This window comes from Mesoplodon bidens (assembly GCF_964165515.1).
Source record: "Mesoplodon bidens genome assembly, chromosome: 8".
NCBI lineage: Eukaryota > Metazoa > Chordata > Mammalia > Artiodactyla > Ziphiidae > Mesoplodon > Mesoplodon bidens.
Genome location: NC_138165.1, coordinates 105,916,961 through 106,060,124, shown reverse-complemented (window position 1 = coordinate 106,060,124; position 143,164 = coordinate 105,916,961). Strand labels below are relative to the sequence as shown.

The 143,164-nt window shown below is 46.2% G+C and overlaps 3 protein-coding genes across 7 annotated transcripts; 1 reads left to right on the top strand and 2 right to left on the bottom strand.

Moving 5' to 3' along the window:
- Positions 1–42,942: 42,942 nt before the first annotated feature.
- COPS7B (COP9 signalosome subunit 7B) lies at positions 42,943–69,597 on the bottom strand. Of its 5 annotated transcripts, XM_081243339.1 has the most exons (7): positions 64,142–64,263; positions 62,273–62,450; positions 57,656–57,731; positions 55,110–55,198; positions 52,087–52,289; positions 50,096–50,201; positions 42,943–44,182 (listed from the first exon to the last, which is right to left on the bottom strand). In XM_081243339.1, the coding sequence occupies exons 2-7, from the start codon at positions 62,432–62,434 to the stop codon at positions 44,024–44,026; spliced, it is 795 nt and encodes a 264-aa protein (XP_081099465.1). In that variant the 5' UTR covers positions 62,435–62,450; positions 64,142–64,263; the 3' UTR covers positions 42,943–44,023. The 5 variants fall into 5 exon arrangements, with proteins under 5 accessions (XP_081099465.1, XP_081099466.1, XP_081099462.1 ...); XM_081243340.1 differs by lacking the exons at positions 62,273–62,450; positions 64,142–64,263 and adding an exon at positions 69,449–69,597; XM_081243336.1 differs by lacking the exons at positions 62,273–62,450; positions 64,142–64,263 and adding an exon at positions 60,783–61,021.
- A 440-nt stretch (positions 69,598–70,037) lies between these two features.
- Positions 70,038–113,505, top strand: PDE6D (phosphodiesterase 6D). The gene is made up of 5 exons (XM_081242235.1): positions 70,038–70,267; positions 109,440–109,528; positions 110,079–110,204; positions 110,929–111,034; positions 112,911–113,505. The coding sequence occupies exons 1-5, from the start codon at positions 70,218–70,220 to the stop codon at positions 112,990–112,992; spliced, it is 453 nt and encodes a 150-aa protein (XP_081098361.1). The 5' UTR covers positions 70,038–70,217; the 3' UTR covers positions 112,993–113,505.
- Positions 113,506–126,969: 13,464 nt separating this feature from the next.
- PTMA (prothymosin alpha) lies at positions 126,970–132,030 on the bottom strand. The gene is made up of 5 exons (XM_081242119.1): positions 131,839–132,030; positions 128,927–128,998; positions 128,582–128,675; positions 127,996–128,069; positions 126,970–127,714 (listed from the first exon to the last, which is right to left on the bottom strand). Exons 1-5 carry the CDS (start codon positions 131,881–131,883, stop codon positions 127,667–127,669), a joined length of 333 nt encoding a protein of 110 aa, XP_081098245.1. The 5' UTR covers positions 131,884–132,030; the 3' UTR covers positions 126,970–127,666.
- Between the last annotated feature and the right edge of the window lie 11,134 nt (positions 132,031–143,164).

Genomic DNA, 143,164 nt, shown 5'->3' with positions numbered 1-143,164 from the left:
GGGCCCCGCCCATGGACTGCAGGAGAAGGAGAAGGGAGGCGCTGTCTCCAGCTTTCTATAGAAGACGAACTTTTCTTTGGCGATAATCTTTACTGCTGGCCCATATGCTTCTGCACTTCTTTATGTTCCAAAAAAAAGGAGTCCTGTGAAGGGACTTCCCTCGTGGTCCAGTGGTTAAGACTTCCCCTTCCAACGCAGGGGGTGCAGGTTCGATCCCTGGTTGGGGAGCTAAGATCCTACATGCTTCATGGCCAAAACACCAACACATAAAACAGAAGCAATATTGTAACAAATTCAATAAAGACTTTAAAAATGGCCCACATCAAAAAACAATTTTTTTTTTTTGCGGTACGCGGACCTCTCACTATTGTGGCCTCTCCCGTTGCGGAGCACAGGCTCCGGACACACAGGCTCAACGGCCGTGGCTCACGGGCCCAGCCTCTCCGCGGCATGTGGGATCTTCCCGGACCGGGGCACGAACCCGCGTCCCCTGCATCGGCAGGCGGACTCTCCACCACTGCGCCACCAGGAAGCCCAAAAAAACAATTTTTTAAAATACGTGCTGTCAAGTACATTCTACCACTGCCAAAACACTGGGTCGACAGGTAAGCAAGAACTGGAACAACAGTACAATTTGGCCCAAACATGGTGGCATTTAAGGTAAGGTTAGCCAATAATTCGCAACATATCATCAGTCTTTCTTTATTCCAATAAAAAAGCGAAAGAAAAAGAAAAAAGAAAGTGTAGCGGGGTCTCAATGTCTGTTGCAGGTCCTTAGAGAATGGAAAAAAAAAAGCTGACCAAGGCAGGGGAAAACCGCAGCCTGCTGGTGCCCTCTGGTGGTAAAGTAGCAGGACTGCATGGGATTACAAAGGTGTAAACCAATGGTTCCCCAACTAGAGCTCATGAGATCTGTTAAAGCAGAGCTGGCTGGGCTCCACCCAAGTTTCTAACTTGGAAGCGTGAGTGAGGCCTGAGAATCAGCATTTCTAACAAGTTTCCAGGTGACACTGCCACTGCTGCTGCTGTTCCTGAGGCCACACTTTGAGAATCACTGGTTTAGGTTTATCCACCCTAACACCTTACTTGTGTAATACTAAACTGCATGCTAGGAAATTAATTAAAACAGCATTTTTCAACATCTCAATCATAGTTTATGGGTGACTTTTTTGTTGGTTTTCAATCTTCCAAATTTTGTAATGTGGCCATAACTTTTTTTTTTTTTAATTTTAGCAAAACAAAAAGACCCAAAGCACATCACTCTTGTTGGAGAATTGTTATATCGCTCTTCCAAGAGGCAGGCACAGACCATCTTGTGAAGATGGACTGGGCACTTCATAGCTTGGCCCTTCTTGGCCACTCTAATAGCCTTCTGTCTAAGGCTCTGTTCTTGCAAAGGCCCTACTGGGTGGATGAGGGTTGTACCCCAACCCCATGGGGCTGGCTCCACAAATACAGGCCGGGCCCCTGGAGGATGCACCTCTCCCTCTGAGCCGCCTCTCACCCTCTGCCTGGGGCACTCCAGACCCCTCTCTTCTTGCTGCCCCCAGGCCGTTGCTCTAGGCTTCTCCCTGCTGCTCCCCCAGGAGCTCTTGAGCCCCGGGCCCAGTCTGCTGATGGTCAGGTTTGGGTTACAGATGAGGAGACTCTCAATTCTCACTGGCTCTTCAGAAGGAAACCGCTCAGCAGCACCTCAGGGACTGGAAGAAGACAGGCTGTAGGGGCAGGGGCGGGGCTCGGAATCAGCACCGCCAAAGCCACAGGGACTTTCTCTATCAACCCTCTGGCTCTCTCTAAGGGTCAGCGTGTTCTCTCAGACCTGCTAGGACCATGAGCGTGGCAGTTTCCATACCTTTCCCCTCCCAGTTCAACCATCAGAGAAGGTCTGGGGGCTTGGGTGGGGGCACTCTGGAAGGAAAACTCTGAGGGTCAAAGACCCACCTCGGGCCAGTTGATTGTGGATTTCAGAGGTCTTGTGATAGCCCCGCCTGGGGCGGGGCAGACAGAGTATCCCAGCAGCTGGGTGGGAGTGGCACACAATTCCCTTGGCTCCCAGGAGTTGGAGCTTGAATTCAGTCCAACAGCAGCGCCCGAGCCAAGGCCCAGTCTCCCTCCGTGGCTGGCTGTCCCTCCGGCTGTAGCTGACATGAGCTGTCTGGGCTCTGCACACGGCTGCATGGCCCCTTCTCGCAGCAGGTGGGGTGCTCAAGAATGGGTGCCTCCAGATGCTCTATGCCACCGGACCAGAGCTGAGGGACCCCTCCCTCTGTGGGTGCTGGAGGGAGTGGAGGATCCCCGCCGGAGGACAGAGCTCTTGGGGGGGCCTCAAGTGGTCAAAATATGGAACTGTCTCCCGTCCCTACCTCCTCCTCACCAGGAGCTGCCATGGAATTTAAAATTTTTTGCAGCAGTTTTATTGAGGTATCATACCATTTGCCATTTAAAGGCACAATACACCATAGAATTTTAAGGGTTACTTTACAACCACTGGAAGTGGCTTCCACCTTTTAACCTCTGAAATATCCATCATTAACAAACTCCAAGTACATCTCCAGAGGCTTATATAAGATATTTTTGTAACTTATCTGTGTTTATTAAATAAACAGTTGATATCAACCAGCTCATCCTTGCCCAGTCGTGCTTCCTGATTCAGAGGTTCGATGTTAGGTGAAGGGAAGCGAACTTGTCCTCAGCTTAACAGCTGGCAGCAGAGATCCCCTTGGGAGACGCACTGCCTTTGTAGAGAAAAACACATTGATATTTTGAGAGAAAGGTGAGATTTGAGAACATGGAAGGTGACAGGCATCCGGGCGGCAGAGCTGGCTGAACTGTCCTGTCCGCGGTGGGGACCGGGACAGGGGAAACAAGGAGGGACACTGACGCAAAGCGGCATCCAAGGGTCAGTTTGAAGTTGTCCTGCTGACACGTAAGTCCTCCTCCTGCGGCTCGGCTTTTGGGGGGAATGGGGGATTAAGGAAAGCCAGGGTCCGCGCTCAGCAGTGACATGGGGAAAGCAGGCCCCATCGGATGCTGCAGGAATCTAGCGCAGAACCCTCAGAAAGTCCTCAGCATGTGGAATGGGCCCTGAGCTGAGCTCATATCAAGTCCAAGGGGCCAAGGACGCCGCCACCTGTTGCACACGCACACCCCCTGCAAGCTCACTTGTACTTGTATACAGACGGGGAAAGGTCTATAACATTCTAGGTGTGTCACACAGCTGTTTGCCTTCCTTGAGCCAACCATTAGCATCCATGTCAAAAAAGACAATGTTTCGGGCTTCCCTGGTGGTGCAGTGGTTGAGAGTCTGCCTGCCAATGCAGGGGACACAGGTTCGAGCCCTGGTCTGGAAAGATTCCCACATGCCGCGGAGCAACTAGGCCCGTGAGCCACAACTACTGAGCCTGCGCGTCTGGAGCCTGTGCTCCGCAACAAGAGAGGCCGCAATAGTGAGAGGCCCGCGCACTGCAATGAAGAGTGGCCCCCACTTGCCACAACTGGAGAAAGCCCTCTCACAGAAACGAAGACCCAACACAGCCATAAATAAATAAATAAAAATAATTTTTAAAAAAAGACAGTGTTTTAAATCACCAAGTAACCAGTGTCCTCCCAGCTCCTTTCCATGTCTCCCTCCTGTGGACCGATGTCCCCACACCCCTAGCATCTACTCCCTTCCATGTGGTCCCTGAGACCGTCAAGTGCTGGGGTGTGACTGGGGTTGAGCCCCGGGCCCACTGATCTGGGAGCCTGGAGGGCACCGTGTCCTGCAGCAACAGCCAGGGATGCAGAGGCACGGGCTGCTGATGGGACTGGGCATGGAAGGCCAGAGCCGGGTCTGGAGCCCTGGCTGGCACCTTCTCAAGCCAGCAGAACCCCCTCAGGCAGGCCTCTGTCTGGGGCACATGCTCGACCACAGCCCCTGGGCGAGCTGGCCCAGGACGCCCAGTCAGAGTTGTCCTGAAGCCAATTTCCCAGAAGCCCTACAACTAACGTCCTCTGTTTCTCAGGGATTCTCCAAGGCATTGGTTAGATTTTTTTCTTTTAAACCTTTGAAACAATAGGGTCTGATTACCTTCCCCTATGCCTAGGCCATTGTCATGTTCTCTTCTCCAAGGTCAGAGTCCTGGCCCCTCTCCTCCTGCAAACTCAGTCAAGGGACACATGTGTCCTTTCCTGTTCTCCTAAGGTGGGTGGGTGCTGCCCTCAATGAGTCTAAGGAGGTTTTGTGATACCTTCTTAAGAAGAAGAGGAACAAAATATAAACATAACTTCTAGCAGGGAACCCTGACATTCCTATAATTCTAAGTTTAATTTTCAGGCAAAAATGGAGAACATTTTTGTGTATTTTAAACTGCAATTTGTGTTTATTAAATTATCTGCTTTTTATACCATTTGGATTATTTAAAACATTGCAGTCGTCATATATTTTATACTTAAACTAACACAAACATTACTTTGTCATATGTGAAAAATAAATTTAGAACCCCAGATCCACGCAGGCAGGGATTTTTGTCTATCTTGCTCATCTTTGCATCCCCAGTGTCAAGAAAAGAGCCTTGTCGCACTGCAGTGGATTAATTGGTTAATCCACTCCTTCAATACATATTTGTTGAAGGAGTGGAGTAACCAATTAGTTAGTCAATTTCACAAATTTAAAATAGCTTTGACACCATAACTCACAGCTTCCTTGCCGTACTAAAGAGGTAATACAATGCGGTCATTCTCGCATTCTTTTAAAGACATTTTATCTATCAGTGTGTCTTACCTTAAGTGGATGTAATGTTTTATTAAGAATCAAGATTGTAAATTCTTATGGCATTAAATTTATCTTCGCTGAAATGAGAGCATAATATATTAACATTAATAATTCTGAAACTTTTGAACTGATGAAAATTCATTGGAGAAAAATCTAACCATGTTGGCTCTAAGAAAACCATGATGTAATAAACATTCAAAAAACTACAAGTGAACCCCTGATTTTACCACTTACTATTTCTGGGACATCTCACTGAACCTAGGTCTCCTTATTTGTAAAATCAATAACGTAAGACCTCACCTTCCTACTAAATGGAGCTGCTAAAGATCAAGTAGGGTCACACAGGAGAGCATTTTGTAAAACACCACTCAAAACTAAGCCTCCCAAAGAATATGTATGGGTATCTGAATCTGCATACAAAAAATGGATGTCTTAATTTTTTTTAATCAATCAGATAGTTAAAAAATAATTAGATATTAAACCATTGCTATCATTTGTATTTCTTTGAACCTCACTGCTTGTTTATTGGCCCATTGTATTTCTTCCTCAGTGAATGACCTGTCCTTATTCTTTGCTTATTTTCCTCTTGGGTATTTGTCTCCTAACTGATTTCAGTAGCTCTTAAGCTGTTTAGCATATTTACTCCTTATCTGTCATGTATGTTGCAATTATTTTCCCCAGGTGATTTAATTTACCAGATGAATGTTTCAGATTTTTATATAGGTCAAGTTTATCAATCTTACATATATATAGGCTTTTGATCAATGCTTAAAGAAAGGTCTCCAAATTCAAAATTATGAAGTATTTTCCTTATATTTTTGATAGACTTAGTTTTATTTTTAAATATTTAATCCATCCGTCATTTATTTCAGCATAAGATGAACAGTAGGGAATCTAACTTCATTTTCCCTCAGTGATGAGCCAGTCATCCCCAGGTCATTAATTGACTAATCTGTACTTTCCAGACTAATCTGAATTGCCACCTTTTTATCTCCTAAATTCCCACTTGAACTTGGAGTCACATCTGGACTCTGTTCTATTCTGTTGATCAATCTGTTTATTTCTATGCTAGTATGACACTGTTTTGATTTCTATAGGCTCAGTAAATTATTTTAATATCTGATAGAGGGTGAATCTCACAGACATCAATCACGCTGATTGAAAGGAGCTAGGCACAAAAGAGAACTTTCTGTAAGATTCTACTCAGATGAAATTCCAGAGCAGATGAAACTAAACTCATCTATAGTGACAGATCAGCAGTTGCCTGTGTCAGGTCTAGTGTGGGAGGAGGGGGGATTTGGGGGAAGGTTAACTCTAAAGGGACATAAGGGAACCTTCTGGGGACACAGAAATGTTCTATATTTTGTCTGGGTTGGTGGTTGCAAGAGTGTATACATTTGTCAAAACTCATTCAATTGTGCATATCTCAGTTAAAAATACATGAAAAAGGGGCTTCCCTGGTGGCACAGTGGTTGAGAGTCCGCCTGCCGATGCAGGGGACATGGGTTAGTGCCCCGGTCCGGGAAGGTCCCACATGCCGTGGAGCAGCTGGGCCCGTGAGCCATGGCCGCTGAGCCTGCGTGTCCGGAGCCTGTGCTCTGCAACAGGAGAGGCAACAGCAGTGAGAGGCCCGCGTACCACAAAAAAAAAAAAAAAAAAAAAAAAAATGACAGGGCAAATCTCCTCCTTATTTCATTGCTATTTCGAAAATCGCTTTTCTATGCTCTTATAATTATTCTTCCAGGTGAATTTTAGAAAACCTATATAAAATTAAAATTTTTTTCACTGGGCTCTTGATAGGAATTTTGTTAAATGTAGTTATTAATTTGGGGTAAAACGGGCATCCACAAAGACTTTCCATCCACAAAAAGGATACATCTCTTCATTTATTCAAGTCTTCTTTGGTAATTTTTTTGCCATTTTGGTAAAAGTTTTTTTTGCCAGGTTTTGGTATCGGGGCTGCCTCAGGGGTTATGACTCCATATTTATTCCTAATTCTGCAGACTTTTTCTTTGGAAAACTTGTCCACAAGTTTCATCGTGTCAAGGAATGAGATTCTTTTCCCCTTTATTATGTATTGACACCATATGCAACCTGAAGTCTATTTTGAAAAAAATGAATCTATTGGAACGGTCTCTTTTTTAACCATTTCACTCTGTTTTAATTATTGTAGCTCTACGAAGTATTTTAGTATCTCTTACCAAGAGATTCTGGTAAATCCGTTGAGCATTCTAAAACTCCTCTTTTCTCCCTACCTTCCCTGCTTCCTCCGGGCATCTGGTAGAACGTCAGGAGATAATGACATCATTTCGGAAAGGTTTCTCTGTGTGCCACTCAGTTGGTTGGCAGCTGTTTGCTGTGTAGGTATGAGGGCCTCCAGTCTGTCAGGCCTGAAACACATTTACCTTAATAAATGTCTTTACCACATGCTGAGGAATCCTGAAGAGGAGCCTGGGACTCTGGGACCAACTCAGCCAAGAACACTCTGTTCCATCTTCCATCTTAATAATGAAACGCTGACTGCCTGCTAATAGACGCACATTTATTTTAAATATATGAATAGGATGATTGTTTAAAGAGACCTCCAGCTGGTTAAATTTTGGTTCCTGCAATAAAACTCTCCTCCAGCACATTCTCTGGCTTTGGGCCCTGGAGGGCTGCAGGTTCTCTCGAATGCACTGCTGACTGTGGTCTCGAGGGTTCAGGTTTTCCGGTGGTGGTTTTCATGCTCTGTGGCAGGGCGTCAGGAGCTGCACTGGCCTCAAGAGGACTTCCTCCATGATCCGAGTGCTCCACTTTTAGAGCACTCTTGCCAGTTAGGAAAATTTTTATTCGGTAAAATATTTTCAATGAAACATTGGGCTATTTTCCTTTGCCATGATCAGGCAGTTCCTCTCTCCCCCTCTCCTTCGAATGCGTTGACTTCTTGATGCCCACCTGCCAGTGAAAGAAAGGCCTTCAAGAGCTCTAAGCCACCACCAGGTGTCAAGGCAGGGCTTTCCCAGGCCTCCTCCAGCAGGCTCTCAGGTTCAGTTAGCAGGCATGGCCTGGCATCCAGGTTGGTCTTGTCAAAGCCCCCAGACCACTGGGCCTCTTCCCTTTGTCTTGGTCGTCCCTTTGAGGGCTTTTCCCCTTGGCTTCCAACATCCTCTCCTCCATACCAGGAGTCACCTTGGTCCTGTTCACATGAGGATGGACCAGAGAGAGCGCCTAGTGGTGGCATGGGGGTGATGCAGGCCAGCCAGGACTGTGAAACAGAGGCATCTGGGTAAGGAGCAGGTAGGGCTGTGCCAGACACTGCTTCTAACACAGAAGGATGGAGGACCCAGGACGGGGAGACAGGGTGAGGGAGAGGGTGAGAGTGTGGAAGCATCGCTGAGCAATCTGCTCTCTGATGACCCGAGTTCAGAGGAAGGAGGATGAATGGGACTGGGTTAGTTGTCTTCATGAGGTCTGTGACTTAACTAGGTGCAGTAGAGGGGCTCAGGTAGGAATGTGCAGATGGTTCAGATGTGGCTGGAAAGGAAGGCTGGCAGAGAAAAGAAGAGGGAGATGAGGTTGAAGAACTGGTTGCAGCTCAAGTGAGAGGAGCCTTCCCTCCAGAGCCAAGGAGAGTGGACTTCACTACACAGACTCACTCCTGCTGAGTCCTGCTGGGTAACAAACACACTCAGAAATCTCAGTGGCTTAGAACAGCAGCCATCTAGTTCACATTCACGGGTCTGCAAGTTGGTTGCAGCAGCTCTACTTCAAGCTCTGGATTGTGTTTAGTTCTCCTCCATGTCTCTCATTCTGGGACCAGTGGCCACCTGGGGTATGTTCTTTCCATGATAAATAGCAGAAAGTGAAAGAGGGGTGGGTGGCAACACATGTGCTCTTTGGAACTGACTTCTGCCCATATTCCAATGGTCAAAGCAAGTCACATGGCCAAACCCAACAGCCATAGAGTAGAGAATCACACTTTTCCTACTCTAGTTGGGGGCAATTCAACATCTCCCTGCAAAGGGCATGGGTCAGAGACTGGAAACAAAACTCTCATTACTGCCATCACCAACCTACCTTCTTCAACAACTTTAGCTCCTGGTTCATGAGTGGCCATGTGGCATAATAAAAGGAGTGCCTAGGGAGGTCTGAGGTCCTGGATTCTAACTCCAGCTCAGCAAGTCATTTCGTCTTCAGGACCCTCCACTTCCCTTCTCCTCCACATAAGATGGTTGTTTTGGTTGGTTCCCAAGATCTCCTCCAGCTCTAGCCATCATGAGTCTGCAATACTCAGATAGTTCCATCTGCCACAAGCCTGATGGCTTTGGATCAGATAGAGACCAGAGGCAGGAGACCTGTGAGATGAACGTGCAGGAGTGCAGGCATGGAATGGAAAGAAAGGAGTGAGTTTGAAAAGTGTCAGGAAGGAAGAATAAAGCTGGGTGTTAAGGAGATTCTAACTTTTTAAATTTATTTATTTATTTTATTTATTTATTTTTGTCTGCATTTGGTCTTTGCTGCTGTGCACAGGCTTTCTCTAGTTGCAGGCTCTAGTGAGCAGGGGCTACTCTTTGTCGCGGTGCGTGGGCTTCTCACTGCAGTGTCTTCTCTTGTTGCAGAGCACGGGCTTCAGTAGTCGCGGTGCGTGGGCTTCTCACTGCAGTGTCTTCTCTTGTTGCAGAGCACGGGCTTCAGTAGTTGTGGTGCACGGGTTTAGTTGCTCCTCAGCATGTGGGATCTTCCCGGACCGGGGCTCAAACCTGTGTCCCCTGCCTCAGCAGGTGGACTCTTAACCACTGCACCACCAGGGAAGCCCTAAGATTCTTATCTTATTCTTATACTTATCCCCCTCTTACAGATGAGAAAAACAAGGCATGTACCCTAGTTCACTAGGCTGATGAAAATTAGAATGGGGATTCAAACCCAGATAGCCTTGGTCGAAATCATTTAATATTTCCACGGACAGTCCTTCTTCCAAAGAGGCTGCCACGGGAACTCAGGCTAAATACTCAGGGGTCTGAATCAAGGGACACTGGGACTATTTTGCAGGTGCCTGGAACAGGAAGTAACCATGAGACCAAAGGAAGAGAAAGAGATTGGGAGAAAACGGTTTTTAAAATTCAGAAAATAAAACAAAAGGGTGGAAAGCTTTAAAAACCCTTGAGGATTTCTCTGAAGTGTTGAACTATGGAGAGTTGAGAGAGCCGCTAATATCATTTCATTCCCACTTCAGCTCCTACCTGGCGAGGGACTCGGGTTTCCTGTGGGTTCCCGGGATGGTTTGTATTCTGTTCCTGACTCTTCTCTCACACGGACAGGCCCGTGTGTGGAGCCAGGTGTGGAGCCTGAGCACAGCTGGCTCTAATTTAAGGGGCCTTCTGCCATTTTAAGATGACCTCACCCCATTCCCTTGACTTTTCAATATGCAATACGACACTTTTCCAAAATTCGGGTAATGATTTATTGGTGTTTTTTTCTTGCAGTGTGAGGTTTTTTGTTTGTTTGGGGGTTTGGTAACTGTTCTTGATAGGGGCATTGTAAACGTATCTACTAAAGGAGGGAATCAAAAATATCACTTTCTTATTTCTACCTTTCTGGCTGTACTTCAGTCTTGGCCGAAGAATTCCTCTCCACCCTCCTCCGTCTCCCACGTCTACCTTTGAAAGGCCAGTGTAGAATGAGGGGCCAACGGCTTACGTTGTTTTGCGGGAGCATGCCTGGATTTGCCGCTTGCCTCTGACACTTAATAGCTATATGAATAGGAGAGTGTACTACACAGTCAATCCCAGGAGCAGCAGGGAACCCTGTTCTAAGGGGAATACCCACTCCCTCGGTCCTTTCTGAAAGAAGCAGTTCCTAGTAAGGGTGGCCGTGTGCTGTGCTACCCTGGCCACAGCTGATTGGCCAGGGTGGGCATCTGACCCATGAGTGCCGGGCATGAAAAGAGAGTGGAAATTCATTAAGCCAATCAGATTTCCTTTCAGAAATCTTAACTGGGGGACTTCCCTGGTGGCACAGGGCTTAAGAATCTGCCTGCCAATGCAGGGGACACAGGTTCGAGCCCTGGTCTGGGAAGATCCCACATGCTGCGGAGCAACTAAGCCCGTGCGCAACAATTACCGAAGCCTGCATGCCTAGAGCCCGTGCTCCGCAACAAGAGAAGCCACTGCAGTGAGAAGCCCACGTACCACAATGAAGAGTAGCCCCCGCTCGCTACAACTAGAGAAAGGCCGCGTGCAGAAACCAAGACTCAATGCAGCCAAAAATAAAAACCTTGAGGATATTTTAAAAAGAAAAAAAAGAGTGGGATTCTTAAAAAAAAAAAAAAAAGAAAGAAAGAAAAAAGAAATCTTAACTGGTAAAATAAGGAGCAAATCGTGCAGTTAGTTGGTCGAGAGATGGGCCGGGGACCAGGCACTGGTGCACAGCGAGGAAGCCTGGCCAGGAAGCCGCAGCTCCTCTTTCGAACAGACGACAGAATGCCTGGTGCTGAAGCTGCCTTAAATCCACAACAACTCATCTCCAAGTGGGGGTACACGGGGGTCCCGTGCTTGGACACTTCTCTGTCCTGTTGACAAAGAAGCCACTTTCTCCTGGCGTGGGGGAGGGGTGAAGGAGGCAGCCCGCTTGTGGGACGGGAGAAAGAAGAACGGGAAGGGTGATGCCTCTGGCAGTTCCTCGGTGCCTCTGAAATGGGGGCTAGGGGAGCCCTCTGTTTGGCTGAGAATATTATTGGGTCTGGGGTGCCCAGGGAGGCCCAGTACCCAGTGTGGCGGGAGTTAACTTGCGCAGCATAATGAGCAGGCCGAGTTTTAAGGAAGCAAAGGGGGACCCCCAAAATGGAATCAGGATAGGGTGGAGGCACCTGCTCAGGCGCTCGGGAGGATGCAGGCTGTCAAGAGAGGAATACGGCGAAGTTCCTGGTGCTGGAAACCCAGAGGATTTTTTTTTTTTTTTTGCAATACGTAGTTTCCATTTTATTTTTTCTCTTCCTACTTAGCTTTATGGGCTAGGGTGTATGTCTCCTTTGTGTCTATAGCAGGTACCCCAAAGTCATATAGACAGAGTAGCTTAATAAGTATTGCTGAAGACTGACCAGATTTTATTAAAGAAATCTATATTAACTACCCTGACAACATTTTTACATGTGGCTCCAGGTAATTTCAGTTGAAGCCTAGAGGATTTTTAAGACTACAGAAATATTCACAGTGAAACAGTTTGTGCCACCGTGAGTTAAACCCCTTTCACCATCCAACACCTTCAGTAAAGTAGTACAAAATAGCCATTTAACAGATGCCCCAGAAGACAGAGCGCCTGGGAGTTTCTGGATCACTCAACGAACACCCACTGCCCAAAGCAGCTGGAGCAAGCCTCCTGTTCCTGTCACTCAAAGAGTCTGTGGCAGAACCTTGCCCACCGTGGGCTGCAAGGACCAGGGAAACAGTGTCTGCCGAGTGACCAGCACAGTGCCTCCACACGCATCACACGGACGTCAACCAGGACCAGTTCCAGAGTATCCCCTGGGCGGAACACGCAACAATCACACAAAGACGGGACTTCTTACTGGGATGAGCAACGGCCTCGTTGACCCAAGGGCTGAGAGGGCACGTGCATTTGTCAGGAGAAAATTAAATGGCCCTGAAGCATCTTCATCAGGTGCTAAATGCCTCAAAGTGACCACGGTGCCACCTGAAAGACAAACGCGCTCTGGATTTTGCGTGGCCCAAGTTTCCCCAGCCCACGTCTCACGCCGGGAGGTAACCCGTATTCCCACGGGAATAACGCCCATCTATTCCCAAGGACCCTCCCCTTTGCAAAGTTCCCTGCAGGCATTCTCCAGCCAAACCTGGAGGTTACCACACATGAGCACCTAGATAATTCCAGGTGGCTCCTGCAGGGTGTGTGACAGCCACCCCACCTGTACCAGGTAGGCCCTGACGTCTCCCCTCAGCAGGGCCTTTGATGCCCTGGATGCCTCAGAGGGCCAGAGCTGCATGAGTGTCCACTGCGCTGATGACACTCGTGGGGCTGTGAAACATCCCCAGAACAATGGTTTGGACGTGAGCGTTAAAGGACGTGTCCTTCTGCTCCGTGACCCAAAAATGTCAGAACCCCCAATTGAAAGGGTGGTCAAGGCAGAGGATGGGAGAAAAAGCTTCAGCACTGCTAGCGAGTTTGGCCCAAAGAGCAGAATCACAGGGGCTTCCCTGGTGGTGCAGTGGTTGAGAGTCCGCCTGCCGATGCGGGGGACACGGGTTCGTGCCCCGGTCTGGGAAGATCCCACGTGCCGCGGAGCGGCTGGGCCCGTGAGCCACAGCCGCTGAGCCTGCGCATCCGGAGCCTGTGCTCCACAACGGGAGAGGCCACAACAGTGAGAGGCCCGCGTACCACAAAAAAAATTTTTTTAATTTTTTAAAAAAAGAGCACAATCACAGACTCGTTCCCCTACAGGAGAAACGTACGGCTCCTTTACTCTTTCATCCAACACATGTGCTTCCAGGGCTCTGACATTTTTACACTGAACTTGGCATTTCCAATCCAGATTTTGTGACGGGTGCTCTGGGTGTCTTGTGACGGTCATTGTGCTGTCTGGGACACAAACTGTGACCTGTTCACCAAGCGATGTCCCCTTCGTCCCAGGCATCGCTGATGTTCACCGCCCAGCCTCCCTGCAGTCAGGTGCGGCCCTATGACTGAGCCCTGGTCTATGGGATGTGGGCAGAATTGACACGTGCTGCTCCCAGGCCTGGCCCACGGAAAGCTCCCATGTGTGGTCCTCCACGCCCCTCGGCCCTCAGTCAGCTCGATGTGGACAAGCACGGTGACCCCAGAATCGATGTGCTGAAGAGAGCAGAATCCTGGGTCCAAGAACCAGTGCTTGGAAGAGAACCAGCATGCCAAGCACAACACCCACTTTGGACTTTCTAGATGTTTGAGCCCGATGTATTTTGAGGTTTATTTGTTACAGCCACTAGCATTATCTTAATTAAACCCGCTGGAAGATATATTTGATCTTTAGAGAAAATGTCGTTCTGTTCTAAAACTTTGAAACTTAGATGTGTTTGTGGTAAACATCTGTTTCCTTTCCAAAATCTGCCCAAACTAATTTGATTTTGCAAAATACTGAAAATTAGCCTGTGGTGCTAAGTGCATGGAGAGGAACAGAACGATTCGCTTCACCAGCTCAGCATACAAAAGGGAGTCATCTCTCTGAATTTCTAATTACACATCCGCAAGCTTCTATTAGCAGGAAGTTCAGTACTTCAACCTTGAGATCCCCCTAACAGATAACCGCACACCAGACAAGGACAGTCAGCTGCCATCTTTGCCACTGAGGCTGCCACTCAGTGTCACTGCTGAAAACTGGTACCAAAGTCTGCAGGATGCTGTGGGCCACTGAAGTGATGTCCCTGCTGGTCCTGACCCAAGGGTACCCTTCTTTTGGTCTCCAAGGCCTCAGTTTCCTTAGGCCATCTTCACCAGCTTGGGATTCTCCCCAAACCTCCACACCAGCAGGGTGCTGGACTTTCAGCCTCAGCCCACACTGTGCCGGGAACCACACAGTCCTGTCAACCAGGCAAGCTTGGCCAGAGCACACTAGATGACCCTACAGGCCTCCCTAACTTCAAGTCTCAGGGAGAAGGGGCTGGGGTCTCAGGAGGCCCTTGGTTTGCTTGTGCCAGAACTCTGCACACCAGGGAGACCAGCACCTCTTAAGCCTGTTCTTCACCGACCCCCACCTGGAAAATGAAAGCCCACCTTCCTTCCATCATAAAACAAAGGGGCCACCCAGTGACTCTCTGCAGACCCAGGTCTACTCCAAGGTGTCCTTCTGTCTCGGCTTGTTCAAAAAAGCAGCTGGGAGCTTTTTCTTCTCCATTAAAAAAATTGCTGCACATTACACTGAGCTGAGGGAATGGATGATGAACCCCTGGGAAGATATTTATTTCCATTTTGCTACAAAAACATGCAAGCAGACTGCTGAGAATCTGATCCCCTCATTTTGTTTGTAAAACATGTTTTGTATTAGTTCATTCTTCTTTCCAGAGTATATTAATTTGCATTTGGTCCTTTTTAGAATTTGGCTAATGACATTAATTTTTGTAAGGCTGACTGTAAGGGAACTTTCCCTGCAAATAACCATAATGTTAAATCCTCTAAAGAACCAGCCCCAAAAGAACTTGTGAGCCCAGCATAGCCAATCTCCCCTCTCTGTGCCCCCACTATACCCAGCCCAGGGTACCTGATCCCCAAATGCTCTGGCCTGGGAGCAGGCAAAACCTATTCTCCATCAGGGTGAAATTTTTTAAATTGTTATCGAAAACAAGCGAGACAGAGGGAAAGTAAGACACAACAAGCAGTGTGAGGCTAGATGGGTTTATAAAGTACAGGTGTGAGCCCCATGCTAGGGTGCACTCACTGCTCACTGCAAGATTTGCACCTCCCGCTCCCTGGATACAGGGTCTGCTGGGTGCTTTCCTGATCTTGAGCACTCTCTACCCCACCCCAAGTACTTCCGGGGGCTGGTCGGGGCAAGAACTCCAGTCAGGAGTCCATGTCCAGTGGGTGGCCAAGAGGTCCGCAGAACCCCCAGGCATGTGATGAGAGCCGGGCTGCCTGGTGGGACCTGAGCCCCTTCCTCCATCCTGTCCCACTTTGCCCCACTCTGCAGAAGGACCATTTCCTCCCACATGCTATTAAATTTATCAATTCTCTCTCTTCTTCTTCCATTTTGTTTAAATTTATTACTTCCTTTTTCTCCTTTCTCTTGTTTCCTAACTTAAAGGGAACAAAGTTCATCAGGTATCGACTTGATTTATTGTTTCTCTTTTTTTTTCCCTCCCTAATATAAGCACTGGGAACAATAAATCTCCTCTAAGTACTGCATTGGCAGCATCCCAGAAATCGAGAAATGTCACTTGCATGCTTTTGTTCTTTAAATATTCTGTGGTGTCCTAAATGTCTTCCCTAATGAAAGGTTTATTCAAGAAAGGATCTGCTCTGCCAAATGCAATAAGAAACAGCTGAAAAAGAAGTTCAACTAGAGGAAGGAAAAGGAAGGAGATAAAATTGTCATTTGCTGATAATGTGATTTTATTCCTAAGATAATCAAACGAAAAATTCTTAGGATTGACAAGGGTTTAGTTAAAGTGAATGGATACAAAATAAACATTCAATTCCTTTCCTCTATACCAACAGTTAGAAAATAAAAGAGTGGGGGGAAGACACCTCCACGATAACAACTGTGTAAGTAAAATACCCTCAAAGCGAGTTTAACAATAAATATGCAGAAACTATATGAAAGCTGAGAGTCATCAAAGAAGACAAGGAAATGCAGAGACATGTCACGTTCCTGGGAAGACTCAATGTTGTAACGATGTCATTTCTTTTCAAATTGATGTATATATTTAAAGCAATGTTCATCAGAACCTCAGTGGAAGCTTTTGGGAACTGTGCCCAAATGATTCTGAAGCTCATCTGGAAAAATAGAGAGACCAAGAGACATACCTTTCCCTACCTCTCCTGCTGGGCTGGGTAAGGCAGGCCTAGATGGCAGGGGTGGGAGGTGGGCAGGGGTGGGGGGACAAGCTGGGACAGAGGACTGGCCACCACGTGGGGCTTTGCCGTGCCTGAGCTTTCAACGCTCAGAGGAGACTTGGGTGTTTCCCACTGAGGAACACGCGAGTTTATTTTAGTCGTTCCACAAATATTCACTGAGCTTCAGGCACGATTGTAGAAACCAGGGCTGGAGCTCTGAACAAGACAAAGCCCCTGCTCTGAGGAGCTTTAGGATGTTCGTTGGGGAGACGACAACAGACAACGCACTTGCGTTAGCACATCTAGATGCTGTGAGGACTTTTAGCCAGAGGAGGGGAGTAGGCAGGGGAGCCACTTGTGGGAGAGGGGATGGCTGCTGTGGGGTCGTGCAGGGTGAGGGCATCTCCAGAACTGGACCCATGAGAAGAACGGGCAGCAGCCAGGCAGCGGAGGGGCTGGGCTGGACCCCAGATGCCATCCTCTCCTCCTGGCTGCACTCTCTGTTTACAGAAGCCTTGCTGCCCTGCAAGGCGTGGCCACGCCCACTTACGGAGCCGCCTGACCTGCGGCAGCCAGGCAATCTCTCTCCAGGAACTTGAAATCAGACCCACTGACTGAGCACAGTCCTTGAGTAAAGGGGCACTGAGTGGTGGGAGTGGGGGGATGGGGGGCTGGAGTGAGGGTCAGAGGGCCAGTGGGCAGGCTGGACCACCTGCCAGCTGAGGAGTGGGGAGCTGAAGGCAGGAGCTGGGGTTCAGGGGAAAGCAGAAACTTGACTGTCCCTAGGAGAGAGACAGACAAAGCCACAAACAGAGAGGCAGAGAGGGACAGAGACAGACAGATAGAGAGGGACAGAGGCAGAAAGACAGAGAGATGGAGACAGAGACAGGGACGAGAGAGAGACAGAAACAGAGAGACAGAGAGACCACCCATGACTTTCCAGGGGCCCTGACACTCAGCTCTGTGGGTCTCACAATAGATTCCATGAGAACCTATCTTTTTTTTTTTTTTAAATTTATTATTTATTTATTTATTTATTTATTTATTTATGGCTGTGTTGGGTCTTCGTTTCTGTGCAAGGGCTTTCTCTAGTTGCGGCGAGCGGGGGCCACTCTTCATCGCGGTGCGCGGGCCTCTCACTGTCGCGGCCTCTCCTGTTGCGGAGCGCAGGCTCCAGATGCGCAGGCTCAGTAGTTGTGGCGCACGGGCTTAGTTGCTCCGCGGCATGTGGGATCTTCCCAGACCAGGGCTCGAACCCGTGTCCCCTGCATTGGCAGGCAGACTCTTAACCACTGCGCCACCAGGGAAGCCCCGAGAATCTATCTTTTATCAATGGTCCCCAAGTGACCAATTCACCAAACGTAGCTAGTACACTGATTTTCCTAGCACTGTTTTAGGGACTATGCTTTTTAAGTAAATGTTTAATATTCTTCTTTAATATCTTACCAGAATTTTAAGAAATGTTCAAATTGTTGAAAACTAGGCCAAAGTAGTCTTTTTGACTTCACTCTTTATATTAAGATATTTCAAAGTTATAACATTTCATATAAGAATTTTCAGTTTACCCTGATTTCTCTTGAATTCTTTTAAAAGTTATTTTCTGTTTTGCCCATATTTAGCATCTTTAGGATTCTTGTGCCAGTTTCTCTGAATGACAATGTGATGAATTTAGCAACTGCACGGATGTACCAGACCCATTGCTTCTCACTGTTTACAAAGCTGACAAGCAATTTGCATTTCATGGAACAAAATAAGTTGTACTTTATGTATTTCAGAAAGATTTGAAAGCAGTTTTGATTTTGTCTTCAGATGGCATTTTAAGGAACGTTCAGGTTGCCTCTGCCTCGGGGCAACGGAGAGGAGAGACAATAGAAAGGAGATCAGGGAGGCTAGGACGGAAGGAGGGGAGGAGAATCGTGAGCAACGGAGGAAGGGGCGATGGATATCAGGTGCACGTGAAGGCCGCAGGAGCAAGCGGGGGTTACAGCAGGCACACGAGGAAAGCAGAGCCGCCTGCAGGAAGCGCCGGAGGAAGGGCGAGAGGCCTGTCCAGGCCCCTGCCGCCTTGCAACAAACCCCATATGAGTCTTTCTTCCTTGCAGCTGGAAAAACCAAAGTAGAGCACAAGCAAATGAAATATTTACCTAACCCCACGCACATGTATAATTAGGTTGTTTCTGCTTTTTCTTTCTATTATAATAATGTTACATTAGATATAATTGGGCTTTGAGCTTTCACCATGTTTAGAATTATTTTCTTAGGATAGAATGCCTAGAAATTAGTGGGTCAGAAAGTTAAAACACCAACGCTCGTGCCAGAGGACTTCCCCACTTGGGGAAAAGGGATTTTACCAGTTTACACCAGCAATGTCTGGCAGAGCCTGTTGGCCTGCACCCTCAATGCCCAGTGAGTGAGTATTTGCTCCTTAAAATATCCTATGGTTTAGTGATCTACAGCTGCTAACGATGGAAGGGCAGCTGCAATTTCACTCTTGAAACATATACCAAGCCCTATGGCCAGCACCTAGTCTCTCCTGTCACGCACGTCACAGATTCCAAAGGAATGAAGGAGCTATGTCTTCTGGCAGCGTTACTGCGTTTGAGGCGCCTCCTTCAAATCCAATCTGCAGACGCTAAACCTGGAGATGTGCATTCCCAAAACAAAGGCAGTGACTGCCAAAATCGTGTGCCGTTAATATTCTCAAGAAGCAGGCTGACTGGAAGAAGACGTCCTGTCATGGAGGGAAAAGAAGTGGTGGGAGAAGCCCGTAGTATAGCTTCAAAAGTGGAAAGTCTGGCAGGAACAACAGAATCTCATGCAGGTTTATTCTGAGAGTGAACAGAGTGGATGGAAGACCGTCAAGTCACCTGCCCTCAGTGCTCTCTCTCCTGCAGATAAAGGGGCTGGTGATGGCCGAGTCGGGTCAAAAGGGTGGGCAGGGATTCCCTGGTGGCGCAGTGGTTGAGAGTCCACCTGCCAATGCAGGGGACGCGGGTTCGTGCCCCGGTCTGAGAAGATCCCACATGCCGCGGAGCGGCTGGGCCCGTGAGCCATGGCCACTGAGCCTGTGCGTCCGGAGCCTGTGCTCCGCAACGGGAGAGGCCACAACAGTGAGAGACCCGCGTCCTGCAAAAAAAAGAGTGGGCAGCGTGGGGGCCTCCACGTGGACCCTGATGTCTTAGTACAAGTGACTGTCCTCAGCAAATAATGACAAGTGCAGAAACCATGTTATGTCTTAATTTAAAAATCCACGTTGGTTTCTGCTTTGAAATGCTCTCAATTTAGTGATCTGATATGAAGATGCAAATTCTTTCAGAAAACAGTTTTTGTCTGAGAAAAGTATTAAAATGGTAGGTTTTTAATAGTTTCTAGGAGAACTGCTACCTCCATTGCCCCCTCTCAACAGAAGAAAATGCTCAAGGAACAGCTTTTGACTTCATGCTGGTCCAAAGTGAGAAACCACTGTCAACATCTGGGTGGAGATTCCCAAAATCCTCCAGTTCCAAGCTGGTCCCTATTGGAATCCTCAGGCTGGGGGACATGGGCTTTGTTCCTGGGTCTGGCCGGGCTGCCCACACGCTGACAGTCAGCTGTTTGGAAATCCTTAAGCATCCCCCCAGGAGACTCTGTGTGACCAGAAGCCAAGATCCTTGAGGAAGGGGCAACAAGTTCTCTTTGCTGGGCCCGTACCTGAGCCTCCAGATTCCACCAGGCCCCCAGACCACTGGAGAGGCTTCGCCCACCCAACCCAGACTCCCCCTCCCAGAAGTTCTGTCACTCCTGGTCTGACCTGCCTTCTGAGTCCTGGAGGAAAAGCCAGGAACAGTAGGTGGGGAGACAAGAGCTTGGAGGCCAGGGCATCACATTCCCCTAGAGAAGGGCAACACCGGCAGCCAGAGCCAGGACTTTGTTCCTTGAACCTGGACAGCTCGGGGAAGTCTTGCTCTCCAGAAGGAAGGGACGCATCATGCATTCGTTCATTCATCAAGCATCTACTATGTGCCATATATTCCACTAGGTGCTTCTACAATTTGAGGGTAAATACAAATCTAATTTAAAAATTAATTTTAGAATTCCCTTGGTACCAAAGGGAAAAGAGAACTTCCATCCTCTTTAGCATTCCCTTTAGAAAACGTGAAATTGGAATGCTTTCTCTGTCTCTGAGATGTATGTAAATCTTCTTAAAAGCCAAATGAGCCTGTTGCTAGTTTTGCAGTTGCAGGGAGTCTTGAAGCCATCCCTGAAATATGAACATCAAGAAGGGTGGCCCCCTTCTATTTGTCTCTGTGGGAGTTTTAGCCTAGGTGCTTGGCTCCAGATGTAACTCCCTGCTGGTTGAAAAGATCTGAGCTGTTTTATCTTTCCTTCAGATAAAGACAGCTAACATATGTAATAGGTTGTATCTGCTTGGCTACATGAAATGGTGAGACTTATGTCTTTGCAATCTCTTTGCTGGATGCCTGTAACGTGCACGCAGCCTGGTTCAATGTTTATTCAATAGTAAAGCTGTTTTCTTTCTCTTCTACCTTTGTGGAGAGTTTTTCTGGGTTGGCAGGTATCTTAGTCAATTTGGGCTGCAATAGCAAAATAACATAAATTTATTTCTCACAGTTCTGGAGGCTGGAAATCCAAGATCAGGGTACAGCATGGTCAGGTTCTGGTGAGAACCATCTTCCAGGCTGCAGACTGCCAACTTCTCACTGTGTCCTTACATGGTGAAAGGGACAAGCTAGCTCTCTGGGGTCTCTTTCATAAGTACACTTATTCCAATCCTGCAGGCTCCACCTTTATGACATAATTACCTCCCAAAGGCCTCATGTCCTATTACCGTTACCTTGGGGGTTAGGTGTCAACATATGAATTTGCCGGGGGACACAAACATTCAGACCATAGCAGCCTGGTTCAATGTTTATTCAATAGTAAAACTGTTTTCTTTCTCTTCTACAGAAGTAGCAGTGAACAAGGCAAAAATGGTCCATGCTTTTAGAAGGTTCCAATCTATTGGTTTGAGGCAAGATGCAGACAACCTTTAAACACTGAGGAAGTGAACATAGAGTTAAGTATGGGGACAACCCTGAACAATAAGAAGGCCCCTCTTCCCAGGGCCATCCAGGCCCTTTTTCCTGGGGGAGAAGGGCAGGGAGGCCTGTTACCAAGAGAGCTTCTCCTGGGTTATTAGCAGATCAGCACTGGAAGTGTTACCTGGAACACAGGTAGAATGAAGACTAAAAGACCAAAAGAAAACTTGATTGACCGTAAACTCTGCTGGCAGAAGGAATACACTGTGCTAAGATACAAAGGAAGAAATCACAAAAGAAAACATGAACAGATGTGATTATATAGGAATTTACAACTTCTGTAGATTTTTCTTTTACCTTACCATAATTATAAGACTTATCCAAGTATGGAAAATATTTACAGCAAGGTTATATAAAGGGTTCATAAATGCTGATAAAAACACTAAGCCCGGGACTTCACTGGTGGCACAGTGGTTAAGAATCCGCCTGCCAGTGCAGGGCACATGGGTTCGAACCCTGGTCCAGGAAGATCCCACGTGCCGCGGAGCTACTAAACCCGCGCGCCACAACTACTGAGCCTGCGCTCTAGAGCCTGCGAGCCACAACTACCGAAGCCCGCCTAGAGCCCGTGCCCTGCAACAAGAGAAGCCACCGCAGTGAGAAGCACACGCACCGCAACAAAGAGTAGCCCGTGCTCACTGCAACTAGAGAAAGCCTGTGAGCAGCAACGAAGACCCAACACAGCCAAAAATAAATAAATAAATTTATTTAAAAAAACAAACAACACTAAACCCTTAAAAATAAATGGGCAAGGGGTAAAAACAGACCCTTCTCAAAAGAGAAAACACAGTATAGGAAATATATTCCACCCAGAAATAAAAACATCTGCAACTTAATCCAGCAATGAGAGACTATTTCTCACCTCTATCAAATAGAGCCCCTGTGAAGGGCACGTGCTAGAGGTAATACCGAGAGGAATGGAATCTAGTGAGTCTCTACATGCCTATCATCCAGAGGGCGGTGAATAAGGGATCAGTCAAGTGCCATCTAGGAATTTAGGTAAGCGCCTTAAGAGAGGCCCCATGGTGGGGTGCAGAAGGAGAGATGCCCTGGGTGGAGGTTCAGTTTTGGGGAGAAGTTTTCAGGGAGGACTTGGCCTTGAAGGAAGGTGATTCATGGACAGGGAAGACTAGCAGAGGAGGAAGAGCCAGATGACAGGAGTATATTCGCTTGGGCTGAAGTGTTGTGAGAAATAAAGCTGGAGAGAGGGGTTGCCCTACTGCAGGGCATACATTCACACTGGGGGTGGGGCAGAGTGTAAGGCGGGGTCAAGCTCACACCCTGGCCCCAGTTCCCAAAGAAACAACCCTTCCCTGTCCTGCAAAGGAACCTCCAGACCTCAGACAAGCCACAAGCCCACTGCCCAAAAGTAAGTTCTGCCCTGCCTAGGCCTCCACTTGGGGGCCTGAACACCAGACCCCAGGGGACAGGTGAAAAGAAGAATCATTGTTGTGGAAGCATATTATTTGTAAAGGAATTTAGCTACAAAGGGAGCACGTTCTTTTTTTTTTTTTTTTTTTTTTTGCGGTACGCGGGCCTCTCACTGCTGTGGCCTTTCCCACTGCGGAGCACAGGCTCCAGACGCGCAGGCTCAGCGGCCATGGCTCACGGGCCCAGCCGCTCCACGGCATGTGGGATCTTCCAGGACTGGGGCACGAACCCGTGTCCCCTGCATCGCCAGGCGGACTCTCAACCACTGTGCCACCCGGGAAGCCCGAAGGGAGCACACTCTTGGTGAAAGTTAGGCTGGTTTGTTTTGTAGCACTCTGACTCTCCTGTTTGCACTGAGGGCCATACATCTTCAAAGAGCTATAAAAGGAAAGCTTCGGTGCCAGATAACAAACTTTCAGTGTGCCATTTAGTGACAAAGATAATGAAGTTTTTCAATGACAGGGTTCAAGCATAAGTGGGGTATTGTATGCCCATATAAATTATGGCTGAGGCCAGGTTAATTTTTTCTAGGGTTACATATGGATGAGAAAAAGGGTGTTAGCATTTTTATGAGGTCACAGAATGTCAGGGAAGATTAATGTCTCTGGTGAACTATATCATGGATGGAATTTAATCTCCCAGATGCCTCTGAGAGGAAAGCTCTCTGAGAGGACAGCCACCCACTGTTTGCCATTCTTGTGTTAGAGAACTTGCTAAAAACTTACCTTCCCATGTGGACGCCCATGGACTCACTCCTCATGGCAGAAAAGGACTGGTAACCACCCTCCTGTCCCTTTGGGATGATGGACCAAACAATGAGAAGTGCACATGCCTGTGACCATACTCACTGTCTTCATGGGGTTAAAGTCACATTTCAGGTCCCATAACCAGAGGCCCTGCGATAGTGCTAGATTAGTTACAGATTAGTGTTCGACAGCATTCCTCGGGGCTTACAATAAGGCTTTTCCCAAATCCCCAATAATGTGGAAGACAGCAGGGAAAAGATAGTCCTCTAAGTGGTATCAAAAAGAGCCTGGGGCTTCCCTGGTGGCGCAGTGGTTGGGAGTCCGCCTGCCGATGCAGGGGACGCGGGTTCGTGCCCCGGTCTGGGAGGATCCCACATGCCGCGGAGCGGCTGGGCCCGTGAGCCATGGCCGCTGGGCCTGCGCGTCCGGAGCCTGTGCTCCGCAACGGGAGAGGCCACAACAGTGAGAGGCCCGTGTACTGCAAAAAAAAAAAAAAAAGAGCCTGGAAAGAATACCCAATCAGGACTCTGTCTGATCCGTCCCTGACCACCACCATCCTCGACAGAGAGAATGGCTAACATTTGTGTACAGATTTCTGTGCGAACATATGTTTTCTATTTTCTTGGGTATATACCTAAGAGTGGAATTGCTGGGTCAAATGAGAACTCTATGTTGAACTTCTTGAGGACTGCCATATTGTTTTCCAAAGTGGCTGCACCAGCAGTGTATGAGGGTTCCAATATCTCCACATTCTCACCAACACTTGTTATTATCTGTCTTTTTGATTATAGCCATTCTAGTGGGTGTGGAGTGGTATCTAATTGTGGTTTTCATTTGCATTTCCCCAATAAAAGATGTTGGGCATCTTTTCATGTGCTTATTGGCCATTTATATATCTTCTTTGAAGAAATGTCTATTTGGATCCTTTGCCCATTTCTCGTGAGTGGTTTTTTCCTGACACAAAACACATGGTATCTTTTCCAACCTCACTTTTCCAACTTTCCAACACCAACTGGGTGTCCTACAATTTAATCCTATGCTGGCACTAACTACCTCGAGTGAGCATCAGACTCCACAGGTTTAAGAGCTCAGTCCTGTAAGACTGGCCCACTTCAGACACCAGCCACAAGTATCAAGTCCCCAGGTCACCTATAATTCTGTCCAACTTGGCTACAAAGTTGGAGGCTCCCACCTGCCCCAGGTTCAATGGTTTGATAGAATGACCCATAGAACTCAGGAGAATGCCAACGGGTCCTGAGCACAGGGGCCTCTGTCCCTGTGGAGATGGGGGGTGCCACCCTCCTAGCATGTGGATGTGTTCACCTAACTCAGCAGCTCTCCAAATGCCGTCATTTAGGGATACTTAAGGAGAACTGTGCCCATTCGTGATTAACTCAGTCTCCAGCCCTTCTCTCCTCCCTGAGGGTTCCGCATGAAGCTGAAAGTTCCAAGTTTCTAATCAAGGCTTGGTCTTTCTGGGAACCAGCTCCCATCCTGAGCTACGTAGAGGTGTGCCGAAAGTCACCTCATTAGTAACAAAAGATGTTTCTATTACCCTTATCACTCAGGAAATTTCAAGGGTTTTAGGAGCTCTGTGCCAGGAATTGGATTGGATTATTTGCCTTTTTATTATTGAGTTGTAAGAGTTCTTATATAGTCCCTTATCAGGTATAAAATTTGCCCATTCAGTGGGTTGTCTTTTTCTTGTTGGTATCTTTTGAAGCACAAAAGCTTTTAATTTTGATGAAGTCCAATTTACCCATTTTTTTTCCTTGGTTTCTTATGCTTTTGGTGTCACATCTAAGCCATTACCAAATAAAGGTGATGAAAATTTATCCCTATGGGTTTTTTTCCTAGAAATTTTATAGTTTTAGCTCATATTTAGGTCCGTGATTCTTTTGGGGCTAATTCTGTAATTGGTGTGATGTGGGTATACAACTTTAATTTTTTTGCATGTGAATTTCCAGTTGCCCCAGCACCATTTGTTAAAGACACCGATTTGTCTTGGCACCCTTGTGAAAAATCAATTGACTGCAAATGTGAGGTTTATTTATAGACTCTAAATTCTATTCCATTGATCTATATTTCTGTCCTTATGCCACTACCACACTTTCTTTTTTTTTTCGTAAATATTATTATTTTTTATTAGTTTCTGCTTTATAACAAAGTGAATCAGTCATACATATACATCTGTTCCCACATCCCTTCCCTCATGCATCTCCCTCCCTCCCACCCTCCCCATCCCACCCCTCCAGGCACACTTTCTTAATCACTGTTCTTTTTCATACATTTTGAAATTGGGAAGTCCTCCAACTTTCTTCTTTTTCAAGATTGTTTTGGTGTTCTTGAGTTTTCATATGAATTTTTAAGATCAGTTTATCAACTCCTGCAAAGAAGCCAGCTGGGATTCTGACATGGATTACACTGAGGCTGCAGATCAATTTGCGGAGTATTGGCATTTTAATATTAAATCTTTTGATCCATGAACATAGAATGTCTTTCCATTTATTTGGAATTTTAAAATTTCTTTCAATAATATTTGAGAGTATAAGTTTTACACTTCTGTTGTCAAAGTTATTCCTAACTTCCTAATAATTTGGTGTTATTGTAAATGAAATTGTTTTTTGTTTGTTTTAATTTTATTTTATTTATCTTTGGCTGTGTTGGGTCTTGGTTGCTGCGCACGGGCTTTCTCTAGCTGCGGGGAGCGGGGGCCACCGTTCGCTGCAGTGCGCGGGCTTCTCATTGCGGTGGCCTCTCCCGCTGTGGAGCACGGGCCCCAGGCTCGCAGGCTTCAGCAGCTGCGGCACCGCGGGCTCAGCACCCATGGCTCGCGGGCTCCAGAGCGAAGGCTCAGCGGTTGTGGTGCACAGGCCCAGTTGCCCCACGGCACGTGGGATCTTCCCGGACCAGGAGTTGAACCCGTGTCCCCTGCATTGGCAGGCGGACTCCCAACCACTGGGCCACCAAGGAAGCCCCCGAAATTGCTTTCTTAATTTCATTTTCATATTGTTCACTGTAAGTGTATAGAAATACAATTGATTTTTGTGTACTGATCTTGTATCTTGCAACTGTGCTGGATTTATTTATTAGTTCTAATGGTCTGCCATACCTTTTTTTTTTTTTTAACACTGTATGATAACAAAAGGAGAAGTTAGGAAAGCTTCCTCAACCCACCTCATTCCAAAAGCTCCAAAGAACTAATTCCACATAAAAAACGAGGAATACAAAGTATCAATGTCACATATCATCCCAAGTGTCTGTAAGAAAAAAAAAAAAAGGGAGAGAATAAGGAGCAGAATAACATCAATACAATGAGCGAAACTATACCAACTATACCAAGTCAAGAAAAAAGACGTTCTAAACTTTAGTATATCAGGAAACTCTGACGTGAGATGATAGCAGTTAGGACAAATGTAGAGAAAAAAGGGAAATAAACTCAGGTATAAAGGCTCAGCAGAAACACAAGAGCGAATCAAACGACGCCTCATGAGAAACAGGATGCGAAAAGTAGAAAAAAGAAAGGAACACATAAAAGGGATGTCACTGAAGATGATAAATATTGGAAATAGACAGAGGAGTCCTGAAAATGCAATTCCTAACATGGGAACCAAACAAATACGAAAAACTAAAATTCTAGGAAACTTTCCTGAAATTTAAAAAAAGAAAAAGGAAAAAAAAAAAAAAACCCATTTGATACCTACATTGTACTAGTCAGGGTGCATTTAGGAGAGAGAAACCACGAAGTAATTTGAATAGGGAAAGTTTCGCATGAAGAATGACTAACTATAACAGCAGACTGGAATAACGGGGGAATGGCTAGTAAGGAGTAAACGGAACTCTAAAGAATACAAAATAGCAGATAAAGGCAGAAGCCTCTACACCTAGGTCTGAGACAGAGGAGCCAAGAGGAGGTCCCTCGTCCCAGGGCTGAGACTAAGACCTTGGGAGAGGACACAGCTGTGGCTCACTGAATGCTGAAGTTTGCTGAGGCTCTGAAGCCACCCAGCGGGATGCCAAGGGAAGCTCCCCAGGGGGAGGTGCTCTGTGTTGCTGATCACCAGGCACAGCTGGAGCTAAGAGCTGCATGCGCTGCATCAATCTGGTGCATGAGGCACGCTAGAGTGAAGAAGGGAAACCCCTTCCTCCTCCATTGCTCCTAGAGCGCCCTCTACTGACAAAGTTTAACATTGGGCCAGCTCTCAAAAAGAAAAATAGGTACAGGGTCCACCTCCATGATTGCAGAGTAAAGGATGGCTTTGGGAGCTGAGACACAAGAGATTAATAACCTGTACATATTAATGTACATATCATGTATTAAAAGAGTACATGATATACCAGAGAAAACTGACTCAGAATGAGCAACACCAAGACATATTTTAGTAAATTTACTGGATATTAAAGGGGAAAAATCCTTTAAACATCGATGGGGAAAGGAACAAGTGACTTATGAGAGGACGAAAATTAGATCATCATCAGACTTTTCAACAACACTGCTTGGTACCAGAAGAAAATAGTGTGACCCATCTAAGAGGGCAAAAGTGTGAGCCAAAGAAAACTGACTTTATATCCAGGAAAACTATCAAGTATAAAAGGTACAAACTGTTATCAGTGTACAAGAACTCAGGGAATATTGTTCCTATGAACTCTTCCTGAAGAAGTTACTAGAAAACAAGCCTCAGACTGACAAAATTACTTAACACTTCAGCATAAGAAAGCATAAGAACTAGTGGAGAGCATTATATACATAATTACTTGGAGAACAAAAACTATATGAGGCTTAAAAGGAAGAAAATATAAATGTGGAATCTAAAACAACAAAACAAAACAAATAGATAAAACAAAACAAAAACACACTGTTGGACACAGAGAACAAACAGGTGGTTGCCAGAAGGGAGGTGGGTGGGGGGAAAAGAGACAACAGGGATTAAGAGGTACAAACCTCCAGTTAAACAATAAATAAGTCACAGGGATGTCACATATAGCATAAGGAATATGGTCAATAATACTGTAATAACTTTATGGGGACAGATGGTTACTAGACTTACCATGGTGATACATTTCATAATGTATGCAAATGTCAAATCATTATGTAGTACACCTGATCTAACATAATACTGTATATCAACTATATTTCAATAAGAAACATAAAATAAAATGGAAGAGACTATGGTATAAGAGGGCTATAAGCTCGACTGATGTAAATATAGAATAGCTATAAAAATGGGGGTGAGAACTTTAAAACTATTTTCACTTATCATTCTGGTGGTGGCAGCATTAGTATTCCCTGTCGTGTGTGTAATGTTGCCTGAAACAAATGAATAATTATGGGATATTTTAACTATCATCCCGTGTCCTAAAAATCAGGATTCTCACTGTGGAGCAGCTGTAATTTTTTTAAAGATTAAATATAAAATCTATAGTCCTGAAATTTAATTGGAAATAACAGTATGACCTTAAAAGGTATTTTATCTACCATTCTATCTACACCTATTAGCTCTGACCACTGAAACGACCTAGAAACTATGACCAAGCCAGTAGCAGTGAGCATCCCTGGAGTACACATTGTGGTCAGGAAATGCCATTTCCCACTAAAATTCAGGGCTGTGTGGATAAATGACTGACTACTGGTCTGAGGAGAAAGTGTACAAAGGGACCTGGAACGCCTTGACATAAAGGACAGCACACAAGCTATCACAGGTAGGCTATGTGTAGACTAGGGTAGTCTCAAAAAGAACACAGGAGCCCACCCACAGATGCTCCCACTGGCCAGAGACAGGACAATTTGAGCTTTGAACATAGTAATAATTACAACAAACTAATAAAATTCACCAAATTTAGTTAAATCCATGAGTTCACAATGATATTGAAAAAATGAACTGGTCACCTCCAGAGGATAATAAGGAACCAGTCTATTATTTTGCAAACTGGCAAACACATAGGGAAAGAGGAAAGCATTTATCCTGCCTCTCCTATATGAGCTATACCATGGGGTAACCTCATGATAGATGAAAGAAAGCATCTGTTTATAAAGAATTCCAGCAAATAAATGAAAAACAAATGATGGAATTAGAATATCATGATCATTTTGTAGCAGTGGCAGCTGTGGTTCTTTTCATTACCTTACGTAAAACGCAGGAACAGACTCATCAATGTTGCCATCATCTGTTTAACTCAGTAATATTTCCTCAAAGCCTGTTATAAATTGTGTGGAGTGACAAAATTAATAGGCAATAAAATGTGAATCACAGCACAGTGAAAACAATGTATGTCACCATTTTGGACCCCCAGTGAAGTAATGGATCTAAGGGCTGAACCTCCAAGGCTAAGAACACCCAGAAAGAGAGGCAGTTGATGAAGGAACACATCACAGTAGAGTCTCATCAAAAGGATAGAAGCTGGGTCTGGTCGAGCCTCTAGATCCAGCTGACAGTGGGCAGCAAACACAGGGGGCAGCAGAGCATGCTGAGAGGTCCCATGAGTGGGCAGCCAGCAAAATCCAGACTGTGGGAAACACTGCAGTCAAATGGCCTGGATTCTTCAACCAATAAAGTGAAAGGAAAAGAAAGGGATGAAGGAAGAACCTGTGGATTAAAAGAGGTAAAATATGTGGGGTTTTTTTTTAAGGGGGCAAGACTGAACCACAGTCTAGGGATGCACACTTGGATGATGAAACTGTAAAGAAACAAAAGGAAGTAACTGCAGTAAAAGCCAGGTAGTGGTTACTCTGCAGTGGCAGAGAGGGGCTGGGACTGGGACAGGGAATGTGGAGGAGCTGCTGGTGGGGGCGGGGGGGGGGGCTGCAACGTTCCACCTCTTGGGTTACAAGAGCATTTGGGATGTTTGCCTTATTAGACTTCATTAAGCTCTACATTTGTCTCGTAGAGTTTTCTGTATCTACTTCATTTCACAATAAAAAGATTTTTAAAACAAGGAATGTTTAAGAATTGATGCATATCTATTAAAATACATCGCATACCACAATGGTATGAACAGCATGCTTGGAGAAATGCTGACCTTTTCCATAAACCTGAGTATCTCGGGGTGCTAGAAGCCACCCTGCCCCAGGAGAGTCTCTCTCTGAAGACCTCTGTGTCCACTTGGAATGGATGGACTTCACGGTGGTGAGTAGGGAGGAGTACAGCAGGAAACTGCTCTCTGTACTGGAGAGCAGGAGGGTACAAGGGGCAGCCAGTGGGCATGGTGTGGTAGGGTCGGGGGGGGGGTCCTATCGAAATACATCCCCAGCCCTACCAAACATATGCAGCTGAAACCCAGGATCCTGCTTCAACCGTAGCACCTCCTCTGCTGCCCACTGGGCCCCTGCAGACCTACACCAGGCCAGTGGGAGTGACTAGAGATGCCGTGACCAGGTTAACATCCTGAGGCGTGTGGAGATCTGCAGCAGAACAGTGTTTTAGAGACATAAGCTGCTACTGTGGTAGAGACCTCCTGTCCAGCAATCACTCCCCCTGATGCAAGAACTGCACACCCATCCCAGTAGTCATGTCTCTACTATATGGTCCTGTCCTCCTGGTCATAGCTGATTTGACCAGGGAGGGACTCAAGACTCCATGCCAAAGATGGAGGACATCTGTGGTTACTGTCCAACATCTATTTCCCCTCTCTCTGGTAACATCACCTCAAATTTCTTTTCGGACACTTCCCCTGTCCCATGTGGTCAGGGTGGACACTTCCCATCTGAGATTAGATTAAACCAATAAAGTATCCCAATCACCAGGTGTTCATGCAGGGGTTAGGAGTCCAGGCATGAGCCAACCAAAGTATCTCATTCTCTTGGCCCTGAGATTGGTTGAGACATGGGCACTTGACCCAGGCTGATCTAATCAGAATGAATCTTACAACTTCTATAGGGAATGATGAGATCCCCCCACTCCCTCTCTTCTTCTGTGTGACGTGGGGTGAGGATGAAAGGTCTGGAATCACCACTGCCACTGCTGGGATCTTGAGGGAGGGAGCCTGAGACAAAAACCAGAACTCAGAGGTGTGCAGAGCAGTGGCCGGTACAGAGAAAAGGAGTGAGCTCTCTGATGACATCCTGAACCGCTGGCATCGGTTCAGTCATTCCTCTGGATTTTATTACATGAACCAATATTCCTCCCCTTCCTTTTCTTTCTTTTTTTTTTTTTTGTGGTACGCGGGCCTCTCACTGCTGTGGCCCCTCCCGTTGCAGAGCACAGGCTCCGGACGCGCAGGCTCAGCGGCCATGGCTCGCGGGCCTAGCCGCTCCGCGGCATGTGGGATCTTCCCAGACCGGGGCACGAACCTGTGTCCCCTGCATCGGCAGGTGGACTCAACCACTGCGCCACCAGGGAAGCCCTCTTTTTTAATTTAATTGAACCGGTTTGCATGAGGTTTTCGGCACCTTGTAATTGGACGTTAGGGTTAGGAATGCTGAGGCTTCAAGTAACAGAAAACTCTACTAATGATGACTTAAGCAAACATGGGTACATCTTTGGCACAGAACACAAAGTCCAAAAGATGGTGATCCAGAGCCGCTCGTATAGCTCAACAATGTCATGCGTGCACGCACACGCACGAGCACACGGAATCCGAACAAGGCCTGAATTATATCAAAGTCAATTTCCTGGTTAAAGTTATGTGAAATGTTACAGTTGGGGGCAAGTGGGTGAAAGGTACACAGAGCCTCTCTATTTTTGAGACTACTTCTGAATCTACAATTATTTCAAAATTAAATGTTTTTTAAAATAAGATATGTAAGTGCATAGACGATTCTGCGTATGATTTCAGGGGCTTCGCATCTCCCTGAGGCTCACCTAGCTTCCTACAGTGAAAGGCTGGGGCAGCATTCACTGGCTCTCTCCTCTCTAAAACCTCACATTCCTGCATTACCACCCAGGCCCTGCCTATTAAGTTGCTTCAATTTCCCAATGAGACAGAGAACAAGACAGCTCAAAGAGAGAGGTTGGCATATGTGAAATTTATTCAGATACCTTTCTGGCAGGTGGGGTGCACATTTGTATGCACACACACATCCCATACTCTGGCAACAACCTGGGTCTACCATCAGACAGAATTCATTTACCACTCTGGGACCTACAGTTTTATCCTTTCAAAGTCATCTTCTTGTCCCTAGCCCACCTACAGACTTTCAGACAAATAACTCAATTTGGAGAGGAAATTAACCACATTATCTGTTCTAAGTTCCCCTAGTGCATTGATGCCAAGGCCCCAGGGCCCAGGCTGTGTCTTTGTCCAAAATACACTGTTCAGGTTCAGGCTCCAGCACTATCCCCTTGGCACCCTGATGCACTGCTGCCCTCTGCTGGTTGTTTCTAGGTAGTACTTAACAATTCATAAAAAACTAACGACCCCAGTGGAGAAATGAGTAAGGGACAAGAACAAGAAAGTCACAGAAGAATAAATGCAATGGTATAATCAGCATATGAAAAATATCCTCACTGGTAATTAAAAAGATGTAAACTACAACACCAAGGAGATAATATTCCCCTCAGTCAGGTAGGTGGATAATGGAAAAGAATGACAAGGTCCATCTAGTGCTGCCCAGGGCTGGGAACACATGGTTCGTCACAAGGCACACACAGAAGTGATCACCTTAGCAGGGCACCCTGGGCCCAACTGAGGCTCAGGAGTGGGAAGCGTTTATGCTCTTGGCACCTGTAACTCGCTCGGGCTCTGGCACCCTGGCGCCCTATTGTAAAGCTCTGGCTTGCACAGCTTGGGGGAATGTAACTGAGCAAAGCTTTCTGGAGGAGTAGTTTGGTTCCCTGTAGCAATGGCCTTTAAAATCCAAACTACTCTGAATCTCAAACATTCCACTTCAAGGAATTTTTCCTAAAGCAGTTATCAGACAATTGAGTGAAGAAATTATAACCAGAAGAGCCAATCTTCATGCCTCCACGCTCTCAGGCAAGGTGCCCCCATTCTCCCAGAAGCCAACCAGGAAGCCATGTCAAAATTCACAACCAGGCATGTGGTTTCTTTAAGGCTGACCTCCGAGACGCTGTCTTTGTTGCTTGAAACCCTTCCCCCACCTTCCCTCCACACTCACAGGAATGGGGCCAGTTTTTAGTTACTTTTCTCTTATTTATTGTCCGTCTCCCCACAGAACAAAAGCTCTATGAAGTCAGAGATGCAGTCCAGGAGTTCCAAGGGGTGACCAGCAGCGGGACAGTGACCTGAGGCCCCAGGAGCTAAATGAGCGCTGAGGAGCTACAGTGTTAGACTGACCCAGGTGGGTGAAGGACCACGCGCTCGCCTCCCAAACATGCTAGAGGAAGGTGACAACCTGCGAAAACAGAAGAGTGACTTCTGTGTTATGTGTGTGTAAACCTCTGCGTGAACAGGGATTTTTTTCACAGGGTTATGTATAATAAAAGACAATACTGGATGACCCTTTACAAACTGACATCCACAGGTGGAATTCAAGGCGAGGGAGCGGCATGATCCGTATTGACAACTATTCCAGGCAGCCAGTGCTGAGTAACAAGCCGCTCCCAAGCTTGTAGCTTAGACAACAGCAGCATTTATTTTCCTCAAGGGCTGGGCAGGGAGAACTCGTCTCTGCTCCATTGGGCACTTGCCTTGAAGGCTGGGCGCTGGAATCACCTGAAGGCTCACTCACTCCCAGGCGGCACCTGTACTGTGAAAGTGAAGACCCTTTGGGCATCTCTCTCCCTCCTTCTTTCTCTCCTCCGCTCCAGCCCTTGCCCCTCCAGGTGACGCTCCAGCAGGGTAGCTTCAGCAAAGCCCAGGGATCCCAAGGCATGCATCCCATGAAAGACAGAGCTGCATGGAAGCTGCGTCGCCTTTTCTAATCCAGCTTCAGATGTCACTCAGCATCACTTCTGCCACATTCTATTCGATAGAAGTGTGTCACTGAGACAGGCCCACATTCAAGGGTAAGGGAATTGGGCTCTCTCTTTTGTGGGAGGAGTGTCCAAAAATTTGTAGACATATTTTAAAACCACCACAGCATGGAGAGACATTCACAATACATTAAGAGAAAAAAGCAAATTACAGAACAGTGTGAACAGCCTGGCAGAGCTAGTAGCCCCTTTGCTGTCCAACCACACCTAGTCCCAGGACCTAAACCCGGCCACCTCAAGCCTCCCAGCCTCCCAGCCTCTGGAGGTGCGGCCATGCCTGAGCTTCTGGCTTAGTCTCTGAGTGGGATCTGGATATAAACCCAGGTCCACCATGTTGTTACTCAGAGCTGTTTCCTTAGGAGTAAAACCAGAGTTATAACAGAACCGACCTTAGAGTTGCTGTGAGGATCCAGTGAGCTACCCTAAAAGCATTTAACCCAGCACCTGGCACATAACAAGTGCTCAAGTGCTGTGGCTCCACCTGCACAAGCCTCACCTGGTGGAGGCTACACAACTGGAGCCGAGCCCCTGGTGAACAGCTTGTGGCAATGACAGGATGCCACGCCACTGCTGTAAGCCCCCAGACAGCAAAGTGCGACTCCCACTCCCCGGAGCTCTGGGCAACCAAAGATGCCACCCTCCACCCACAGCAGGACCAGACTGTGCGTCCGCTAGTTCCCTCCCATAGGACAGGCACTGTTCTGCGTGCTGAGCACCCCGCCACCCAACGCAGACAGGAGAGGAGAGCACAGCCCCTGCCCTGGAAGAGCTCACACTCTGGCAGCGGGTGCAGATGACTGAACACAGGACTATACTGCAGGCAAGAGGCGGGAGCACAGAAAAAGACGTGGGGCACTAAATGGTGCAGAGGGAGCATCATCCTCGGCAACGAGAGGTTACAATAGGGCTTCATGGATGAGCATGTGCCAGGAGAACGCGGAGGAGGGGAGGAAGGAAACCCAGGCAAACAGCACAGAGGCAAAGAGGTCACACGGGGCAGATGGGCATGGTGCTTTCTGAACAACGGTTCAGGGAGCCTGGAGACTTGGGGTGAGGAGAAGAGGGACACGTGACACACAGCTTGAGGGATTTCTCAAGCTCTGACAAACTTGGACTTCATGGAGGGGAGGATGCTGGAGAGTGTGCAGCGAGGACTAACATTGGAAGAGGACTTGGGAGGCAGTGGGAGGCTGCACTGACTGCAGGAGAGGCTGCCGCCATACAGCAGGGAAGTACGGAGGGGCTGAGAGACGAGGGAGGCACAGGGGGAAGCGGGGGAAGGGAGAGGCAAGGAGGTGAGGGTGCAGGGCTTGGGGAGGAGGGAGGACCAGCCAGCACAGGGACACAACACTGGGACGTGGCAGATTTGGGCTTGCAGAGCTATCAGCCTATTTCCTGGGGTCCATGTTGTTGAAAGATCTCCATTCTAACCCCAAATCATCGAGATAGAGGGTTCTGAAACGAAGTGTGCTAAGATCCTGACCACCAGTGGAACCCAAACATCTACAACAAAAATACGAACATCAGTTAACAACCACTAACACCTGTGCTCATGGCAAGTCTGGCTTTGCCTCCTGTAATCCTCACAATCCCCCTAATAAGGGGTGTTACTATTCTGCTCCCTTTGCAGAAGAGGTAAGAGGCCGGAGCGGCAGGTCACACTGCCTGCTACAGGTCTCTTTCCCCTAACCGCCAGGGCACACTGCCTCTCACTGGCTCTGCTTCACCCAAGACTTCAGCTGTTCAAGAAACTTGTCAGGTGACTGAAGGGCGCTTTCCCTGCGCCATCAGTCACCATTCAGATTCACATCCCATTCTGAAAGGCCAGCAGCACAGCATGACCACTGCTTTGGTGGGAACACCCTGCTGTATTTACTGAAATGATAATGCGGTCCCTGGACTTAATATATATATATATATAACTATATTACTATATATACAGTACTTTATCATGTTAAGGAAGCATCTTTTTCTTAGCTTCCTAAAAGATTTTCTTAGGATTGTATAGCTAATTGTAGAGAATTCTTTTCATCTATATTCATAAACCAGATTAAGAGAAAAAAACCTATCTTTGTTAGATTTCGGTAATAAGGCTCAACTAGAAACTTTTTTTTTTTTTTTTTTTTTGGCCGCATGAGGCAGCTTACGGGATCTTAGTTCCCTGACCAGCGATCAAACAAACCCGGGCCCTCGGCAGAGTCTTAGCCACTGGACCGCCAGGGGATACCCTAGAAACATTTCTTTAAATTGAGTTTTCCATTCCTTCTTTTTTTACAAAAACCTGTTCAGCCTATGATGATGAAAGGACTCACTGAATCCTTTAATAACAAGAGTTCACCCAGTAAACAATATGAACCCAGAGCCTTGTTAGAGATACATCCTCAGTAGCTTTTAAATTTCATTTCTTGATTTTTAGCCAGTTCCGGTATTTTATTTCTTGAGTGAATTACAGTCACTCAATTTTCCAGAAAATTCTTTTTATCATTGAATTTCAGATACATCGATAGTGGGTAACATCTTATAGTTTTAAAATCCTAACTGTTCCCTTTATTCATTTATTGTCTTTTATTAATTAGATTTTCCAGGTATGTATCTTTTTCATTATTTAAAAAACCCTCTTAGGGGGCTTCCCTGGTGGCGCAGTGGTTGAGAGTCCGCCTGCCGACGCAGGGGACACGGGTTCGTGCCCTGGTCCGGGAAGATCCCACATGCCGCGGAGCGGCTGGTCCCGTGAGCCATGGCCGCTGAGCCTGCGCGTCCGGAGCCTGCGCTCCGCAGCGGGAGAGGCCGCAGCAGTGAGAGGCCCGCGTACCGCAAAAAAATAAATAAATAAATAAATAATAAATAAAAAACCCTCTTAGACTAACTTTTGATCTTGCCAGTTAATTTGTTTCTGCGTTTATCTTTATCATTTCCTTCCATATACTTTCCTTAATCTTATATTTTTTAGCTTTCTTTGGCTGCCTTCCTAGTACATAATGGGTATCCAAAGAGTATACTGAATAAATGAATGAATTTTCAAAGACGTGAAGTGGCAGAAAAATGGAAAAAGGATGGGTTCAAAAAATATAAAAATAGAATTGTCAGGATGTGGTTCTTCCTTCACTTGAGTTCCTTGAGTTAATATCTAGCACCACAACTCCTGTGTTGTAGAGTAGGTGAATGTTTAACCTTATGTGGGGTCAAACTTTTTAAAGTGGTAGTATCCTTTTACAGTCTTGCCAGAAACACCAGAACCCAAGTTCCCATTCTTTCCATTCTTACCAACACTTGGTATGTGCAGGGTTTCTAATTTTTGTGACATCATAGGTGTATAGTGGTATCAAGTGATTTTAATTTGCATTTCCCTAATGACATGATGCTGAGTGGTCTTCCATGTGTTAATTTCCAGCCATATACTGTTATTGAAATTTCTATTCATTTGATTTGTTGTTCTAATTACTGAGTTTTGACATTTCTTCATGAATTATTGATTAAGGTCCTCTAATGGAAATACTTAGCAATACATTCTTCCAGAATTAAAAAAAAAAAATTCATTCATTCATTCAGTATACCCTTTGGATACCCATTATGTACTAGGAAGGCAGCCAAAGAAAGCTAAAAAATATAAGATTAAGGAAAGTATATGGAAGGAAATGATAAACACAGAAACAAATTAACTGGCAAGATCAAAAGTTAGTCTAAGAGGGTTTTTTAAATAATGAAAATCAGACACGGGGTAGGGAGGAGTTAAGGATGAACCCCAAGTTCTGGCTCAGGTAACTGTTTTATGGACTGAATTATGTTGTCCCCAAACTCATATATGTTGAAGCTCTAACCCCAATGTGACTGTATTTGGGGCTAGGCCTTTAAAGAAGTAATTAAGGTTAAATGAAGTCATAAAGGTGGGGCCCTAATCCAATATGACTGATGTCCTTATAAGAGGAGGAAGAGACACCAGGGATGCACATGCTCAGAGAAAAGACCATGTGAGGACACAGTGAGAAGGTGGCATCTGCAACCAAGGAAAGAGGCCTCAGGAGACACCAAACCTGCCAACACCTTGATCCTGGACTTCCCAGCCTCCAGAACTGTGAGGGAATAAGCTTCTGTTGTTTAAGCCCCCTGGCCTGTGGTGTTTTGTTATGGAAGCCCTGTAAAATAATACAGTTGGTGAACTGTGGGCACCATTTGCTGACTCTGTAAGCAGACCTGGGAGACAGCAAGTAGAAATGCCCTGTTGTCTGCTGACTATACGTGTTGGCAGAATAAGCCAGAGATAGAGATTTGGGTGTTATAAATGGAAGTGGAACACCATGGGATGTTTACACAGAAGTAAAATAAGAAAGTCACAATGAAACTCCAGCAAACATATCCACAGGACTCTAAAGGAAGAGATGCCCTGAAGAAATTTTAGAATAGGCAGAAAAACACAAGGAATACCTAGAGAGATTATTGGGGCCATGAAAACTAAGAGAGGAACACATAAAGAAGTGGACTCAACATTGCCAATTGTAACATAAAGATCAAGCCAAACAAAGACCAAAAAGGCTAGCAAGTTGGAGATCTATGGTCTCCTTGACAAGAAAACCATCAGCAGATGGCTGGCAGTAGGAGTCATGTGGCAAAGGATTCAGGCGTGGATGAGGGAGGAGGTACAGAGAGAAAGGGTAGACAACTCTCAAGAAGCTTGTTTGATAAGAAGAAAAAAAGTGGTGGTTGCAAAGGGACATCAGGCTCAGGGAGGGTCTCCTTAACGTGTAAAGTTCTCCATCACATACAGCCACTAGAGAAGGAGAGGCCAAAGACATGAGTGAAAACCCTTGGGAGAAGAGGTGAGGCAGATCAATACCACACAGGTGGACAAATGACACTCCCATGGAAGGAGGGTTGCCTTTCCCACTGTGATAAGAACAAAAGTGTAAAGGGTGGATGTAGATGATTCTGTAGGTGGAAGACAAGAAACTGAGGGTTTCCCCACCTAGTGTGATTTTCACTCTGAAGTAGGAATACAGTCATCTGCTGAGGTATGTGAGAGGTATGGAGTAATTGGTTTTAAAAGAACAGGGAGGGCTTCCCTGGTGGCGCAGCGGTTAAGAATCTGCCTGCCAATGCAGGGGACACGGGTTCGAACCCTGGTCCGGGAAGATCCCACATGCCATGGAGCAACTAAGCCCGTGAGCCACAACTACTGAGCCTGTGCTCTAGAGCCCATGAGCCACAACTACTGAGCCCGCGTGCCTAGAGCCCATGCTCCGCAACAAGAGAAGCCACCGCAATGAGAAGCCCACGCACCGCAACTATGAGTAGCCCCTGGTCGCCGCAACTAGAGAAAGCCTGCGCGCAGCAACAAGACCCAACACAGCCAAAAATTAAATAAATTAATTTAAAAAAACAAAAGAACAGTGAAACTTAACAGCTATAGGGAATGAGTGAGAGCTGACAAGGGGCATATGATGGAATGGCCCAACAGCTGTGAGGAGCCAGTTTAGAGATGAGTGTAGTGGCACCACCCTGCGGTTGTGTGATTTCTCCAGCGGTTGTATGAGGTGTTGTATGAGGCCCCAATCTCTTTAGATCTTCCTGTGTTTCCCTGCCTGTTCTGAAGTTTCTTCAGGGGCGTCACTTCCTTTAGAACCCAGCTGAAGGTATTTGCTAGGGGTCCGCTGTGACCTTCTGATTTTACTTCTATACACTCTCCATGGGTTATATGATTCACCCCCATGGTTCCAGCCCATTTCCTATGACTCGAAAGTTTGTAAAGGTAACTAACTGGATGAAATCCATAGTAGGGTTTTGCTAGGAAAAAGCAATGTGAAGACAGGCACAAAGGACCCCAAGAAGATCTGGGCTGCCTCCTATCTTTGCTCTCCCCATCACTTCATTATGGGTTTCATCCTTAACCAAAGGACAACAGTTCTCATTCCTAATAGACCCAACGTTCCTTTTTTATAATGAACACGCATTATAGCCACTTTTACTGCCCTGAGGTCATTATAAATAACCTGCTTAACAGACATAGGTTTAAAAGATCCATTTAATGCCCTCAGGGTAATGTAAAGGAAATGTAAAATGACATCTATAATAAAAAATATGTATTTCAGGGCTTCCCTGGTGGCGCAGTGGTTAAGAATCTGCCTGCCAACGCAGGGGACACGGGTTCGAGTCCTGGTCCAGGAAGATCCCACATAACGTGGAGCAGCTAAGCCCGTGCGCCACAGCTGCTGAGCCTGCGCTCTAGAGCCCACGAGCCACAACTACTGAGCCCACGTGCTACAACTACTGAAGCCCACGCACCTAGAGCCCGTGCTCCGCGATGAGAAGCCACTGCAATGAGAAGCCCACACACTTCAACGGAGTAGCCCCCACTCGCCACAGCTAGAGAACGCCCGTGCGCAGCAATGAAGACCCAATGCAGCCAAAAATAAATAAATTAAATAAATTTAAAATATATATACATATATTTCAATCACAACTACAAGAAAAGAATTAATAAGGCAGTCAGATGTTCATGGCTGTATACAGATCCCCAGGAAGACAGGTACAATCAAGTACTGAGCAGGGTATGCTATACTTGAAACTCAAACACAGGAGCACTGTGACATTCTATCAGGTCCAGTAAAAATCAACCAATTGCTACATTAAAAAAACCAAAAGCTTTGAAGTCTCAAGCTATTAGAATAATGACTTTTAAGTACAAAAACTGGAATGTGGTTTGGTTTCAGGCAACCCAGCACATGAAAGATAGAGAAAACAGCAAATACGTAAAATATCACAAGCTGTTTGTCATATAAGCTTCTTTGATAACGACCCTTTCCTATCACTCTAAAGTTTGGGGATGGAAATTCTTGACCAGTGGTGGTCATCTTGGATTTGGGACACAACAGCCTGTACCTGGGGGCTTTGACCACCTCCCTAATGTTACCCAAGAAGAACCATAATGCCTCTCATCTGGAAAGAAAGTAAAGAAGGTCAAAGAGGACTTCAGGAAGCAGACAGCTTAGAGTTAAAGAAGGTAGCCAGAGCCAGGCGAAAAGCACTGCTACCAAGCGAATTGTTTCATACCGCAGTGTCTCCTTCCTGACCTAAGATGCTTCCCTGTCGCTGAGGACACCTCTTCTGAACACTGTATTTTTATGGAAAACACCTACGCACATTTCAGACCCAAGCCCACCTGTCACAGCATGCTAGATGGGAAACTGCAGAGCTCGGAGGCCAGGCCTCCTACCAGAGTCGACAGAGCAAAGAACATTCCAGCTGTTTCCACAATTGCTGGAGCCCCACTGCCACACTCTCTGCGTCCATATAAAGGGGCTGGGTGGGTTTGGGAAGCAGAGGCTGCGATGTGTTAGGTGTCAGTTAAGAGCAAGATGAGCCCTCAGAGGAATAAGCAGCTAGAAGGGTACCAAGGGTCAGTCTGGGGAGCAAACTCTAAATCAGAATGCAACACAGAGAAGATGGCGGGGCACATAAGTAAGGAGATCCAGGAGTCTTCGTTTTACCACTGAACACCAGGGTACTTCTCACATGTAAAGTGAGGATGACTGTAACAATACTTACCCTTACCAACCTCAGGAGATGGTCTGGTGGAAGGGATTCAGTGACTTATTGTAGATGAAGACATTCTGTAGGGCACTTTATGAATGCTGTTCTTATTACTGTCATTACTCTTTTTTAAGGAACAGCAGACCCACGGAGAAGGTGAACCTAGAGCTTCCTAGGGCCTGGGGCAGTCAAACAACTAGTGGTCACACATTTCATACAAGTGAGTCACGCTTCCTACCTAGTCTGCTCCCCAGTGGGAAAGAGAAGGATGGAAGACCACTTGCAAGAGTGAGAGTGTCGGCTTTGTGTCTAGAAAGAATAGTCGGAAAAACCTATAAGGCTGGGAGGTGTTTTTGAGAAATACGTTTCCAAAAATTTCCCCAAAATGTGTTCTACTAAATATTACCAAAAAAGGATTTGGTGGTGAAATCAGTGTTGGGAACAGGCTTCCTCCCCCAGGCCTTCTTTGAGACCTTAACAATGAATTTCCAGTGAGGATATGGGATGCAGGATGTGCCGAATTTATTTAACAACAGAACCCCTTTTCCACAGAGCATCTATCAAAGGGTTTCATGAAACATACTTTGGGAATTAAACCCTCCAGCTGGGCATAATGTTATATGGGGACATGAATCATAAAAAGGGAAACAAGAGTATTTTGTTAACATTTGATCAATGGTAGGCAGCTGTTGGACATTTTGGAAAAAGGAGAAATCCATTTTTTAACCATGGCACTGAAACAGTATCACATTTTCCCTGAACCACCCTAATTCTAGCCCCTCAAGATCTACCAGCTATGCAACCTCACATTCCACAGTCACATACATTAAATCTACTTTTTTTTTTCTCTCTCTCTAAAATGTGCTTTTTCTCTCTTTAATATCAGTCCAGGACCTCCACCTCCCCTTAAAAAAAAAAAAAAAAAAACCACCACCACACGCACACATACACACACCCCACCCTCCAACCAGGTGAAACTCCCCGGCGATTAGTCTATAACAAATAATGACACGAGGGGAAAAAAAAAGCATGTTGAAATGTATTAGAATCAGAACCTGTACAAAAAAAAAAAAATTAAAATATAACCTGAAACTGTTCAAGTTCAGAAAGGCTAGTCAAGTCCTTTTCTCTTGCCAGGAGAATGCCATCATCAGAGGGCTCTGGGTCACCGGCCAGGGAGGGTGGGAAGAAAGGAACAGAAGCAGCAACAGATCCTTCACCAGATAGAGGGGCCTCAACACCACCATCCCCACCACGGATGCAGCCGGGAAGAATTAAAGATCTCGGGAGAACAAGTGTTGGCAGACAGCCCCAGTGGGCAGCCGGGGGCCTTCCCACCAAAAACCAGTCTGAGTAGTCAGAGGCGGCAGGGAGCGAGGCCGGCGGGGAACACCAAGCCGGAAGAAACTTCCGCCACCCAGCAGACCCGCAGCGACCCCCACGGGTGCTCAGGTTCCAGAGGTTAATCAGCCCGGTGCTCGCAACTAACGAGAGATCGGAGCTGGGCATAAGAGGCTGAAAACCCGCAGGTTTAGTAAACACAGCCCAGCATCACATCCCTCCATGGCCTGATCTGAGCTGCCAACAAGGGATAAGGCAGGAGAGGGAAAACAAAGCATTTGGATACCTGGCTAGGGCGCCTGCACCACTGTGGGTACTGTGGCACATGGGGCTGGAGAAGGAGTGCCTCCCGTCACTCAGAGAGGGGCCTCCTTCGCAGTCATCCCTGTGGGCCAGTTAAAGCTGCTTCCAGCTTATGACCAGCCTGACAAAATGACACGAAGCAAAAGAAAAAATGGGAGGGATACAAGCCCTTAGACAGAGACAAGAACCTCCTGGAGGGAAGCTGGGCAGTGTCTGGCCCTGTTGGGATGGCATCCGTGGAGCCCCTGAGTCTGAAGGAAGCAGCTGGGGAAGAGGGAGTGGGAGAGGGAAGGGAGTTAACGGTTCTTCTGGAACAGTACCAATGTGGGGGGAGGCGCTGGTGAGGGGACGGGCAGGTCTGGAACTCATGGAAGGTAGAGAGGGGAGGAAATAGGCCCTTGGTGTCCCCTCCCCACCTGACCCAGGCCTGGTGAGTGCCAGCTGCCCCAGCCGGCCCTAGTGGCGGCTGGAGACCAGACCTTTCACTTTGGACATCTTCTTAGTGGGCTGCCTCTGCTCAGCGTGGGGGGGACACTCTCGTTCAGCCAACTGTTGCTCCATCTCCTGAGCTGAGGAGGACGCGGTAGCTTTGAGTGTCTTCTTAATGTTGGTAACCTGGAGGGAGACACAGAATTGGTGTGACCAGCTTGTAAGCGCCAGAAACTCACTGCAACTTGTTCTCGCTATAAGGGGGGCCATGCAGGAAAGAAGCCAGACTCCTCTGCAAGAAAATCTGAGATTATCTTCAGAAACTCAGATGAGAAACAAGCAGGGGCTGCTCATGGAAGATACATGCAAATGAGTCAAGCAAAAAAGTAGAACTAATGCTTTCTTGGTTGAAAATGGGGAATAAGCCAAGTGGTAGTGGACCATTTGGCAAAAAGGTACAACACAGGAAGTGAAAGAAAGCACTGGTTAAAATGGCCATAGAAAAAGAAAGGGTGACACAAGATGCTATACTCAGCTCATTACTGTTCACATATGAAACCACAGATATTTTCACCAGAACTTTGGGAATACAATTCCCAAATTCCCACGAGCCCTTCTTGAATAAGCAACTAGAGGATAAACTTCAGCCAACTAAGTGACAAATGACAAAAAATGTAGTAAAAGAAAAATGCGACCACAGTACTGTTTTCAGCATTCCTTTCTTCAATTAACAGAGAGGCTCCAAAATATTTAAGCAACTCCTAAACATATCCTATGCAATATCTGTGTATTGTTCTAGGATGAATGTTCTACCATTTTTTAATTAGTTCCCAGTTTGTTTTTCACTTATGCATGGTGCTCCTGTGAACAGCCCTCCATGTTTACCTTTGCATACTTTTGTGAACACCTGTGGAGGACATATTCCTAGAACTGAGCTTTCCACATCAAAGGGTTTGCACATTTTACTTTAGTAACTATTGCTATACTGCCTTCTGAAAAATGATTGTACCAACTTGTCCTTCTAGCAATTGTGTACTCCTGTGCCCGTATTTATACACATTCCCCAACACCAATTCTAATGGATTATTCATGCCTTTGTCCTTCAGCTAGCTGAGGTGTATTGGTGCAGAGTGAGGTGTATGTTTGTCGGTAAGAAAGTAAGGGGGGGACTTCCCTGGTGGTGCAGTGGTTGAGAGTCTGCCTGCCGATGCAGGGGACACGGGTCTGTGCCCCGGTCCGGGAAGATCCCACATGCCGCGGAGCGGCTGGGCCCATGAGCCATGGCCACTGAGCCTGTGCATCTGGAGCCTGTGCTCCGGAACGGGAGAGGCCACAACAGTGAGAGGCCCGCGTACCACACACACAAAAAAAATAAGTAAGTAAGTAAGTAAGTAAGTACGTAAGTACATAAGTGAGTGAGTGAGTGAGTGAGTGAGTGAGTGAGTAAGTAAGTAAGTAAGTAAGTAAGAAAGAATCTGCCTGCCAATGCAGGGGACACAGGTTTGAGCCCTGGTCCGGGAAGATCCCACATGCCGCGGAGCAACTAAGCCCGTGCGCCACAACTACTGAGCCTCCACTCGAGAGCCCGCAAACCACAACTACTAAAGCCCATGTGCCTAGAGCCTGTGCTCCGCAACAAGAAGCCACCGCAACGAGAAGCCCGCGCACCACAACGAAGAGTAGCCCCCGCTCGACTCAACTAGAGAAAGCCTGCGTGCAGCAACGAAGACTCAACGCAGCCAAAAATAAACAAATAAAATTTTTAAATAAATAAATAAAAGAGATACTTGTTTTTGTTTTACTTCAGTGTATTTTGATGGCCTTGGGGGAGAGATTAAGAAATGTGATTTCTCCGTTATCACCGCTTTATAAAATAACAAGGTTTGTCCAGTTTGATATGTTTTCTAAGCATTCATTCAAATGCCTATTTACCTCCTCAAGTAGCTTTTTCTTATAGAAACTATCTCCCAGTAAGCTATTATTTCAGGTGCTCAGTGACCCTGGTAAGCCAGGAAAATGACACTTACCCCAAGGAAAAACCTGGTTTGTTCTGCACTTCTGACACGCCACTCAAGACCCTGTACCTTCCTTCCCTTCCACAACATGTGCCCTCCACTCGAGCCACGCTAGTCCCCGGCCTCACACCCGGAAGCAGTCATTTCTTCTGCCTTGTTGCCTTTCCTGCACCCTGTTATTCCAGCCTGGGCAAGCCTCCTCCTTCGCTGGCCACCTCTGACCCTACCTCTTCCACAAACCCGTCCTGACCACTAACCTCCCCATAACCTATATTGCCTGGCAGCGCCCTCTCACTCTCGGATGGTGGCCTCCTGTGTGCTGTGTCTCCTCTGTGTTTCAGGGGTTCACATCTAGCTTCCAGTAAGACTATGTACTGACAAAGTTGAGTCCTCCACAGTCAGGTAAACATGCCATAGGGAAAAAGAGGGCTTCTTGGGCAAGTGTCTCTTAGCCTAAGAAATGAGGTCCTTTATCTTAAACTAGGCCTCAGCCTGGATGGGGGGAATGACGTGGCTCACAGTGGGTACTATTATGGATATGTCGTGCTCAATCAGTTTGATTGTTAGCATTTTAAACACAGGGAACTCACAAAGTAGACTGCTGAGCCAATAACGGACTCTCATAGTTGAAGGGGAGTTAAGAGTCAACTAGCTTTTTGTAATAGCTGTGCAGGTCTACCTGCAGGTAGCTCCTTCCGGGACCCAAGAGTGGCCACTCATGTAGGTCCACCAGTTAAGCCCATCTCAGCTTCAAGAAACAATCCTGAGAAGTGTAACTCCTCTTTCACAGAGACGCCCTTTAAACGATGACTAATATCCCGCAGACTTTTCTTTGGCCTAAATGCCCTTGACCCTTCTAATTTTCTTCCTTGAGTAGTCTGGCTTGCAGGCCATCCCCATCCCATTACCCCAGATGACCTAGAGTTTGTCAAGCCCCTCAAATCATGGGCCTCAGGAATTTTCAGGTGGGACTGCGCCTGCTAACAAAATCACAGCCTAGTTCTACTAGAGACTTTAAATATTCAGGCAAAAGGAGAAAGAAGAGAGTCTTAGGGTAGGAAAACCTCTTTGAGCTATGGGGCCGAGCAAAGGGAGACAACGGAAATAGAGTGCACGGTGGGGAGAGGGCCACATAGAAAAGAAGGACGGGGAGATGGAGAGAAGCACTCTCCAGGAAGCACCGAGAAGCACACTCTTGGTGCAGCACACAGCCAACAGGCTCAAGATCTGTCACTAACTTAACTCCTGGGGCATTTTCTACATAAAGAAAAACAGAGCTTACTTTGTCCAATTATGCTCTATTACCTACCTGACTGGAACACAGCCTATTTTGTGAATGCAGCAAGAACTACAGATGGACATTCCAGAGAACATCAGACTTATAAGCACACTGAAATATGAAGAAAAATACACTCCAAAATCAAATGTAAATGAGGAGGTGCTTTGCGGAGGTGATCATTACCTCCCCTCCAGAGTATCTGCTCAGAGGTGATGAAACAGCTCATAATGTTATTGTTCTATCTCCTCCAGGTACGCTGGAATTGTAACTAATTATGTGCTATTTCTGTGAAAAACTAAAAGGAGAGAATATTCTTAGGCAGTTTGTGATAGGGCTGACTTCGTTAAGAGGGAAGACTCTTAAAGCTAATACTCAACAGAAGATAGCTGCTGTTATAAGATGCTGGGAGAAAAACGTCAAGTTTTCCCCTCTGGGAACAAGCAATCTAACTTAAGGACAAATAAAGAAAAGATCAACTCAGTTGAGAAAATGACTAAAAAAGTTAAGTCAAGAGTAACGGAAGCATAAAGACAAGCAGAATAGGACAGAATTACAGCTGTGTTTGTGGTTCATCTGTTTTATTTTCAGGTCAACAAATACTTAGTGAGCACCTTCCACGTGCCTTCAGCTGGGGGACGGTCAGCATCCTACACATAGTAGCCAGATCATGCATTTGTGAATGGAAAAACTGTCAAGGCTCTGGGCTTTGACCATGCTCCCACTCTTCTCATACTTGTCTGTTTTAGATTTCCTAGAAGATTATTAAATTAGTAGACTGTGTTAATTGGTAGTGGAGGTGACCTTGGAGGTTTCCTCAAATGTCTTTCTCTCAAACGTAATCAGATCCTTACTGCCCCCTGGTAGCAGCATCAGGCTCTGCCAGCAGGAGCAGCTGTGTTTTCCAGCAGTGGGCCGCTGAGAGCAATCCAGGTGTGCTGGCTCTCATTTAATAACCGTAATTTAAGGAGCCCACACTGTTGTCTACGTATTGGTCGTGCCTCAACATTAGGCAGTGCCTTCCTTCATCAGATGCCATTTTTTCTGGAAATAAACTTGAGCCATTCAAAATTCTAAAACTAGGATCATTCAGTTTTGCAAACGACCACAGTCAAGCCCACCACCTGCCACACAATTAGCAACAGTCCAAGCACAATGGGGCAGCCAGGAGCGATCAGACTCCTCCTCCTGGGCCACCAACCCGGTTTAAGTGTGTTTCAGGCTATCCCAGGTCAGGTGGGCGTTTCGCCCCCAAATCTACTGTTTCCAGGGTTTGATGTACAGGGAAGAATCAGTGAATATTGTCCTACTTTGCTCAGACATCAATCCCAGGTCAGAGAAGTGACCAAAATATTCAAGAGGGGGATCACAGAGCTTATTAGGGAAGCTGCAGGCTTACTTTCCTAATTGCATCTCTCTTTGACTAATGGTAAATTAAATATAGTTCACACTTCTTTGGCTAGAAGTAGAGTTAAAAATTTACAGTGGGGGCTTCCCTGGTGGCGCAGTGGTTGAGAGTCCGCCTGCCGATGCAGGGGACGCAGGTTCGTGCCCCGGTCCGGGAAGATCCCACATGCTGCGGAGCGGCTGGGCCCGTGAGCCATGGCCGCTGAGCCTGCGCGTCTGGAGCCTGTGCTCCGCAATGGGAGAGGCCATAGCAGTGAGAGGCCCGCGTACAGCAAAAAAAAAAAAAAAAAAAAAATTTACAGTGGATGGAACATTCACAGAGTAGGTATGCATATATATACAGGGATGTGTGTATCTGAAATAAATGCACTCTAGTTCATGAAAGCAGAGTTCAGCAGTCCACTGACACTTAGAGGGTGTGCCTGAAATATAAACACTCATTTGAGCACCTATTATGTGCTCATTAGGCACGGGACAAGGAGCTGCGCTTACAAAGACCAGGTTTTCTTTTCAAGGAGTACATACAACAGAGCAGGGGAAATCTTCAAATTTTACAAATCCCCCTTAGAAAGGCACAACTACTTATTTCTTATGTTCCTTAGCTGTAACTCTGGGTCCCATTCTGCTACACTCGAGGATACCTGACTTCTAAAATTCATTAAATACCATTAATGCTTCAAGCTCCATCACGCTAGAAAAGGACTTTCAGTGCTAAAATTCTGATCTTCAGGGCTCCAAACAAATTGGGAGATGGCTCCACAGGTATCCAGGCTATAGGCAGACAAACGCCCCTTAACTCAAGGGCTGGAGCCTGCGTCTCTCCCAGAGGCTAAACATGTCTTGAACAACCAGGCGTCTACCACCACAATCACACACTTTTATCTTCACTTGCATTTCACCCACCGAAGTTTTTCCTTTTTCAAGATGAAACATATCATGCGTTTTCAAAGGTTACAACATACACATACAGATTAGAGAAGAACACAGTGAACACTGTGCACCCACCACACAACGTACGGGGCAGAGCAGCACCGGGGCCCTGAAGCCCCACGTGCCCCAGCCCAGCCGCACCCCTCCCTCTGCCCCGCCTGGGAACCACCATCCCTCCATCCATCTTTAAGACCCATCCCCACACTCGTTTCTTTTGCTCTACAGCTGCAAAGTGCGTGTAAACTGAGGAATTACAACAGTCCTCTCTCGGAGCCCGCTCACGCTCTGGTGACCAGGAATCAGAAACGAGACGGACAGCACCAAGAGGGGGACCTGGGTCGCACTCACCTCTACCCCAGCACCTCACCCAGTGCCCACTAGCAAGTGAGTGCTGTTTCATCTACGCCAAGATCACAAGACAAGGGACAAACAGGGATAGCCTGGAGTGGGGACAGGCGTTCTCTTCCTCACCTCGGCCTCTACCTGCTGCTGAGTTCGGCTGTGGTTCTCCTTGTACTGGTTGGCTCTCAGAACTTGCTGCTCGATGCCCAGCAGGACTGCCTCGCAGCCATCGCACCTATATAAGAGATAACCAGCCCTGAGCCCCAGAAAAGCCTGGTAGTTGTCCTCCAGCCTCCCAAATCTCCCTCCCCGATTCCTTAGAGACTTCCTGTAACACTCCATCTGCCAGGGCTCTTGCCCCTTCACTCCTTCAAAAGACAGGTGTTTTTGAATACATAACATAGGGCATATGGACACAAACATGGAGGATGTGGGGTGGTTTCTTAGAATACAGCTTTAAGTGCCAACCTTTGTATCCCATGGGAAAGCTTCACAGACTGTGCAATTAAAGGAATTAGGAGAGACTTCACAGGTGGCACTGATTAATCAGTTTTCTCAATAGAAAAAATTATTTTCTAAAAGCATCCTATTTTGAAGATTGCCCTTTTTCTCAGAAGTGTGGTACTTCCCAACTGCCACCCCCTCCCTCCTCATTATATCATTTTCCCCACTTTTTATTTTGAAAATTTTAATACGTTAAAAAAAAAGTTGAAGGTATAGTACAATAAACAGCCACGTACCCTCCACTTTAGAGTCAACAGTTGGGAACATTCTGAGTATTTGTGGTGCCACTCTACATACCAATTTTGTTTCAAATCTAACTCCAATGCATAAAAACAAGTTGTAAGAATTTGTACTAGTAAACATCCTGGAATGGGGGCTAGAATAGGCCCTCTGGGTGCAAACACGTTGAAGCCAGACTATGGAGGTGAAAAACGGCGTCAGTCATCTCAAAAACGGAAAAAGACAGCCAACTTTAGTGGGACTGGAAACCTAGATTTTGTATGCCAGACCATTTTCATGTTAGGGGTGTTTTCTAAGTTTATTTCCCATTTAGTCTGACTTCACTATTTTAAAATCTTTTGAAAGTTCCTGCTTGTGTCAGATGTTGTAAAGGGAAGGTGTCTGGAGTCACACTTGGGACAGAACCTGGGGTAAAGCGTGGGCAAGTACATGCCTGGGGATCCAAGAGTAGCTGAAGTGAGGGAAACTTAGGGGCTGTGGACCCCCAGAGGGTCAAAGCTGGGCTGTACATCCCTGGATACACACCTCTAGAGGCTAAGCCAGAGAGTCAGTCTGTACATCCCTGGATACACACCTCTAGAGGCTAAGCCAGAGAGTCAGTCTGTTTAAAGACAAAATGAACCCCAGCCCTCTGCACAAAGTCTGCCTACTCTGCTTCATGACCTCCAACGTGCCATGTGCTGCCTGGGAACACACTCTCCTCACCTCCAGTTACCCTCTCACCCTGGCCCTCCTTCACAACTCAGTCTTGAATAACACCATAACAAATCCGTGTAGAATGTGCAACAGCTCTTGCGAACATCAAATTCCATTAAAATAGAGTACATGCAAATGTTCCACTTCCTTTTATATACCAGAATATGGTTATCAAATATTCTGTATATGAGTCTGTGTTCCAACTTAGAATAACGCATTCCTTGTCTTCAATATCCGTCACAATATTTTACAAACACTAGCCCAATGTTACTGATGCCGAACTTGGTTCTCTTATCCAAAGAATCTTACCAACACTAATTCCCAAGCTTGGTCAAACACTGAGGATGAGTTTGCAAAGCACAGGATCAGTGTCACACAGCGAGGCTTCAGAGGCTCCACCTGCCAACTCTGGGCATTTTACAGCCTGCTACTAAATGGCCCCCAACTGCATAGAACAAGAACTATTTTACAACCACGGCACTAGGAAACCTCAAGTGATTCCTACTGCCACACAGCTGTAGTCACAAATGCAGCCCCACTCCCTAGCTTGCTGTCCCAAGGCCCCAGCTCCCAGGCAGCCCCAGCTGATACCTAGAGACCACATTTCCCCAAACAGAGGCATAGGGGATGCTAGGTATCCCCTCCCTAAAGAGGGGGGCACCTCCTTCTTTGAGCCTCACCATTCATGCAAGGTCTTGACAATATTATTGATATCTTTCTTTCGGATGTCACGGCCAATGCAGAAATCCACTTCCAGCAGCTGGTTTCGCTGATCCAGCTTGCCCTGGATGATATCAGTGTAGACAGCCTCGATGATGAGGTCTTCCAGTTCCCGGAGATTCCGCATCTCCAGGTCCTTCAGCAGCACGGAGTAGGGGATACACTACAGATGAGGTACATGTGATGTTTACAAAAACCATTGGTAAACATTAAAGAAAATTCAGGTTATTACTCAGATAGCCAACATATGCCTCAGGGCTTTGGGAAATGCAGTCTAGTGGTAATTATTAACATCTATGGCAACAAGAGATGGATAAATGAGCTGTGAGACCTGTGGGATCCAAACAAGACCCACAGCATCTAGGAACGCATTCTCCTCCATCCTCTGCCTCCTGGACTTTGCTCAGCTTCCAGCTTTCATGCTCTGAAGCATACTCTTAGAGATCCCAAAGACTCTTTCTAGAGGAGAAAGGGATATCCTCAGTATCTGGCACTCTGCTGCCTTTTGGAAGCTTGCAGAATTTGTATAAAATGCCAGATCATCAAAAAAAACTCCCAAGAATCTCAGACACTGGAGAACAAACTGGCTGCTTGCCCAGCAGAGCACAATTAAAAAAACTTACAGGCTAACGCATCCACCTACAGGTGGCCAGTGGATACTGCAAGCTCAGAGGTCATCCTGAAGTTTACATGTTTTCTTGGTCTCTTACAACCAATGTCAATTCCCCAACAGTAGTCCTGTAATGGACTGTACCAACATTCTGCATGACTCCAAGACAACTAGATATCTAAATACCAGTTTTCTGTAAATCCTATGATACATCACTATTAGTTTGAAAATTAACACAGCAATCAAATCTGCAGAAACAAGAGGAAGATGTATGAGGAGAAGAGGGCAAACATACCTGGGGAGTTTTCTATGACTAAAGGTCTGAAATCCAGGGTTGATACAGGGGCTTAGAATGACAGGTTGGACAAAGGATTAATCTCCAAAATATACAAGCAGCTCATGCAGCTCAACAGCAAAAAAACAAACAACCCAATCCAAAAATGGGCAGAAGACCTAAATAGACATTTCTCCAAAGAAGATACAGAGATTGCCAACAAACACATGAAAGGAAGCTCAACATCACTAATCATTAGAGAAATGCAAATCAAAAGTACAATGAGTAATCACCTCACACCAGTCAGAATGGCCATGATCAAAGAATCTACAAACAATAAATGCTGGAGAGGGTGTGGAGAAAGGGGAACCCTCTTGCACTGTTGGTGGGCATGTAAATTGATACAGCCACTATGGAGAACAGTATGGAGGTTCCTTAGAAAACTAAAAATAGAACTACCACACAACCCAGCAATTCCACTACCGGGCATATACTGTGAGAAAACCATAATTCAAAAAGAGTCACGTACCACAATGTTCACTGCAGATCTATTTACAATAGCCAGGACATGGAAGCAACCTAAGTGTCCATCGACAGATGAATGGATAAAGAAAATCTGGCACATATATACAATGGAATATTATTCAGCCATAAAAAAGAAACGAAATTGAGTTATTTGTAGTGAGGTGGACGGACCTAGAGACTGTCATACAGAGTGAAGTAAGTAAGAAAGAGAAAAACAAATACCATATGCTGACACATATGTATGGAATCTAAAAAAAAAAAAAAACGGTTCTGAAGAACCTAGGGGCAGGACAGGAATAAAGATGCAGAGATAGAGAATGGACCTGAGGACACGGGGAGGGGTAAGGGTAAGCTGGGACGAAGTGAGAAAATGGCATGGAAATATACACACTACCAAATGTAAAACAGATAGCCAGTGAGAAGCAGCCGCATAGCAAGATCAGCTCGGTGCTTTGTGACCACCTAGAGGCATAGGATACGGAGGGTGGGAGGCAGACGCAAGACGGAGGAGATATGGGGATATAAGTATATGTATAGCTGATTCACTTTGTTGTACAGCAGAAGCTAACACACCATTGTAAAGCAATTATATTCCAATAAAGATGTTAAAAAAAAAAAAGAAGGACAGGTTGCAGAAACGAGGGAAAAAGTCACTCCTACTCTTTGCTACACTTGAGAAGTTCACGATCAGGACAAAAAAAAAATTCAGGTCCTCATTTCCTAACAAAATAGGCCTCCCACCTGAAGTGCCCAGCTGAGAATCAGAAATTTGTGATTAGGCCAGATAAAATAATTTTAGCAAGTGAAACAGCAATCCAAGAACAAATATACATCTCTCCAGCTCAATCACAGAGGGGAAACGCAAAAAGCAAACTTTTTCAAAGGCACAGCCCCACAAAAACTGAGACATTTAGGCTGGGATTGGGCAGAGAGCCGAAAATCAACTATAAATTAATCAAACCTGGATCTTCTTTGTTAATGGCTATGAGCAGTTGGTTGCACGTCTTTTTCTAAAAAGAAGAACTCAGAGGTACAGTGGAGTGGTATCTTATAGAAGGTTAGCGTCAGAAGTTAGCACAGAAGGCAAAAATTCCAATTAGTATAATTAACCTTGAAAATCCCCCGAGGAAGGCAGCATATTAAAAAATCTGTCTCTCAGTAAGTTCAACATAGCAAGTTTTTCCTCCAGCACGGGAACAGTTCACTGTGCACTGAGCAACAGCTGAAGCAGTTAACTTGCCTTGAGATGTCTTGCTGTTTGAAAAATCTGCATCTTGAAACAGCAGTCTCCTTTAAGCATGGCAAAATGCTCACAGCACGTGGGGTACCTCGGCATGCCAGAACTGAGACCTGCTGATTCACAATCACTCCTGGGCATACTTTTCCTAAATGGAATGGTGAGTAATTATCTACACTATTTTAACTGTTATATTTTTCTCTTTTGTCCTTTGCCAGGCAAATTTTATGCATTTATGACGCAACTCTACTGTGTGTAGCTGGGAGTTCCCACACTGATGCCAATGAGACACCTGCCTCGAGGTAAGGAGGAAGACAGGAAAGGATTTGGACCGTACCTTCATCCTTGACGCCAAGCTCACGATGGTAAGGTGTTTCAGCTTGTTCTGCTGAGCTGTGCTCAGTTCTGGCAGGCTCTCCTTGTTGGCTGCTCGGTCCCACCCACCACAAAAATCAAGACACAAAATAAAATTAGGATTTCTTCATGGAATAAGCGCACCAACTCCCCACATCAAACCTACCACTGAATCACTGTCATGACTCTGCACTTACTCACTAGGCAAATGTTCCATAAGCACCTCCCATCTTCTCTGAAATACCATGTCCTTCCAAAGAAGACAAAACTGAATCTCTACACACAAGAAGCTTAGTCTCCTAGACGCTGGGCATGAGTGCACAGAACGATATAACAGTTGGGGTGCTATTTTCAACACGTCTTCACTGAGCGTCTGTCTCGTGCAATGCACTGTCTTAAGTGATTCCAGGGGAACAGACGGGCCTTGTCAGGGCTGCTACACTCCGCAACTCCAGGAGCACCGACTACCCCCCAGAGTTGTGCAACTCAGTGGCCCTGGACTTGCCCTCAGTCTTACCATCCAATGTTTCAACAGCTACAAATGCAAGAGAACTACCAGAAGAGAACAAGAGGGTGAGGAGGAGGGGGAGAGGCAGAAAGGGAAAAAGAGAGAGGGGGAGAGAAAAAAGAGAGAGTGCAAGTGAGTGCAGTCACACTGGGGAACTGGGGAGGTACAGGAGACAAAAAGAAAGAAAGGTGGACTATGAGATGATCCTTGAAGGATAGGCAAAATTTTAGCAATAACAATAATAGCAACAGCAATGGCACCAGCCAAGGCAACATATATGGCAAGCTCTACTTAGTGTAAGTGCACACACAGATCCATTCATATATACACACATCCAGTTAGTCCTCACAACAGCCCCACAAGACAGATTCCGAATGTCTTCAATTCCTTATCCATAATGCTGGATTCCAAAAAGGTGAATCCACACTGCTTTTTCTCCCTTGAGCACGGTGCTGAAATTCATTTGGTGGCCATTCCTGACCTAAATTGAGTTAGGCTTTTTATCCCACTTGTTGTGAATATTCATTTGTTTTGCTGCAAAACTGTGAACGTGTTTGACTACCGGTGCTGCCCACATCTCTCGAGGGTGTTACATAAAAAAGTATATGCATCATATTACCTTTTTTTTTTTTTTTTTTTTTTTTTTCTTTTTGTGGTATGCGGGCCTCTCACTGTTGTGGCCTCTCCCGTTGCGGAGCACAGGCTCCGGACGCGCAGGCCCAGCGGCCACGGCTCACGGGCCCAGCCGCTCCGCGGCATATGGGATCCTCCCAGACCGGGGCACGAACCCGTATCCCCTGCATCGGCAGGCGGACTCTCAACCACTGCGCCACCAGGGAGGCCCCATATTACCTTTTTAAAGTCCCCAAAATTCTAAATTATGAAACGTCTAGCCCAAGAAGTGCAGATAAGGGACTGTGGACCTTTTTATTACTCCCATTTTACAGACAGGGAGACTGAGGTACAGAAGATCATTTAATTTACCAAAGAACACACAACTATTGAGGTGCACACAGAATATAACGCAAGAATCCTGGTTCTAGAGTCTGTAAAATGCTGCTCTTTAGTGAGGATGGAAACAAAGGATACACGCATTGGAACAAAGTGAAGGTCAGAAAAAGCTGGCAAGTGGCAACCTGTCCAGTCTGGCAGCAGCACCGAGTAAGTAGAAGTGACCATGGAGAAAGAAAATGAGAAAAAAGGGGAAGTCGAGGACATAGTAGAGAAGACCCTGAGTCATGCCAGTAAAATAAACTGCCAGGCCTATGTCATATCACTAAAATAAACTAGGGAAGCCAGACAAAAATGGCTTGGGCGGAAGGTAGGTTAGTGTTTGGACATTCATGCACCTCATTCCTGATATTTAAGATTCTAATTTATCAATACAATGACTCAAATGATCTACAAAAGAGAATGGGGTAAGTAGATTATGGAGTATTCGATTATGGAATATTAAAAATGACTACAAAGACTTAAAACATGGATAAATTCTTATGAAATAAGTGAATAAAGATATAAAATGGTATACATAATCTAATTACACCTACATATCAGAAAGCATAAGCACAAGGAAGAAAAGTCCAGCACCATAATGCTAACAGTAGTTTAATGGGAGTACAAGTGACTTTTTTCCCTGTTTTCCAAACTTTCTTCAATATGATGATAGTATTTAGATAAAATTTACAACGCTTAAATACTTTACAAAGTATTCTGACATTTCACAACACTCCAAGTGTTCTACAAACACCAGTCCTCAAGAATCTCATCTGGAAAATAAACAAGGGCTATATTTATGGATGAGCATAAACATAGTCCCCATTTACCCACTGGGAAATAAAAGGTGGGAACGAAAGTCCTCATGGGAGGTCACCTACAGAGCACAGTAAAATGAGAAACAGCCAGGTTAGGAAGATACCACCCCATGTTTTATATCCCAGACCTCAGTGACCCTCATGAAGGCAACATGTCCAGACAGAGCAACATAATTAAGAAAAGTCTTTAGAGGACCTTAACCAACTCACCTATGTAATCTGGGTATGTTCCATAGGCAAACAGGTTCAGCAACTGCAAATAAGCAGCATTACCTCCTTCTGCAAGCTGAGGAGGAAAAAAAAAAAAGCAGTTCACAGACCGGGCTACCAATCACTGCAGTGTTCAAGAAGAGGGCAGGTGATCACGTGCCACAGTTCTGTACCGTTTTATTGCTTGGTCCCTGAGGTCCCTTCCAACTCTTTGAGTCTTTGGGAAAAAATAAATAAGGCCCCAAGTTTAATTTTTCTCTCTCAGGAATACATGCTTTATACTGCACAGAGCATGCCCAGGAGCTACTTTTGTCACACAGACGCACGCACACACACACAAAGCAGTAAGCACTGGGAGCAGTTCAGGTTTGCTCAGGATTCCCTTGCCATCAAAACAGACTGGAGGGGGCTTCCCTGGTGGCGCAGTGGTTGAGAGTCTGCCTGCCTATGCAGGGGACATGGGTTCGTGCCCCGGTCCGGGAGGATCCCACATGCCGCGGAGCGGCTGGGCCCGTGAGCCATGGCCGCTGAGCCTGCGCGTCCGGAGCCTGTGCTCCGCAACGGGAGAGGCCACAGTGGTGAGGGCCCGCGCACCGCAAAAAAAAAAAAAAAAAAAAAAAACAGACTGGAGGGGCTTCCCTGGTGGCGCAGTGGTTAAGAATCCGCCTGCCAATGCAGGGGACACGGGTTCAACTCCTGGTCCGGGAAGATCCCACATGCCGCGGAGCACTAAGCCCGTGGGCCACAACTACTGAGCCCGCGTGCCACAACTACTGAGCCCGCGCGCCGAGAGCCCATGCTCCACAACAAGAGAAGCCACTGCAATGAGAAGCCCACGCTCCACAACGAAGAGTAGCCCCTGCCCTCCACAACTAGGGAAAGCCCGTGCACAGCAACGAAGACCCAACACGGCCAAAAATAAATCAAATAAATAAGTTTAAAAAAAAACAGACTGGAGCAGCCTTGTCAATATACCAGCTTGGTGGGTACAGCACAAGCCACTATCGATCCAAACTGAAAAAAGTATAGGGTTGGCTCCAAGCTTTAGGACTACATGTGGACTGTGAATGCTGGAGATTAGCACAGCATAAGGTGTGACAGAACAGCCCAGCTGGGACAGGAAACCAGGATATCAGCCCCAAATAAAAATTTTCATTAAAATTACTTATTCCTCGCTGATGCTAATGGCAAAGAGCCATCTGCAGAAGAAAAACACGAGAGACACTGTTCTGCCAGGAACTGCTGTACTCTGCTCTGCTGCCAGTTACCGTAACTGGGTGTTTCCCTTACTCACAAATATGTACCTGTTACTCTTCCAATGTACCAAACTCAATAAAGTCTAAACAGGAACCAAGTGGTATTCTGTGGACACCAACAATAATACCACTTGATTTTAACCATCTTTTAAAAAAAGCTTCCAAAAACGACGTCTGTAATTTCTGACCACTGAAAGGCAGCTAGCTTATTCCCAGCTCACATATGGAAAAAAACAAACTATGGGAAGATAAGGGTGATTCGCTACGCACTCCAATGAGAACTCTGGCATCTGAATAGCCCAGCCTCTGTCTCAGGTTACCGAGAATCTCCTGAGGCCCTGAATCAGAAGTGGAAGAGACCATCAAATCCAGCCCCCGCTTTTCAGACAGACGATTACAAAACTAGCCACAAAAGACTATTTTCTCTAAAGCAGACACTCCAAAATTTCTCCCACTGGACTAAGTCAACAAGGTCTTTCTGGCTTTAATTTTCATCCACCTCCTCTTATCCAAACTTCCATATGAAACAACCACCTGGCATATTCATTCAGGCTTTTCACAAACCTGAAGAGACACACTACCCTTTGGTCATCTCTTCTTTTGAAAAATGATGAGCTACCAAGCCATGAAAAGACAGGGAGGAAATTTAAATGCAATATTACTGAGTGAAAGAAGCCAATCTGAAAAGGCTCCATATGTGTGATTCCAACTACACGACATTCTGGAAAAAGTAAAAAGATCAGTGGTTGCCAGGGATTAGAGGGGAGGAAGGGATGAAGAGGCAGAACAGAGGACCTCTAGGGCAGTGAAATACAAGTGTGAACCCTAATGTAAACTACGGTCTTTGGGTGATAATGACGTGCCAGGGTAGTTCCACACTGGTGGCGGATATTGGTAATGGGGCAGGCTATTCATGTATGAGAGCACAGGGTATATTAGAACTCTCTGTACCCTCCTCTCAACTTTGCTGTGAATCCAGAACTGCTCTAAAGAAATAAAGCCTATTAAAAAAAACCCTCAGTTTTCTTAAATTTCCCCCACAGGATTCCTTTTCTATCTCTGGTAATTAAATTTTTACTGAAAGCCTACTGTGTGTCAGGCTACATAATAAGCTCTAAGTAAACAATGGTGAGCACAATAGACCTTACCCTCACAAAGCTTACAGTCTAGCAAGCCAGGCTGACATTAAATAAAACTTTACAATTAAAAAATAAAACTAGGGGCTTCCCTGGTGGCGCAGTGGTTGAGAGTCCGCCTGCCGATGCAGGCAAGATGGGTTCATGCCCCGGTCCGGGAAGATCCCACGTGGCGCAGAGCGGCTGGGCCCGTGAACCATGGCCGCTGAGCCTGCCTGCCCGGAGCCTGTGCTCCGCAACGGGAGAGACCACAACAGTGAGAGGCCCGCGTACCACAAAAAAATAAATAAAACTAGGTCTTCCTGTTTCCAGCTGTTGCAGGGAGAGGAAGTGATGCCACATCCACACATCTGCAATGGATGATCATGGGGAACTGCTCAAGTTTACTAACCAAGAGGAATAAGCAGACGTACAGCAGCGAGTCCAGTAACGTGAAGACCCACACTCCTTCTGCTACAACGGGCTGATTCACAGCAGGGCTACGGGCATGGAACCGGCAGCCAATGGCAAAGGTGTCCTAGTGTCATGAAGAGAAGAACTGGCCAGCAAAAGTCAGCCACCCCACATGTGTGGACCACCATCAACAAGAATGCCTGGGCGACGCTCAGTAGCATCGTGCACATGATCCTCAAGGACAAGTACTGCCCAGATCTGCACATGGTGGCCGTCAGCAGAGCAGGCACCACCCTGGGCAGCCAGGAAGAAGCTGTGATGGTGAAGAGGAAGCCAACCCACCCCACCAAGAGCTCCTGAGCACATCCTCCAAAGTAAAAAAGATGTCACCAGACTTTTCGATCAATCAATATAAACGTATCAATCAATAAATATAAAAATATCCAAAATGGGAAGTAGAGGTTGAAAAAGTATAAGTTGCTTTACATGTCTGTTCCACCTGGTTACTCTTCACCAGATCTTCTCATTTTTAAGGCACAACAACCAAAAGTGATACCCAAGGTTTTAATAACAACATCAAACAAGCAAACAAAGCAAAAAGGACTACTTCCCAGCTTTTCATGTCATATCTTTTTTTTTTTTTTTTGCCAATGTTGGGGGAAGATGTGGAATCTTTTTTTTTTCCTTAATTAATTTATTTTTATTTTTGGCTGTGTTGGGTCTTCGTTTCTGTGCGAGGGCTTTCTCTAGTTGCGGCGAGCAGGGGCCACTCTTCATTGTGGTGCATGCACCTCTCACTATCATGGCCTCTCTTGTTGCGGAGCACAGGCTCCAGACGCGCAGGCTCAGTAGTTGTGGCTCACGGGCCCAGTTGCTCCGCGGCATGTGGGATCTTCCCAGGCCAGGGCTCGAACCCGTGTCCCCTGCATTGGCAGGCAGATTCTCAACCACTGCGCCACCAGGGAAGCCCTGTCATATCTTTTTTACACACCTTCTTCAGCACAATACTGCCCTTTTCACAGGAACAATATATTCTTTTTTTAAAAATAAATTTATTTATTTTATTTTTATTTTTGGCTGTTTTGGGTCTTCGTTGCTGCGTGCAGGCTTTCTCTAGTTGTGGCAAGTGGGGGCTACTCTTCATTGCAGCGCACAGGCTTCTCGTTGCGGTGGCTTCTCTTGTTGCCGAGCACGGGCTCTAGGCATGCCAGCTTCAGTAATTGTGGCACGCGGGCTCAGCAGTTATGGCTCGTGGGCTCTAGAGTGCAGGCTCAGTAGTTGTGGCACACAGGCTTAGTTGCTCTGTGGCATGTGGGATCTTCCTGGACCAGGGCTCGAACCCATGTCCCCTGCACTGGCAGGTGGATTCTTAACCACTGCGCCTCCAGGGAAGCCCAACAATATATTCTTTATTCATGCCCATCTCATGTTCAATAACAAACATTTTCTGCTCTGTATGTACCTGACCAATTTTCAATGTCTATATTTGCACTGGAGGTTTTTTGTTCCTAAGAATGACTGAAACTACCCCTGTTAAACATCAGTCCATGCTTATACTCTACTTTTCTAATTTATCAGGTTCAGTTGGATTTTTCCCCTATCTTTCAAATTACTAGCAACCCAATCTAAATTTGCCCCAAATTCAGATGAAAACCTTGACCAGAAGGAGCCCAGGACATCATCCTTGCCCTCTTCCCCTGCCTCACCAATTCCTCAAAAGGATATCCCATGGGTCCACAATGCTTCAGCACTGAAATTCCTTGGAAACCTGGAGAATCACAGGAAGGTTGAGAACAAAGAAGATGGAAAAATTGTTTAGAAACTGCTCGTACCTCCTGCACATTGGCCAGCTCCAGCAGTTCTCCAAAGACATATACTCCAGGAGCCTCCAAAACTTGGCTTATGAGAGCAGTGAGGGCTGAGCCACTGGTACCTTTGGCTAGTAAGATAAACTGTTCCAGGAGGTTACTTGAGGGTTTCTGTTCACCTGCCATTCTCTGGTCTTGAGATCTGTCCAAAGAAAAGTATTTCAGTCATTCTTCCTTCTCCTTTGCAAAGTCTATGCCTAGTTAATGCTGGATCAGACATCAGAATACTTTAATTTTACAGTATTCAAAAAGAAAAAAACAGCTCCTCAGTCCAGATCTCACTTTGTGAGATGGGTAGCGTTTAACTGGGAGTTAAAGGGATTTTGTCCTTATTCAGAGGTTTGAAACACATTTAGTAAAAGCCACTTCATTCCATCTGGCCCTTTGCCAAAGGCAGCACCTTCCAAGCCCTTAAACCTAACCAGGACCTAAAGAAACACACAGGAGTATCTCAGTAGGTATCTTATATCTACTTCATTTTTAGACTCTGGTTAAGAAGCAGAGAATCTTGCCAAAACACAGAGGCAGCAGATGTAAGCAAAAGTAATCAGTTACAGCTTCGGTGTGTCATTAGAATCCCACCTACAGCCAGATACAGATAAGGAAAGGCAAAAAGCAGACAAGAAAGATGGCCCATTTATCAAATAAGTCATTGATCAGATAGAAAAAGGGGGAAATCATCTTGAAAGATAAGCAGCAACATATTCAAACTAAGAAAATACACACATACAGGCTGTGTAAGTCCATGAGGAAAATCCCTTTATTTGGCCTCCTACGGATATGTGACATTTTACCAAACACGACTTCAGAATTTGTACAAAATCTCAAGAAAACAATAAAAAGACTTGAGAAAACAATCAAGATATAGTATTACCATCCTGAAGACATTAGGACAGGAGGGTCCCTCAACTGTATAATCTACTTACTACAAGCTGGGTGTGTGAACACACACACTGCGTATCTATTCTACAGGAGTTCTCCACGAGAAAAGATTACTCCTCCAAAAATGATATATACTGGGCAGTGTGACAAAATGAAGAAGTATAGTAGAGTGAAAAAGACAATAAATCAAAAAAGGTTAGCTTCGTGCAAGAGAAACTAAGTTTTCCTTTGGAGGCAGGCACCAAGAGTGGCAGCCCTTTCACAGTATTACAAAAGCAAGTATGTCGCTTCATCCAGGGTTACCTAAGAAGCTCTTGTCAGAAACAGCAAAAATGAAGTGCTAGGGAATAAAGATTGCTGAAGGAAGGGGAAACTGGGGGGAGAGGGTAGGAAGGAGATGTCGGGGGAAGGTGATGGTTAGGAGAGGAAAAACAAAACCCTCGCTTCCAAGTGGACACGTGCGAAGACACTGAATGACAGGGCGTGGAGATGGAGAAGAGGTAGAAAAACGGACAGAACTTCGGTCCCTCAAAAAAACCTCGGTCTAAGGAGCAAAGCCCGCGGGGGCAAAGAGATGAGGAGGCGCCGATAATCGCTTTCTTCTGCAGTGGGAGAGCCCGAGGAGGCGGCTAGGAACTCAGGGGAGATGAATTCCCATCCTAGGGGGAGGCGCTATTTTGATGGACGGCAGAGGGGCAAAGGAGCAGCCTTTACGGGTGGGGAAGCGAGAGCAACCGCGGTACGGATGCTGAGAGTCGCGGACTGGGGTGGACTTCAGGGCGGGTGGCGTGTTCCAAGCAGAGCCGCGGGTGCAGGGTGATGAGCCGCGGGTCGCGCTCCCTGGAGCGGGGGCGGGGCGGTGTGGCCGAGGGCTTTTCCCACGGCTGGCGCTAAGCCTGAAGGCCCAGACGAACCTGGCACGCCGGGTCCCACCCTCTCGCCGGCCCCTACCTGTCCTCGCCGCCTCTCCGTCCTCTCGGTCGCTGGCTTGGCCTCCCGGCGCCTGCCCGCAGGTTGTCAAGCGTCCATGATCGGCCCGGCGTCCGACGCTTTTCTGCCTCCGCCGACCCGTTGCCCTTGCGGCTCCCCCGGAAGCCTCCCGCCGCTGCACTCGAGTTCCGCCCACACTAGGTTCCCCCGCCGCGTTTGCCGCCTCAGACCTCCAGTGCGGCCATGGCCGGGGAAAGTGGGTCCCGAGCCGGGCTGTAGCCCAGGACAGGGTGGGGGCCCTGAGGAGAGGAATATAGCCTAGGTAGTACTTGGCCCCCCAACCATCGCCATCACCATCCTGGGCCCTAAATCCATCCTCTTTGGCCGAGCTTTACCCTCAGAACTTCCGTAGGGCGACTGTGGCTACCCTCGGGGTACAGAGACATACTAAGCCTAATAACTACCGTTTACTGAGCGTTTTTCCATGTGCCATGTGCTGTACATTGTCTCACTGAATTCTCATAATAACTCTAGGCCTGTAATATTATTCCCATTTTTCAGGTGACATAATTAAGCCTAAAAATCCAAAAGCCAGGGACTTACCTGGTGGCGCAGTGGTTAAGAATCTACCTGCCCATGCAAGGGACACAGGTTCCAACCCTGGTCTGGAAAGGTCCCACAGATCACGGAGTAACTAAGCCCGTGAGCCACAACTACTGAGACTGCGTGCCACAACTACTGAAGCCTGTGCACCTAGAGCCCATGCTCCACAACAAGAAAAGGCACCACAATGAGAAGCACGCACACTGCAAAAAATAGCCCCCGCTCGCCGCAACTAGAGAAAGCCCTCGCGCAGCAACAAAGACCCAACACGGCCTTTAATTAATTAATTATTTATTTAAAAAATCCAAAAGCCGGTAAGTATCAAAGTCTGCTTTGAGGGCTTCCCTGGTGGCACGGTGGTTAAGAATCCGCCTGTCAATTCAGGGCACACGGGTTCGAGCCCCGGTCCGGGAAGATCCCACATGCCACAGAGCAACTAAGCCCATGTGCCACAACTACTGAGCCTGCGCTCTAGAGCCTGCCAGCCACCACTGCTGAGCCCACGTGCCACAACTACTGAAGCCCGCACACCTAGAGCCGGTGCTCCGCAACAAGAGAAGCCACCGCAACGAGAAGCCCACGCACCACAACGAAGAGCAGCCCCTGCTCGCCGCAGCTAGAGAAAATCCACGCACAGCAACCAAGACCCAACTCAGCCAAAAATAATTAAAAAAAAAAAAGTCTGCTTTGAAACCCAGGCTATCTGAAGCCAAAGACCATGTTCTTCATCTTTATTCAGAAAATATTTTAAAATAAGCAGAAGATGGGTTGAGCCAACGATGGTTCTGTGACCAAAATGACATTCGTGGCGTTGCATTTGGTACTTACCAACTCCCCTGGAAGATGGATAAGAATGCCACGTAACTGAACACTTAGGCTGGTTCCTTTAAAGTATACACCACAGACTTTCAGGTCTTGAAGGTGAGAAAAAAAACCCTACTTACCTTTCGTGCATTTGAGTGCAGAGATTCGACAGATGCAAAGGAGCTGAGCACAAACGCATTCATTTATTTAAAACTTTCTTTAGCACGTATTACGTTCTAGAAGTTTATATGAAGATAAGACAAGTTTCTTGCCCTCAGAAAGCTTCAATGTGTTAAGTGCTATGAGAGAGAGATCACAACACTGGAAGCACAGAAGAGAACGTGTTAGGGAAGAGAAAGTGGGCATCTTATGGGCAAAAAGGGGAAGAAAAGAGGGCAGTGACCATAGTCACAGAGGCCTGCACTGTGCAGCATACACGAATGCAGAGAAGAAACCCACAGTGACTGGAACCCAGGGTTCAAGGGTAAGAAATGGGGGCTACAGAGCTGGAGTCAGGTCATCAAGGTTCTTGGAAACCACATGCACAGCCCTATACTCAGTAAAAACCTAAATACAGCAAAGTTCCTACCTGCGAGAGCTCAAGGTTCCTGGGAGAGACAGGTCCATCTGACTAGGACAGATGATGCCACAAGGAGCCCCAGGGGTACAGATAAGTCTCTCCTGGCTGTGTCCTGGAGAGAGGTGATTTAAGGAAGGCTTCTGGAGGAAATGAGGCTTGAGTTGAGCCTGGAAGAATGAGCAAGCAAATCAGAAAGAATACTAGCCATGTAAAAGAGCTTGTTTGTTTGTTTTACCTTAAGGGCACTGGGGAGCTATTTAGGGTTTTTAAGCTGTGGAGGGGTCTGAATAATTGCCATTTTGGACACTAGCTGCTATAGGAATGTATTGGATGTGGAGAGAACTGGAGGCTGGGAAACCCTTGAGGTGACTGATGTATTCCAGTTAAGAGATTGTAAGATCTTGAACAAAGGTAGCTGCAGCTGGGCATGAAATAGAAGGGTCATTGTTGGAGACATTTAGATACCTTAGAATCTATCAGACCTGGTGACCAGTTGAATGCAGGGATAGAAAAGGAAGATATCCCCCAGGATTCTGGCTGGGGAGGCCAGAGCTGTCTGGAGGTGGTGTTAGAGGACGGGGCTGCAGAGGAGAAGGAGCAAATTCGGTGGTGGAAGGAGAACAACTAAGTTCTGTTTAAGTTCATAAATATTCCAGCTGTGCCTCCACGTCCTCCAGAATAATGTCCAGACTCCAAGGCTGCAGTTAAAGCCCTTCTCAGTATGCCTCCCTCCTACCTATCCAGCTTTGTCTCGCCCCACCTCATTAGAGCCCAAATTCCATGCCTTCCCGGCCTAACAGGACTCACATCTTCCCTCTCTGACACCAGGGCCTATGCTCAAACTTGCTCTCTCTTCCTTTTCACAGTGCTCTTCCCTCATATTTGTTCAAATTCCACCAACCATGTAGACAAAGGTTTAACCAATGCAAAAAGCACTAATCATAAAAAGGAAGCATTGAACTATGGCACGTGATTAAAATGAAGAATTTCTCTTCTCAGAAGACACCAGTAGAAGACTAAAGAGGCAAGCCACAGACTTGGAAAAGATATCTACAAAGCATGTATCGGACAAGGAACTCCATATCCAGACTATATAAAGGACAACACATCAATAAGATAATTAGCCCAATTAAGAAAGTGGGCAAAAGACTTGAACAGGCACTTCACAAAAGAGGACATCAAGTAACCAACAAGCATATGACAAGGGCTCAACACCAAAGACAATGTAAATGAAAATTATAATGAGATACCACATTTAGCCAAAATGGCTAATATTTTAAAAACTGACACCACCCTCTATTGCCAAGGGTAAGAGTCAACTAGAACTCTCTCATGTTGCTGGTGAAGGTGAAAATTGGTACAAACATTTTAGAAAACTGGCAGTATCTACTATTGCTGATCGTATGCCCTCCACACAAGCCAGCAACTCCTCTCCTAGAAATAAATGCATGAGTCCACAAAAAGAAACATTTAAGCATGTTCATTGCAGCTTTGTTAATAAAAGCCAGAAACTGGTAAATGAAAACCTAAATTCCCATGAACAGTAGAGAAGATAAATGGTGCTACCTACATACAATGGAATACTACTTAGCAATTAAAAAAAAAAAGCTACTGCTACATACAACATGGATGAATCTCACGAAAATATTGATGAACGAAAAAGGCCAGACTCATATTGTATTTACTGTATGATTACATTTAAATGAAATTCAAGAACAGCAAAATTGATCTATGGTAATAGAAGTCAGAAGAGTAGTTATCAGGATGGAAGGATGCAGCACTAACTGGGAAGGGGCACCCTGGGAAGGGTGCTGGAAATGTTCAATATCTGGATTTGGGGGTTGGTGACAGGTGTATACATATGCAAAAACTGTGCTCTTGCTGTATGTGTTACACTTCATTAACAAAAAAGATCTACAGATTAAAATTTTTAACACAGAAAAAAATCCTACCCATGCCACCTCCTCAATCAAGCTTTGCCAGCTGAAATACATCTTTCCATGGGGGCCTCTGTAGCATTCTAATGTCCTTTCTTTTGTGCCATTCATCACAGTTCATCTTGAATTTCAGTAGAGTCTCTTTATTTCCCTAACTAGATGGTTATCTTGCTTGTGGCAGTGACCATGCCTTTCACCTTCTACCAACAGAGAGTCTGGCAAATAACAAAAGCTGAAAAGGGTGTTTGTTGAATTACATGGAAGGAAAACGTGGGTGGGTGCCCAGATAGGCGAAAGGAGTACAGGAAGAGGAAGGAAGGCCTCGGAAAAGAGATAGCAGATCTCCAAGGAAACCTTAAGCTACAAATTTACCTCGTTTCTGAAATCATATTAAATGTTGCCTTGAGTAAAAAAGAACAAATCAAAACACCAAGTCTTACCTAGACTGAGGATAAACAAACATTGCACTCCTTCACTTGCAGGAAAGCCACCAAATAAATGCTTACCTAATGTCGGCTGAAGAAAAACGCACAACCTAAAAGTTGTGAGTTATGTTTTATTTGGGGACCTTACTGAGGACTATAGCCCAGGAGACAGCCTCTCAGATAGCTCTGAGGAACTGCTCCGAAGAGGTAACAGAGGAACCAGGATACAAAGGAGTTTTTGCTGAAAAGAAAATATGTAATTGAACATCAAAAGATTACTGCTAATCAACAAAAAACAAACATCTCAAATAAATGATTTTAGTGCTTTTCTATGTATGGGAAGATGCAAGTGTCTGAGCTCATTGATATTATTCCTTAGATATGCATCTTAATTATCTGGGGCAAGTATCCTGTTTTTCTCCATCCTGAATTCCCCTCTGGGCCCATCTTCAAGGGTGGCTTCAGTGGCTGATGGCTTGTTGGTGGCCAAAATTTGTTGTTGTTTACTGGAATGGCAGGCAACATTGTTTATTGAAATGGCAGACAACACCTCTGGGTGTTTCGACCTTGATGGGAAGACTTCACCAAGGAGAGTAAGATCGCATAGCCATGCTGCTAAAAATATCATCACCCTAGTGTAGTGGAAAAAGCCCAGACTGCAGGAGACTTAGAGCCGAATTCTAACTCTGCCCCAACTTGCTGTGATCCCTCAACAATCTCTTTGCCTCTCTGGGCCTCAGTTTCTTCATATGTAAAAATAACAGGGGTTGGATTAGCAAATTCTCTGAAGTCTGACTGTACTGATATTCTGAGCATACAATCGATATCTCTCTCAGTCCAACGCAGGAGCACACCAGAAAGCCCTGCAAAACACCTAAACGGCGCCCCAGGCCAACGAACAAGTACGACTTGAAGGAGTCATTAGTTATATTATCTTTCATAATTTAATCAGTGTTTGTGTCTGTTGTTTCGTCCTTACCATGATTTGCAGGAGATTTCTGAGTTCCATGCAAACAGAAGTTACCTCTCTGTGGGCTGTCATCTTTTGAGGCTGAAGAGGATCTTCCCGCCTGGTTTCAAGTCTAGGGATTCAGAAACCACGAAACCTACAAGCAGGTTTATGAACTTGCGCGCACTGCGCGGCACACTGGAATCGAAGTTACAGAGGAATTGAGTGCAGGGAATGCTGGGATTTGTAGTCCCTGGGCTTTCTGTTGCGTGTTGGGATCTGTGGTCCCCCGGGCTCTCCCCTGGAATGCTGGGAAGTGTAGTCTCCGCCACATCGCACAGGGCAACCTGCAGTTATCTCAGAGCCCTACTGTGCCCAGCGGCAGGAGCGGGCTCGAAGCGAGCCTCTGCAGATCTGAAGCCAACCTTCCGCAGGGGCAAACTCTAGGCAACACCACCAAATGAAAATTTTGTCCTACGGGACTTCCCGGGGAGGGCCCTCCCCATTGACGCTCTCCGTCCCCCTGCGAAGCCGCTGAATGTTTCTATTGGTTGATCAAGATGCCAATCGCCGAGGCGGGCTTTCCATTGGCTTCAGAGCGGGCGCTCCGAGGCTAGAGGGAAGGAGAAGGGATCAGGAGCGGGAGCTGAGGGGAAAGAGGCCGGTCCGGGTCTGGGCGCTGCAGCTGCTTGCCCGAGGTCTGCAGGCCGGGCTGCGGCTCAGTCCTCGGCTCCTGGGCACAGTCTACGAGGCTCCGCCGGGCCAGCGTGGGAGAGCCGCAGGCGGCGGCCGCCGCATCATGTCAACCAAGGACGAGCGGGCCAGGGAGATCCTGAGGGGCTTCAAACTGTATCCTCCCGGGAGCGGGGCTGGGCCGGGAGGACTTGGGAGGCGGCCGCTCGCTGAGGAGACGGGCCGGGGGCGGGCCGCGCCAGGTGGGCACCCGAGGAGAGGGCGGCGGGAAGGGAAAAATGGAACGCCGTCCCAGGCCGCCGGCGGGACCGGGCGCGGGAGGCCGGGAAAGGGGCGTCCGGAGGGAGGGAGGGGACGGTGATGGGAGCCCCGTGGGTAGAGGCGGAGGAGCCGCGGAATTGGGCTGAGAGAGGGGCCGGGCGTCGGAAACAGGTGTCGGGAGGCGCGCTTGGGTCCGAGAAGAGAGGCCGGGAAGGGGCTGCGGCCCGCAGGGGAGGGCCGAGGGGGCGCGGTGGGCTGGCCTCGAAGCCTAGCTGCCTCTTTGGCGGGAAGCCCACCAGGGCAGCAGGGAAAAGTGACTTGGAGCGAGTGACCTTGTGTGGGACAAATGCAGACGCTGGTGTTGAACTCTCTCGGGTTCTCCCCTCCTACCCCCCCCCACCCCACCCCGGTCTTGTTTCCACAACTTCTCTTGCTCACTTGTGGCTCTTTCCAGGGTTGGAGCGGAGGAAGGTGGGGAGTGAGAAGTCCGAGGTGGACCTCATCTTAACTCTGTCTTGGCCCTTGGAGGCACTGGACGGTCGCTGCTTCTCCCTCAGCTCCTCAGTTTTCTTTCCAGCGAGATGAGAACCCTAAATTTGTGCGTGCGAAGCCTTGAGGAGTTATGGTTTTGCCCTGGGACTCCTGGCAAAGGTGTCTGCTCCCTGGATTTTGTGTGGTTAATGCGTAGACGTGGTGGAGCTGTCCAGCAATTATTTGATGACGTTGGGGACACGGTAGCATTTAGCAGGATATCAAAATCATTGCCTCAGGCCTGTGGTGGGGCCGCGGGTGCAACCTTCTCCCCTTCCCGTAGTGAAGCTTTGTGTTTTAATGGAATGTTAATCTGTGACCTTATGATGCAGGTGAAAAAACGCAATCTCGTTCATTCCAGTCTTACATTTTCCTGCGGACCTTAATCTCTTCTTACATCCTATGGCCACAATATGGAACACTCTTAAATTCGACTCTCAGTGACGATGTAGGGTTCCTCTCCTGGAGGTTTCGTCAAGCACCGTTCTCTGAGCTGCCAGTGTGTTTCCACAGTGTCCATTCCACCCCTGCAAATTTTAATTGCTTTGTCATAATCAGAAACCAAGTTGAGGGCTTCCCTGGTGGCGCAGTGGTTGAGAGTCCGCCTGCTGATGCAGGGGACGTGGGTTCGTGCCCCGGTCGGGGAGGATCCCACATGCCGTGGAGCGGCTGGGCCCGTGAGCCATGGCCGCTGAGCCTGTGCGTCCGGAGCCTGTGCTCCACAACGGGAGAGGCCACAACAAAGAGAGGCCCGCGTACCGCAAAAAAAAAAAAAAAAAAAAAAAAAAGAAACCAAGTTGGTAGTAAGTTTTAGAACACAACAGCAAAAAAGTTACAGGAAGTTTTGGATGTACAAATGAAATTTTTCAAATAGAAGCCGACCTGCTGTGCTTTTTTTTTTTTAAGGGAAGGCCTTCAAAAAAGGCCTTTACATACTGCCATTCAGTATGAACTTGCAGTACTTTTATGCAGTGATGTTTAGTAACAGCCTCTTTTATAGCTCCATGTACCTTCCCGTGTTTCTCTTCATAATAGTGCCTATAAGTAGATAGGCATGGCTGAAGTATTAGAAAGGCTATGACATGGATTTTATTTTTCCCTTAAGTAATTTATATTATTACTTAACGTTTATGCTGTAAACTGGAGACTATGGCGAATTGAGAGATTTCACAAGCCATGTTTTTGTCTGGAGTTAACACTGTTGCTGAAAGTAAGCGTCTTTTTAATGGCTTTGGAACACCCCAAAAAGGGAAAGTTTGAGCTTCTCACCTTCAGTCTTGTCTCTTGAACCTTGTTCAAGAGAAACTGTGGCTCTTGAGAAAGAGGCTGAGGGACAAATACAGAAAAGAATAGAAAGCAGAATCTGGGTCGTTTAGTGCATCGAGAAACAGGTTTTCAGGGAAAATTTGACCTGGGCTGATGAAATCACAAGGGAAGCAGCCACCAAAAAACAGTTAGCATGGGAGCAAAGGAATGCTCATCCTCTGGTGGCCTTTATTGGCATCTGAGAATTAAGAGAGAAGAGGAAAGGAGTGCTAGGATTTGTTACTACCTTCAAGAGAAAATAGAATTAACATTTTAGTAAGAAACTACCTGACTGTTGTCCACCTTTTATTGCATAAATTGTTTTCCTGAACTTTCAGAGCATCTGTTTCTGAAGAGTTTTTACTACAAAAAGAAATCGCCATTTTATTCTCCTACCAACAATGTTGATAATACTCATTTGCCACATGGACTATGTTGGTCTTTTGTATTTTTGTCAGTTTGAACAACAGATGACATCTTGTGTTAATTTGTATTTCCCTGATGCCTAGATCCCTGGAGAGGTCATATAGGATAGTGGTTCAGTGCTGTACTGGCCTGTAGAGCTGTACTGTCTGCACTGGAATGCTAGCCCTGCACTCCTGGTTGTGTGTCCCTGAGCAGCTTCTTTAACTGCTGCCGCAAGCTCCTCCGCTGTAAAAAGGGATAAAAATAATACCGTATCTCCTAGGGTTGTTGGGAGGATTAAATGAGTTGATATCTAAAGCACGTAGCCAAGCTCCTGATGCCGAGTAAGCATTATGTATTAGCTATTATGGTTGTCGTTGTTGTTAGTAGAGAAGTCACGGAATCGTCCGTTTGGCCATTTCTTTTTCTTCGTGAATTGCTTGTTGATATTGAATTGTTTATTTTTCTTATTGCTTTATAGGTGTTCTTTCTTGTAGTATCAATCCTTTGCCTGTATAGTACGTTGCACATGTTTTCTCTCAATGTATTGCTTGTCTGTTTTTTGTTGAACAGAAATTTTAAATTATCACTTCAAATTCATCAATATTATTCATGTGGCTTCTGAATTTTGTGTCTCATTTAAGAAGACCTTCCTTCAGGTTAATTAAATAGCCTATGTTTTTTTCTCTTTGTAATGTTTAGCTCTTTAATCCATCTGAAATGTATTTACATTGATGGTATGTGGTAGAAATCTAACTTCCTTTGCTATTTGGATAGCCAGTTGCCCACTACTGTTTACTAAGTAGTTAGGCCATCCTTTCCCCTCTGTTTTGAAAGCTATCTTTGTCAAATACTAAGTCTCCATAAGACGGGTTTATTTTTGGAATATTTCTGTTTCATCGGTCTGTTTATCTCTTCCCATTCCTTTCCTGTACGCATTAGTTCAATTATTATAGTTTTATAGTATGATTTAGTACAGTTTACAATAGGACTGATATGTCATGAACAGAGTTATGTGTTTGAAGTCATAAGTTCCTTGTAAATATTCATGCCCTTTTTATACAAATAGAAGCTTGCCCATACGCCCATAATAGATACTCAGTAAGTATGAATAACATACTTCATAAATCAGGGATAGCCTTTGTATCTGAGAGAATGCAACATAAACTTTTGTATTTGTCATAAGTCTTTTCAAAAATAAAATATTTAGGACTTCCCTGGTGGCGCAGTGGTCGAGAGTCCGCCTGTCGATGCAGGGGACACAGGTTCATGCCCCGGTCCGGGAGGATCCCACATGCCGCGGAACGGCTGGGCCCGTGAGCCATGGCCGCTGAGCCTGTGCGTCCGGAGCCTGTGCTCCGCAACGGGAGAGGCCACAACAGTGAGAGGCCCGCGTACCGCAAAAAAAATAATAAAATAAAATAAAATATTTTAAAAGAATTTTTTTTTTTTTTGGCCACACGGGCTTGTGGGATCTCAGTTCCCTGACCAGGGATCACCTGTGCCCCCTGCAGTGGAAGCTCGGAGCCCTAACCACTGGACTGCCAGGGAATTCCCAAGATTTCTTTTTCACATCATCTCCACCCCACTGCTTTTAGCTCATACACATTAAGAGTCTTACATTTCTTTCTTGTTTGTTAAAAACATAACATTTTGTAGTTATAAACTAAAGTTGTGAATGAAATATTACTTGGGGAACAAATATGATTCTCCTGCAAGGTTTTGAATTTGAGTGTTTTAAGTAGCTGATGTGGAGATTTTGTTTGTAAATCCTGCGTTCCCCATTTCATTCATTCAACAAAGGTCTTTCGGGAGACTTCTGAACAGGCCCTGTGCGCTTACAGGACATAAAAATGAATGAGTCACAGACCCTTCTTTCCAGAAGTCTAACCATCTTTGTGTCTGTTTAGAAGGGATATCTTCAAAAGCAATGCATTTTTTAAAATAGTACTGAATTTTTCTTTTACAAACTCCAGCTACCTAGAAATGACCTTTGTTAATATTTCAATATAGCCTTCTGATGTAGCTAATGTGTTTCCTTTTATTAAAATGGAATCATGAGTATTATTTTGAAACTTTTTAACTTAATAAATTTACCACGTTCATAATTTTCGAAGATAGTTGCTTTCAGTGACATAGATTTGTCACTGAAAGTCTTCTTATACTAGTTTTCTAGTATAGGCTGTAATGCCCTGTTCAGTCTGTTCAAATTAACTTTTTCCTCAACATAAATCCATAATTTTATTAAATTAATACCAAGAAACTGACACATTGCCATAAGAAAGGATTATGCTTTTATGATTTCATTATTTTTGATCCATCTGGAATTTGCTTGGGTATAAGGTATGAAGCAGATTTAATTTTTTTAAAGATTAGCTAATTGTCTCCATTTCTTTCTTTACTTATACTCCAGATATTAATATAATATCCAGAATATAAATGACTGCCTGCAAATCAATAAGATAAAAATTTAACTCAAAATGGGCAAAGGATATGAACAAATAGTTCACAGAAGAAAGATGCAAATGACCAATGAATAAATTCAGAGATGTTCAACCCTATTAAAACAACAGACTATCCCTTTTTTCCCAATTAACTGACAAAAATTTAAAGACTGATAATATTCAGTGTTGGCAACTGTTGCGGAAAAGGGATGCTTCATTTGCTCTGTGTGTGTGTGTGTGTGTGTGTGTGTGTGTGTGTGTGTGTGTGTGAGAGAGAGAGAGAGAGAGAGAGAGAGAGACCTTTATGGAAAGTAATTGATAGCTATCAAAAGTTTACGTGTAAGTGCAGTAAAGCAGAGAGCTGTCATCAATGGACTCTAGGTTCAGACTTGATTACCCCCACCACTGTAACCCGAGGCAAAGCACTCAAACTGTGAACCTCACTATCCATTTCATTTCTTTAGAGGGTTGATATGAGGATTAAATGAGACTGCATATAAAATGCTTAGTACAGTGCCTCGCACACAGTAATAAATGTTAACTGCTGTCTTATTTTTTATTAATACTTAATATTATTGACGATAATAATAGCGTTAATATTTCTGTAAAATCACTTATTTTTCTGAGGTATAACCAATGACTTCATGCTATTATTCTCGTTCTAACTGAGCAACTGTAATATCTGCTTTGCCTCTGAAGAAATGATTCAATTGAGAAGCATTGATGTGTACCTAGTGTTTATCTTGTTTTCTAGCAACTAATCACATTCCAATTTATGGCAGGTGAGCAAAAAAAGAACCAGTTTGGCTCAGAAGGTTTCTGAAAGCACCTTTCACTTGTGTTCTTGCATTTCCTCTCCATAGTTTGCTTCTGGATCTCCCACATTCTCTTTCTCACAGCACCTTGATGTTTAACTTTACCTCCAGTCAAAAATAGTTGGCTTTACATCTTCTATGGACTTAGATTTCCTTGTTAAGAATAGTAGACTGTTGAACTTTTCTTGAATGTCAGTATTGCCTAAGAGGTGCCTCGGCCAAGTGTTAAAAATGAGTCTGGGGTTTATAATTCCTAAAATATAGTTTTTATCTTATCAACCCAAATTTTGGGAAAGCAACCAAAACATACCAGCCATACAGCCAATAAATACACAGATTGTGTTGAGCACAGATTGTCTAGTAATAGACTTCATGTAGATTGTGATCAGTAGTTTGTTCTCCAGAATCCTCCTGCATAGGCTCCGAGAAGTTGTTATCGTTATCCTGAATGGATTAAATGACTATAACATCCTCTTGATTTTGTTATTTAGGATTTTTAAACAGGAATTGCTGTTTTTGCATTTGGGGGAGGAATTTGGAATATAATTAGATACTTATAGTCTTCTTCAGACCTTCTAAATTCCTTTCCAGGATTGTATTTCTAGTGAAATATTATATTAACCTCTGGAAAAATGAAACAGAATATGGTAAGACTCTCATGGAAAATTCTGGTTGTATCATCACTATATTTGATAAAGGACTGTCAATAGGGCTGGGGTTTGCCAGCTCTAGGTTCTTATTAGGCTTGACCTCACTTTTGCCTTACAGGCTTCACTTGTCAGCACTCTGCATCCACAAATCCCCATGTTAGAGGAGGCCTTGACTTCTTAAAGTGTGGACCTGTCCCTATTCCTGAGCTTTAGCATCATAGGAAGATATTGTAAAGGCAAGGCCATCTTGTCTAGTAATCTGACTGTTCGAACCATTGCTTGAATGCTTAAAACTCAAATTATCAAGATTTTAGGAGCAACATTCTTCTTTTGCTTTTGATCTGCTGATAATTTTGAAGCTGAGAGGAAAAGCAAATATATTTTCTTATAGTCCAATATCCGTAAAGATCTTAGTGGATTGGACTAAATAAGCACGCTGTTTATAGAGGAATTTGCTTAGGCTGCAGTGGGGGGGAGGGGTACAACAAAGTGGAGCTGGTCCAGAGGAGAGGCACTTGAAACATGTCAGTACAATAACTGGAGAACTGAGGAGGATTAACCTGAAGATGAGTTGGGCAAAGGATATGAGTGTTCTAAAGTTTAAAAAACTGTTGTAGGGGCTTCCCTGGTGGCACAGCGGTCAAGAATCCGCTTGCCAATGCAGGGGACACGGGTTTGAGCCCTGGTCCAGGAAGATCCCACATGTCACGGAGCAACTAAGCCCGTGCACCACAACTACCGAAGCCTGTGCTCTGCAACAAGAGAAGACACTGCAATGAGAAGCCTACTCACCACAACAAAGAGTAGCCCCCACTCACCTCAACTAGAGAAAGCCCGCGCGCAGCAATGAAGACCCAATGCAGCCAAAAAAAAAAAAATCTGTTCTAAAGAAGAAAAAGTAAATGTGTTCTGTGTGGCTCTCAGAGGATACAAGGTTAGAAGTTACAGGGGACAGATTTTAGCCCAGTTTTAATAATTAGAGTTACCTGAAGAAAAAAATTGTTTCAGAAAATATTTTAAGCACCAGATGGATGCCTGTCCATCAGGAGTATTGCAGAAGGAAATTATGTGTGCATCAGATAAGGCATTAGAGTAGATAAACTCCAGAAGGACTCAAATCCTTTCAACACTGCAATTCTTTGATTTGGTGACAACCTTTCTTAGTTAACAAGGACTCTTCAGCAAGTATTTCTATTAAGGTATGTACTACACCTAAAATAGGCAGAACATTTTTGTGTGTGATTTGATATAATTAAAACATGATATTGTTTCCTTTTTGTTTTTCAGACAACTCTTTTTAGATTAATACTACTCAGTATTAATGATGTATTTTGTTTAGTGTATTGTGGATCCACTGATTTCAAAGTTAGGGAGAGCAATTTTTGCCTCTGAATTTGGATAAAGTCTAGAGGACTAAACATAAATAACTCTAATATAAATAACACTTTAAATATAGCCACAAGAAGAAAGGGGATAGCCTAATAATATTTGACATTCTTGTAGTCTTTTTCAGTTTTTCAAAGCACTTTCACATATTATTACATTATTACAACTCTACACATTATTATCCACACTTTATAAATGGGGGAAATAGGGATTGACGAGGTTGTCACTCAGAGTCAGAACCTTAATTTAAACCTTGGTTTGTCTTCCTACAAACTACTGTTTTCTATAGTATACCATGATTCCTCTCTGGAGAATTTATTTTTGTTACCATATTGTTGATTTTGAGTTTAAAATTTTTCCTCAGTGTTTAAGTCACAGATTTATTTTTCACTTGAAAATTATTCTCTTCCATAGTGATCACATCCCCTATATTCTTCTTTGTTTTTCCTCAACTCTCAGATACAGAGGGCAGGATTTAGCTTGGGATAAGGAAGAATTTTCTAACAATTAGAGTTAGCTGAAAAAAAGACATTTTCCAGAAACTATTTAAGCAGCATGTGTTTTTCTGCTAGGGCTGCCACAACAAAATACCGAAATACAACAGACATTTATTTCTCAACAGTCCTGGAGGCTAGGAAGTCCAAACTCAAGGTACTGACTGATTTGGTTCCTGGCTTACAGATGTCCACCTTCTCCCTGTGTCCTCACATGGTAGAGAGTGGATGGGCAAATTGTAGGAGTCATAACTGTTACACCATGTGTGGCACCGCCACCTGTCTGACTGTTCCACTTGAAAAGGGTGGTTCATAGATCACTGCAAGGAAAAGAAAAAAAATTTTTAAGGGACTAAATGTGAGAATCAAGCCTGATCACTTACTTTCATGGAATAAGAAGTAAGAAATTTAAAAGCCTTTGCTTTTGAGCCACCTTCTGTGAGAAGGATAAAGGCAGAGGCCTTACCGCTGCTACTTATCTGGTGGTTCATTCAGACATTTGTTAGCAGGGTCTGTAAGTGCCAGGTAATGTGCTAAACCCAAGAGATACGAAACGATAAGCCAGTTTCTATAGCCAAAGAACTTTTATGAGGGAGGGAGGGAGAGACAGAGACAGAGATGATAACAATCAAAATATAGTGTGATAAGTGCCTAGTAAGTATGAAGTACTGTGGAACCTCAGAAGTAATGTGGGACCTGCTGCTGGAGGTGTTCTGGAAGACTTCAGAATTGTCATTTGAATCGGATCTTGGATGATGAGTAGCTGTTGAGCAGTTTAATTTTAAAGATACTGGGGAGGACTTCCCTGGTGGCGCAGTGGTTAAGAATCCGCCTGCCAACGCAGGGGACACGGGTTCGATCCCTGGTCTGGGAAGATCCCACATGCTGCAGAGCAACTAAGCCCGTGCGCCACAACTACTGAGCCCGTGTGCCACAGCTACTGAAGCCTGCATGCCTAGAGCCCATGCTCCACAACAAGAGAAGCCATCGCAATGAGAAGCCCGCGCACCGCAACAAAGAGTAGCCCCTGCTCGCCACAACTAGAGAAAACTGGCGTGCAGCAACGAAGACCCAACGCCGCCAAACATAAATACGTACATACATACATACATAAGTAAAAATAAAGATACTGGGGAGTAAGAGAGGAAGGAAGGTGATGGCATGAAAAATGAGGGAAGAGAGTGTTTCAGAGGGAAGTTGGGGTCAAGAATGAGGAAGAATGAGGATCAAAAACAAGTCCTTAGGGCCTCCCTGGTGGCGCAGTGGTTGGGAGTCCGCCTGCGGATGCAGGGGATGCGGGTTCGTGCCCCGGTCTGGGAGGATCCCATATGCCGCGGAGCGGCTGGGCCCGTGAGCCATGGCCGCTGGGCCTGCGCGTCCGGAGCCTGTGCTCCGCAACGGGAGAGGCCACGACAGTGAGAGGCCCGCGTACCACAAAAAAAAAAAAAAAAAAAAAAAAAAAAAAAAACAAGTCCTTGAAATTGCTGGAAATTTCATTCACTCATTGAATATTTGAGACTACTGAAAGTCCCATAATACCTTGTAGGTCACTGGTGATCTTTCTGAGAATAGCAGATTTTGAGAATAGTAGCTATTTGGGGAAACAAATTATCATTTGCCAAGATTAAAAAATGGATACTAGATGAGGAAATAAATTCAGCAAGAATAGATTACTCTTCCAAGAAATCTGTTGACTTGAGAAAGCAGAGATTAGGGGAGTAGGTAGAGAGATTTTACTAAAGGATGGACGTCACTTATTTAAGCTTATCCAGCTTTGTGCAAGTTGCTTAACACCTGTAAAACAAAGATGCTTGCTCTGTCTGCCTTACAGAGGTGTTATGAACTTTGAGTGGAATAATATATGCCAACTAGCTTTAAAAACTAGAGCTCTATAGATGTATTATGCTTACTATAACATTGTTTAAATTATTTATTTATCTTTGTTTTGAAGTTCAGGGTTGCTATTTTGCAAATTTGTAGGTTTCAGGTTTCGGGGTGTTGATAAAGCCAGAGTCTTAGTGATCCTTTTTTTTTTTTTACTCCAGATTAGACATCTGAAGCCTTTTTCACAATTCTGAGAAGTAATTTTGGCTGTTGGAGTGATAGCAAAATAAGCCCCCTAGGGCTTCCCTGGTGGTGCAGTGGTTGAGAGTCCGCCTGCCGATGCAGGGGACGCGGGTTCGTGCCCCGGTCCGGGAAGATCCCACATGCGGCGGAGCGGCTAGGCCCGTGAGCCATGGCCGCTGAGCCTGCGCGTCCGGAGCCTGTGCTCCGCAACAGGAGAGGCCACAACAGTGAGAGGCCCGCGTACCGCAAAAAGAAAAAAAAAGCCCCCCTACATGACACGTATGTCCCATTTGAAAGCCAAAATCATCTTTGGCTTTGCTTTTTTTTTTTTTTTTTTTTTTAAAGATGGTTGTAATTTGAGGAAGTTGATTTCTCAGTACTGTAGCATTTTTAAAGCTAGGTAAAATTCAGGATCTCAGAATGTGGATTTCGATAGGATTTAAGGTAATATCCTCATTCCTCTGAATAATATATAAGAAACAGTTGCTGATCCTTTGGGGATGCACCTTAGGAAAGTGCCTTCTGTTATCTCTTCTTCGATCAGGAGGTTCTGGGAAGCAAATAAAAATGCAAAGGGAGTCTCTATGAATCTCTTTGGTTATATCTATTCTAGTTTGTTTCTGAGCAGTTTCAGGCACATAACTGCACATGTATCAGTAGAATAATAGACCTACTAGAAAAAGAAAGGTTTGTTTCATTGTTTGACTTTGCTAGTGAGAAGACTGTGTTATGTTTCAAATAGCGATCTTTTTCTCATTACTAAATTTCTTGCCTCCACTGTTTCCCAGACCAGTTTGAATTTTGATTGTATGCTTTCCAAGCATAGTACCTCTGCCAGGGCCAGAGTATTATTTCACAGGCATATCACCACTGATTACAGTGCTGTATATTATGTTTCAAGGATACTGAAACCAGGTTTCTCAGGGATCCATTTATATTTTCTCACCTTGTCCCCATAAATAGGAAAAATACCACAGGGAAAAATCACTGGGAACTTATTGGTCAAAGAAAGATGTTTAAATGCCCATCAATTAGAACTGGTTCTTAAAATATACTAAAAAATAGGATGCTCTGTATAACCAATGCTAGTGCAGGAGGAGCCTAAGAGGAGGGCTTTGATATTTAAGAATTAATGAAAGTGGGAGTAGGGGAAGGAAGTGAGTTTAGAGAGTGAACAAGGAAGAGAGAGTTTGAGATGGGAGAGATCATGAAGGCAGAGTGTTAAAGGACAGAGAACAAGAACAAAAAGAAAAAAACACAACCAAAAACTATGTAAGCAGAGCCAAGAAAGGCATTCCTGAGATGAAAATGTTCGGGATACCACTAAACAGAAACTCCCTTTGTTTACTGCTGGTCATTGCAGCTGCTTCCACCACAGATGAATGAGAGGGGGAAGTTTTTCTTCATGCCTGTGACCTTGGTATTGGAGCTTTGCCTCCTATTACTCAGGTCTGCCATAGTAGACATTAGCATATGTCATTTGTGCTTAGTCAGCCGTTCTGCCTGAAAATTCTAGCTACCTTGAAACTCCTCAGACTACAGGTAATGAGCCACATGCCCATGTATAATTTACAGGTACTCTGCCAAGTCGTGAATCCAACTTCAGAATGGGCTTTTAAACTCGAATGTGTTTCTACCTGCAATTTAGCTTCCTGACTCAACTGTTCTCCTTAAGGAGAATGGGGGTTTTTTGGTTTGCTGCTTTTTGGTTTTCGCTGAGCTCCAACTCTAATCTGGCCTTTCCATAGCCTGCTGAACCCTGAATGAGCAGCTCTCCTTGCTTGGCTTCTAGACACTCTTCAGTGAGCCTTGATTTCTGGTTGCTCAGCCTGAATGAGAATTCTCATCAACCCTTCTGACTCGCTCTCTGATGCTCAGTGTGGTTCAACACATATTTGAGAGGCAATTATGTGCTGAGCACTGAGAAGAGAAGGATAAATAATATACTGCCAATGGAATTTGACTTGCAGACTTATATGCATGGTATGTTCTGATAAGTACTGTGACGCAATTATAAACAAGTGTACAGGTGCACTCAGGGGGAATCAAAACTTTGCCTCAGGGTGTACCAGGGAACGTAATCAGAGAGGTTGACAATAGCACTGGGTCCTTAAGGAGAGTGCTGGAGGGTGGGATGCCCATTCTGGTGGGAACGGAGCAGCGGTCTGCTAAATACTCAAGCAAAAGAAGACATTGTCTTTGGGAAGTTGAGCAATTAGGGATGGCTGGAGGATAGGCTGTGCCTAGGAGCTAGGGTAGGAGGTGACTGGAGAATGCAAAGGATGGCAGAGACTAGACTCGGTGTCTTCCTCCCTCCAGTAAGCCTTGAGTTACCCTATTAACTTCTTCACTCCAGACTTATAGCAGTTCATTATACCTGCTACCCTCCTGGTTGCCTGTTGATTTCCTGTTCTTTATTAAATTGTCCTTTCTACTTGACCTACCTTCCTATCTCACCCTTCTCCATTGTTCTTTTAACCTATTATTAACTTACAACCTTTTTTAAAAATCAGTATTCCCAAACCTATTTCCAAAGCCTGAACTTATATGTTCCTCAGAAATGTGTGTGTCTGAGGATGGAAGAATTTTTTTTTTTTCCTTTGGACAGTCACATAGGATTAACCGTGCCCATGTCAAGCAAGAGCAGAGGTCTTTCTGTCCTCTAGAACAATGCTTCTTAAACCATTACTGGTAACAAACCAGGTTTTTACTTCTAATCCTTTATAGACTGATATTTTTATAAAATAACTAAATTATTAGAAAAATGACATAGAAAATAAGTCAAAAATTTTATTGTTAGAATCAACATTCAAATTACTCTGCTAAATTGCTATTAAAATTTTTAAATACTTGTCACATATATGCACTACCAAATGTAAAATAGATAGCTAGTGGGAAGCAGCCTCATAGCACAGGGAGATCAGCTCGGTGCTTTGTGACTACCTAGAGGGGTGGGAGGGAAACACAAGAGGGAGGGGATATGGGGATATATGTATACATATAGCTGACTCACTTTGTTATACAGCAGAAACTAACACACCATTGTAAAGCAATTATACTCCAATAAAGATGTTTAAAAAAATAAAATTTAATTTAAAATAAATAAATAAATACTTGTCACAAACTGGTAACCAATGCCTTCACAAACCAGCACCAGTCTGTGGACCATATTTTGAGTAACGCATCTGTAGAATCCCCAGTACAACTTGTGCCTGATACACAGTAGAATTCAGTGCATGTTTGGGGAATAAATATGTGGATGAAATGGTTAGCGTCATTATAGTAGTAGGAGGGTAAAAATGATAGTGGCAGCTCTCTTTGGAGAGTTGAAGGGAAATGATTTAGTGAGAAAGTAAAGAGTACTGTAGTAATGTTACCCTCCATGTAAAACAAACTTTTTGTCATCACTCTCTGAGCTTTGTTCCTTTGGCTCTCTAGTGAGGCAAACATGTACTAGTAAATCACCTGTGTGAATTTATGAGAAATATTAGTTTTGATCTTGCCAAAAAATATAAAAGTTACTCTGAATGTTTGCAGAAAAAATGTCAACCTACTTATCTGAACTTCGTTTTAGGAGCAATTCTGCAGTTGGCAAGGATTGATTTCAAATATTAACCCCTGCTCTTTAAATGAAAGTATTTCTCTGTGTTATAATGTGGACCATACCGCCAAATGCTTTCCCTGCCTGAGATTTTCTCATTTCCTTTTGCATCTTCTCAGAAGATTAGCTGAATAGGATAAGAAGTCTTTATATCAAAAACTTTGTAATAAACAAGGCTTCTATGTCAATTAAGATAATTTCAGATTGCTTATAACACTGCACATTTTCAGTACTTAAAAGCAAATTGTAAGGTCTTGAATCCCTTTCAAATAAGGAATTCGTGGCATCATTCAGGGAATAGAAAAGCAAGAGGTGTACTTTTTAGTATTTGAACACATAGCTGCATTTCAAGGAGATCATTAATTTGAAATATTTAATTAATTGAATGCAACTTATAACAGGGAAGTTTTATTATCATAAACAGAGTTTTGTTTCCATTGTGGATCAGTAAAGTCAGCCCTCCATATTCGTGGGTTCCACATCCCGGGATTCAACTGCATATCAAAAATATTCAGGATGGGCTTCCCTGGTGGCGCAGTGGTTGAGAGTCCGCCTGCCGATGCAGGGGACATTGGTTCGTGCCCCGGTCTGGGAGGATCCCGCATGCCGCGGAGCGGCTGGGCCCGTGAGCCATGGCCACTGAGCCTGCGCGTCCGGAGCCTGTGCTCCGTAACGGGAGAGGCCACAACTGAGAGGCCCGCGTACCGCAAAAAAAAAAAAGAGAGAGAAGCATTTGGGCCAATAGTCCACTCTTTGTTGTTGGTTCCTAAAGCACTGCCAGGGGAGACTTATGCTCCTGGGGTCTCTTATGTCCCAGGAGGGAGATGATGGAGGATGATTATTAATCTACACCAACTTCAGTTTATTAGCTGTACTGGTTCCCAAACATGTTTTTGACAATGAAATATTCTGCAGGTCCTCTTGTGGTGTTTCTCTATCCATTTCCAGCACGGCAGCCAAAGATTTTATTTTTTCCATAACAATTTTCTACACATTTGATTTTTTTTCTCACACTGCCCACCTCTCTTGTCTTCTAAGCTTGCTTGCCCTCCTTTGTGCACACAAACTATATAAGCTCCAGCGACTGTTTTCCCCTGAAAAATGTAGTTATTCCAAACTTTCTTTCAGTCCCCTAAAATCTTATTTCCTAGAAACATCTTTTTCTCCTCATATCAATTCTTTGTTCATCCGCTGTAGATTACCCCTCCCTGTCTGGTGGCATAGAATATGGGCTTCAGTGGCTATAATTTTTTCTTTCCATTCTTTAAAATAGTTTTCTTTCCCAGAACCCTACAGCTACTCAGAGTATGGTCCCTGAGCCAGTGCAGAATCTCAGGTCCTATCCTGAACCAGAATCTATATTTTGACAAGATCCCCACATGATTTGTATGCACATGAAAGTTTAAGAAAGCACTGCTGTAAATCATGTTTTGCTCAAAAGGGGGAAAGCTGTCCAGTAGTGGTTCTCAACCCTGGCTGTTCAGTGGAATCACCTGGGGAACTTTGAAAAATACTGATGCCTAGGTCCCATCTTCAAAGATTCTAGCTTAATTGGTCTGGGGGGTAGTCCAGACATTGGGAATTTTAAATGTTCCCCAGGCAATTCTAATACGCAGCCAAGGTTAAGAACCACTCTAGTGCATGAATCTTAAAATTTGCCCTAGTTTCCTAGAATAGCATTATATGTAAATCAGTGCAAAACTAATGACTAAGTAAAACACTGTTTTTTACATTTACATTTATTGGGGGGACATATATATACACATAGAAAAAATTGGAAATATAAACACTAAAATATTAAATGGTAATCTCTGGTTTATAGGATTACAGCTATTGTTTTTTTGTCCTCTATTTTCCAAACTTTCTATAATAGCCATGAATTCTTTTGGTAAAAAATCCTCATATGTGTATATATACTTTTTAACAAATGTGATCACATTATATGTATCTTGTAAACCTCCTCATTTTAAAAAAATGTTTATCCTTTTTCACACATCAGTATATTACAAATATTTTCTCACACCATTAAATATCATTTACATAGGCTTTTATATTGTTTAAAGTGAATCTTGACCCAGGATGACTGGATTTTTACTTAAAAGATATGTTTATATACTGACTAGAGTTTTTTGAGAGACTGACTGTTTAACTCTTGGGAACCTTTAGTGTTTGGAAGCTTTCCTTGTCCGCAGAAGGGAAGATGTTTAAATGGAGATGTCAGAACTGCGGTGAGGTCAGATCAGACCTTCCCAGAGGCTTTTGCAACTGTCATCAATCGAGTACCAGCATTTTTCTGAGCACTTAAACCTAACACATAGAACTTGACTTTACCATCGCAGAAGATGCTGTACCCTAGGGAATCCTTGTTGATGTTTGTCTCGCAACCTACGTGTCCTATTGGAGGGCATTATATTTTTGAACTTCCTCTTCAAATCATTTTTGGTTTAGTTGGAATTGTGCTTCAAGACATCTAATATCTATTACAGTTTGAGTTTCCTCTGCATTAATGTGTACATTTTGATATGAAGAGCTGGAATATCCTTTGAGCAACATCTTGAAAACATCAGTGGTGTATAGTTGGCCAGGCTATGTTGTAATTAAAGAAAGTCAAGTACCTCTTTTTTCCTGAACTCGGGAATAAATAACCAGTCCTCCAGCTTCAAAAAAAAAAATGATCTGCCTTTTCCTCTTGGTTGTTCTATTCCTGACCCAGTCCAGTTGCATTGTATGGGAAAGGAATAATTTTGCTAGTGGTCTCTTTACAATCAGAAGAAAGGAGATACATACAGTTGGGGAACCTTTTAAAAGATGCACAGTAGCTGACTCTTCAGGAGAAAAGTTCTGCTTGTCATCTTTTTACTTCATTTAACCTTTTCTCTACCAGAATCTATATATAAAAGGTTCAGAAATGTACAGTTTTTAATTTCAGAGAAATAGGCTTCATGTTTTATTCACAGATTTGTAGTTCTGACTAACAGAGCTTTTAAACGTAGCAGTTCTTCGAGGAGAAAGATTCCACAGCACTTCACAACCTAAAGACTTCAGGAGCAGTACCTACTGACTAAGGTCATGAGGGGATGTGTGTCCCTTTGAGTCGTGTTTGATCTGAGTTTATGCCTAACCGGAGACAGTAGTGCTATCGACCTTGGCTACCTTACCTGGTTATGCAAATCAGGAAGAGAGGCGACACCTGGGTATGGCACAGTATTGAAAGATGATACAGGTTAGTGGGTGGATATTCAGCTTCGGAGGCATGTTTTAGACACTGATACTTATCTTATCTCACAAGACCTGATCACAAGCAAGCCAAAGACGATACTTTGTACAAGCTTCCATTATAGATAGTGCTTCTCACATTGCACTGTAATTATTCTTTTACCTGGTGGTTTTCCCTACCTGGAGGAGAACTCCAGAGAGCATGTACAGTCATGTCTTATTTATCATAGTATATCCTAGCCCTGAGCCTAACACTCATAAATGTTCAGTAAATGTTAGGCAAATGAAATGTCCAGTCAGCCATGTTATAATCCAAAACCCTTTGGTCATTCAAATGTGGATTAACTTTTTTTTTTTTTTTTTTTACCAATTGTAAGTTGATCATTACTTAACACCAGTAACCGTTTAACAACTGTATAGTAGATGACTATTCTGGACATTCTGGAGGGAAAATAAAGAGGAAATAATTAGGAAAACTTCTACCTAAAATTACATCAAAATTTGGGGATTCGATTTTTAGACCACATTTATTTAGGTTCAGAATGGCATTGTGTTTCGGAGGATGTGCATATACTGCACTACGTGTCATTATAGTGCCTTAACTCTTAAATAAGATATGAAAACACAAATTAAGAAAAGAATATTTCCCTGGCCACTGATGTTAGTATATAAGGTAAATTAAATGGATGAGATACATGTTTGATGTTTGGATGCCTAGCAAAATTATTGCACAAAAGCATTATTTTGACTTCTTAGCTATTAGTCAGAAACACTGTAGTAGTCAGCTTAGAATTTGTTCATCCTGAGTAATTGTGTTTTTGGGTTTTTTTGGTCATGCCATGAGGCTTATAGGATCTTAGTTCCCCAACCAGGGTTGAACCTGGGGCCAAGGCAGTGAAGGCACTGAGTCCTAACCACTGGACCGCCAGGGAACTCCCAAAGTAATTGTTTTTTATTTTTTAAAAAATGAAATATAGGGCTTCCCTGGTGGCGCAGTGGTTGAGAGTCTGCCTGCCAATGCAGGGGACACAGGTTCGTGCCCCGGTCTGGGAAGATCCCACATGCTGCCCAGCGGCTGGGCCCGTGAGCCATGGCCGTTGAGTCTGCGTGTCCGGAGCCTGTGCCCCGCAATGGGGAGAGGCCACAACAGTGAGAGGGCCGCGTACCGCAAAAAAAAAAAAAAAAAAAATGAAATATATGATTGAGATTAGTGTAGAATATATGTTATACTACATATTAAACTATGTTCAATATGTACCAAATTGCTATTTCAAATTAGTTACTAACACTATATGTAAGAGAAAATTCAACAAGAAAAAAATTGTATTTACTAAAGGAATATTACTGAAGGAGTATTCTATACAAAAGAGCAATTTCTTTATAAACTTAGAAGGTGGCTTAGTAGAGCAAGACCTGGGTTCTAATCTGTCTATACTTCTCACTAGCTGTGAGGCTTTAAGTGCCTGTTAATGTCTCTGAGGCTGTTTCTTCATCTTTAAAATGGGGGTGAAACCTGCTTCAAGAGGGTCAGCTGAGATAATAGTTATAAAAGTGATTTATGAACTTTAAGGTACTACGCAAATGAATGATGGATTTCATTGATGGCCTTAGTAGATTTGATAGCCTAATTCTGTATTTTTTTATTATTATTAAAGCAATGGTTCAGAAAACATTAGGGTGGAAGGTGGATTTGGCATGAGAAATTACTACTAAGCTTTTCCTATATCTAAAGAGTTCATATGCAAACCATCCCTTTTTTGTCATTTATAAAATAAAACTTCAAAAAAAAGGTAGAACAGGTTGTGTTAGACTCTCCCGCTCGTGTTTTTTAAATTTTTTTTCTAAGTTTATTGAGATAGAATTGATATATAATATGTTTTTTTTTATTGAAGTATAGTTGATTTACAAAGTTGTGTTAGTTTCAGGTGTACAGCAAAGTTATATATATATATATATATATATATATATATATATATATATATATATATTCTTTTTCAGATTCTTCTCTATTATAGGGTATTACAAGATGTTGAATATAGTTCCCTGTGCTATACAGTAGGTCCTTGTTGTTTATCTCTTTTATATATAGTAGTGTGTATATGTTAATCCCAAACTCCCAATTTATCCCACCACCCCCACCCCACCACTTTCCCCCCGTGGTGTCCATAAGTTTGTTCTCTACATCTGTGTCTCTATTTCTGCCCTGCAAACCAGTTCATCTGCACCATTTTTCTAGGTTCCACATATATGTGTTAATATACGATATTTGTTTTTCTCTTTCTGACTTACTTTACTCTGTATGACAGTCTCTAGATCCATCCACGTCTCTACAAATGACTCAGTTTCATTCCCTTTTATGGCCGAGTAATATTCCATTGTACATATGTACCACATCTTCTTTATCCATTTGTCTGTCAGTGGGCATTTAGGTTGCTTCTATGACCTGGCTATTGTAAATAGTGCTGCAGTGAACATTGGGGTGCATGTGTCTTTTTGAATTATGGTTTTCTCTGGGTATATGCCCAGTAATGGGATTGCTGGGTCATATGGTAGTTCTATTTTTAGGTTTTTAAGGAACCTCCATACTGTTCTCCATAGTGGCTGTATCAATTTACGTTCCCACCAACAGTGCAGGAGGGTTCCTTTTTCTCCATATTTGTATATTTTCTTTAGAGAAATGTCTGTCCATTTTTTAATTGGGTTATTTGTCTTATTATTGAGTTGTAAGAGTTCTTTATATATTCTGGATACAATTCCCGTATCAGATTTATGATTTGCACATATTTTCTCCCATTCTGTGGGTTGTTTTTCCATTTTCTTTTTTTTTTAATACTTATTAATTATTTATTTGTTTTTATTTTTGGCTGCATCGGGTCTTAGTTGCAGCACATGGGATCTTTGTTGAGGCATGCAGGATCTTTCCTTGCGGCATGCGGGCTCTTCGTTGGGGCCTATGGGCTTCTCTCTAGTTGTGGTGCATGGGTTCCAGAGCGCGTGGGCTCTGTAGTTTGCAGCATGCAGGCTCTCTAGTTGAGACACACGAGCTCAGTAGTTGTGGGACACGGGCTTCGTTGCCCCGCAGCATGTGGGATCTTAGTTCCCTGACAAGGGATCGAACCCACGTCCCCTGCATTGGAAGGTGGATTCTTTACCACTGGACCACCAGGGAAGTCCCCTGTTTTTGCATTTTCTTAATGGTTTCCTTTGAAGCATAAGAGGTTTTTTTTGTTTTGTTTTGTTTTGTTTTTGCGGTACGAGGGCCTCTCACTGTTGTGGCCTCTCCCGTTGCAGCGCACAGGCTCCGGACACGCAGGCTCAGCGGCCATGGCTCACGGGCCCAGCCGCTCTGCAGCATGTGGGATCTTCCCGGACCGGAGCACGAACCCGTGTCCCCCGCATCGGCAGGCGGACTCTCAACCACTGCGCCACCAGGGAAGCCCAAGAGTTTTTAACTTTGATGAAGTTCAGTTTATTTTTTCTTTTGTCACTTGTGTTTTTCTAGTCTGTCATATCTAAGAAGGCTTTAACTAGCCCAAGGTCACAAAGAGTTACTCCTATATTTTTTCTAAGAGTTTTATAATTTTAACTCTTACATTTGGACCTATGATCCACTTTGAGTTAATTTTTATGTATGGTGTGAGAGTTGGGGGTCCAACTTTATTTTTTTTTTGCATGTAGATAGCCCATTATCCCAGCACCATCTGTTGAAAAGACTATTCTTTCTCCCATTGAATTGTCTTGGCACCCTTGTTGAAAATCATTTGACCATAAATGTGAGGTTTATTTATGGACTCTCAGTTCTAGTCCATTGATATATATGTCTGCCCTTATGCCAGTACCACACCATCTTGATTACTGTAGCTTTGTAGCAAGTTTTGAAATCAGGAGGTGTGATTTGTCCAACTTTGTTTTCTTTCTCAGGATTGTTTGGCTACCCTGAGTCCCTTGATGGCCATATGAATTTTAGAATCAGTCTTTTGATTTCTGCAAAAAAAGCCAGCTGGGATTTTGATACTGATCAAGTTGAATTTGGGAAATATTGCCACCTTAACGATATTTGACCAGTCCTCATAATTCTCTTTTGACCTGCAGGAGAGAATAACAAAAAGCATTGTATAGAAAAAAGTTCTTTGCCCTCCTTCCACAAGCAAAGAGCCTCTGAGCAGAATTTGACAAGTGGATGAATGAAGGGCGAAACCTCAGAACCCCTGTTGGTCGTCCATCAGTCCCAGTCTCCCAACTCGGAGTTAACATACACTGAGCCTTAGCTCAGTGTATGTTAACTCTCCGAGACATGAGAAGTTTGCTTTTTGTTGTCGTTGTTTTGTTGTATGGCTGTTTTTTTCTTTTGTCTGGTTGTTTTCGAGGAGTTCTTTAACCTTTATCAGCCAAAACAGTTTTATCTTTAGAGTTAGGGAGATAAAATTTGCAGGTTTCACTCAGAGGCAGTGCTTTTTCACAGTCTGGAAACTATAGGCTCCTAAAGAGGCCTAATGTGTAATGATTCCAGTGGAAATCAGTTTGTAAACATAATTATAGTATCAGTTAATGTAATGGTTCATTTTTGTCTTTCTTCAATTCTTACCAAAAAAGAAGAAATTCTAATTGCATGTACTGGCACTGTCATCAGAGTGAAGAATAAATTAATAGTGAGGTCTGTCCTTCCCTTGCCGTTTAGGGTTTTGTCTTTCTGACTCTTAAGACTCACACTCTTTTAAATGTTACCTTTGGGAAAAGTTGGCCTCTTCTGTACTCAGAAGGCTTGGCTCTTTCTATTAAGAGCCTCTCTTTTTTTCTGCTCAGAAAGGGTGCTTTTTGCTGACGGAAACCTGGTTTTTGTTCTTGATGCCTTATGGCATGATTTCTGACTCTGGAAATGATCTTACTCTCTTCTTATAACAAAACATAGGGCTGCTAGTATGCTTTCTTTCTGAAAGTCAAAGGGTCATGGTGGTCCCTGGAGGAAAGCCCAGGCTCTGGCTGTTTAGAGAGTGATGCTGAAGCTGGATCTAGTGACAGTGCTCAGTTCTCTCTGGGAGAAATCTCCAGGTGAGGGAGGACCAGACCTGACTCATTAGGACTGCTCAACGATCATTCATGAAAATCCTAGGCAATTTTCAATCTTAAAAATCGATCAATCAAAGAATCACCCGCATCTTCCTTCTACTCTTTACTAACTGTTTAATATTAGGTAAGGTTTTGTTTTGTTTTGTTTTGTTTTTGCGGTACGCGGGCCTCTCACTGCCGTGGCCTCTCCCGTTGCGGAGCACAGGCTCCGGACGCGCAGGCTCAGCGGCCATGGCTCAGGGGCCCAGCCGCTCCACGGCATGTGGGATCTTCCCGGACCGGGGCACGAACCCGTGTCCCCTGCATCGGCAGGCGGACGCTCAACCGCTGCGCCACCAGGGAAGCCCTGAGTAAGGTTTTTAATGTCTCCAAACGTAGTTTTCCCATCCGGAAAGTGCAGTGATAGAGCGGCGCCTCACTCATGTGGTTCTGTGTTTGTAAAGCGCCCAACCCGGGGCTTGGCGCATTGAGTGCTAAGAAGTACGAAAGGTTTAAATATAGGAAAACAGCAGAGCTCAACGCTATTACCAGCTAGTAAGAAAAACTTTACACTCAGAGAAAAGAGTGTGTTTGGACAATAATAAAGAATACTCATCTAGTGAGGTTCCAGGCACTACTACTAATCTGCTGTGTTCCAGGCACTGTATTAGTTTTACGTACATCAGTTCTCACTGAATCATCACAAAAGTTGTAAAAGTATTTATTACAGTTTGGAGTTGAGGCAAACTAAGCCTTAAGAAACGAAGCCCAAGGTCGCAAAACTATTAAATGACAGAGCCGTGATTATAACCAGGGCTGTGAGTTTCCACACCTGTGCTTTAACCACATTGTATACTGATGAGGGAATGAAACTGAACGTGAAAGGATGCTAGACTATGGAGAAGTAAAAAGGAAAGGGTGTTCGAGTGTGAAATCAGCTTAGGAAAAGCACAAAAAAGGGTTTGGGGGTGGTGTCGCATATAGGGACAGGTCTGTGATTGAACCACTTTGGCTGGAGCAGATGTTTTTGAAGTGAACTGGAGACACCTCAGGGTGGCGGATGAGTGTGTGTGTCTGTCCTTGATCCAGTGACAGTAGAAAGCACTGAAAGGTTTTTGATCAGGGAGGAGACATGATCCAAGTGATACTTCAGAAACAACAGTCTGGCAGTAGTGTGTAGATTGGATAGGGGAAAAAATGTGAAACTACATTTTAACTGAAGAAAATAGCAGGACTTGGTGACTGACTGGAAAGGAAGGTCAGAAAGGTCAATGCCCAAGGAAACAAAGCCCTTGGGCAATTTTGGCACCAAAATAATTTTGTAAAGTCGGAAACCTTGAGAATAGGCTATAAATGACTCAGTGACTCCATAAACTTCCTGTACCCTCCCAGAATGCAGGCTCCTCCAGGCACCAGTCCTTCCTGGTGGTCTCATCCCCTTGCCTTACACTCCACCCAGTCCTCCCCAACACCACCCTGTCAGAAAACCCTTTTGCATTCTAAAAACAGCCTCTTCCCCCCAGGAGCTCTTCCTGCAGCCCCACCTCCTGCCTGCTTGCCTCTCTGAAACCTGATCCTCCCCCAGGGAGGCACCTCCCTTGGAAACCCTGGGGAGACAGCTCTTTCTCCCTCACCTGCTCTGAGGGCCAGGCTCAGGGGGCCCGTTTGACAGGTGAAAACTTGCATTTCCCCCATGTTGCATTTCCCCCAATGGCCCAGTGTTCTTTTGAGCCATTTTGTCTTTTTCTTACATAAGTGCTCCTTGTATAGTAAAGACCTTGTCCCTTTGCTTGTCATATTATATTTTTCTAGTTTTTCATTTGACTTAACTTTGTTTATGATGATTTTGAGGTAGCAGGTGTTCTATGGTTTTACTTTCTGAGATACTTTTTAAATTAAATTAACTCAAGTAATAAACAAATATATTCTTCTTGTAAAAACTTAAAACAGTTTGAATAAACTAGTCTGTTCTGATCTCTGTCCCCAACCCTAGTACTCTCGCCCTCTGGCTGAAACCACTGGGGTCTTGAACTATTTTTTATCAAATTGTACACTCTTTACTCTTTCTATGATTTTTTTCTTTTGCATGTCTGTTTAGAGGGCTTTTTCATCCTTAGGTCACATAAATATTCACCTATATTTTCTTTATATCTAATTCTTGAGGCCAATTGTAGTGTGTTATAGTAAAGAATGTGAGATAATTAGCCATTTTTCTTCAGTGATTTGGAATATAGCGTATAGTATAGAAGTTTTAATGTACGATGGGGTCACGGCTGTGTTTACTAGTATATCGGTCTGCCTTTTTTTATGCTAGTTCCATAACTAATTATTGTAGCTTGAAGTATTCGTTAGTGTGCTTCCCACTACTACCACCACGTTCTACATGTTTTTTCATCCTTGAGGTTTTTGAGGGGCCTCCGTGTTGCATCCCCCTCTGCCATACCGTTACCAACTCTTTTCCCCTCCTCTCGAAAATAAAATTCTTTTTTTCTCTTAAATTTTTTTATGAGGTACCATTACTTTTCTAGTTACCTGGGTCCAAAATCACCACCAGCTGTTTAACTCAGCAGCTGGTTAACTGGTTAACTCTTCTACATCTTTCCCCCACACCGAAACCTATAATTCTCATCATGAGAGATAAACCACAGTCAAAGGAGGACAAGAAATCTCCTCCTTGTGACCCTTTCTACAGTTTCTCTTTAACTTCATTTGGAAATAAGGCCTCTGTTTGCCTTATTTCCCTATTGAAATCTTTGTTATATTACTGAATATCCTTTACTTTGTTATCACTAAGGAAAAAAACTAAGTGATAAAGTTTAAACATAAGTAAAGTAAAACAACAATGGGATATTGAAGGCCATAAAGAAAAGCACAGCCTTAGAGTCTTAAATGCTGTCTTAGAAACTAGTAGTGTAGATGTACATATGGGTGTCTATTTTTTTATTTTTAAACTTCGTTTTGAAATAATTTTAGCTCACAAGAAGTTCTGAAAATAGATCAGTGAGTTTCCTTGTACCCTTCACCAGTGACCCTCAATGATAACAGCTTACATAGCCACAGTATATTATCAAAACCAGGAAATGGACATGGGTACAGTACCATCAACTATTGTTTTCCCTGGGTAACATACGTTCTAGGATTACCCTGAGAGTCCATTTGGTGAATAACCGTGCAAGACAGTTGTGGAACCAGCTGCTTTTCAGCTATCGTATTTACAGTCAGACTCCACAATGTGTATTAAAAGAAGTGAGAAGTGGAGCAAAGAAACATAGAGGGTAACCAGGAAGCTAGTGGACCTTCTTGTCAAAGCCAGCTCTACAGAATTTCCTTATTTTCCTTCCTCTGACAGACATTTCCATGTTCCCCAAGTGGCCAACCAAAAGTTTCATGGAATAGCAGATTGCTCGTCCTGTTTGATATGTTCTGTCTCCAGTTTTACCCTGTTTCCAGGGGAGGAGCCAGGAGTCAAGTTAGGCAGGGGAGGGAATCCATAACCTCTGCTGTTGTTTCAAGTCAAAAGCAAACCCTGTAGCCCTCCCCAGTGGCTTCTGACTGAGACAAAGGAAAATAATGTGACAGGAGCAAATTGACAGCAGCCTCCTCTGCAGCAAATGCTAATATAGCAGAGAATTTCAGGTTCTCTTGGTTGTGTAAAGTTAGTGCTGCCCTGGAAGTTGTTTACCATATAGATAATTTGGTCTTGGCCCTTCCTTGAGGCCATATTGAAAGTGTATGCTAGTTATAAGGTGTCATTGATGTAACAGTGATGCACTCCAGGTTCTTTGGCTTAAAAAAAGGAAAAAAATGTAACTTTATGAAGACATCAAAGGAATTCTTTTCTTAAGAGAGAGGTCTTGTGTGGTAGGGAAAGATATATTACAGTGGTGTGACAAATTAAGTTCTGGCTTTTAGGTGGTTCAGATCTGAAATATGATTGTATCTAAGTGGGGTGTAATCTTCAGAAGTTATCCAATATGACTGACATTCTTTCCTATCACAGTGAAGACTTACCATGGATGTGCCCTGCCTGAAGAAATCACAGTAAACAGAAATTCACTTATAACTCTCAAATTAGGGCTTTAAACGTTAATATTACAGAAAATTTACTCCATTTATAAGGTAACTTATTTGGTACCTTTAAAACAGTAAATTCCTGCAGAGCGTTTTAAACCATTTAATTTTTTTTAATTTAAAAAAAAACCCTTTGTTTTCACACAACTGTTTTAAATTGCTCACATTAAATTCAGCTGTATGAAAAAGCAGGCTCACTCTGTCTCTGTTTTTCTTTCTCTTTTTCTCTCCCCCTCTCCCCCTCCCCCTTCTCTCTCTCTCTCTCTCTCTTTCTTTCTCTCTTCTCTCTCTCTCTCCCTCTCCCTCCCTCTCCCTTCCTCTCCCTCCCCCTCCCTCCCTCTCCCTCTCCCTCCCCCTCCCCTCTCCCTCCCCCCTCCCTCCCCCCTCCCTCCCTCCCCCCTCCCTCCCTCTCCCTCTCCCTCCCCCTCCCCTCTCCCTCCCCCCTCCCTCCCTCTCCCTCCCTCTCCCTCCCTCTCCCTCCCTCTCTCTCTCTCCCTCTCTCTCTCTCCCTCTCTCTCTCCCTCTCTCTCCCTCTCTCTCTCCCTCTCTCTCTCCCTCTCTCCCCATCCCTCCCACCTCTCCTCTCTTTCCCACTCTCCTCTCTCTCCTCTCTCCCTCTTCTCTCTCTCTCTCTTCTCTCTCCTCTTATATTAAGGAATCTCACAGGATCTTAGATGTGGTACCTTTTTCTAGTTAAATGTGTGCATTCAAATGACCAGCAAGCAGATATTTATCTTTACAAACTATCCAATCTCTAAAAATAGTATGAAAATATAAAGGAGACTGTGCTATTTATTTATAATAATAATTGCCCATTTAAAAATGATTCCTTATTGTAGAGCAATTATACTCCAATAAAGATGTTAAAAAAAATGATTCCTTTGTACTCGGTCACATTTCAAGCTAATAGAGCTAATGGTCTTTGTTGTTTTCTCTGGCATAGTTTAGGAATGTGCCCCTGTTTTGACTTTGGTAGCATCTTTAAGAGATTACATTTTCCAAAGTTTATAATTCTAAACTGTTACTAAAATGGCAGGAAAAGATTATTTCTAGAATTTGATTATTTTTTTAGGAAGACTGAAAATGATAACCAAGTTCTAAGTAAATAAGAACAGTACAGTAGGGACTCTCCTGGCTGTCCAGTGGTTAAAACTCCGCACTTCCACTGCAGGGAGTGGTAACTAAGATCCCACGTGCCACAAGGCACGGCAAAAACAAACAAAACAACCCCAACTGTACAGTAACTCTAAGATACCTGTTAGTAAGTGCCATGAAAAAGAGATAAATTGTACTTTACAAAGTAGAATAAAAATAAAATGCTAATTAAGAAATTAGTCCCTTTTTTGCCTTAATTCAAACATAATCCTAAAATAAAAATTCTTCCTAAGAAAATGTACCCTATAAAAAACTAATATTGACTACCATTATGTAGAGTACCCTAGACCTAATAATTTGTAAGCTATTTCTTCATTGTTCATCCTTCTTAGCCCTGTTACCCCCCCTCTAAAACAAAATTTTTTCTAATGACTTTTAGCACACTGGAAAGGTACTGATTGATGTGACACAAAAGCCAAGAACTCACAGCCAAAGATTTCCCCGTTTTTGCTATAAAGTCAATGAGTGGGAACACCTCTGCCCTCAAGAAACCCATAATCAAATTAGGGAAACAGTAACTAGTACACAAAACACCTGCTAAAAGCCTATGAGAGTTCAGAATAAAGGGAAGTGTAATGGGGAGCAAGTACCAGAAAATCAGACAGAGGAAGATAACAATAGGCATTGAGGAGGGCCATTTGGCAAGTAGAAGCTCACTTTTAAATCTTGATGCGTTCGGAGATGTATGGTTATAGTGTCTGTTTTAGCCGGGAGGTACAAACATGTGGCCTGGTAATCCTGCCCCTCTGTTTAAAGAAGCCACACACCACTGCCTTTAGTGGAGTGAGAGTAGTGACAACAGAGCTGACACATGGCAGATTAATCTGATCAAATTCAACAGGTCCTTCTGCAGAAGTTACTATACATTAGAGTAGTGAGGAGCCCAGGCCCAAATCATCACTAAAGAGAAAAGCTTCCAAAGAAAGAAAGAAAGTCAAGTGCCCTAGGGCATGAAAAGTTAGGCCTGTCCTTTGGTTAATAATTAGGAAGTGATTTTTTTTTTATTAGTTTCTGCTTTATAACAAAGTGAATCAGTTATACATGTACATCTGTTCCCACATCCCTTCCCTTTTGCGTCTCCCTCCCTCCCACCCTCCCTATCCCACCCCTCCAGGCGGTCCCAAAGCACCGAGCTGATCTCCCTGTGCTCTGCGGCTGCTTCCCATTAGCTATCTACCTTACGTTTGGTAGTGTATATATGTCCATGCCTCTCTTTCGCTTTGTCACAGCTTACCCTTCCCCCTCCCCATATCCTCAACTCCATTCTCTAGTAGGTCTGTGTCTTTATTCCCGTTTTACCCCTAGGTTCTTCATGACATTTTTTTTTCTTATATTCCATTTATATGTGTTAGCATACGGTATTTGTCTTTCTCTTTCTGACTGACTTCACTCTGTATGACAGACTCTAGGTCTATCCACCTCATTACAAATAGCTCAGTTTCGTTTCTTTTTATGGCTGAGTAACATTCCATTGTAAGGAAATGATCTTTACTGAAGTTATTTGTGACTTTATTTTTAAGTAATATACAGATTAAAATTTTTTCAAACAGTATAAAAGGTTATATAGTGAAAACTAAAACCATTTTTGTAGGCATTTCATATAATCCTGCAGTAACCTTAAGGCTTTGGTATTCTCGGTAGTTGACAAACTAAACCCCAGGCAGGATAAATGACTTATCTAAGATCACACAGCTGTTATGTGGCAGAAATTGAACCCTACTCCAGGTGTTCTGCTCCAAACCCATTTTGTTTTCTTCTCTGTCAGCTTTTCCTTGTGACTATATACTAATATCCACTGTGGTCTCTATCTTCCCCCCACAATCCAAATGAATCCCTGAGACTTACAGGTGAACATCTTAAATAAATATTTTTAAATAGATCACTTAGTGTTGAAACATTTTCATGTTGTAGATAAAAATTTAGGTATCAGAGCACAGTCATTTGATAATAAAACCAACTGGACCGATACAAATAAATAATTGGATTTAAAAATGAATGGGAGAGGGATTTCCCTGGTGGCGCAGTGGATAAAACTGCACTCCCAATGCAGGGGGCCCAGGTTCCATCCCTGGTCAGGGAACTAGATCCCACATACATGCCACAACTAAGAGTTTCCATGCCACAACTAAGGAGCCCTGGAGCCACAACTAAGGAGCCCTGGAGCTGCAACTAAGACCTAGCTCAACCAAATAAATAAAATAAATAAATAAATATTTTTGAAAAAAATAAATGGGAGAAAAGACCAATCTCCACTGCATAATTCCAAATAATTTATATAGTTATTCTTACCATAGGGAGGTGGAGTATAACTCCCACCCCTTAATTTAGGCTGTGTACAGCAACTACCTTCTAAGAGTAAAATATGGAAAGAAGGGGAAAAGACTGTTTACAATGGAGAAGACTGACAAGCACTACCTCAGCCAAGCGATTGAGGTCAACATCAACAGTGATAAGTCATGTTGATAGTATGTACCCTTGACACGATGTGATGAAAATGGCACTTAACATCAGTGATCTTCCTCCCCAAAACCCACAGTCATGAGAAAAAACATCAGACAAACCCCAATTGATAGACACTCAGGAAATACCTGACAAGTGCTCCTCAACAAGGTCATCAAAAACAAGGGAAGTCTGAGAAATTCTCACAGCCATTAAGAGCTTCAGGAGACATGACAACTAAATGTAATGTGGGATCCTGTGTGGGATCCTAGGACAGAAAAAGGACATTACATTAAAACCAAGGAAATCTGAACAAACTGTAGACTTTAATTAATGATAATGTATCAGTGTCGGTTCATCAGTTGTGACAAACGTAAATGTTTATAATAAGGGAAACTGGTGTGGGCTATATGAGAACTCTACTATTTTATAGCTTTTCTGTAAATCTAAAACTATTCTAAAATTAAAAGTTTATTTAGGGACTTCCCTGGTGGCGCAGTGGTTAAGAATCTGCCTGCCAATGCAGGGGACATGGGTTCAATCCCTGGTCCGGGAACATCCCACATGACACGGAGCAACTAAGCCCGTACGCCACAACTACTGAGCCTGCGCTCTAGAGCCTGCGAGCCACAACTACTGAGCCCACGTGCCTAGAGCCCGTGCTCTGCAACAAGAGAAGCCACCACAGTGAGAAGCCCGCACACCGCAACAAAGAGTAGCCCCTGCTCTCCAGAACTAGAGAAAGCCCACACGCAGCAACAGACCCAAGGCAGCCATAAATAAATAAATAAAGTTTATTTTTTTAAAAAAGACTAAAATAGAATAACACTTGGTAAATCAATTCCCTTCTTGGTGAATTGCTATGAATCGAAATGTTATATATCTTCCATCCTTAGATTGGTGTCAGGATTGGAGTTAATATCATTAGAGAATTATCTCAATATCATTGCAAATTATCCAGCTTGAGTATGAATTATCTTGAAGGAAATGAGTAAAGTTCTTTGGTTTTAAGTAAAGAAAACCCACAAAATTATCAGAATAATGCCCAAATATAAGGTGACCCTGAGTATAAGGCAATTTCTTATCTTTCCAATGAAAAAATATTTTTACATACATATTTAAGATCAATTTTAATAAAATAATATATGAATTTAGAAATATTATTTCCCTCCACCTGTCCCTTTTTATGAAACAGTGTTGCCTAAATTTTTTTACATGCAACTTTGATGTCAATATTTGGCACCTAGTAGGTTGTCAGTAAGCATTTATTGAATGAATGATAGTTTGAGATCATTGAGATATATAGAGAGCCCTGGATCACTCTGTGAGGATCCATTGAAGGTTTTTGACCAGGATGCTAATACACAAAGATGGAGTGGTATTTAGCCTTTTCTCAGGGGAAGTGGAGATATCACAAATCTGCTGCTTAAGGGAGGCCAAGGTGTGGCCAGGTGTTGGCCTAGGGGCACAGACGGAGCCCTGACTTAGGAGTCAGGCAGATTTGGATTTAGAAACTGCTGGAAGGTGAGTGGTCCCAAGAGTCTCTCTGAGGAGGTGCCACTGAAGCCAGGACCTGAGGGTGTAAAGAGTAAGGGCAGAAGCTCTTGGACGGGCATCACACAGGCAGAAGAGACTCTACTGTCTTGGAGACAGAGGAAGGAGCCCACTGTGACCAGAGGATAGTGACTGGGGACCTTGGAAACCATGGAAAGGACTGCATTTTTTTTTTTTAAGTGGAAAGGAAAAAATGGGATTCACATCTAATTTGCAGTCCTAAAAAACCACTTCCTTCCGTGAGGAGAATGGGTTGGAGGAGGAGTCAAGAATGGAAGCAAGGAGGCCAGATTGGAGATAATAATTAATAATAATAATAATAATAGCTAACACACTGCTTACTAAATGCCCAGGGACTGTTCTAAGCACTTTACATGAACCAACTCAGTTAAGTGTGCTTCCCAGTTAGCACCCTCTTTCATTCTCAAAAGTACCACAGATTTTTTTAAATAAATTTATTTATTTGTTTGTTTTGGGGTCTTCGTTGCTGTGTGCGGGCCCTCTCTAGTTGCGGTGAGCGCTTCGTTGCAGTGCTCGGGCTTCTCACTGCAGCGGCTTCTCTTGTTGCGGAGCGCAACTCCAGGCGCACGGGCTTCAGTAGTTGTGGCTCATGGGCTCAGTAGTTGTGGCACACGGGCTTAGCTGCTCTGCGGCATGTGGGATCTTCCCGGACCAGGGCTCGAACCCATTTACCCTGCATTAGCAGGCATATTCTTAACCACTGCGCCGCCAGGGAAGTCCCCCACAGATTTTTTTTGAAGTATAGTTGCTGTACAATATTATATAAGTTACAGGCATACAATAAATATAGTGATTCACAATTTTTAAAGGTTATACTCCATTTATAGTTATTATAAAATATTGGCTGTATTCACCATGTTGTTCAATATATCCTTGTAGCTTATTTTATACCTAATAGCTTGTACCTCTTACCTCCCCTACCCCTATATTGCCCCTCCCTATTCCCTCTACCCACTGGTAACCACAGTTTGTATGATAAATTCCAGGAAACTATGAATCAGCCAATTAACATTTTCAGAGGGCCTTGATAGTTGGAGTGGTCAGTCTCCTCTACCCATCATTTTCAAACCATCCTATGAAAGCCACTAACCAAGACAACTCTACAGTACAATATGAAAGTAGGAAAAACTGTGGAATCTCATCTCTAAACTTCCTGAGGCCCTTCCTTTTGTTCCCTTCTGTCTTAACCCTGTCTCTTGGTTCTGAGTTTATGTGGGCATTTCTATTTGTCTCTTTTTCTCGGTGTCTTTTTTTTTCCCTTTAACTCTCTCCCTTGAGTCTCTTTCCCTGTTTGTGTGTGTTCTGTGTTTCTTTCCTCTTTACCCTCTTTGCCTTCCCCATTCCCCCTCTCTATTCTCTTCCCTTCCCCTAATCTCACTCATTCTTTCTTCTTCCCTCAACTGGCTGGTGAGGTACTGGCATGTACAGTGAATCTGTTCTGCTTAATATATAAAAATTGATATTGACTATTTCCACTTAAAACTAATTAAGGCTCCCGAGAGCCAGTGTACTCCTTCCAAAATGCTTCTATAGATGATTGTCACAAAGTATTTTAAATCTTTTGATCCCAGTTCCTGCATTCACATCTCTGGAGGAAATTTACCTAGTACCCCACTCAGCTAACTGGTTTCTTCCAATCCCCACACCTTCCCTTCTCACTCCGCCACCACCTGCCTGACTGCCTTCTCTACTTCAGGTCTGTCCCCAGCTCCTGTGCTGGACTGCACCTAAATCATACCAGACCACATGTTGAGCCAAGTGTCTCTCATTCTTCCATAATGTTTGTTTTAGTTTCTTTCCTTTGTTACCCTTCTAAGGCTTGATACCTTACAAACTATTGCTTGTGCTCTGAAGCTTATTTTTAAGCTGCTCTTACTTTTACGTATGAGTGCTTCTTTTGCCTGCCTAGTTCCAAATAGCGGCTACCAGGGACAGCTTTCTTCCAAGCAGAGGCTCCCTTAATAACGAGCGTTCCTTTGTGTTCATCCTGCATATAAATCACCAGGGAGCTTTTAAATGAGAAAAGACCTAGCTGACCCAGAAGGTGGTATTTATAAATAGTCCTCCAGCCCCCGCTCCTTAAAGCTTGTCCACCTAATCCTCTCCTCTCTCAAGATTGGAAGTGACTTGACCTTTGAGTCTTAAAACTCAGGCTCTTTTTCTTTAAAAAATCTGGTTGGCAAAAAGCTGTTAAAACAAAAATGTTCTCAGCAGGATGATGGTCAGTCATCAGAGCTTGCCTTTCATTTCCAACATTTTTAGCCAAATATGCTTCCTCTTCTGTGGACCAATTTTTCACATTGTTATTATTTTAAGACACTTACCTCAGTAATTTTTATTTCTTTTTACTGATAGGCTATCATGGATTTGTATTTTTATGATTTAGAAAGCTGTTCCCAAATGACTGCATCTCTATCATGAACTAAGAGCCTTCCTTTTCACTCCTAAAATCACAGAACTTGGAGGGGCTCTAAGTAGCCTCCATCCCAGCATCACTGGATAGAGCTCTGTTATATTTCCCTAATGTTGTATTATTTACTGAAGCTAAAATCTCATAGGTTTTTGTTAGGATTATGAAATGAAGCACATGCTATAGACACTAATAGATAGTGTCTATTTACCTAGTACCCCACTCATCTAACTGGTTTCTTCCAATCCCCACACCTTCCCTTCTCACTCCACCACCACCTGCCGACTGCCTTCTCTACCTCAGGTCTGTCCCCAGCTCCTGCACTGGACTGCACCTAAATCATACCAGACCACATGTCTGATTAGGGTACATGCAGGAACTGCCTAATTGTTGAATTGGCCAAAGATTTTTTTTTTTTACTATATTTCCCAAAAAGATAATTAAGTCCTTAATCTGATTATTTATAAAGAGAAGAGATGCTTATATTAGACAAACCATGTGTTTTTAGCAGCCTCTCTCCCTTGTTATAAAATGGAGGAAACTTAAATTCACTATCCACTAACTATCAGAGAGAATACTCTAATTTAAGGCTGTTTTCTTTTCATCCCCTAACAGATTGAAGAGTAAGTCCTGGTCCCAGGCTTTTCTTTGCTGACCTGGGCCAGGGGTAGTAATGCTTTTTCTAGAAGCTACTAGGTCTGATCCATCTGTTGCTTTGTGGGGAGAACCCCTTCCCCAAGGCTTTTCTTGCAGTAGTTTTGCTGGAATGTCCTACTTGCATGTGAGCCTGGAACTTTAGAAGTAATTTTAGTTCTGTTATTTAATTTAAGAAAGTTTGGTGTCCAGTGTGGCTGTATTTGTACATAAGAGACTATCTGTAGAAAAAGAATAAAAAACGTGTACACAGCAGGTTGAATAAGTATTGTGTCTTCTAAAAACCTTGGGCTTAAATGTCTAAGGCAATTCTGTTTAGATCAGCGCTCAGCATGGACTTGCTAGAGCAGTAGTATCTGTTGTTTTATTTCTCCAGGTGGGGAAGCTTTCTCTTAATATATGGAGACTCTAGAATGGGTAAGAATATGTGTAGTAATTAGAATTATAAGACATGGCCTAAGCAAGTATGGATACTTCTGACTTGCTTTTGGATTCAGTTGTTAAAAAAAAGTGGAGTGTAGAAATATGAAACAGAGGAGAGAAAACCACGTAGGTACAGCAGAGCAGCAGTATTCAGCCATGCAATGAGCATACAAGGAGGGTTTGTTAGGATTACACACACAGAGAGGAGAGTAGCACAACCAATACAACTTCAAAGCAATGGTGGGTTCATGTCGGGGGACAGTGCACAAGCAGACCAAGGGCATAGGAAGCTTAGGGTACCCATCACATTCAAGGCACACTACTGGATAACCCTTGGTTCTCCTTGGTGACTTTTTTTATATAGCAGCAAAACTTAGAAGGAATCTCTCCAGAGGGTTAAATGTAGTACCATTATGTACGTAATGATGCTAATCAACTGTGTTGTTCAGGGTTCTTCACTGCAAGCTACCAAACAATGGGAAAGGCCCTCAAAGGCTCTCTGGTGCTTTCAGAACTGACTGCATTTGGAGGAACAGGGGAAACACTGCAGAAAAGGTGGGGTTGGCACTACCTGCTGCCCCACCCTGAAGAAAAGCTGACTTTTCCTCAAATCCTTGTGTGACTACGGCTTCAGGGCCCCAGGTGTCCAAGCCTAGGTCCCGTGCTTGCCCCCAGCTGCACCATGACCTGGAGAGAAGGATCTGGATCTTCTAGTTGCTGTAGTGCAAAGCAGTCGCTGCCTCCCATGGGGGAAAGGAGGCGGCACGGTGCTGGTTGGGAAGAAGGTTTGGTTGCTAGACAGCAAAAAAAAAAGGCATGTAAACTGTATCTATCCGAAGCTCAGTGTCTTTACAAATATTAACCATCTTTCTCAGGCTCAGCCAGCATGCATGGAGAATATTGATTTCATTTTCCTTCAATGATTTGTTCATTGTTTTTAAAAACAAAGACAAAAACACTTGGGACTATCTTTTTAAATTTAGTCTTTATCAAAGTTGTATGTGTACATCATTTAGAGTCATAGTTCTCCCCAGTTTCTAATGAAGAACAGCATTCCATGTGCTCCCATTCCTATTTTCTACTCCCCAGAGAAAACTATTTTCAATTCTTTCTAGCTGATTTATTTGGTATTTATCTTGATATTTCTAAATAGCACACTGTGGTTATGTCTTAATGTTTCTGTTTTGGGCATTATTTATCAACTTCCCACGATGGAAATGAGTTTTGTTCTTTCTCAACACTTTATGCTTACTCACACATACACTCTCTTCTCCTTCCCCCATCCTCCCAGGATAATTGTATTGGATCCATAGCCTGTGTTTTTATTAGCATTACATCAACACTGTTTGCAATGAAGCCATGTAGTATAATGTGACTACTACTTTCTCCCAGTACCACCCTTGATTTTTCCCTGATGTTAATAATTGTTTTGGTTTTTTAGTTCATTTGCTTCAATTTTCTATACTTCTCACTGATGTGACCCCCAGATCTCCCCTAACTGAATAAATCCTCTTTCCATATAAACACATTAGATATTCTATGAATTTCATCTTTTTTTTTAAATTTCATCTTCTTTTAATTTTTTTTTTTTTTTTTGGCTGCATTGGGTCTTTGTTGCTGCGTGCGGGCTTTCTCTACTTGCGGCGAGTGGGGGCTACTCTTCGTTGCAGTGCGTGGGCTTCTCATTGCAGTGGCTTCTCTTGTTGTGGAGCATGGGCTCTAGGCATGCAGGCTTCAGTAGTTGCAACAACGCGGGCTCAGTAGTTGTGACTTGCGGGCTCTAGAGTGCAGGCTCAGTAGTTGTGGCGCACGGACTTAGTTGCTTCGTGGCATGTGTATCTTCCCGGACCAGGGATCGAACCCATGTCCCTTGCATTGGCAGGCGGATTCTTAACCACTGTGCCACCCGGGAAGTCCAAATTTCATCTTCTTAAAAAGAAATCTCTTCCTAAGTGTTCTGACTTGCTCCTCTCTGGACCCTGGACCAGTCACCCTCCAGGCCTGCTAAGGAGCTATTGTCTTGGGGTCTCCTTCAACATCACTCTAAGGACCCCTTTACCTGTCTCTTGTTTTAGATCCCTTGCTTCCTCGATTCAGTGTCATCCTCTTCCTTGGTCTTCCTTGTCATTTTGAAGGAGCATGTTACCATTCGTTTCTTTTTTTTGTTTGTTTGTTTATTTATTTTTGGCTGTGTTGGTCGTTGCTGCTTGCAGTCTTTCTCTAGCTGCAGAGAGCAGGGGCTACTCTTCGTTGTGGTATGCAGGCTTCTCATCGCGGTGGCTTCTCTTGTTGCGGAGCATGGGCTCTAGTTGCGTGGGCTCTAGTAGTTGTGGCCCACGGGCTTAGTTGCTCCGCAGCATGTGGGACCTTCCTGGACCAGGGATCAAACCTGTGTCCCCTGCATTGGCAGGTGGATTCTTAACCACTGTACCACCAGGGAAGCCCACCATTCGTTTCTTGAGAAAGTAAAGGTTTTTTTAGTTTTAGGAATCATTTCCTTGAGAATTTTAAAGACACTGCTCCATTTTTTTCTGTCCTCCAAAGTCCCTGTTGAAAAGTCTCATTCATTCTGATTTTGACCCTTTGCGTAACAACTTATTTTCCCTCTGGAAGCTTCTCTTTAACCTTGATGTTCTGCAAGTTCACAATGATGTGACTTGGGCCCTTGCTGGACCTTTTCTTGAATTCATTTGTTTGATGACTTCCTCTCCGTGGTGTTTTCTGTTCTTTCTCAAATTCCTGCTAGTTAGATGTTGGACCTGTTGTACTGATGTCCAGTTTTTGCATCTTTACTCTCCTGTTTTCTATCCTTGTAGTCTTTTTCTTTTTCTTTCTGAAATAATCTCTCAACTTTGTCTTCCAACCCTTGCGTGGAGTTGTTTGGTTCTGCTATCAAAATGTATATTTTCCTAGAGTTTTTTTTGTCCTCTGAACATACTTTTTTTATTTAATTAGTATTGTTGATACATTTATTGTATGATGAGCAATACAGAAACAAGAAAATACAAATATGTAAGTTAGAAGGCATTTTCTGACTGAAAGAGATTATCAGTTGACCACTCTCAAAAGTTGTAACTTTGAGCCAAAGAAAAATCACCTAAAATACACAAAATTCAATGGTATACAATTTTTAGTACAGTATTTATAAGGATTATGGTTTTTTTAAGATTTATTTATTTTATTTTTGGCTGCTTCAGGTCTTAGTTGTGGCACACAGGATCTTCCTTGAGGCATGCGGGATATTTTATTGCGGTGCACGGGCTTCTCTCTAGTTGTGGTGCATGGGCTCCAGAGCGCATGGGCTCTGTAGTTGTAGCGCGTGGGTCCCAGGGCACATGGGCTCTGTAGTTTGTGGCACTCGGGCTGTGTAGTTTGTGACACTCAGGCTCTCTAGTTGAGGTGCATGAGCTCAGTAGTTGTGGCGCACTGGCTTAGTTGCCCTGCAGCATATGGGATGTTAGTTCCCTGACCAGGGATCGAATCCATGTCCCCTGCATTGTAAGGTGGATTCTTTACCACTGGACCAGCAGGAAAGTCCCTGTAAGGATTATGTTTTGCTGGTTGTTTTTGTGTTTGTTTTTAATGCTCATTTTTAAAAGTTTGTATCTTCCTCTGTAGTCTTTTTTTTCCTCTAAGTTGCTTTTCTTCCTCTTTGTTTTGGTCTGTCTTTCATAGTAAATGCTTTCTTGAGTTTCTAGTGATCCTTGGTTATCTTCTCATATTTAAGAGCAGGCCACTAAAAAGCTACTTGAGAGGTCTGGACTTGTGAGTAAAGCTTATGCACTGTGATCTTCACTGTAGGGCAATCTGCCTGAGTCATTTACTGGAATTCCTCTCATATCTGTTTCTTTAGGTCTTTTATCTTGGCTGGTCATATTCTGTTGGAAAATTTTAAATTTTGCACTGTTCATTTTCTACCTCTTTCTTGCAATTTCTAGATGTGTACAGTCTGAGGTCTTATGTTGTAGACAAAAATATCTCCCCTGGGTCTCTGCTTTTTCCTTTAAATGCCTTTTGTACTCTCCTAAACATTCTTTTTTTTTTTTTTTAATAAATTTATTTATTTGGCTGTGCCCGGGTCTTAGCTGCAGCATGCAGGATCTTCATTGCCACATGCGGGATCTTTAGTTGCGGCATGTGGGATCTAGTTCCCTGACCAGGGATCAAACCCAGGCCCCCAGCATTGGGAACATGAAGTCGTAACCACTGAACCACCAGGGAAGTCCCTCTCCTACACATTCTTATTTGCTTTCTTGGCACTTAGCAGTTAGGCCCACTTGCTAAAAAATAAACAAGAGCCGATAGGAGCAAATCTGAAACACCTAGAGTACAAAGTAGGAGTCACTTCAGTGCCTTGTTTTTCCTTAATATATTGATGAGAAATTGGATGAACCTTCGGGATGCTGAGACAGGGAAGATACTCTGGCAAGGAACAGAAGACCTGTCAGTCCCTGGAGTGGAGCATGAAGGTACTTTCCACCCTTTGTCTGCACAGGGCTGATGACGCAGAGCAGGCCTAGGCATCAGGGAACTGAGTTAATGGAGACCCACCAGGGGATGGGCCTCTGCAGGCATAGCATGTCAGTCCACATGGTGCTGAGATGTCTAGTTTCTTTCTTATGTTTCTTTCTCCTACTTCCCAAAACCCACCTCATGCTGAAATTTTAGCATTAGAACATACCCTAAGATACAAAGATCTCAACTTTTTTCTGAAAGAAAATTTGTGTTTTTATCTCCCTGAAATAAAAGAAAAACCAAGGGAACAGAATAGAAAGAAGGTTCCCATTCAGCCCCTTTCCTGATAAGAGGAGCTGGGTAAGGCCTTTAGATGCACTAAATCTATTGTTCCTTGAAGATCTTTCAGTCAAATGCACTGGACCAGTTTTGGACCTCTGCCTTTAATTAAAGTGTAATTCTGTTACCAAGGCATTTTATGAAATTTAACATAGATAATGTAGGCTCCAAATCATGTCTAAGAAGCTCCCAGAAATGCTTTCAATATTTCTTTTTCTTTACCAGCCCGTGTTCCCAAGAAAATCCTCAAGTGCAAAGCAGTGTCTCGAGAATTGAATTTCTCTTCAGCAAAGCAAATGGAAAAATTCCGCCTGGAACAAAAAGTTTTCTTCAAAGGGCAATGCCTCGAAGGTATTCTGCTGCCAACATACCTGAAATCTGGGCTTAGGGACAAAATCCAGACAGGGCCAGAAGTCAAGACCCAGTGAACTAAAGCACTGCTTTGATGACATTTATTTTGCAGCTCAGTTTGTGATAGGGTTCCTACACCCTGGCAGATTGGGGAGCCCTGGCAAAAAGAAGCAAAAACAAAGCTGGCAACTACAAGGGGCTCTGAGCCCAACAAAAGGGTTACTGACCCTGGAGGGCCTGAGGTTGGTGCCTGCTTTGTCACTGGCGTGGTATTGTAACATGGTCACAAGGAAGCTGCTGGTTAGGGCCTGGTACAGTGCTCTCCATACAGTCTTGTACAGATTTGACTGGCAAGGCCACTGTGCATTGAGTTTTTACCATGAAGTCTAAGAGTGTACATATGTGTCTTAGAGCTGAAATTCCAAGTGAAAAGGCCTATTCTGTACTTCCGTTTATATAATTTACATCCAGCCTACTTCTAAGAAAATATTGCTGGTCCTAGTCCTTTAGATCCCAGAGCATAGGGAGCAGGCCTCTAGTGTGGTTCAGGGGACAGCCTGAAAGGGGCTTCCATGTCCTTTCTTTTGCTTCTGGCCTGGGCAGTTTCTGATGGCTTCAGTGGTGGTTCTTGGGGTAGGAAGAGGCTTGCTCTAAAGGATGGGGACATGGAGCCCTGAGACTCTGCCCAGGGCGCCAGCTCACCTGCTTTTCCTTCTTCCTTCAGAATGGTTCTTCGAGTTTGGCTTTGTGATCCCTAACTCCACAAACACCTGGCAGTCCCTGATAGAGGCAGCGCCCGAGTCCCAGATGATGCCAGCCAGCATGCTAACGTGAGTGAGCGGGCCGCAGGAACTGTGGAGGTGTCTAGAAGCAGGAATTCCAGGCACGTGGGACTCGTGGTCCCGTTCAACAGGCAGGCAATCTAGGTTGAGAACAAGGGTAAAAGAGTATCCAGGGGTATCCGAAGTTACAGCTTACTGACTTTTGTCATGTGAAAAAGACAGTGTGATAGAACGGAAAGAATTAAAAACTTCAGGTTAAACCTTTAGACTAAATCCCTGATTAACCCTGACTAGCGGCTGTGTAATCTTGGACAATGTACTTTACCTCTCTGGGCCTTATTCTCCTCCTCTCTAAATGTAGAATTAATAATTCTCTCTCACAGAGGTACAGTGAGGATAAAATGAGATGATATGGAAGGAAACTGGCATATAATATATTTTAAGTCTATACTAATTTGCTCCCTTTCCTTACTATCAAACTTCTGGTACTCTGTACTTTGTTTGAATGGCCTTCATTGGAATCTGGCAAAGTCCTAATTCTGTTTTAGAGGATAATGTTTGGTTATAGTTTTTCAGAGACTAACTTACAATTTTAATAGATATGCTTCCAGCTCAAAGAATAATTAGTTTGTCCTTTGTCCCCAAAAGTCAGTCAATAACTGCCTACCTACCATTTTTCTCTTGGGAAAAGATTTTAATCTTTTAAAAGCTTTAGCAATATTGCCTAGTAACAAATTATTCACACAGATAATTGTGCAATATTGGATCATCTCTTTAAACAGGTCCTTTATGAAAGCCACATTGAATTTGTAAATAGAGGTTATTTATTTTACAAGTCTTGAATAGATTTTTAATTTGTATAATAGTAGGTATTTTTATATTCCATCAACCAGTCAGATCTTGAGTTCCTTATTTTCCTATTTTATAATTAATTACTAGCAAGAAGATATCTGCTGGATATTAATTACCCTGGGAAAGTACAGTGTCATATGTAGCAGGGCATTTTTTAGATTTTATTAACCATTGTTTGACTTATTCTTGTCCAGGCCTGATTTCTTTCAGGTATGGACACCACTAAGTCTGTGATAACATATTTAGGTTATTTAAGTTATGTCTTACTTTTTAGAACCCCAGAGTAGTACCACTGTTGCCTTTAGCTCAGTACAAGAGTAGTTTGATTTGGAAACACTGAGATAACCACCAAGAAAAATGAAATTGCACACTGTATACAATACAGGTGTATTGTTTGGGGTTCTTAAGCCGTAAGCCATAGAAACTGACTCTGGCTTACAGGACAGCGTTGAAAGGGTAGGGCTGAGACCTGAGAAACTCTGAAAGATGCAGGTGGCAGGAACTGTGGATGGTTTCCTCAAGGAGTAGCTGTGGGAAGGATCTTGCTCAGGGGAGAGAGTCTGATTGGCCCAAATTACATCCTGTGCCCACCCCTTTGCCAGGCGAGGGCGGGGCCACTTGGTTGACCCATGGACTGGAGATAGGGTGGTTCCCCAAGAGAAGAACAGAGTGCTGTTACTCAAAGTGAGGAGAATAGATGCAGGACAGGCCAACCCACAGCTGTCCACCAGAGTAAGTTTTATAGGAAAAAATATGTCCGCAGGTTTCCATGTGAATCAGAAAGTCAGTCATATTTATAGGCACCCCTATGTGCAAAGCACTCTAAGGGCCTTAGGTATCCTGTGGATTAAGACATGCTCCCTCTTATGATTTCTGAAGAAGACCTACCTAATCACATAAATGTCATGTTAGACATCTAACCCCATATGGACACAGATTTTAATATCCCCAAGCCAAGGTTATAGGTGAGTGCATGTCCACAAGCCCAGCAGACCCAGATTGAAACCACTTTGTGGAAATGAGATCTGTTGTCTAACACGCTCACTCTTTCGCCCTCTCTTCTTACTTGTAGTGGAAATGTTATCATAGAGACAAAGTTTTTTGACGACGATCTTCTTGTAAGCACATCCAGAGTGAGACTTTTCTACGTTTGAGAGAAGAATGTGTGTGCATTTCAAGAATTCATTTTTTTAGGGGGAAGGAGGAAAGTGTTTACTTTTTTCCTCTATACATTTGATTTTTGACACTTCCACCCCTAATTCCCTCTACGGCAAAACCCACCTGCGGCCAACAGGGGACCAGCTCTGTGTAGGTAACCAGATGGCTTTTTTCTCTCAAGCCACCATCTTCGACTGACCAGATTAAACTCCCAATCCCAGACCAGGGCAGAGGGCACGCCTCAGCTCCTTCTTGGAGTAGACACGGGGACAAACACATACCACAAGCTGTTCCCGTCACCCTCCCTGCCTCCTTCTTGGGCCCTGCAGGCAACACATCTTCCTTTGGCCCCTGGTTTTGGAAAAATTCAAGTTCCTGACCCACATTTAGTTTTTTTCCTACCATTTCTATTTCATACATTCTCATACATTTAACTTGTAAAATAGACTGTGATATTATTGTTACATAGTGAATTAAAACATATAAATTAAAATATTCCTATGTCTTTAGCATGGCATTGCTTTCATCTCTCCTTTTTTTGGAATGTGAACCTGGCTCCATGATGGGAAGAAAGACATTTAATAGACCAGACCGTAGGATCACAGCGATATTTTGCTCCAGAGATCGACTGATAGATCTTGTGGTTCCTGAGTGCTTCAGTTGCTGCTTTCCAAGAAGGTACAACATACCTGAACAAGACCCATGACCTTGACATTTGTCTTTTAGATGTGACATTTCGTGGTTCTCTTCCACAACATACATGCACCCTCTGCTTGTTTGTACTGTTTTTAACTTTTTCCCTTCTTTTATAATGTGCATTTGTTCAAGAGATTTCCAGAAAGGTTAGAAGTTCTAAGTTGGTAGAGTAAGGACCCTTATTCCTAAATGAGAAACTAGAAGTTACAAAATGAAGAAAAGATCTCCCTACACTCAACTGGAGAACAATGGGAAGGCATCTAGGATGGGGTGGGATGCTGAGAGGCCTTAAAACCAGTGGTCAGAGGAAGCCCATGTGGCAGAGAAGTAGTTATATCTGCAGTGCTTCCAAGTCTGACAATAGAAAACTAAAAAGGGCTCTCTTTCAGGAACTTACCTCTGAGCTACCAGTAGCCTTCACTGTCCTTTATAAAATACCAACAATTAAAAGTTTTCTGGTTCCTCCGGTAGTAAGGTCTGAGGCCAGAGGAGGGAAAATACACCGAGAGATGGGCTCTCCTTGGTGTAGCCCCTGCTCCTAGATTCCTGCTCTCCTTCCATCTGTTACCGCAAAGGGCCTGTTTGCATATGTGGGTGGGGAGGAGAAGCAGTACATTTTTAGTATACTATCACCATCTTTCAGTGATGACTCCATTCTTCACATTAGATCTGTTATCTTCAAAAGCTAATTTTTAAATACCAAAGGTTGGATTAAAAAAAAAAAAAAAAACAAGGTAAAAGTGAATCAAGCTTTTCTCTTGCTTTCCAAAACTGCCATGTCTTTTCTCAGAGTGAATCTGTCTCCTTCCCTCTTCCTGGACTCTATCTTCTCCCCAGAGTCCCATCAGGGAAGGTTGTCAGGGGCCTGGACACATTCTGATGGAGAAAGAACTTCCCAGGGAAGGCTTCTCCACCCGCTTAGACCTCCTTCACTGCCCTTCTCCACTCACTCACCCAGCCAATAGTCAGGGACACACTTCTTTGCTAGCCACTCTGAGAAGAACAAAAAGAATCGTAGTCCATTCATTCTTAGAAGCTTGCCATCTCTCCAGGTACATGTGCTCAGGCAAAATTGCTCATTTTATCATGAAACAAGCAAGACAAAAGAAGCGTGTGCTTCAGGCACAATACTGATCAAGGGGTTCCAAGCACGGGTGGGATTTGAGCTGATGGGGAGGATGGCCGAATGCTATGGTGGGAGGAGAAGGGAAGTGGTACAGGCCAGGGAAGAAGTCAGGCAAAAGGAGATGGAGGACACAGGAGCTGCAGGGACCAGGGCCCTAGGTAGGTTAAGGTCAGCCCTTGTAGGGTGGGTGTGGGTCCAGATACCTGAAAATCTGGAGGGTTTGTGGATATATTAAAGGCTACAAAATGTTATTGGAAGGAGAAGCATACAGATCAGGCCTGGCACAGTGTACAGCCACTGGTTCTCAAACATTTATGGCATCTGCCCACACCCAGAGATTCTGACTCAGTATGTGTGGGTCCCAGAAATCTGCCTATGGAAGCACCCCAAGTGATTCTGCTACAGGTGTTCTGTGGACCGTATTTTGAAATACTGGTAGAGGCATTTAGTGAATATTAAAGACATACCTGTGTACACTGGTGGCCGTAAGATAAACTGAGATCTCCAAGCATGCTTAAGGAACAAAGGGTGGCCCCAGTTCTGAGCTGTGCCAGTGAGGGGAAGCTTTCAGTTACTCAGGGCAATCAAGAGGAACTTTAGAGTCTTCAGAGGAGAGGACAGAAGAATCCCAGGCAACATGGCCTTTGAGAAAGACTTGGGAGAACTTAGAGAATCTGTCAAACATAGATTTCTATTTAGAGAGTTTTGGTTAAGGTTTCCTGTGTGATGTGAGTAAACAGTCTCGTCCATCTTCCCATCTGTGTTACTGGCCAGTGTGCTGAGTGACTTCTGTGATGGAGCACACGGGGAAGCACTGAGTCTGGCCCTGGTTGGGCATGAGGGGGTGGAGGAATCACAGTCTACCGAAGAGGATCTAGCCACATTCAGGCCACGCTTACAGGCCTGTTATGTGTATCAGGAAGATGTCGTGTGAGGCACAGGCCTGCCTTTCCTGAGCTTTGTCCCTCGTTGAGCAATTATAAGTGCCTGCCGTAAGAGAAGGACAAGGTGGGCATTTAAAGGAAGAAAAGATTGCATGCAGCTCAGAAAAATCAGGAAAGCCCTCTCTTCTCTGGATCCTTCAACTCTCAGCCTACAAAATATGTTCAAGTTGCCCTAAAAAAAATAAGCTTTTAGGGCTTCCCTGGTGGCGCAGTGGTTGAGAGTCCGCCTGCCGATGCAGGGGACACGGGTTCGTGCCCCGGTCTGGGAAGATCCCACATGCCGCAGAGCGGCTAGGCCCGTGAGCCATGGCTACTGAGCCTGCGCATCCGGAGCCTGTGCTCTGCAAGGGGAGAGGCCACAACAGTGAGAGGCCCGCCTACCGCAAAAAAAAAAAAAAAAAAAAAAAAAAAAAAAAAAAATAAGCTTTTATAAATAAGGCTTTCCTTCAATCCCTCATGGCCTTCAGCTCCCGCTCCCTCCTTTTCTTTCTCTACAGATCCAAACCTTTCGGAATCGTCTCCACTCACTCTTTACACCCCCTACCTCTCATTGACTCCTCAACCCACGGCTTTGTGGCTCTGGCCTGTGGCTTCCTCTCCTTCGAGGCATCAGTGAACTCCACTGAGCCACTGCCCCCGTCCAGTCCTTCTTGCTTTATCTGCTGGGACTCTGGGAGCCCCTTTGCAGGCTCTTCATTTTCTTCCAGCTGCCTTGTCCCTAAAATGTTTGTTGGTGGATTTGAGATCTTTTTTTTAGCTATTATATATTGAGAAAATGCTTGTGCAAATTCTTTTTTTTTTTGGCTGCACCTCACAGCATGCAGGATCTTAGTTCCCCAACCAGGGATCAAAGCCATGCCCCCTACAGTGGAAGCTCGGAGTCCCAAACACTGGACCACCAGGGAATTCCCACTTGTGCAAATTCTTTAAGCATTATACATTCACTGCATGCATATTTATTGAGCACTTTTTATGTACCAGACACTTGTTGGACAAGATGAGTGAAGTCCCTACCATTAGATTCTAATGAGAGGAGACAGAAAGCAGATAATTTTAGATAGTAATCAGTGCTCTGAAGAAAACAGGACAATGCAAGGGCAGCATGTCTGAAATGAGGAGGTGAAGAAACGGAAAGAAGTCAGCATTCAGCTTTTGACCCCAAAACAGGATTGACAAGTCCCCAGCAAGCCAACAGTCTGGAAAGCCAGGATTTACTCAAAGGAAAAGATTTTTTAAATTCCTTAACCTATCATCAACAAAGTAAGAACCAGATGTGCCACACTTGATACTACAAAGGACTCAGGGTATGACAGGGAAGGCCCTGCCCTGTGGGGGGAGTGACAGCCTCCCCTTCCACCCTGCGAAGGATGGAGAGGAGGAAGCAGGGCAAAGAGGCCCAGGGCTGATGTCCTCGCTTTCCTCCACCCCTCAGGCCTGGATGGAAAGGCTGGATAGAAACATCTGCCCAGGTGTGGGGGAAGGATGAGAACTTCCTAGAGGTTAGTGCGGAGGGTCGGCTGCCCAGCAATCCAGTAGACGGAGGCCTGTTCACTTAGCTTCATAACCATCTCCCCTATAGTGTCTTCCATCCCTACCACCCGGCCGCAGTTCCTATATATCCATCTGGGGCCAGTCCAGCTGATGGCATGGCCTCCCCTTGTGATTTATCCTTCACATCACAACCAGAGAGCCCCAGGATGTGCATCTGCTCACCAATTCCTGGGTATTGTCGAGTTTATTTTTAGAATTTCTTGCTAGTGACCTGGTAATTGTTTTGCAGCATTCAAAATGCACTGTTAAAATGGTCCTCAAAGTGAAAACATTAAATGGCTTAGCAGTTCTTTTTGGTGCTTTTATTTGGTCTGAAACTGAGCAGCTTCAACTATAGCTTTGAATAAACTGAGGGATGCAATACAGTGGACTGAGAAGCAGAAATCTGGTAAATATATTTGGTTCCCAAACCATACACCGAGGCACCCCAGGGCACTGCAGCAAGTTCACAGGGGTGCCATAGGATCTTTTAGTTTTTAAAGGAAATGCAGTGATATGGGACATCTGTCATACACTGCTCAAAATCAACGTGAACAGGAAATGAGGGGAGTGGTGTCCAATCTGATTCCAGGTTTGAGAAGCTGTGCAGTGCCCAACAGGCACACACACTCCATTAGTAAGTCACTGTGATGATAAATGAAATAAAAATATTTTTTTCTCTCAATCTATGTGGCTTTTGTTTTTTCCAAAATAATACGACAGCTACTAATTTAGGACATAAATACTTAATAAGTTGTTTGGACCTAACTACTTAATAAGTAGAATTGTTATTTGTTTTGACCTAGTTGCACTGTGAAAAAAATTGCTGAGACACAAAGATTACTGTAAACGGAGAGCATTCAGGGATCTCTGATAAAGCCCTTAGTTTAAAATTATGCCTTTCAGAGGGTTAGAAACACACATGCAGGGACTTCCCTGGTTTCCCAGTGGTTTTCTGTGCTCCCAACCTCGGGGCCTGGGTTCAATCCCTGGTCAGGGAACTAGATCCCGCATGCGGCAATGAAGATCACGCATGCCACAACTAAGACCCAGCACATCCAAATGAATTAAATAAATAAATTTTTTTAAAAAAAGAAAAGAAACCACACACACACAAACATCACTGACAGCAGTAGCATCAAATGCATATTGACCACCCAGCTCTGAACTCTGAGACAGCCTTTGGTTCCATGGAATGCTTTTTTTTTTTTTTTTTTTTTTTAAATTTATTTTGGCTACTCTGTGTGGCATGCGGGATCTTAGTTCCCAACCAGGGATTGAACCCAGGCCCCCTGCATTGGGAGTGCAGAGTCTTAACCACTGGACCACCAGGGAAGTCCCCCATGGAATGCTTTTATTTTTTTTAATTAATTTATTTTATTTTATTTATTTTTGGCTGTGTCGGGTCTTCGTTGCTGCACGCGGGCTCTCTCTAGTTGCGGCGAGCAGAGGCTACTCTTTGTTGCGTTGCGCATGCTTCTCATTGTGGTTTCTCTTGTTGCGGAGCTGGGGCTCTAGGCGCACAGGCTTCAGTTGTGGTGCATGGGCTTAGTTGCTCCGTGGCATGTGGGATCTTCCCAGACCGGGGATCAAACCCGTGTCCCCTGCATTGGCAGGCAGATTCTTAACCACTGTGCCACCAGGGAAGTCCCCCACCATGGAAGTTCCCCACCATGGAATGCTTTTAAATTGTTGCACTTGTTGAAGGAAATGTATTCAAAGTTAAAAAAAAAAAAAAAAGGGACATTTACTCAAATTTCTTAGAATGACTATATAAGTGACTTGGTTTATTCAAATCATCCCCCAAATAACTCCTCAATTACAAGAGGATAAGCAAGATTATTGTCACTTGAATGTTTCATATATATTATAATTATTACTTTTGTGTTGGGCTAAAGTGTGTATTTTGAGGTATAAGGTACGCTCTCTGAATGGTGCACAGGACACCCCTGTATAATCAAGCCGTACATGACTGGTCTACCTATTTACAGAACTGGAATTTCATTTCACTGTTTTGTGTTATTACAGAAGCTGATAATAGTCATTGGTTTTCTTTCATGGTACATTGTTGGTCATACGTATTGGTTACTTGGGGTCCAACCCTTGGCCAGAATTGTAATCCACATTATCTCTTCTGGCAGATTGTCACTGATAATTACTCTTTTAATTGGCTTGTATTCAGCAACGATCTATAATGCATCTGGTAGAATTAGGCTAAGGTTTTTCTTGGAGTGTTCACATTTACTTAAAAGTAGACGTTTTATGATATTGAAATGGTTTTATGACCGTAGTGATCCTCAAGCATTTCCAGGCTCAAATGATATCATTATGGCACAGAATTCTGGGAGCTCAGTTGTGGATTTGTGGATTTTGAAGGAGGCACACAATCATTTGCAGAGGAAAACCTTGCCTCTGGCCACAAACACCTCCTCCGCCTACCAGGGAGTCAAGTAGCCACTGGGAGTGCCCACTGAAAAATGTCATTGCATAACAAGAGACTACCATTCAAAAGTCAAGGGACTTCCCTGATGGCGCAGTGGTTAAGAATCCTCCTGCCAATGCAGGGGACATGGATTCGATCCCTGGTCCGGGAAGATCCCACATGCCGCAGAGCAACTAAGCCCGTGCGCCACAACCACTGAGTCTGCGCTCTAGAGCCCGCGAGCCACAACTACTAAAGCCCACGTGCCACAACTACTGAAGCCCGCTCACTCTAAGGCCCGTGCTCTGCAACAAGAGAAGCCACCGCAATGAGAAGCCTGCGCACCACAACGAAGAGTAGCCCCTGCTCGCCTCAACTAGAGAAAGCCCGAGACTAGAGAAAGCCCGCGCACAGCGAGGAAGACACAACACAGACAAAAAAAAAGTCAAGTCACTGTTGGTGATTTTGGCAGGCGCCCCGAGCAGAGCAGGAAAATAACAGAAAGCCCACCCACCTAATACTGGGACACATTTGGTGCCAAGATCAGTTAATATTCTTTCTTTAAAATGGATTCAGACCTCACCGTCTCCAAGGAAAGGAATGAGCTTCTCCTGGGGAGAGGTGCTCACCGCGAGGCTGACTAGTAGAGCAGCTCACCAGGGACAGTGTTGACAGAGGGGCCAGACTTGTAGAAGCCACTGTCACTTCCTCCCGCAACTGGAACCCACCCTTCCTCAGCCCCTTCGAGGCTAGGTGACTGCCCAGCATCGCTATCCAGCAGGTCACGGCCCCAGGCTCCAGTGGAAACCACAAGAGTCAGACTTGGGACATTGGAGGGAGACGGGCAAAAAGGAGAGAGAATAACTATGTGAGAATGGGTAGAAGTTTTCCTAGGGTACAGAATGGCATTGAAGCTGAATTTCTATGTCAGGAAAGTACGTACATATTTTGTGAATCTTGATATATAGGGTCAAATGCTTTCTAGAAAGGTTTGTACCAGTTTCCACCCTTTGCTGTCCCTCAACCTACTGCTACCAGTCACCTCCTGGGCTGTGTTGACAAAGGGCACTGCCATGAGCCCAGGGCCTCCGACCACCTGACCACCTGCAGCCGAGGGAGCCTGCGTGAGGCTCGTGCAGGCCTCTAAGAGCCAGGCTGTGGAACCGCTTCCCAAGAATCCTTTCCCAAAGTCTGCTTAGTTCAGCAAATATTCCCTGAGCCCTGGTGATGGTCCTTGTTGTGCAAGATCAGCTTTTTCTGGACATGACTGTCCTTCAATATGTTAATAGGCTTTCTGTGAAAAAAGTCCAGGTCAAAAGAACTTGAGATGAGCTGCATGCTAAACCTTATTCTTGGCGACTCCTTGGTATATTAAAAACCCAGTGAGTTCCGTGGAAAGAAGACACTGTTTAACACTGTTTAGCCCAGCACTTATCCAAACAGGATATCACCCCTCAGGCACAACTTGGGGCAGAGAAACAGCTGGGAGGCACCAGGCTGCATAAAGATGACGGGTCTCACCTCTTATCCAGGAGCCTCCCAGAGCAGTTGAGTTAGTTCAATGAGACTGTTTGGTTATGAGGCACAGCTGGGAACACTGGAAGTTCAATGAGTCCCTGGGAGATCAGAGGACCAGAGAGTACTGGGCTTAGAGATGAGGGAAAGGGGCGCTCCAGGCTGGTGATGCAAGAGGGGCAGCTCAGATGACCCTGGGCCCTCCCTTCCCCCCTGGCTGGGAATGAGTGGAGCAGTACTCTGCAGTCCTGCTGAGAGATGGACAGTGAGCATCACAGCCTCTTCTGAGGCTGATTCACCTCCCTCTGTTCCCTCTCAACCTGGAAACCACACCAGAGAAGCGATCCCCCACACATATGTGCTCCTCCCTCTTCAAGCTGTCTTTGTTCATGGAGGCCTGGTTGGCCTTGGAGACTGGAACCTGGAGCCCTGTATTCTCCTGTTTCCTAGTATGACTCAGAGACCACAGAAAACCCACCCTGAACCAGCCCAAGCGAGGAAGAAATTTACTGACTTGTATAATTAAAAAGTCCAGAGATTGTTCTAGCTTCAGGCATTGCTGGACTCGGGCTCAAGCGATGTCATCAGAACTTAGGGTTCCTCTTCCTCTTGGCTCAATTCTGCTCCTATCTGTGTGGGCTACAGCCTCAGCTTCTCACTCAGCTGCCTAAGTTCAAGGCTCAGGCCCGAGTTTGTTCCCTTCCCAGCAACTCAATCAAAAATCTCAGGGCTCACTCTGATTGGATCAACTTGGGTCGTGTGCCAGCTCTGAGCCAATCAGTAGGCATGGGGGGGGGGGGGGGTGGGAAGGCTTCAGGTACTGATTGGCCAGGACTGAGTCACATCCTGCCTGTGGGGCTTGATTAAGATTGGGGGAGAGGAAATTCTCCAGGAGGCAAACTGGACAGTTTCAGGAAATTATTGCCAAGAGAAGGGTGAAGGCTGCTGGTGGCAAAAACAACAGATGTCCCCAGTACCTTCTGGAATTCTCACCAGCATCTGCTTCCTGCAAGGGATCTGCTCCCTGCCAAGAGCCTCACAGCTGGGCCCCAGCCTGGGTGCCTGTGAAATGAGCTTGTCTCAAATGACCACCTGGCAGTTCTTGTTGCCATGGGCAGCAGGCTTGATGGAGAGCTCATGAGGGCATACACCCTTCCAAGCTGGGTTCTTGGCTATGCCCAGGACTTCACGGAATCCACACCAGCCACTGGCTGCCAGGCCCTCTCCATAAATAATGCACATATCATTCACCCAGTATATAAGGTCAATGTCCCAGGCAGCCTTAGAATGTTTCAGCCGCATTTTGTAATTTGAGCTTTCATCACCTCTCTGAGCTCAGACCAGACCCAGGCTGAGGTCTCTGGAGAGGAGGTACCTGAGGACAGCCCTGCCCTTGCTTTCAAAGGCTTGAGGTTGGGAGGGACAAGCAGCCACACTGCAGAACTGGACTGCCCCCAAGTAAAGCTGTTACCGGGCTTTTCATCCTCCTGAAGCAGCTTCCACCAGGAGGGAACTACAGGGTGGCCAAGGGCCTGAGGCAGGCAGGGCTGGCCTGCATCCAGGACACAGGAAGCCACAGAGGAGGCTGGACATCAGGGCTCTGGTAGGACTGGATCTAGGAGGGTTTTGGGCCCCTGGGCCAGCAGTGGAGCTGTGGAGAGGCGACTCCAGATGCTGACACTCAGGTCTGGGGCAGACTGGCAGGCAGCTCAGCGTTCCAGGGAGTGCAGCTGGGAAGCCCCGACCCCCACCCGCAATTCCAAGCAGCTGAAGGCCCTAAGGCTGCACTCAGGGCAGCAGCCACTGTCAGCCATCCTACCATAGGGCCCAGAGACAGCCAAGAGCTGGGCCTGCTCAAGGAGGGTGTTCTGCACACGAAGCCTTTGAACAGAACTAAACAAGAGGGAACCCAGGGGTCCAGAACCCAGGGAAGGTCCATGGCTCCACAGGAGCCAACCCTGGCCTCAGCTCCGTCTCTGTCTGGGGAGGCCTGGGGTCTCCCCTCCAGGAAAAGAAGGACCGGACCCCTGAGATGGACCATCAGCTGCCCAGAGGGAAGGCTTGGGAAATGAGCACTGACTTTCCTGTGTGACTGAGGTGCCAGCAACAGAGAGGGAGGAAGATCGTGCTGCTGGGGCTGGGAGTTGCTGTGGCTGCGTTTCCAAGGTCCAGGGGCCACTGAAGGGCTCTTTCCTGGACTGAGCAGAACGCAGGGGAGCCGCATGCAGTTCCCTGTGCCCAGCAGAGGGCGCCTGTTCCTCACAAATCTTCCAACTTGGGCTCCTTGGGCGCCCTGTCTTTGCCCTTGGAGGGGACGTTAGGAGTAGGATCAAGGTGACCCTGGACCCTGAGGGTCCCAGGTAGTGATAAGTTGTGTACTAAGCTCCGGACTAGAGAAAAGTGGGTTCTGCTGAAGGCAACAAGGGCTGTTCCAGACCAAACCTTTGGAGGTATGAGGCAGTGCAGGTGGGAAAGGGGAGCTTTCCCGGGAGCTCAGCGCAGACGTGAGACCCTCAGAAAGGCAGCTCTGGGCCATGGCACATGCCTCATGCTATTATTCCCTTCCTGCAGAGGAGGAGATAGAGGCCCAACAGAGTTCAGTCACTTGCTCCATACGAACATGGCTGCATGTCTGTGTCTGGACAGGGCTTCTGTCCTCCTTTCTGGGGGCGTTTGGGGGTTATAGTTCCAAACTGGGTTACACCTGATCCCAGCTCCATATGTCGTCTGTTATGTGGTCTTCCTAGACCCTTCCCCTGCCTTAGAGACCGCCTCTAGGCCCCCTCTAGGGCCTTGGAAATATCTGCAGGATGAGCCGCCCTGGGCAGCAGGACAAAGAACATCTGGTCTTGCCTCAAGGGGCCAGCAGCCCAGCCTGGCAGGGCACGTGGGTTGGGCACACAGGGTCAGAGGGTCCCTGGTACCATAGCCTTGGTCTGGCCTTGACTCAGCAGTTAGGGGACAGCTCAAGGGGACACAGGCAGCCTGGGGCCTCCACACTGCATCCTCACTGCACAGTCCACAGGCTCCAGCTCCTGTGAAGGGTGAGGCCCTCCCAGAACACGGCTGCCTGGCAGAAACCACAAGTGGGGGAGAGACGAGGTGTGGAATGCCATCCCACCACCAGGAGGTGTCCTGCTCTGTCTTTCCTGCTCCTCTCCGGATGTCTGGAGCCTAGAACAGTGCCTGGCACAGACAGAGCATTTGGTAAATAAGCGAGTGGAGGGATGAATGAACAAGTGAATGGAATGGACGGAATCCTTACTATGTGCAGGAAAACTCGGTGAGTAAGAAGTGGCCCCTGACCTCAGTGGGCGACAGCCAAAAAGCACACAGACAGGTAAATGTACAAGCTCACACTGCTTATATGAGAATTGCTGTGCGGCCAAGGAGAGAACTGGGGACAAGGGAAGGCCTCTCTGGGGAAATAACGTTTGTACTGAGGCCTAACACAGAGCAAGTAGTGAGAAGTCTGGGAGCAGGCATTCCTGGGGCAGAAAGAGCAAGTGCAAAGGCCCTGAGGGAGGACCAAGCTTGCCCCGGGCACAAGGAGGCTGATGTGGCTGGTGAGTAAGGGAGGCCGGGCACCGGGCAGAGGGAGAGGTGGCCCTGGTGTTGGAGCTGTCACTTACTGGGAGGGACTGTGCCCAGTTTGGTGGGCTCCCTGGTGTGACTAGGCTTGTCTCTTCTGGCTATGCCCTCACCCTGGCCCACTGTGTTCACACCTCAGCCTTGGTTACTCCGGCCTGCCCAGACCTCTCTCCCGCCCTCCAGACCTGTGCACACAACAGCCTCAAACACAGTGAGGCCACCACGTGGCGCCAGACCTTCAGTTCCTGCCTCTTTCAGGTGTGCCAGAGGGCTCAGGCCTGAGCCTGGGATCCTTGGTGGGAACTGCGTCCAACGTCCAATTAATTCATCCCTGAATCTAGACGCTTTACCCCACGTGATTACCCGGTTCTCTACCTCCCAGCACCTTCCCTTAATCCAGTCCCCTCCCCAACACTACCTCCGCAGATGTCACTTTAGTGCTTCCCAGGGAGTTTTCCTATTTAAAACCTCCATGCTTCCCCAAATCCTACCTCTGTACCTGGCTCAGATTGCCTGTTCCTGCCTCTCCCTTTTGCCCGTGTGCCCTCTGTGGCCTCCTGAATCAGGGCTGCCCACGCACTGCTCCTCCCCCACAAAAAACACCCCCCAACACGCATCTTTTTTTCATCCTCCTGACTCTTCCAGTCTCAGCGTCAGTGCCACCTCCTCCGGGAAGCCCTCCCTGCTTTGTCAGTTCCAAGCACCCGTATCAATGGCCCATCTTAAGTTGTAAATGGATACCTGGTTATTAACATTTGCTCCCCCCCATTCACACCCCCCCACCAACTTGTCTTGAAGACAGTTGACTCCTTAATGCAAGTGGTGGGGGCCTGAGAGGGGGAGAGAAGGGTGTAGATGAAATATCCCACAATGTCTCCTCCCATCAGGAGGCGCTGGGGTCCCAAGGGCTCTCCCTTGAGATAAAGCAGTGTGCCTGCACCCCAGCCAGCTCAAAGGCTAGGCAAGGAACGCCACGTGGCCAGTGTCAGAGGGCAGGGGTGAGGAGAGAGAGTGTGCAGCTTCTGAGTCCCTACCCCGTCCTCTGCCCACAGTCAGCCCGGCCTGCAGGACAGACTCGGGTACTCCAGGCTGAGGAAAGTGCATTCAGGAGGGACGAGGCAGCCAGGGTCATCCAGCCTGCAGAGGTGGGTCCTGCAGCCTTTCCACCTTAAAATCAAAGCAAATTCCAGGCTCCCCCGACCCTGGGGTTTCAACGCTCCCTGACCCCTAGAGAAGGCATACCACACACCATGGGTGCTTGCAGGGGGCTTCAGCCCATGAAGCTCATCTGTGGACCCCAGAAGTTTCTTAAGAGTGCTCTGAACAGTCACCTCTCCCTGAGGGCCTGAGTTTGAGGTCACACTTCCTCCAGTTTGTTCTCCTGACTCACTGCTCACCTGTCTTATCAAAACAGCTCACGTACCACCCCTGTGTTTAAGGGGTAGGGTGCTGCCCCCCGCCCACCCCCACCCCCCAGACACCAAGGTATTTGTTTTTCCTGGAGACCAGAGTTTGGAAAATGAGGGCAAGGCTGCATTATTGCCCTGGAACTATGTCCTAAGGGACCAGAAGATACCACGTGTCACCACCAGGGGGAGCCATTCTGTGGCCAGCAAAATCCAGTGAGGCCTTTGAGGTGAAGGGCCAGCTACCAGCTGCCCACACTGGGAGGTGGCATCTCTGGGATCTTTGGCCCTAGGCTCACACACACACACCACCCCAACCCCTGGTTCCACAGAGGGCAGCCCCACTTATAGCCCGTTCCCCCAGAGTGCCTGGAGATGTATACACCTCCTGCCAGGGCAACCAGGTTAACATGGCAGCACCCAATGACAGGGTCCTAAGAGGCTCCCAGTACAAATTGGTAAGAAGGGACCAACCTGGTAAGTGGCTCCCCTTCCAGCCCATAGTCCCAGTGCTCCCACCACGCCCCACCAGCCAACTGCAGCTCAGTCTTACTAGCATGGCCACCCACCAGACCCTGCTGCCCAAGGGGCACATCTCCCCCGCCCCGACTGGTGTCTTCAAATCCACTGTCCCCAGGAAGGACAGCTGGGCCAGAGTTCAAGATCCTCCCCTCTTCTCCTTGCCCCCGAAACCAAAAGAAGAAAAACAGAAACCAAAACAGAAAAACCAGGCTTGAGACAGCTTTGTTAGAACAACTCAGCAAAATAAAATTCCGGTTTATTGTTGGACAACATTGTTTCACACATACATCAAACAGGCCAAAAAAAATAAACAGCAACTTCATAGACAAAAAAAGGAAAAAAAAGAAACCTTTTATCTTTGGCCTTTTTAACCATCTCATACAAACCAACTACTTATAGTACAGCTAAGTACATACACAAAAAAAGTTACTGGAATGCTCGGAATAAGATTGTTTTTTTGTTGTTGTTTTTGCTTTTTTTACAAGGTTTTTTTTCTCCTTTGAGATTATAATGAACATGGTCACACCACAAGTAAAGTCAGAAGTAGGACAGAGAACGCTCCGAAGGCTGGTTTGGTCATCCGAGATCATTAAAAATGGCTGACCCCCTAACAATATGTACAAAAATATAAAATGTAAATAAAAAATACAAACAAATTTTCCTTTTTAAAGTACTTTAAGAAAAAAAGCAGGGCCTTGGAAGTTTTGGTTCTTTTTTCCTCCCCTGTTGCAAATTCACGTTGTGGTTTTGGTTGGGTGGTGGAGAGCGCATGTCATCTGCGGTGGCGCTGCCCGCAGTGGGCGGGCGGGCAGGCTGGACTCTCTACTCGAAGGTGACCACGTTTAGATTCTGAGACGGGAAGTGGAGGGTGAATAGGTCACGGTGGCCTTTTAAGTTTAACTTTTCCTTTTTTGCTGTCTAGTCATCCTCATCGGTCTTCTGCTTCTTGGTGTCAACATCGTCATCCTGGGAAGGGAAAGATGGTCAAGGTCCCTTTTCAACCCACCAGGCCCACCCACCACCTGCCTCAGCTCCTGCTGGCAGAGCCAAGACAGGCACAAACAAGCAGCCCCAGAGGCCTCTGGGAGGCTGGCCCATGGTTCCTTCCTGTTCCTGCTCAAGATGAGAAGGGAACCACTCGGGACCACCCACCACGCCAACTCCAACTACTTAAGTCCCATCAGCCCCTCCAGCTTTAGTGCCTCAGACCCCAACCCTCTCACCGCGTCAAGCCAGACCAGACCCACCTCGTCATCTTCAGCTGCCCGTTTGCCTGTAGCGGCCTCAGCCTCCTCATCTTCATCTCCATCCTCTTCCTCACCTGGAGAGAGTAAAGCCCAGGTAAAGCACTCTGCCTTCCTTAGCCAACCAGGGAGGGTCTTGGTACTCTCCCACACAGTGGCAGCCAGAAACGGGGAGGGGGGACAGCAAAACTACAGCTCCTTGGGCTATCTCCCAGTAACAGTCTTGGCAGGATGGAGTGCCCCTGATCTGTCTCTGCTGCCTGACAAACTGGGCCGTCAGGGTACGCACACTGCCCATCGCAGACATCTTCTCTCCAGAGAAAAGAAGGCACAAGCAAAAGCCAGAGAAGCCAGACCAACTGATCAGTGTGTGGACGGCACTCTCCAGTGGGAGTGTGACCGTGGTGTTTGGGGCACAGCTCCACCACACCACTAACCTAAAGCAAGGAAAAAGATGCCGGCTCTGCAGGTACAAGCCCAGTTGTAGGTGGTCCATTTGATCTGCCCCCCTGCGGGGAGCCCCCAGTCCCTCCCCACTTGCTAGAGGACAGAAAAAGGTACCCCCCAAAAAAGAGACAAAGCTACTCACCATCACCTTCCTCCTCCTCCTCCTCTTCCTCCCCACCTTCCTCCTCTTCTTCATCTACCTCATTGTCGGCCTCCTGCTCCCCATTTTCCTCGTTCTCCTCGACAGAAAACAGACCAGCTTACGGACGAGGACAGAACATCCCTGCCCCATCCCTTCTTCCAGACCCTGCCAATGCTTCTACAGACCAGACCACCTAAGACACGCCCCCTGAAGCTCCACCAAGAGGTCCTGACACATAACTGTCCAAGGCCTCAGCACCCCCCCGACCCTGGATTAAGCCCAAAGTCTAAGTAAGAAATCTCAGCCAGGAGCTGCTACGGGGTCATGTCCAAGGTGGACACTCACAGCATTTCCGTTAGCAGGTGCCTCTCTCCCATTCTCCGCCTCCTCCACAACTTCCTTCTTCTCTTTTAAGTCCTTCAAAACGGAAAAGGAAGCCAGTCAGTCTTTTGGGCAACCCAGGGCTGCCAAAGGAGCCCAGGCCTTCAAGTACGAGGGATGCAGTGTTGATCTGGATGTCCAAAGCTAAAAGCTGAATGTTACAGGTGGACGGAGCACAGGATACTGAGTGTCAATGGTCAGGATTTCGTCCTACTTCTCAACCCTTAAAAACAAACACACTTTTAAAAAAAGGGCCCACGACGGCTGTTCCCCCTGCGGCTTTACTCATGCTTCTTAGGAAAGGAGCCATGTGGCACCACAGCCCGAAACCTGTCTGGCCGGGCGGACGAGCCTGGGAACACTTCACTCACACACTCATCACGTACTTGTTTCCAACGAGAGGGAGCTCCGCCTCTCACAAATCCTTCTTGGAAGACACCAGGTATGTGCCGTAAATAAATAAGGCAATGGGAGGAGGGCCCTGACACTGCGGGAGTCCTCCCGTGGGTGGACTAGCCTGGGAAGGGGATGGGAGGGAGCTAACCGGCAAAACCGGGGAAGCAGCCTCACCAGCCAGAGGCCCCGCAGCCGAGCTCGAGCTCCAAGCCCTCAGTAGCGCAGGACCTGGCAAGCGCACGGGTTTTTTGTTTTTTGCTTTTTTTTATCTGAAGGAACCGGAATCCCACCAATCCCTCCATACCCAACAGCTGTCCCAGGAGGTGGCAGACCGATGCCTGGAAATGGGCGCGGGCTCAGGGGACGCTCTCTTGGGCCCGAGAGAGGGCTCTTGGCACTCAGGCGCGCCGCCCGCAGCGCCCTATTTCCGTCCCTGCCTCTCTCGCCCGTCCGCGGGTCAGCTCTGTGTCCGTCGGACCGCGCCTCGCAAGGCGGTCACGGCCCGGGTTCCAAAGGGCAGCGCCGCCGCGGACACTCCGAAGCCCCGTAACTTTCTCAGCGCGGCAGACTCCGCCGTCATCACAAAACAGACGTCGAACGGCGCGGAAGCGGAGGGCGCTCAGCCGCCGTCCTGCGAACAGCCCCCGGGCACCTGCCGGCCCCGTCCTCCAGCTTCTCCCCGTGCAGCCCACAGCGGACTCCGGCGCCGCCCGCTCCCGCCCCCTGGTGGCCGGAGCCCCGGGGAGCTGTGGGGGCAGGGAGGTCGCGGTGCGCAGGCGCGCACCCCCGCCCGGCGGGCTTTGCGCGCGGGCCTCTGCACGCACCGCGCGCGCGGAGCACGTGGCCCGGAGCAGCCGAGTGCGCCCCTGACCCCGGAGACCCGGCGCCCGCGGGCGGCACTGGCACCGCCGAGCGCGCGCCAGTTGCTTTCCTGTCTTTTCCGGCCTCTGGACGCCCCCGCCGCCTCCCCGCGCAGGCCTAGATGCGCGGTATCTAAGTCTCTGCATTTGGCGGGCAAAGTCCCGCGGGAGGCTGCCCCGAAGTCCGCGGGGCCTTTTCAGTCCCACAGCCCGAGGCCGTCGGAGACGCACTCCACAGGGCTCTTTATTGCTCTTAACGGGAAATCACCTTAGAGGAAAGCGAAAGCCCGCGTTGGGTAGGGCTGATCCTCCCCTCCAAACTAGTTCCCGGGCTGGGCCCAGAGAGGGCCGGAGGGAGCCCCTGCGGAGATCCGGGTCCCAATCTCCGCTCCTTCGGGGGAGTCGCTCCTGGGAAAGAACCAGAGGAGACGCCAGGGGTACAGGGGTTAAGGAGACGCCAAGGTGACTCGCGCCCGTCCCTGCAGGGTCACTACAGAGGCGCGGACAAGGGGCGAAGGATAAAAAAGCGGTCCCTCCTTAAAGTACCGTGCTCCCGCCGAGGGCGGAGACACTCCCCGGGGCAGGCAGCGGGACCGATGCGGCGCGCAGGAGCGGAGCTGCGCCAAACGCGCAGGGCCTCAAAACCGAGGGCAGTGAACCTGCAGCACCGGGCCCCAACAGCCTCTGGTGCCCAATTCGACCCCGCAACAAGCCAGTCGCGGCCGCAGCTTTTGTTCGCCCGCGTAGCCTCCGGAGCAGCCGCAAATACGGTGCCCCCGGGCAGCCGCGGGGGGCGCCCATCATCGCCCCGGCGCGCCGCTCCTTCACTTTCCGTTTCCTCCCCTCCGGCGCGTGGGCTCGCCTCCTCCTCAGTCAAGCCCGGTATTGCTGGAGAATTACTGAAGCTGGGCGGCTGCTCCCGGCACACTGCCCCCCACCCCGGACGCCCACCCCCACCTCCCCGAGGGCACCCAGGGCGGAGAAGACCTTCACACCTCCGTGGAGACAACCGACGTCGCGACCCGCCGGCGGGCCGGCCCACTCCGCCTTATCAGAGCTTAGTCCAGATAAGCCTCCTCGGACCCACTACAAGGCGCGAAACGCGACGGTCCGGCGCCGAACAAAGAGCAGCGCCGCCGGCGGGCGCTCGCCGCGGAGCCGCCACTTCCCGCAGCCGGTCTGCGCCCGCACACGCGCCCCCCCCAGCACTTCCGATTCCAAACGCGCTGGAGTTTCAAAGTTATTTCCGTGCGCCCTGCGGGCCGACGACCCCCAGCCCGGCCCCTATCCTCCCTCCGCCACTCAGACGAGTCACAAACAAGTTTCGAGAGCCGTGGAGCAGCCTCCCCTCGAGCCTCTCAGCCTCCGCGCCAGCCCCTCCGGGTCCCTGAGGGCCCCCGGCCCACTCCCCGACGGGCATCACGTTTGCCCGCGGTGCTTCCCGCCCCCTCCCCCGCAAGCACAAAGAGTGGGCTGCCTGGGGGCCTAGGCTGGGGGCGGGCGGGCTCCCCGCATAAGGGAGCAACAGCGGGCTCGGGGTACCCAGGTGCCGCGCGCCAAACACTGCTCCGGTGGTGGCGGCGCGCGAACCCCAAAGGGGCGGGCGGCGTCTAACCTCACCTTGGTGGTAATTTCGGAGCTGGTGTCCACGGCCGCGTCTGACATGATGGGGCACGCCGGTGATCCGATGCACGGATTAAAAAGAAAGCGGGAATTCGACGACTCTGGCGATAAAGCTGCCGGAGCCCGCGGCGGCGGAGGAGGCGCGCGGCGGAGGTGGCTGCGGCGAGCGGGGAGCCGGACACGGGAACAATGCAAAGATGGCTTTTCAGAGCAGCCAGTGGAGAACTCACGCGGCGCCAGAACCTTTAATATAGATTAGTGGGCGGCACTCGGCCTCCCTTGCCCGAACACTATTGGCTTACAGCAGGGAGCGGGCGCTCACTCATTGGCTCGATTCCGAACAATGGGCAAGCATGCTTAAAGCGGCAGTGCCTTCGTGCGTCCCGCGCTGCGCAGTCGCCGACCGTACTGTCATTCAAGGCCTGAGTTTGCTGGGTCTCATCGGCACCAACGCCGTGGGGGAGGGCCGCGCGCTCGCGCTCGGGGCGCGCGCTCCCGCCGCTGTTTTGCTTGAGGCTGCTGACGCAGAAAGCCAAAGCGCGGCAAAGCTGCGCGCCCAGCCCCCGGTCCTCACCCCTCCCAGCGCTTGCTCGGAAGAAGTGGGGGAGGAAAGAGGAGGCGGCTGCCGGCCCACACGACGGCTGCCAGCGAGGGGGAGGGGAAGGCCGGGTGCTGGGCTGTGCTCGCCCCGGGCGGTGCCCTGCACATTGCCCGTATGCCCACCCCCCGCGCCTTGGCACATCCCACCATGAGCTGTCCCAGCGCAAGTCGGCGGAAGCCCCACGACGAGCAATGAGGGCGTGAGGCTAAGACCCGCGTATTTGGGGCGCCCCGTCTTCTACCACGTCCACCCCCTCTGCCCAGCTCCCGGCGCCCGGAGTCTGGGGAGGTGACCCCGTCGTCCACTCCCAGCCCCGGCGTCTGCCGCCTAAGCCAGCCTACGAGTGGGTTCCGTGCCAAGCACACACACTCGGGGATTCGTGCATCCAAGGGACTTGAGGGCCTGTGTAGGCTCTGACCTCGAACAGGACAGCCCGCGGGCGTCGCACCACACAACGGTCCCCGCACTTTAAGTTTCTGGTTTGCGCCTGCCCCGAGCGGTCACTGCCGTCGCGACAGCTACTGGGATCCTTCCAGGGCCCGGCCTTCGAGTCTATCGCCCTCCCACCCCGCTTAAGACTCTGCCAAGGGCACATGAACTTATTCTTTGCAGGGTTATTCGAGGGGTAATAATTGTCCCTTAGACCAGTTGATCTAGTCCTTGGGGGCTCCATGAAGTTTGGGGCGCCATTTAGGGAACACGCGGAGCCCGAAAAAGGGAACCATTAAGACGCCACACTCAAGATGGCGTTGGACTCGGCAAGCCTGGCTGACGTGGCGACCCAACCCACTCAGACTATCTGAAAACCGTCGGCGACACTCTCCTTATCACCATCGCATTTGGCTGTCGAACTAAAAAAACAGCTGCGTGGGAGGAAAGATTAGAATAAATGGAAAGACGTTCCAGGAAAATACCGGTGCCACACACAAGATGGCGACAGATAGGGTTCATCCCCGTGTTGCCAGAAGGGGGCGCCCGACACGGAAGGCGGGACTCGGGAGAAGCGAGTGCACACTGGCTGAGAGTGGCGGGCGAACACAAAGTTGACGCTTTGCGTCCTGCCATTGGCAGGTTCCGCTGTCTGTCTCTTGGGGCCGCCGATTTGGGAATGGAGAAAACCCGGAGTCTGGGATTATGGAGGAGGGACGGATGCCAAGTCCTGCAGTGCTTGAAGTCGGGGGCGAGAGGAGAGGCTGAGTGGGTCGCCCTTCTTGGTTTTCTTAGGTCAGGGGCCAACTGGCCCCATTCCCACCGCGAGACCCCCTTAACTGAGCTCACCCCGCACTCTCCCGGCTGCCTCCCCAGGCCCCGGATTCGGCTGCCCAGCCGCGAGCAGGCGCGTAGGGCCACCCACACCCCCTGTCCCTCGCGCCTCAGGCCCGCATCCCCTTTACATCTGCCAGTCTGGCCGCTGGCCTGTGGGGGCTTTCCCGAGCGAATTGGCCTTTAGGGAGAGAGAAGCCCGGGCTCCCTGTCCTTTGGCGGGGAGAAACATGGGGCAGGTGCTGGACAGGGCAGGGGCACGGCGCCACCTCCCGCTGCCTGGCGGTCGCCATCCCGTCCCGGTTATGCAGCGGCGGAGGGGGCGCCCTCCGGGTCCCCGCCCTGCCCCAGGGCGCCCCAATGGCTGGAGGTGGGATTTTCCCCAGGGCGGGCGCGCGCCAATCCAAGGGACTCGCAATGGTGAGGACCACGAGTCCAAACCTTTTGTTCGGTACACTCCCGCCCGCCATCAGTTGCCTTCATTGCGACGCGGACCTGAGGCCGCCCTTCGCCCCAGAGGAGGAAGGGTCTCCTTGGCCGTTGCAGCCGCGACCTTTCCTTTGTGTCACATTATCCGAGGGGTGGAGGGATTGTGCGGTATCATAAATGGGGTAGAAGAGAGCCTTTTACCTGCGGCGCAACCATTAAACTCTGGTTACCCTGGAGGGGATTGTTTGGTTCACAAAACCCGGATGCATTGAGAGCTTGTTCTGTGCCGCATTTAAGCGATTGAGTCTTCTTCCCTGTCTGGATAGTGGCATTGGGCAGTTTTCTCTATGTCCACGGCTGAAAACTGGACATGACTGTTCTGGATTCTGGCCATTTTGGGGGGCCAGGGGTGGGGGTGGATCCAACTGGATGAATGTGAATTTCCCTCGAAAAACTGCTTTGCCTGGCCCTGTGCCTATGCAGCTGACTTTGCTAGAAGTGGGTAAGGAAGGCTCATGTCCACCTGGTTCTGGAACCAGCATTTACCTTCACTGAGCACTCACTGACTGCCTGGTGTGTACATGGCAGTGAGCCTTTGGCTCATGCTTCAAGCATTTTCATTTATTCTCCACACCTTCCAAAGTAGGTAGGACAATTATAGGGTTGAATTATATGAAATTGATGGTTTTTTATAGGTCAAAACCAGTTGAAAATCAGCAAATTTATAGGTTCAGCGTCTAATATGATATCACTCTCCTTTTAGCAAGTCAAGAAAGCCGACCAAGGGGGGACTTCCCTGGTGGTCCAGTGGTTAAGACTCTGCACTTCCACTGCAGGGGGCACGGGTTCGATCCCTGGTCAGGGAACTAAGATGCCTCATGCCAGGCGACTGGCCAAAAAAAAAAAAAAGGAAAGCAGACCAAGGGATTATAGCAAGGGACCTGGAGTAACCAAGTGAATCAGTGACTAAGTTGAGGCTAAAAGCCTAGAATGGAGGAATCTGCATTGTTAGATGAGCGATGGATCAGAAGTGAGCGATGGATCAGAAGTGGCCTTGGAGGACTTCCCTGGTGGCGCAGTGGTTAAGAATCCACCTGCCAATGCAGGGGACACGGGTTCGATCCCTGGTCCGGGAAGATCCCACATGCTGCGGAGCAAGTAAGCCCGGGCGCCACAACTACTGAGCCTGTGCTCTAGAGCCCACAAGCCGTAACTACTGAGTCCGTGTGCCACAACTACTGAAGCCCACGCACCTCGAGTGTGCTCCGCAACAAGAGAAGCCACCGCTATGAGAGGCCTGCGCACCGCAACGAAGAGTAGCCCCCCGCTCGCAACTAGAGAAAGCCCGCGCACAGCAATGAAGACCCAACGCAGCCAAAAAAAAAAGTGGACTTGGACCTCCATCTTGCCATAGAAGTGTGGTATTTGACAGCTCATAAGTGAAGGAGTTATTTAGGCTAATCAAGAGCCTCATTCCTCCAGTGACACACAACCCCTCCCCTCCTTTGCTGTTTCTGAACGGGGTGTTCTTCCTGTCCCCTGTCACTTTCACTTAGTGGATGCACCTCTGCCCTTTGCTGCTTCTGTAGCCTTTCAAACTCCCCCCCCCCACCCAAAGACAAACTGGTATGCCCTGGTAGCCCACATTTCCTGTCCCTGGTCTGTTTACAGCCTGAGGTGCACTGGGCTTAGGTTAGAGCTGCTCTAAGCCCCGGGACCCAAATGGCCTCCAGGCAAGTTTTGTTTTTAGGGAATTTGCATTAGGGACACCTCTGGATTGGTTGCCTACACACTCTCAGTTGGACAGCAGGCCTCTCTCTGCAGGCCTGAGGCACACATTTATTTCACTTGCCTGACCCTGTAGGCACATATGTTTGCAATTCTTGCTCCTAAGCCATTTTCAACATATTCTTAATTGTTCATCTCACAGTTTTGATTCCCAAGAGACCAGAAAGAATATAAATGCTGTTAAAGCTGCCTGGGTTCAAATCCCAGCCCTGCCACATGCTAGCTGTGTGAATTTGGGAGAGTTACCTCCTCACCTCTAAAAAATGGAGATGACAAAAATAGTACCTACCTTCCACAGTTATGGTGGGAACTGAACAAGTTAATATTCAGAAAGTGCTTAAAATAGGGTCTGGCACATCCAGGAAAACTGTCAGTGTTCTCAGGATTCCATTTTCCAGCTGCCATCTGTACCTAAGTGGGCTGGTTTCACAGTTTTTGCAGGACTCTGGACAAAGGAACAATGTCTTCAGAAAATTCTTCCCATACTCAGTGGGAGATGAGGGCACCAGCCTAGGTGAGTTTCTGGAAGCCTATGATTCGGTGCCCAACATGTTGGCAGCCCCTCTGGCCTCAGAGGAATGACAGAGTCTGAGAGGCACCCTGAATGGAACAGGCCTTGAAAAAAATCACGCCTTTAGAAACCCAGGACTTTCAGGCTGTGGTTTCCTTGCCCAGGCATCAGGGCCTGGGGAGCTTCCAGGGGCCTTTCAACATTCCCGCCCTGCTGAGCCCAGATGGGATTGTGTAAGAGCACTCCCCACATGCCTGCTCTCTCGTGCAGCACGCTTGGGCCTGCCCGTTCTCCTGGGGAGCTGTGCCAGAAGGCCCTGGTACCCACACAGGTCTGGCCACCCAGAGTCTCCTTCCTGGCAGGGAGAGGGTGGAACATCTCTTGAAGTTCAGGGCCTGCTTCCAAACTGATGCCAAGCTGGAGTCCTGGTTGGAGGTGGGCTGAGGGGGCAGGGGGAGGTGTGCGTGCTCTGTACAGTGCCACTGCCGCCCCCTGAGCACACTCATGCCATGGTGTCTCCAGGAATCTTCTGCTGGCCTGGGCCATTTCCCAGTCCCTCTTCCCTGCATCCATCGAGTGTGTGGGGGCCTATCTGCATAGCTCAAGTGGGTGTTTTGCTTAAGCTCTGGGTACCGTTTGTGAGTGCGTGGGCCCAGCATCACGGGGGCAGCTGAAGGTGCCAGCTGGGGGAGCACGTGTGTGGGCACACGCCCTGTAGCCCTGCCTGGGAATGCCTGTGAGAGCACTGCGCGTGAAGAAAGGTTAAACACGTATGAGGAGGCAACCCTGTGCAGCAGCACTCAATGTGACCACAAGGAGGCATTTTACGAGGCGTCTCCACACCTGTCCCTTCCTGCCACCCAGCCCTGCATGGAAACCCAGCAAGACAGGAGCTGAGAGCAGGCCCCAGCTGAGGGTCTAGGTGCTCTAGGCCAGGCCAGAAATCCCAGTCCAGTTAAGCTGGAAGTTGGGAGAGGCAGGCTCTTTGACATCTTGAACCTTCCTCTTTCCTTTTCTCTGTTCAACTCAAATGGGGGGCTTCCCTGGGGCTTCCCTGGTGGCGCAGTGGTTAAGAATCCACCTACCTGTGCAGGGGACACGGGTTCGAGCCCTGGTCCGGGAAGATCCCACCTGCCGTAGAGCAACTAAGCCCGTGCGCCACAACTACTGAGCCTGCGCTCTAGAGCCCATGAGTCACAACTACCGAGCCCACGTGCCACAACTACTGAAGCCTGCGTGCCTCGAGCCCATGCTCTGCAACAAGAGAAGCCACCGCAATGAGAAGCCCGTGCACGACAACGAAAAGTAGCCCCCATTCGCCGCAACTAGAGAAAGCCTGCGTGCAGCAGGGAAGACCCAACGCAGCCGAAAATAAAAAATAAATAAAAATTTTAAAAAACCAAAACTCATATGGGTCTTTTCCACCTTTCCTTCACCCCTGGCGGAGGAGCCCCCGCAGTCTTGTTTGGGGGAAGAAGGTATGAGGGATGGAGGACCCACCGCCAGCCAGGAGTTGCTCACTGTCTCACACCAAAGGCGGGTACAGACAGGGTGACCAACTGTCCGGGAGGCAGAACTCTCAGTGCTACAACTAGGAAACTCCTGGATGCACCACCGGACACGCTGATTACCCTGGTCGGGTCCTTATTCACACACTGGTAAGTATGGCATTTTTCAAGAAACCTATGACGCCCCGTCAGGAAGAAGGGTCCTGTAGCCCTCAATCCCAAAACAGCTTCCTGCTTGGATTCTGCTTCTCTGCCGTGGAGAAGCCAGGGTGGCGCTGGGAGCGTTTGGTTTGCACATGGTAGAGCAGAAGGACTGAGGGGCTTAGGGAAGACCACAGAGCAAGCTGGTGGTCTTCCAGGACTTCCCGCACCCTCCCAGGGGGGCTTGCAGATGCCACATGCCGTGATGGTCGCAAGCCTAGGAATCTGTTGGTTTCCAGATCCAGGTGGGAGCAAGGGTCTCTAGAACTGGGGGAGGAGATTTCGGTCTCCTTTAAAAAAGTGTTCTCTCCTCCAAGAGGTTTTCTGAGAATTTCACAGGGGACAAAAAGTGAGGCTCAGGCTTCCCTGGTGGCGCAGTGGTTGAGAGTCCGCCTGCCGATGTGGGGGACATGGGTTCGTGCCCTGGTCCGGGAGGATCCCACATGCCGCGGAGCGGCTGGGCCCGTGAGCCATGGCCGCTGAGCTGCGCGTCCGGAGCCTGTGCTCCGTAGCGGGAGAGGCCGCAGCAGTGAGAGGCCCGCGTACCGCAAAAAAAAAAAAAAAAAAGTGAGGCTCTCACTTGGACAATTCTATAGGAAAATCTCAAAACAGGACGAACCATTACCCCAGAACTCAAACCTCCCCAGGGAAGGGAAAGAAAGTTGGCAGCACCTTTTCTAGGGAAGTACCAGATCCACGTGTATCTAAAGCCTGAGAGGAAAGCCAGAGCTCACGCACCTGAACTGAGAGCGCCCCAGGCCTCCTCAGCTGCAGTGTGTTCTCAACACGCTGCATCAGGGCCAGGCCTGGAACTGTACCATTTACTGGCTCTTAGCAGTTTTCTCCAGGGCAGGCCACTCTCTCTTGCCACTTAGGTGCTTGAAGAGTGTTGCCTCAGAAGCATAGGCCAGACGTCTCTGCATCCACCTGGCTGCTGGCAAGGCCTCAGTTCTCCCACTCGCTAAGCGGAGGGAATAATATGCCACAGGTCCCAGGGAGAGAACAGCATGGCTGTTGGTCCCCACTCCGTCCTGGGTTGTTCACAGGGCCACAGTGCTCTGAGGTGCAAAGTCCTTGGCCAACACATGGTTTTGAGACCCCCTGAAGTATTTATCACCTTGGTAGTAATCAGTCTCCTCTTGGGCCATATGTGATAGGTTGGAGGCTTCCTCAATTAAGATTTTCAGGATGATAAAATGTATTCCAGAATGTTCTTCAGAAGCCACCACTACTATTAAACAAGGGGCATTCCATGATGGAAGTAAAATGTGTTCTGAATACCTGTAGAAACAGATAAAAGGGAAATTAGAAATTAATGATTGGGCTTCCCTGGTGGCGCAGTGGTTGAGAGTCCGCCTGCCGATGCAGGGGACGCGGGTTTGTGCCCCGGTTCGGGAGGATCCCACATGCCACGGAGCGGCTGGGCCCATGAGCCATGGCCGCTGAGCCTGCGCGTCCGGAGCCTGTGCTCCGCAACGGGAGAGGCCACAACAGTGAGAGGCCTGCGTACAGCAAAAAAAAAAAAAAGAAATTAATGATTAATGTTAATAAGTGAACCTGCATGAAATGAAACAGCTCTAAAGCAGGGCAGGACAAGCGTTAAGAAACAACCTTAGGGCTTCCCTGGTGGCGCAATGGTTGAGAATCTGCCTGCTAATGCAGGGGACACGGGTTTGAGCCCTGGTCTGGGAAGATCCCACATGCTGCGGAGCAACTAGGCCCGTGAGCCACAACTACTGAGCCTGCGCGTCTGGAGCCTGTGCTCCGCAACAAGAGAGGCCGCGACAGTGAGAGGCCTGCACCCGGCAATGAAGAGTAGCCCCCGCTTGCCACAACTAGAGAAAGCCCTTGCACAGAAACGAAGACCCAACACAGCCAAAAATAAAATAAATAAATTAATTAATTAAAAAGAAGGCTCAACATTAAAAAAAAAAAAGAAACAACCTTAGCTGAGAACCCCAGCTTCTGATTACTTAAAGCTTTCAGCTTCGTGGAAGGCCATCACCTGGCAGTGGTGGGGATTCTCCATGATTCCTCTCCTCAGTCCAACCTTTCTTCCTCATGGGGCCATCAGTAGGAGTGGGGCACACCAGGGGCTAGAGGATCCATTCCTAGGCTTGATGGACACTCGTTCTAAGCAAGTCCCTTTACCCTCCCCACCTTGTTCACATCATCTGGGCTGAAATGAGAGGGGATTTCTGGGCATACTGTGTAAGCATTCCCCTCCCTGCAGGCTGGGGGTGACAGGGGCAGGTCTGGTTGTGTCCTCGCTCGGCATGGCCCTGTGCCTTATACATCTGGCTATACTTCAAGAAATGACCATTCAGTTGCTCTGAATCAAGTGGAACTGGGCCCGATGTTCCACTGAACCAGCCCTGATCCTGGGTGTTAATGCCTGCCCTGTGCCAGAGGAGAAGAGAAAAATTGAACACGCTTCAAACAGTCATGGCAAGCGCCCCTGCAGATGGAGAGGATGGGAAAGAGCCTCGTTTTACAGATGGAGACCCTGGGACCCAGAATAGGAGCCCGATTTGCCACTAGCATGGCCCCTGGCCAGGACTAGAGCCCCCTTGGCCCTGGCTGCCAGGGCTCCATGCCACCCACCCTCCTTCTCGATGAATGATGGGCCATGGCTGACACCAGCTCTAAAAACCCAAAGGCCAGGGCAGACCACAGGGGTCAGGGGTGCTTCCTCGAGCAAGTAGGGCTTGGCAAGAGCCTGAAGTCGGGGTAAAAGGTGAGGGAGAGAGCAGGGCCGAGACAGTCTGGGCAGCTCCAACATGGAAACAAGCCAGACAGGCACACGAACAAGAACGTGGGGCAGGAGGGTCAGAGGGAAGAGGGTACTTCTGAAATCTGCCTTGCTCCAACCAAGCAGAGACATTCCAAATGTGCCCTTCCACCTTAAGGCATGGCTACTGGGCTAGAACCCTGAAGACCTGCCGCACCAGGGACTGAGCAAGTGACACAGCTGCAGCCCTGGCACATTGAGGTGTAAGCGGTAGAGAGGCCATGTGAGAAAGGCAGCTCCTGTTTACTGAACAAAGTCTGTGTCAGACATTGTTCTGCCTTCTAGACCCACAGTAAATCATTCAATCCTATCTGGCTTGTTATCCCCACCTCACAAAAGAGGAAGCTGAGGCACAAAGTGGGTGGGTGTTGCCCAAAGTACATGGCAGAGCTGGGCTTTAAAACCAGGTGCAGGGCTTCCCTGGTGACGCAGTGGTTGAGAGTCCGCCTGCCGATGCAGGGGACACGGATTCGTGCCCCGGTCTGGGAAGATCGCACATGCCGTGGAGCGGCTGGGCCCGTGAGCCATGGCCGCTGAGCCTGCGTGTCCGGAGCCTGTGCTCCGCAACGGAAAAGGCCACAGCAGTGAGAGGCCCGCGTACCACAAAAAAAAAAAAAAAAAGGTGCATATATGGGAAAAGAATTTTTAAAAGAGTGGATATATGTATATGTATAACTGATTCACCTTGCTGTACAGCAGAAACTAACACAACATTGTAAATCAACTATACTCCAATAAAAATTTTAAAAATAAAGAATACAAGTGCGCTCTCTCTCTCTCTCTCTCTCTCTCTCTCTCTCTATATATATATATATATATATATATGTAAACAGGTGCAGCCCCAGCTTTCAAAGGGAAAAGTCACTGGTTACAGGCAATCCTACCCCCATCAGCCTGTGCCCACCCCCCCATCCTCGAACCATGGACAGCATCCTGGGCCTTCCTCTGTCGATGGGTAAGGAGTTTATTTTCACCAGCTGAGGCGCTCGCTTATCCCCCAGCAGATGCCTCTCAGGTTGCAGAAGGAGCAGGGAAACCTCCCCAGATGAGTGCTTTCTGGTTGCGAGGCAAGATTCTTTCTGGTGGGATATGATAACCTGGCGGGGGGGAGGGAACGGCGTTTTGCAACTGTTTGCTGCCAAAGGCTCACCAGAAAGTTAGCCTGCTGAAAACTAAGTACTCCCAGACTGTTTCATTGAGCTTTTTCGTGACATCAGTAGACAATTGGCAACAATGCCTTAAACATTTCTCCAGGCTACCATTGACCACGGCCTTGCTCTGGGCTGTGGAAGCACAGCATTGCACAATGTTCATTTTACAGCGACCCACGGGACAAATTCCTCTCAGGCCTCAGCAGGGCAGTGTAGCCCGGTGGTTAGAAGCACAAACTCCAGGTCCCCCCGCCCCGTCCTCTTGTCGGGGGCAGGAACCCATCAGACCAGGGTTCCTTCTGTCCTGCCTCTGTGGCTTAGCATGAGTTCTTGGACACGATTTAACCTCCATGAGCTTCAGTTTTCTCACCTGTAAAATGGGAATCAATTACACCCTCCTAAGACTTCTCCTGGGGAATTCCCTGGTGGTCCAATGGTTAGGGCTCCTCACATTCATTGCCGAGGGCACGGCCAAAAAAAAAAAGACTTCTCCCAAATAACTTGCTTCAGTTTTTCTTTATAGATCCTCTGTGTCTTATAACTAAGCACATTTCCTTCTCTGTCTGGGCTGCCAGAAGCCCAGCACCCACCTTGAGGGCACTTCTGGGTCCCACCCCGAGGTTGATGGGACTAACGCCACCCTCTCTTACTTCCTACCCTATTTTCCCTTAGCCCAACTTCTTCAGTGATTTTTTTTTTCCTGTTGGCCTTTAGGTATTTTTATGAACTTTAGAACCAAGGCCTAAATTAATTAACATGATAATTAAACAAGCTGGAGCCCTTTATACCAAAGCACTTTCTCTCAGGTTATGCCTTTTAAGCCTCACACCAATCCAGGTAGGTGCCCCATTATACAGAAAAGGAAATGGAAGCCCCCGGAGGGAGCTGGTGGGGTAGAGACAGGTCATTCCACGTCACCCCAGCCGCCCAGCGCCGGCCTCCCTTGGCCCCTGCCCTGGCCCCTGAAGAGGCTGCCCCCAACTCTTCCAGCCCTTCCCAGCATCCCCTACCTGCCCCTCCCTCACACTTCCCTTCCATCCCACTCCATTTCCCTGTTATCATTCTTTTGTCTTTTGGGGG

Excerpts from the sequence above, each read along its gene's own strand:
- PTMA (XM_081242119.1), bottom strand. The coding sequence starts at position 131,883 with ATGTCAGACGCGGCCGTGGACACCAGCTCCGAAATTACCACCAAG. Across the intron at positions 128,676-128,926 it reads CACCTGCTAACGGAAATGCT|AACGAGGAAAATGGGGAGCA; the intron begins GTGAGTGTCCAC and ends TCTGTCGAGGAG. Across the intron at positions 128,070-128,581 it reads GGAGGAGGAGGAAGGTGATG|GTGAGGAAGAGGATGGAGAT; the intron begins GTGAGTAGCTTT and ends TACTCTCTCCAG.
- COPS7B (XM_081243339.1), bottom strand. The coding sequence starts at position 62,434 with ATGGCAGGTGAACAGAAACCCTCAAGTAACCTCCTGGAACAGTTTATC. Across the intron at positions 55,199-57,655 it reads AACATACCCAGATTACATAG|CCAACAAGGAGAGCCTGCCA; the intron begins GTGAGTTGGTTA and ends GGGACCGAGCAG. Across the intron at positions 44,183-50,095 it reads AGCAGCAGGTAGAGGCCGAG|GTTACCAACATTAAGAAGAC; the intron begins GTGAGGAAGAGA and ends GTCTCCCTCCAG.
- PDE6D (XM_081242235.1), top strand. The coding sequence starts at position 70,218 with ATGTCAACCAAGGACGAGCGGGCCAGGGAGATCCTGAGGGGCTTCAAA. Across the intron at positions 70,268-109,439 it reads ATCCTGAGGGGCTTCAAACT|AAATTGGATGAACCTTCGGG; the intron begins GTATCCTCCCGG and ends TATATTGATGAG. Across the intron at positions 109,529-110,078 it reads CCCTGGAGTGGAGCATGAAG|CCCGTGTTCCCAAGAAAATC; the intron begins GTACTTTCCACC and ends TTTCTTTACCAG.